The sequence below is a fragment of the Megascapheus bottae genome, unplaced genomic scaffold (assembly GCF_031878675.1).
Source record: "Megascapheus bottae isolate mThoBot1 unplaced genomic scaffold, mThoBot2.hap1 HAP1_SCAFFOLD_142, whole genome shotgun sequence".
NCBI classification, from domain to species: domain Eukaryota; kingdom Metazoa; phylum Chordata; class Mammalia; order Rodentia; family Geomyidae; genus Megascapheus; species Megascapheus bottae.
The window spans coordinates 226,584-370,762 of NW_028327685.1; the positions used below are offsets into that span (position 1 = coordinate 226,584).

General features: G+C 42.3%; 1 protein-coding gene, 4 long non-coding RNA genes and 2 pseudogenes across 5 annotated transcripts; all 7 read left to right on the forward strand.

Annotated features, from left to right (window-relative positions):
- The first annotated feature begins 15,064 nt into the window (after positions 1–15,064).
- Positions 15,065–24,502, forward strand: LOC150039520 (uncharacterized; annotated as a pseudogene).
- A 3,810-nt stretch (positions 24,503–28,312) lies between these two features.
- LOC150039521 (uncharacterized) lies at positions 28,313–40,703 on the forward strand (annotated as a pseudogene).
- Positions 40,704–57,031: 16,328 nt separating this feature from the next.
- On the forward strand, positions 57,032–80,683 carry LOC150039522 (uncharacterized). The gene is given in 5 exon segments (XM_090327773.1): positions 57,032–57,224; positions 57,292–57,404; positions 57,502–57,681; positions 57,684–57,874; positions 80,524–80,683. Coding segments are annotated over 5 exon segments (837 nt in total).
- An 8,877-nt stretch (positions 80,684–89,560) lies between these two features.
- LOC150039523 (uncharacterized) lies at positions 89,561–94,608 on the forward strand. The gene is made up of 3 exons (XR_016534343.1): positions 89,561–89,721; positions 93,420–93,494; positions 93,958–94,608. It is a non-coding gene; the product is annotated as an uncharacterized LOC150039523 (long non-coding RNA).
- An 11,138-nt stretch (positions 94,609–105,746) lies between these two features.
- LOC150039524 (uncharacterized) lies at positions 105,747–110,913 on the forward strand. Its single transcript, XR_016534342.1, has 3 exons — positions 105,747–105,907; positions 109,599–109,673; positions 110,137–110,913. It is a non-coding gene; the product is annotated as an uncharacterized LOC150039524 (long non-coding RNA).
- A 10,996-nt stretch (positions 110,914–121,909) lies between these two features.
- Positions 121,910–127,080, forward strand: LOC150039525 (uncharacterized). Its single transcript, XR_016534341.1, has 3 exons — positions 121,910–122,070; positions 125,766–125,840; positions 126,304–127,080. It is a non-coding gene; the product is annotated as an uncharacterized LOC150039525 (long non-coding RNA).
- Positions 127,081–138,065: 10,985 nt separating this feature from the next.
- Positions 138,066–143,246, forward strand: LOC150039526 (uncharacterized). Its single transcript, XR_016534340.1, has 3 exons — positions 138,066–138,226; positions 141,932–142,006; positions 142,470–143,246. It is a non-coding gene; the product is annotated as an uncharacterized LOC150039526 (long non-coding RNA).
- Positions 143,247–144,179: the final 933 nt, after the last annotated feature.

The window sequence follows — 144,179 nt, forward strand, 5'->3', positions numbered from 1 at the left end:
AAGATCCATCATTCTGCTGTCTTCAAGAGACACATCTTGACCCACAAAACATTTTTTGAAAGTGAGAGGGTGGAATAAAGTTTATCAAGCCAATGGCCCCCATAAACAGGCTGGAGTTGTCATCCTCATATCAGATGAAATAGACTACAAACTAAAATTAGTAAGAAAAGACAAAGAAGGTTATCATGTACTAATAAAGGTATCTCTCCTACAGGAGGACATAACCATCCTAAATATCTACACACATAACCCCTGAGCACCGAACTTCATCAAGCAAACTTTACTTTCACTGAAACCATACATAGATCGAAACACAGTGATTGTTGCTGACTTTAATATACCACTCTCACCTATGGACAGATCAACGAGGCAAAAACTCTGAGAAATCTCAGAATTGAATAACTGTATAGACCAACTAGATCCAACAGACATCTGCAGATTATTCCACCCAGCAACAACACAATATACGTTTTTTCAGCAGCATATGGAACATTTTCCAAAATAGATCACATTTCAGGGCATAAAACAGACCTGGGCAGATTCAGGAACACTGAAATTATTCCCTGCATTCTCTCAGACCACAAGGGCATCAAATAAGAACTGAACACTAATCCCCACCAGCGAAAACCCTGTAACTCATATAGATTGAACAACACATTGTTGAATCACCGATGGATCAGCCTGGAGATCAGAACAGATATTCAACAGTTTATGAAATTTAACAAAAAGGAGCACAGGAAATACCAGCTCCTTTGGGACACAGCAAAGGCAGTATTCAGAGGAAAATTTATAGCTCTGAGTGCCTACATTAACAAATCAGAAAAATCACAAACCAACAATTTAATGTTTCACCTTAAGCTCCTGGAAAAAGAGCAACAAACCAACCCTAATCCCACTAGAAGGAAGCAAATTATTAAAATCAAAGCAGAATTAAATGAATTGGATTCCAAAAAAAACTACAGAATGAATCAACAAAATAAGGAGTTGGTTCTTTGAAAACATTAATAAAATAGACAGACCCCTGGCAAATCTTACCAAAAAAGAAGGGAGCATACCCAAATAAACAAAATCACAGACAAGAATGGTAATATTACCACAGAAATTACCAAGATCCACAGCATTGTGAGGGAATACGTTTCAGACCTTTATTTCAACAAATTTGAGAATCTAGAAGAAATGGATGAATTTCTAGCCAATATCAACATACCCACACTTAAACAAGAAAACCTAATCTAACTAAACAGACTTATTTCAAGCCCTGAAATAGAAATGGCAATAAGAGAACTTCCACCTAAGAAAAGCCCAGGGCCAGATGGATTTATGGCTTAATTCTATGAGGCCTTCAAAGCAGAGATGACACCAATACTTCTCAAGCTCTCTTTGCCAAACTCATTCTACAAAGCCAGAATAACCCTCATCCCCAAACCAGTTAGAGATTCACCAAAAGAGAGAAATATAGACCCATTTCTTTGATGAATATTGATGCAAAACTTCTCAACAAAATACCAACCATCTTCAGCAACTCATCAAAAAAATTTTACACTATGATCAAACAGGATTCATCACTGTGATGCAAAGCTGGTACAACATATGCAAATCAATGAATATAATTCAACACATCAACAGGAGCAAGGACAAAAATCACATGATTATCTCAATAGATGCAGAAAAGGCATTTGACAAGATCTAACACCCCTTTATGCTAAAAGCTCTGGAGAAACTAGGAATCCATGGAACATTCCTCAGTATCATAAAGGCTGTGTATGACAAACCCACAACTGGCATTATACTTAATAGCAAAAATCTAAAGCCATTCCCTCTAAAATCAGGAATGAGACAAGGATGCCCACTCTCTCCATTCCTCTTTAACATAGTACAAGAATTCCTAGCCAGAGCAATAAGGCAAGAAGTAAGCATAAAAGGGATGCAAGTAGGGAAAGAGGAAGTGAAACTTTCCCTGTTTGCAGATGACATGATTCTGTATTTAAAGAACCCTATAGACTCAACTCCCAAGGTAGCAGAGTATAAAATTAACCCTCAAAAATCAACTGCCTTCCTATATGCCAGCAATGAGAGGAACAAGACAACAATCAGGAAATCAACTCCTTTTGCAATAGCCTCAAAGAAAATAAAACACCTACGAATTAACTAAGAATGTAGAGGACCCTTTGGATGAAAACTTTAAAACCCTAAAAAAAATTAAAGCAGAAGTGAGGAAATGGAAAAACCTCCAATGCTCCTGGGTTGGAAGAATTAACATTGTGAAAATGGCAATCTTGCCAAGGGCTATCTACAAGTTCAATGCAATACCCATGAATGTCCCAATGTCATTCTTTAAAAAATAGAAGAGACAATCCAAAATTTCATATCGAATAATAAAGACCCCGTATAGCAAAAACACCTTTTTTGCCAGTCCTGGGCTTAAGCTCAGGGCCTGAGCACTGTCCTTGGATTTTTCTCAAGGCTAGACCTCTACCACTTGACCCTTAGCCCCACTTCTGGCTTTTTCTAAGTATGTGGTACCGAGGAATCGAACCTGGGTCTTCGTACATGCTAGGCAAGCACTCTACCACTAAGCCACACTCCTGGCCCGCAAAAACACTTCTTAGCAGAACAAACAGCACAGGAGGAATTTCAATACCAAACTTTAGACAATTACAGAGCTATAATTATCAAAACAGCTTGGTATTGGCACAAGAACAGGCCTGAGGACCAGTGGAATAGAGCTAAGGATCCAGATATTAAACCACAGACCTATGGCCACCTAATGTTTGATAAGGGAGCCAAAAAAATGGAATGGAAGAAAGATAGCCTCTTCAACAAGTGGTGCTGGCAGAACTGGTTAAGCACCTGCAGAAAAATAAAGTTGGATCCTTCTTTTTCCCCCTGCACTAGGATTAACTCCAAATGCATCAAAGACCTCTACATAAAAGCAGATACACTGAAAATTACAAGAAGGTCTCCTTGGCACTGGTAGAAACTTTCTTAATAAGGACCAAGGAACACAACAAATCAGAGAAAGGCTGGATAAGGGGGACTGCCTTAACTGCAGAGCTTCTGTATGGCAAAGGACATAGCTAAAAAACTAACCAGAAAGCCTACATAGAGAGTGGAAGAAGATCTTCACTAACCATACAATGGACAAAGGCCTCATATCTAAAATATATCAACAGCTCAAAAAATTGAATCACTCCAAAACTAATCTCCAAAAAAACAACCATTTCATTAAAAGATGGGACAGGACTTAAAGTCTTCTCTGAAGAAGAAATAAAAATGGCCTATAGACACATGAAGAAATGCTCAACATATCTGGCCATAACAAATGCCAATCAAAACAATTCTAAGATTCCACCTCACTCCTGTTAGAATGGCCAGGATCAAGAAATCTAATAACACCTGATGCTGGAGGGGATGTGGCCAGAAGGGATCACTACTACACTGTTGGTGGGAATGCAAACTTGTTCAACCACTGTGGAAAGCAGTATGGCAGTTCCTAAAAGACTAAACATGACCCAGCAATTCCACTACTTGGCATTTACCCAATCATCCAGAAACAAGGACATACTAAAGCCACTAGCACAACAATGTTCATTGCAGCACTATTTACCATGGCAAAGATATGGGACCAACCCAGATGTCCCTCAGTTGATGAGTGGATCAACAAGATACAGTATTTGTACACAGTGGAATTCTATGCTGCTGTCAGAAAGAATGACATGGCCCCATTTGTAAGGAAATGGAAAGACTTAGAAAATATCATATTAAGTGAAGTAAGCCAGACTCAAAGGAACATACGCTCAATGGTTTCCATCATTTGTCATAATCAGTAGAAACCTTGTGCTCTCCTAGCAGAGATTTACAATAGAACAAAACCTAGATACATAAGGGCATATAGTATGATGCTAAATGAAAGGACTTCCATGATATAGAAACAAAAGCCATATAATGAGTGCTTGTTGTCCTTAATATACTATGTTGTCTCTCATCTCTTTTGCTGTCCCTTGGTTATCTTTCTTTTATTAAATTTTTTTATTGTAATTAGTAAAAGGGTTACATGATATTTGCCAGATAGAAGGTGCATTAATTCACATGCATTGATACCCTTTCACATGTCTTGGTACCCATTTCCCTCCCCCCAACACACCCCCCACCCGTCTTGGTTTTCCCCCCTTCCCTATCAAATTTCAAATATCCAAATACAAATAAATTCAATATATCAGATAACAAAGTGAGATACTATACCAATATGAGATATCCCTTGGTTATCTTATATTGTCACAGTATTTCACCTTGTTATCTGATATATTGTATATATGCTTGATTGGTTATTTGAAATTGGATAGGGGTGGAGAGGGAAATCAGGACCATGACATGAGAAAGGGTATCAATGTATGTGAAGTAAAGCATGTTATATCTGGTGAATATAATTACAATAAAAATATGAAAAATACGTATTTTGCCTTGCCATGTTTAAAATAAAGTTTATAAAGCAAAAAAAAATATTTCTCTACAATAACAGACTCATCATTGTTGACCGAATTTCGAGCCTCTGCAGCTTACTTGTGCCATTGAACTGCAGCGACGAAACCGTGAGCGGGACCTGCAGTGAGCACTGCTGTTGCCAGAGTCTCCGGGCACTGTCGGTGCCAGCCAAGGTAAGGGTAAGGCAGGACAGGCCATACGCCCACTTCCAGCAAGTGGACCTCTAATGGCCACGTTCGCCTGCGCTAGCGCTTGCACTCCTGGGAATTGTAGTCCAGTGGGATTTGGCTCTTTCCGGAAAGCGAGTGTGGCTACCTGGGCAGTGTGAAACTCTTTTACCTTGGCACCCTGGGCTCATCCATGCCCCTGATGTTTCCTTATTCACTCACACCTCCTGGAGAGCAGGGGCTAAAGGTGTGAAGCACTGCAACCTCCAGCTGGCAAATTCGGCTCTAATTCAGAATCCCAAGGTCTTGTTTCAAAAGGGAGATGTAAAGAACTGAGACTTACACTTGAGCTCTTTAAGAGAAAATATCCATGAAGAAAGAACCGACAAAGATGTCTGGGACTCCTCAGATCCTCGTGTGTGCCTTGAAGGGATAAGAACTGAGAAGCCCAACCTGTTTAGAAGTGCCCATAAGCAGGCAGGCCCAGAACCAGGTGTGCGGATTTACGGCAAAACCTGCCCACAGGATGCCATGTGCAATCGCTTCCCCAAAGGAGGCAGGTGCATCTCACACAAGGCTGAACAAAAAATCCAGTGTGTGTGTGAAGGAGGCACGGGATGCCACGGAGCCTCAGTCCCAGAAGGAGGTAGGCAGGACCACAACAAGTCCTGCCTGCACATGCAAAGGAGGCGGGGCTGCAGCGGCCATTTACATCAACAGGCTCTGAGGCTACTCCAACCCCACCTGCTAGGTGCTTAGTATTTCTTGCTCCAAAATTCACTACTTGAACCCTATTTCAATTCAACTACAGTGTTGTGTCAAACTGAAGAGAACAGATGCCTTCTTTGCCCTTGGCAAGTGAGGCCCGGAAAGGACTTGGGGATGAGTTGCATTCTGTGCCAGACTCTGCCACAGGCCTGGCTCCAGGCCTTCCTGAGGCGAGAGGAGTGTCCAGACCCCCAGAAAATGCCAAACATTCATGTTGCATAACATGAATATGCCAGTAAATAAAATAACAACACACTCGTGATCTGCCTAAGGAACCTGAGCAGGGACCAAGAGAGAGACTGACGCTGTGGAGGGACCCTGTGGGTATCCCTAGGGCTGAAGTGAGGCAGAGTGTGGACACGCCCAAAATGTACCTGTCGGCTTTGAGTGTTAAGAGTATGTGTGTGGTTTGTCTGTCTGTGTCTGTGTGTCTGATTGTCTGTGTGTCTGTGTGTATGTCTGTGTGTGTGTCTGTGTTTCTGTGTGTCTGTGTTTCTGTGTGTCTGTGTTTCTGTGTGTCTGTGTTTGTGAGTATCTGTGTGTCTCTGTGTGTCTCTGTGTGTCTGTGTGTCTGTCGGCCTGTCTGTGTGAGTGTGTGTGTCTCTGTGTCTATGTCTGTGTGTGTGATTGTTAGTCTGTCTCTGTGTGTGTCTGTTTGTGTGACTGTGTGTCGATTTGCATGTGTGTGTCTGTGTGTGTGTGTCTGTGTGTCTTTCTTACGTCTGTGTATGTGTGTGTGTATGTGTATCTGTCTGGGTGACTCTGTGTGTGTATGTGTATCTGTCTGGGTGACTCTGTGTGTGTCTATGTGTCTCTTTGTCTCTGTGTCTGTGTGTGTGTCTGTATGTCTCCCTGTCTGTATCTGTATGTGTGTGTGCCCATTAGACTGTCTGTGCATCTGTCTGTGTTTCTGTGTGTGTGTCTCTGTGTCTTTGTGTCTCTCTGTATCTGTGTTTGTGTGTATCTGTGTTTGTGTGTACCTGTGTGTGTGTCTCTGTGTGTGTCTCTGTGGCTGTGTGTCTGTGTGTCAGGCTGTGTGTCTGTCTGTGTGTGTGTGCCTGTGTGTCTATGTGTCTGCGTGAGTCTCTGTTTCAGTGTGCATGTCTGTGTGTCTGTATGTCTGTGTGTGTGTCTGGTGTCTGTTTGTGTGTTTGTATGTCTGTCTCTGTGGGTGTCTCTGTGTGTGTCTCTGTGTGTGTCTGTGTGTGGGGGGGTTGTGTGTGTGTATGTGTATATGTCTCTGTGTCCATGTGTCTGTCTAGGGGTGTGTCTCTGCCTGTCTTTCTGTGTGTGTCTGTGTGTCTGAGTATCTGTCTATGCATCGGTCTGAATGTGTGTCTGTGTGTCTGACTGTTTCTGTGTGTGTGTCTACTTGTCTGTGTGTTTGTGTGTCTATATTTCTGTGGGTTGCTCTGTGTGTCTCTGTGTCTGTCTGAGTGTGTGTCTCTGTGTCTGTCTTTCTGTGTGTGTCTGTGTGTCTGAGTATATTTCTGTGTGTCAGTCTGAATGTGTGTCTGTGTGTCTGACTGTGTTTCTGTGTGTGTGTGTGTGTGTGTGTCTACCTGTCTGTGTGTTCGTGTGTCTATATTTCTGTGGGTTGGTCTGTGTGTCTCTGTGTCTGGCTGTGTCTGTGTCTGTGTGTGAGACTGTGTGCCTGTGTGTTTTCTGTGTGTCTGTCTGTGTGTCTGTGTGTGTCTGTTTCTATGTCTTTGTCTCTCTGTGTGTCTGTGTGAGGGGGTGGCTGTGCATCTCTCTATGTGTCTGTGTGTGGGTCTGTCTTTGTGTGTGTCTGTGTGTGTCTCAGTATCTGAGTGTGTGTCTGTGTGTGTGTCTGTGTGAGTGTGTGTCTCTGTGTCTGTGATTGTGAGTCTGTCTCTGTGTCTGTGTGTGTCTGTGTCTGTGTGTGGGTGTCTGTGTGTCTATTTTACATCTGTGTGTCTGTGTGTTGTGTCTGTCTGTCTATGTCTGTTTGTGTGTCTGTGTGTGTGTGTATGTGTCTATCCGGATATCTGTGTATGTGTCTGTGTGTCTGTCTGTGTGTCTGTCTGTGTGTCTGTCTGTCTAGGTTTCTGTGTCTGTGGATTTGTGTGTCTCTGTGTGTGTCTGGCTGTGTGTGTGTCTGTGTATGTGTGTCTGTGGGTGGATGTGTCTGGATGTGTGTGTCTCTGTGTCTGTGTATGTGTGTCTGTGTCTCTGTATATATGTGTCTGCTTTTTAGTCTGTGTGTCTGTCTACCTTTATGTGTGTGTGTATTTGTTTGTGTGTCTTGGTGTCTCTGTGTGTGTGCCTTTGTGTCTCTGTGTGTGACTATGTGTCTGTGTTTGTGTTTGTGTCTGTCTGTGTGTCTGTGTTTCTGTCTGTGTGTCTCTGTGTCTGGCTGTATGGCTGTCTGTGTGTATATCTCTGTGTCTGTTTGTGTATCTATGTGCCTCTGCATGTGTCTGTGTCTGTTTGCGTGTCTGTGGGACTGTGTGCCTAGCTGTTTGTCTTTCTGTGTATTTGTCTGTGTGTGTGTCTCTGTGTGTCTTTGTGTGTGATTGTGTGTTTGACTGTGTGCATATGTGGGTGTCTGTGTGTATATGTGGGTGTCTGTGTGTGTGTGTCTGTGTGTCTGTGTGTGTGACTGTGTCTGTGTGCATGTCTATGTGTCTTTGTGCCTGTGAGTCCATCTGTGTGACTGTCTGTGTGTCTGTGCCTCTTTCTGTTTTTCTGTGCATGTGTCTCTGTGTCTGTCTATGTGTTTCTCTGTGTCTGTGTGACTGTGTTTGTGTGTGTCTGTGTGTCTGAGTCTGTGTCTGTGTGTGTGTGTGTCTGTGTGTTTGTGTGTGTGTGTGTGTGCGCGCGTCGGTATGTCTGTCTGTGTGTCTGTGTCTGTGTGTCTGTCTGTGTGTCTGTGTGTCTGTGTATCTTAGTGAATGTCTCTGTGTGTGTCTTTGTATATGTGTCTGTGTGTATGTCTGTTTGTTTCTGTCACTTTATGTTTGTGTCTGTGTCTGTGTGCTGTGTCTCTGTGTCTGTGTTTCTGTTTGTCTGTCTGTCTTTATGTCTCTGTGTCTGTTTGTGTGTGTGTGTTTGTGTCTGTATGCGTGTGTCTGTATGTGTGTATGTGTGTACCTGTGTGTCTGTGTGACTGTATGTGTGTCTGTCTGTGTCTGTCTGTGTTTCTGTCTGTGTTTCTGTCTGTATGTTTGTCTAAGTGTCTGGCTGTGTATCTCTCTATCTGGCTTTGTGTCTGTCTGTATGCATGTGTTTGTGTGTGTGTCTGTCTGTGTGTGTCTGTGTGATTGTCTGTTTGTGTCTGTGTGTCTGTCTGTGTATCTCTGTGTGAGTGTGTCTCTGTCTCTCTCTCTGTGTTTGTATCTGTCTGTCTGTGTCCCTGTGTCTGTCTGTGAGTGTGTCTGAGTGTCTGTGTATGTATGTCAGTGTGTCTGTCTGTATGTCTGCATGTGTTTGTGTGTGTGCCTTGTGTTTGTGTGTATGTCTGTCTGTGTCTGACTGTGTGTTTGTATGTCTGTTTGTGTGTCTGTGTTTCTATCTGTCAATGTCTGTGTGTGTACATGTGTCTGTCTCTGTGAATGTCTGTGTGTCTGCGAGTGTGTGTCTGTGCAACTATGTGTTTCTCTGTGTGGCTGTGTGTATCTGTATGTTTGTGTGGGTGTTTGTGTGTCTGGGTGTGTTTGTCTCTGTATGTGTGTCTGTGTGTGACCGGCTGTGCATATTTGTATGTGTGTTTCTGTGTGTGTCTCTGTGTGTCTGAGTGTGTTTCTTTTTCTCTGTATGAGTATCTGTGTGTGTGTTTGTCTCTGTGTCTATCTGTGTGTCTCTGTGTGTCTGTGTGTCTGTGTGTGCCTGTGTGTCTGTCTGAGTGTGTGTCCGTGTGTGTGTCTGTGTGACTGTGGGTCTCTGTATCTGACTGCATGTCTGTTTTTGAGTCTGTGTGTCTCTCTGTGTGTCTGTGTTTCTGTCTGTGTGTGTATCTGTCTGAGTCTCTGCTTCTGTCTCTCTGTCTCTGTGTGTGTCTCTCTGTCTGTCTGTGTGTCTCTGTGTGTGTCTGTGTGGGTGTCAGTTCATCTGTGTGTCTGGCTCTGTGTCTGGCTCTGTGTGTGTCTGTGTGTCTCTGTGTGTGTCTGTATGTCTGTGTGTCTGTGTATCCAGGTATCAGTGGGTGTGTCTCTGGGTCTATCTCTGTGTGTCTGCATGTCTGTCTGTGTGTGTGTATGTGCGTGTGTGTCTGTGTATCTGTGTGTGTGTCTGCATGTCAGTGTCAGCATGTATCTTTGTTTCTGTGTACGCGTCTCAGATCTGTGTTTCTGTGTGTGTGTGTGTGTGTGTGCCTATGTGCCTTTCAGGGAATCTGTGTGTCTGTCTGTGTGTGTTTGTGTGTGTGTGTGTTTGTGTATGTGTGTGTATCTGTATATGTGTGTATGTCTGTGTGTATGTCTGTTTTTCTGTGTTTCTGTCTGTGTGTGTTTGTGTGTGTGTGTGTGTGTCTGTTTGTCTGTGTCCATTGTCTATGTGTCTGTGTGTCTGTCTTTGTGACTCTGTGTGTGTCTGTGTGTCTGTGTGGGTGTCTGTGTGAATGTGTGTTCGGCTGTTTGGCTGTATGTTTGTCAGTGTGTGTGTGTATGTGTGTGCATGCATATGTGTATCTGTGTGCATGCATGTGTGTATCTGTGTGTCTGTGTGCATGTCTGCCTGTTTGTGTGTCTCTGTGTTTGTCTGTGAGTCTGTGTGTCAGTTGGGGAGTTTCTGTGTGTTTGTATGGGTGTCTGAGTATCTGTTTGGGTGTCTGTCTGTCCTTGTGTCTGTGTGTCTGTGTGTGTGTGTCTGTGTGTCTTTGTGTCTCTGAGTCTGTGTGTCTGTGTGTCTGTGTTTGTCCATGTGTGTGTGTGTGTGACTGTGTGTGTGTCTGTTTGTATGTGTATGTGTAAGTCTGTATTTCTGGATGTGTGTGTTTGTTTTTCTGTGGGTGTGTCTGAGTCTCTGTGTCTGTCTGTATGTCTGTCTGTGTGTCTGTCTCTGTGTCTGTGTGTTTGTTTGTCTGTGTGTCTCTGTGTGTGTCTGTGTGACTGTCTGTTTTTGTCCGTGTGTGTGTGTGTGACTGTGTGTGTCTGTGTGTGTTTGTGTATCTTAGTGTCTGTGTATGTGTATCTGTGTGTCTATGTGTATATCTGTGTGTGTCTGTGGGTTTCTGTGTGTCTGTTAGTCTCTGTGTCTGTGTCTTTGTGTCTATGTGTGTGTCTATGTGCGTGTGTCTGTCTGCGTGTGCCTGTGTGTGTGTCTATGTGTCTGTCTGTGTGTGTCTGTATGTCTGTGTGTCTGTGTATATGTGTTTGTATGTGTCTGTGTATCTGTCTGTGTGTCTGTGTGCCTGTGTGTGTTTCTGTGTCTTGTCTTTGTGTCTCTGTGTCTGTCCTTGTGTCTGCCTGTGTGTTAGTCTCTGTGTCTTTTTGTCTGTCTGCGTGTGTGTGTGTCTATGTGTCCGGGTGTGTGTTGGTGTATATGTGTCTGTGGGCCTCTCTGTGTATCTGTGTGTGTTTCTGTGTGTTTCTCTGTGTGTCTGTCTGTGTGTGTGTCTCTGTGTCTGTGTGGGTATCTCTGCATCCATATGTCTGGCTGTGTGTGTGTGTGTCTTTGTGTGTGTTGTGTGTCTGTGTGTATGTATGTTTTTCTGTGTGTGTCTGTGTGTGCGTCTCTGTGTCTGTGTGTCTTTGTATGTGTCTGTGTCTCTGTGTCTCTGTGTGTCTGTCTGTGTGTGTGTCTGTGTGTCTGTCAGTGGGAGACTATGTGTCTGTCTGTGTGTCTGAGTCTGTGTTTCTGTATGTCTGTGTATGTATCTCTGTGCCTGTGTGTCTGTATGTGTGTCCCTGTGTCTCTGTGTCTCTGTGCCTGGATGTGTGTCCATGTGTTTGTCAGTCTCAGTCTGTCAGTGTATCTGTGTGTGTGTTTCTCTGTGTGCTGTGTTTGTGTCTGTGTGACTGTCTATGTTTGTGTGTCTGTGTTGGTCTGTGTGTGTGACTGTGTGTTTGTGTATGTGTGTCTGTCTGTATGTCTGTCTGTGTGTCTCTGTGTCTGTGTCAGTGTTTCTGTGTGTCTGTATGTGTGTCTGTGTGTCTGTGTTTCTGTGTGTCTGTGTATTTGTGTGTCCCTCTGTGTGTCTCTGTGTCTGTGTGTGCATGCATTTGTCTTGGTATCTGTGTATGTGTCTCTGTGTCTGTCTGTATGAGTCTGTGTGTCTGTCTCTGTGTGTGTTTCGCTATCTATATGTCTGTGTGTGTGTGATTGTGAGTTTGTCTATGTGTCTGTGTGTGTGTCTTGTGAGTCTGTGTTTGTCTGTGTGTCTGTCTGTATGTGTCTGTGTGTCTGTGTGTCTATGCATGTATGTGTGTATCTGTGTGTCTATGAATATGTATGCATGTCTATGTGTCTGTGTTTCTCTGTGTGTGTGTCCGTGTGACAGTTGGGGAGTCTGTGTGTCTGCATGTCTGTTTGTCTGTGTATCCTTCTTTATGTCTTTGTGTGTGTGTGTGTCTGTGGGTGAGTGTGTGGGTGTTTGTGTGTGTGTGTGTCTAAGTGTCTGTTTGCGTGTCTGTGTGTCTGTGTGCCTGTCTGTCTTTGTGTCTGTGCATCTCTCTGTGTGTCTCTCTGTATGCGTCTGTGTGTATTTGTGTCTGTGTGTCTGTCTGTGTGTCTGTGTTTGTGTCTATGTGTCAGTGTGGGTTTCTGTGTGTGTGTGTCTTTGTGTCTGTGTGTGTCTGTCTGTGTGTCTGTCTTTATTTCTGGCTGTGTGTGTATGTTTTTCTGTGGGTGTGTCTGTCGGTGTGCCTATGTGTCTGACTGTGTGTCTGTGTTTTTGATTTTTTCTGTGTGTCTTTATGTGTGTGTGTGTGACTGTCTGTTTTTGTCCATGTGTCTGTGTTTCTGTGTGTCTGTCACTGTGTCTATCTGTGTGTCTCTGTGTGTGTCTGTGTGTCTGTTTCTGTCTCTGTTTCTGTGTGTGTGTGTGTCTGTAGCTCTGTCTCTGTGTGTGTGTCTATATCTCTGTGTGTCTGTGTGTGTGTCTGTCTCTCTGTGTGTGTTTGTCTTTCTGTATGTATTTCTGTCTGTCTGTGTCTGTGTGTGTATGTCTGGGTGTCTCTGAGTCTGTCTGCATGTCTGTGTGTCTATGTCATTGTGTGTCTGTCTATGTGTGTGTGTGTGTGTGTGTTTGTTGTCTGCCTGTGTGTCTGTGTGTGTGTCTGGGTCGGTGTGTATATCTGTGTATTTGTGTGAGTGTGATTGTGTGTCTGTCTGTGTTTCTGTGTGTGTGTCTGTGTCTGTGTCTGTCTGTGTGTCTCTGTATGTGTGTCTGTGTATCTGTGTCTGTGTGTATGTCTATACATCTGTGTGGGTAAGTGTATCTGTCTGTCTGTGTGCCTTTTTGTCTGTATCTGTTGGTCTGTGTGTCTGGGTGTGTGTCTCTGTGTTTAGGTGTCTGTCTGTGTCTGTGTGTGTGTCTGTGTGTGTGTCTGTGTATATGCCTCTGTGTGTCTGTGTGTGCGTCTATGGGTCTATCTGTGTGGATCTGTGTTTCTCTGTGTCTTTCAGTGTGTCTGTCTGTGTATCTATGTTTGTGTGCATACGTGTCTCTCTGTGTGACTTTGTGTCTGTCTGTTTAACTATGTTTGTGTGTGTCTTTGTGTCTGTGTGTCTGTGTGTGTCTCTGTGTCTGTGTGTGTCTGTCTGTGTGTCTGTCTGTGTGTGATTCAGTGTTTGTGTGTCTGTGTCTGGCTGTGTGTCTCTATGCCTGGCTGTGTGTCTGGCTGTGTGTCTGTGTGTTTGTCTGTGCTTCTGCGTGACTCTTTGTGTCCATGTGTGTGCGTCTGTATGTCTGTCTGTGTGTCTGTCTCTGTCTGTCTATCTGTGTGTCTGTCTGTGTGTCTCAGTTTGTGTCTATATCTCGGTGTGGGTGTCTGTGCGACTGTGTTTCTAGCTGTGTGTCTTTCTCTGTATGTCTGTGTCTCTGTCTGTGTGTGTCTTTGTCTCCGTGTCTGTCTGTCTGTCTGTCAGTCTGTCTATGTGTCTATCTGGGTTACTGTATGTCTGTGTGTCTGTGTGTCTTTCTGTGTGTCTCTATGTGTGTCCCTATGTGTGCCTGTGTGTGTGAGAGAGTCTGTGTGTCTTTCTGTGTGTGTGTGTCTGTGTGTGTCAATTTATCTCTGTGTATCTGTGTCTGTGTTTCTGTTTATCTGTGCATGTGTATCTCTCTGTCTCTGTGTGTCCTTCATTACGAGAATGTACATGGCTGCATGACTGTGTGTCTGTGTGTGTGTCAGTGTGTCTGTGTGTGTGTGTCTGTGTGCCTGTGTCTATGTCTGTGTGTCTGCGTGTGTGTCTATATGTGTGTCTGTGTGTTTGTTTATGTGTGTGTGTCTGTGGTCTGTGTGTCTGTGTGTATCTGAGTCTGTATGTGTGTGTCTGTGTGTCTGTGTGTGTGTCTCTGTCTCTGTGTGTGTGTCTATGTGCATGACTATGTGTCTGTTTGTGTGTTTGTGTGTCTGTGACTGGCTCTGTGTCTCTGTGTCTGGCTGTTTGTGTGTGTTTCCATGTGTGTGTGTGTATGTGTGTGTGTCTATGTGTCTGTGTGTTTGTCTGTGTGTGTGTCTGTTTGTGTGTCTGTATGCCTGTATGTGGGTCTGTCTGTGTGTGTCTCTGTGTCTGTGTGTGTCTGTGTATCTCTCTGTGTGTCTGGCTGTATGTCTGTGTGGGTGTCTATTCCACTGTGTTTCTAGCTGTGTGTTTGTCTCTGTGTGTGTCTGTGTGTCTCTGTGTGTCTGTGTGAGTGTGTTTGTTTGTCTGTGTGAGTGTGTCTTTGTGTCTATGTGTGTGTCTGTCTGTGTGTGTGTGAGTCTGTGCATCTGTGTATATTTCTGTCTGTGTGTCTCTTTGTGTTTCTGTATGTCCATCTGTGTCTTTGTGTTTTGCGTGTGTCTGTTTGTGTCTGTGCATCTATCAGTGTGTCTTTGTATCTGTGTCTGTGTTTTTGCGTGTGTCTGTGTGTGTCTGGGTGTCTTTATCTTTGTGTATCTATCTCTGTGTGTGTGTCTGAGTGTCTGTGTGTCTCTGTGCATGTCTGCATAACTGTGTGTCTGTGAGTGTGTGTAACTGTGTGTCTATGTGTGTGTCTGTGTGCCTCTCTGGGGGTTTTGGTGTGTCTGTGTCTGACTGTATGTCTCTGTTTGCGGCTGTGTGTCTGCGTCTGGCTGTGTGTCTGTGTGTGTCTATGTGTCTCCATGTCTGTAGGATTATCTGTGTGTGTGTCTATGTGACTGTCTATTTGTGTCTGTATGCATGTGTCTGTGTGTCTTTCTGTGTGTTTCTGTTTGTGTCTGTATGTCTGTTTGGATTTCTGTGCATCTGTGTGTCTAGCTCTGTGTCTGTCTGCATGTGTCTGTATGTCTGTCTGTCTGACTGTGTGTTTATCTAGGCGTCTGTATGTCTGTGTGTCTATGTATCTGTGAGTCTGGCTGTGTGTTGTTATATGAGTCTGTGTCTGTCTGTGTATGTCTGTGTGTCTGTGTGTGTGTTTGTCTGTGTCTGTGTCTGTGTCTGTCTGTGTGTGTCTCTGTGTGTCTGTCGGTCTGTGTGTGTGTGTGTCTTTGTGTCTATCTGTGCGTCTGTGTGCCTGTATATGTCTCTGTGTCTGTCTGTGTCTGTATGTCTGCATGTGTGTCTGTGTATCTGTGTGTGTTTGTCTGTGTGTGGGCCTGAGTGTGTGTCCATGAGTCTGTGTGTCTTTCTGTCTGTCTGTGTGAGCATCTGTGTGTGTCCATATATGTCTGTTTGTATGTGTGTGTGTTTCTGTTTGTCTATTTGTCTGCACGTGTGTCTGTCTGTGTGTATGTGTGTGTGTGTCTTTCATTGTGAGGGTGTGTCTGTATGTGTGTGTGTCAGTGTGTCTGTTTGTGTGTCTGTGTGCCTATGTCTATGTCTGTGTGTCTGTGGGTACGTCTGTGTGTGTTTCTGTGTGTGTATATGTGTGTCTGTGTGTTTATGTGTGTGTCAGTGTGTCTGTGTGTGTCTATATGTGTCTGTGTGTCAGTGTGTGTATGTGTGTGTATCTATGTATCTCTCTGGGTGTTTCTGTGTGTCTGTGTATCTGTCCCTGTGTGTGTTTGTGTAACTGTGACTGGCTGTGTGTCTCTGTGTCTGCCTGTGTGTCTGTCTGTGTGTGTTTCTTTGTGTGTCTGTGTGTTTCTCTGTGTGTGTGTCTGTGTGACTGTCTCTTTGTGTCCGTGCATGTGTGTGTGTCTGTGTGTGTGTCTTGTGTCTGTCTTTGTGTCTCTGTGTGAGGCTGTATATCTGTGTGGGTGTCTGTGCGACTGTGTTTCTAGCTGTGTGTCTATCTCTGTGCCTGTGTGTGGCTGTGTGGCTGTCTGTCTGTCTGTGTGACTATCTGGGTGTCTGAATATCTGTGTGTATGTGTGTGTCTGTCTGTCTGTGTGTCTGTGGGTATCTCTGTGTGTCTGTGTGTGTCTGTCTGTGTGTGTATATCTGTGTGTCTGTGTGTGCGTTGTGTCTGTCTCTGTGTCTTTGTGTGTCTGTCTGTTTGTGTGTATCTGTGTGTCTGTATGTGTGTCTTTTTTTTCTTTTTTATTGTAATTAGTAAAATGGTTACATGATATTTGCCAGATAGAGGGTGCATTAATTCATCGTGTGTGTCTTGTGTCTGTCTGTGTGTCTGTGTGTGTGTCTGTCATTGTGAGGGTGTGTCTGTGTGTCTGCCTGTGTGTATCAGTTTGTCTGTGTGTTTGTGTGTGTCTGTGAGTGTCTCTGTGTGTTTGTCTGTGTGTTTGTTTCTCTGTGTGTATGTGTGTTTTTCTGTTTGTGTGTCTGTGTGCTTGTTTGAGTTTCTGCATGTGTGTCAGTATGTCTGTCTGTGTCTGTGACTGTGTTTGTGGCTGTGTGTATGTGTCTGTGTTTTTCTTGTGTGTCTCTCTATGTCTGTGTGGGTATCTGTGTGTGTCTCTGTTTGTCACTCTCTATGTGTCTGTGTGTGTGTCTGGGTGAGTCTCTGTGTGTGTCTCTATGTGTGTTTCTCTGTGTCTCTGTGTGTGTGGCTGTTTGTCTGTGTGTGTCTGTGTGTATGTTTGTTTGTCTGTGTCTGAGTCTTTGTGTCTTTCTGTGTGTGTCTGTGTATCTGTCTGTGTGTTTGTTTTGTGTGTCTGTGTTTGTGTCTGCTGTCTTTGTGTCTCCCTGTATGTCTGTGTGCATGTCTCTGACTGTGTGTCTGTGTGTGTCTGTGTATGTCTGTGTGTATCTGTGTGTGTCTGTGTGTCTGTGTGTCTGAGTGTGTGTCTTTGTCTGTGTGTCTGTCTGGGAATCGGTGTGTCTGTTTGTGTGTCTTTGTGTGTGTCTGGGTATGTGTGTGTCTGTGTGTCATTGTATGTTTACCTTTGTGTCTGTGTGTCTGTGTGTCTCTGCGTGTGTCTATCTCTGTGTATGTCTGTGTGTCTGTCTGTGTGTGTTTCTGTGTTAGTATCCTTGTGTCTGTCTCTCTGTGTGTCTGTGTCTGAGTCTATGTGTCTGTGTGTCTTTGTGTGTTTGTGTCTGTCTGTGTGTCTGTGTCTGTATGTCTGTGTGTCTGTCTGTATCTGTCTGTGAGTCTCTCTGTGTGTGTCTGTGTGTTGGTGTGTGTGACTGTCTGTCTGTCGGTGTGTCTGTGTTTGTGTCTGAATCTGTGTGTATGTCTCTGTGTCTATGTGCATGTCTGTGTATGCCTGTCTGGGTGTCTGTCTTTAAGTCTGTGTTTGTCTGTGTGTCTGTGTCTGTGTGTCTGGGTTTTTGCCTGTCTGTCTGTCTGTCTGTCTGTCTGTGTCTGTCTTTGTGTCTCTGTGTGTGTGTCTGTGTGTGTCAATGTGTCTGTCTGTGAGTCTGTGTGTTTGTGTGTGTCTGTGTGACTTTCTCTATATCTGTGTGAGTATGCCTGTGTGTTTCTGTGGGTGTGTGTGTCTGTGTCTGGATTTGTCTGTCTGTATGTCTGTGTGTGTGTGTGTGTGTGTATCTGTGTTTGGGTATTTGTGTCTGTGTGACTGTGTGTGTCTGTATTTCTGTATGTGTGTCTGTCTGTATGTCAGTATGTGTGCCTGTGTTTCTGGGTGTGTCTGTTGGTGTATCTTTAAGTGTGCGTATCTGTGTGTGACTCTGTGTGTTTGTGTGTGTCTTTGTGTCTGTGTGTGTCTTTGTGTATGTCTCTGTGTCTGTGTGTTTTTGTGTATCTGTGTATGCATGTGTGTTTATGGGTCTGCCTGTGTTTCTGTGTGTGTGTCTATGTGCCTACCTGTGTGTGTCTGTGTGTCTGTCGGGGTATCTGTCTGTGTATCTGTTTTGTGAGTGCCTGTGTGTCTGTGTGTCTCCGTGTGTGTGTGTGTCTTTGTATCTGTCTGTGAACCTTTGTGTGTGTCTGTGTGTCTGTCTGTGTGTGAGTGTTTGTGTGTCTGTTTCTGTGGGTGTAAGTTTCTGTAAGTGTCTCTGTTTGTCTGTGTGCGATCTGTGTGAATGTGTGTCTGTGTGTATGTCTGTTGGTTTGTGTGTCTATCTGTGTGTGTTTCTGTGTCTATGTCCGGCTGTGTATCTCTGTGTCTATGTCTGTCTGTGTGACCATCTCTGTGTGTGTCTCTGTGTGTGTCTGGTTGTTTGTCTGTGTGACTGTTTGTGTCTCTGTCTGTGTGTGTGTCTGTGTGTTTCTGTTTGTGTCTATATGTTTGTGTGGGTGTCTGTGCGACTGTATTGCTAGCTGTTTGTCTTTCTGTGTGTGTCTGTGTGTCTGTTTGTGTGTTTGTCTGTGTGTCTGTCTGGGTGTCTTTTTGTCTGTGTGTCTCTGTGTATCTGTCGGTCTGTGTCTATCTGTGTTTCTGTGTGTCTGTTTGTGTGCCTGTATGTGTGTCTCTCTTTCTCTATCTGTCTATATGTCTGTGTGTCTGTATGTGTGTCAGTCTGTGTGTCTGTGTATCTGTGTGTATGAGCCTTTGAGTCTGTGTGTCTTTCTATATGTGCGTCTGTGTGTCTGAGTGTGTGTCTATATACATCTATGTGTATGTGCATGTGTAGGTGTACATGTCTGTGTGTCTGTTTGTCTGCACATGTCTTTCTATGTGTCTGTGTGTGTGTGTCGTTTTGAGGGTATGTCTGTGTGTCTTTGTGTCTGTGTGTGTCTGTTTGTCTGCACGTGTCTTTCTATGTGTCTGTGTGTGTGTCTGTCATTTGAAAGGTATGTCTGTGTGTCTTTGTGTCTGTGTGTTTGTGTGTCTGTGACTGTTTTGTGCATCTCTGTTTCTGCCTGTGTCTCTGTGTGTCTGTCTGTGTGTGTTTCTGTGTGTGTGTCTGTGTGTTTGAGTGTGTGTCTGTGTGTCTGTGTGCGTTTGTATGTCTGTGTGAGTGTCTGTGTGACTGTGTTTCCTGTTGTGTATCTGTCTCTGTGTTTCTGTGTGTCTGACTGTGTGGGTCTCTTTTTCTGTCTGTCTGTGTGTCCATTTGGATGTCTTTATGTCTGGGTGTCTGGGTGTGTCTCTGTGTCTATGTGTCCATCTGTGTGTCTGTAGGTGTCTGCGTCTGTATGTTTGTGTGTTTGTCTGTGTTTCTGGGTGTCTGTGTGTCCATCAGTGTATCTTTATGTGTGTCTGTGTGTATGTGCCTGTGTGTCTATGTCTGGATTTGTGTGTCTGTATATCTATCTGTCTTTGTGTCTGTGTGTGTATGTCTGTATCTGTGAGTCTGTGTATCTGTGTGTGAGTCTCTGTGTCTGTGTGTCTGTCTCTGTGTCTCTTTGTATTTTTGTGTGTGTTTGTGTGTTTGTCTGTGTGTGTCTGGGTCTTTGTTACTGTGTGCCTGTCTGTCTGCGTGTGTGTCTCTGTGTGTGTGCATGTCTGTGTTCTGTCTGTCTTTGTGTGTGTGTGTCTGTGTGTGTGTGTGTGTCTATTTGTGTGTCTTGTGTCTGTCTCTGTGTCTGTGTGTGTCTGTCGTTGTAAGGGTGTATCTGTGTTTCTGTTTGTCAGTTTGTTTGTGTATGTTTCTGTGTGTCTGTGTGTGTCTGTTTGTGCGTGTATCTCTCTGTGTGTCTGTGTGTTTGTCTGTGTCTGTGTGCCTGTGTGAGTTTGTGTGTCTGCGTGTGACGGTGTGTCTGTCTGTGTGTCTGTAACTGTGTGTCTGTGTGTGCCTGTGTGCATATGTGTGTCTGTCTATATATCTGTGTTTGAATTTTTTTGTGTGTCTGTGTGTCTGTTTGTCTGAATGTGTCTGTGTGTTTCTTTATGCGTTTGTGTCCGTGTGTCTGTGTGTCTGTCTGTGTCTCTGTGTGCATGTTTATATGTCTGTATGTGTGTTTCTGTGTCTGTGTGTATCTGTGTATCTGTATGTCTGTGTTTGTGTCTAGTGTCTGTTTGTCTTTGTGTTTCTCTGTCTGTCAGTGTGTCTGTGTCTGTGTATCTGTATGATCTGTATGTCTGTGTGTGTCTGTGTGTCTGTCTGTGTCTATCTGTGTGTCTTTCTGTCTGTGTGTGCGTGCCTGTCTATGTCTGTCTGTCTGTGTGTGTCTGTCTGTGTGTCTGTGTTTAAATCGATGTGTCTGTGTGAGTGTCTGTGTTTATGTGATTTTGTGTTTGTGTGTGTTTGTGTCTGTGTGTGTGTCTGTGTGTCTGGGTCTGTGTATCTGTGTATGTCTGGGGGTCTGTCTGGAAGTCTGTGTGTGTCTCTGTGTCTGTTGGTCGGCGTCTGTGTGTCTGTCTCTATGTGTCTGTGTATGTCTATGTGTGTCTGTCTGCCTGTCTGTGTGTCTGTCTGGGTGTCTATCTGGGTGTCTGTACATCTGAGTGTCTGTGTGTGTGTCTGTCTGTGTGTGTGTTTGTGTGTATGTCTGTCTGCGTGTCTATTTGGGTATCTGTATGTGTGTGTGTGTGTCTGTGTGTCTGTATGTGTGTGCCTGTGTCTGTCTGTGTGTGTCTCTTTGTGTCTGTCGGTCTTTACCTGTGTGTGTGTCTCTGTGTCTCTGTGTCTGTCTGTCTGTCTGTCTGTCTCTCTGTGTGTTGGTCTGTGTGTCTGTCTGTGTATGTGTGTGTCTGTGTGTATACCATTGTGTGTATGTCTGTGAAACTGTGTCTGTGCATCTGTGTGTCTGTGTGTGTGTCTTTCTGTGTGCCTGTCATTGTAAGGGTGTGTCTGTGTGTCTGTGTGTGTCACAGTGTCTGTCTGTGTGTCGGTCTGTGTGTCTGTGTCTATGTCTGTGTGTCAGTGTGCATGTCTGTGTGTTTATGTGTGTGTGTGTGTCTGTGTGTCTGTGTGTCTATGGTCTGCGTGTATGTGTGTATCTGTGTATGTGTGTGTTCATCTGTGTGTCTGTTTGTCTGTGTGTTTGTGGGACTGTCTGTGTGTCTGTGTCTGTCTGTGTGTGTCTCTGTGTATGTGTGGGTCTTTGTGTGTGTCAATGTGTCTGTGTGCCTGTGTGTGTCTGTGTGTCTCTGAATCTGTCTGTGTGTCTGCATGTGTGTCTGTCTGTGTATCTCTGTGTGTGTGTCTGTGTATTTGTGGTTTGTGTGTCTTGTGTATATCTGTGTATCTGTTTGTATGTGTTTGTCTGTGTGTCTGTGTGTATGTCTCTGTGAAACTCTGTGTATGAATGTGTGTCTGTCTGTGTGTGTTTCTGAGTGTGTGTCTGTGTGTCTGTGGGTTTGTCTGTGTGTGTGTGACTTTCTCTTTATGTCTGTGTATATGTGTGTGTGTCTGTTTGTCTGTCTGTGTGTCTATGTCTTTGTGGATATCTGTGCAACTGTGTTTCTAGCTGTATATCTGTCTCTGTGTTTGTCTGTGTGTTTGTCTGTGTGTGTCTGTGTGATTGTCTGTCTGTCTGTTTCTATCTGGGTGTCTGTATGTCTGTGTTTATCTATGTGTCTGTGTGTCTCTGTCCGTCTGTGTGTCTGTGTGTCTGTGTATGTGTCTGTGCATCTGTATGTCTGTGTGTTTGTCTGTGTATCTGCATTTTTGTGTCTGTATCTGTGTGTCTGTTTGTGTCTGTGTTTGTGTGTATGTGTGACTATGTGTCTGTGTGTCTTTCTGTTTGTCTATTCCTCTCTCCATGACTGTGTGACTGTGTGTGTCTGTGTGTGAGTCATTGTGTCTGTGTGTCTGTCTAGGAGTCTGTGTGTCTATCTTTGTGTATTTATGGGTGTCTGGGTGTGTGTGTGTGTGTCTGTGTGTCTGTTTATATGTGTCTATCTGTGTCTGTGTATGTCTGTGTGTGTCTGTGTATGCCAGTGTGTCTGTGTATCTGTGTGTGTTTCTCGGTCTGTCTGTGTCTGTCTGTGTGTGTCTGCATGTCTGTTTGTCTGTGTGCTTGTGTGTGTATCTGCATGTCTCTGTGTGTGTTTGTCTGTATGTCTGTGTGTCTGACTGGGAGTCTATGTGTGTCTGTGTCTTTGTGTCTGTCTGTGTGTCTTTTTGTGTGTCTCTGTATATGTGTGTCTGTGTGTCAGTCAGTGTGTTGGTGTGTGTGTCTGTGTGCCTGTGTGGCTTTGTGTGTCTATCTTTGTGTCGGTGTTTCTGACTGTATGTCTGTGTCTGTGTCTGTTTCTGCGTGTGTGTGTCTGTGTGTCTGTCTATGTGTCCGTGTGTGTGTATGTGTGTATCTGTGTGTGTCTGTTTGACACTGTCTGTGTGTATGTGTGTGTGTCTATGTGGGATTGTGTGTGTATGTGTGTGTCTCTGTGTCCCTCTGTGTGTGTCTATGTGTTTTTGTGTGTCAGGGTGTATGGTTGTGTTTCTGTGTGTGTCTCTCTGTGTCTGTTTTGTGTGTCTGTGTATCTGTCTCTGTGTGTGTGTTTGTGTTTGTGTGTCTGTGTTTGGGTCTGCATGTCTGTGTGTCTATGTGTTTGTGTTTGTATCTCTCACTGTGTGTCTGTGTGTGTGTGTGTCTTTGTCTATCTTTGTCAGTGTGTCTGTCTGGGAGTCTGTGTGTATGCTCTGTGTCTTTGTGTGTGTGTGTCTGTCTAGGAGTCTGTGTGTATGTTCTGTGTCTTTGTGCGTATCTGTCTGGGAGTCTGTGTATGTTCTGTGTCTTTGTGTATGTGTGTGTGTGTGTATGTCTGTGTCTGTGGGGGGTGTATGTGTGTGTGCCTGTGTGTCTGTGTGTCCCTGTGTGTGTTTGTGTGTATGTCTGTGTGTCTGTCTGCGTGTGTATTTCTATGTTTGTGTCCATGTGTCTATCTCTTTGTGTCTGTGTGTCTTTGTGTCTGTCAGTCTGTTTGTCTGTGCCTGTGTGTATATATGTCTGTGTGTGTGTCTGTGTATGTCTGTGTGTGTGTGTCTGTGTCTGTCTGTGTGTCTTTGTGCCTGTCTGTGTGACTGTGTGTCTTTGTGTGTGTCTGTGTGTCCTTGTTTTTGTCTGTATCTGTGTATCTGTGTGTGGATGTGTCTGTATGTCTGTGCATCTGTCTGTGTGTCTATGTGTCTATCTGTGTGTGTCTGTTTGTCTGTCTGTGTCTGTGTGTTGCTATGTGTGTCTTTGTGCCTGTCTGTGTGACTGTGTGTCTGTGTGTGTCTGTGTGTCTGTGCATCTCTCTGTGTTTCTCTGTGTCTGTGTGTGTCTGTGTATTTGTCTGTGTGTCTGTCTGTGTTTGTGTGTCTTTGTTTGTCTGTGTGTCCCTCTGTGTGCCTGTGCCTGTCTCGTGACTGTGTGACTGTGTGTGTGTCTGTGGGTCTCTCTGTGTGTCTTTGTGTGTATCTGGGTGTGTGTCTGAGTGTCTGTGTTTGTGTCTGTGTTTCTGTGTGTCTCTTTGTGTGTCTCTTTGTGTGTCTGTCTGTCTCTGTAGGTGTCTGTGTGTCTGCATGTGTGTGTCTATTTGTGTATCTGTGTGTCTGTGTGTTTGTCTGTGGGTTTGTGTGTGTGTGCCTTTGTGTCTGTATGTCTGTGTGTGTGTCTGTGTCTGTGTGTATGTCTGTGTGTGTCTGTGTGTATGTCTGTGTGTCTTTGTGTGTGTCTATGTGTCTCTCTGTGTGTCTGTGTGCATGTCTGTGTGACTGTGTGTCTGTGTGTGTGTCTGTATCTGTGCGTCTTTCTGAGACTTTCTGTGTTTGTCTGGGAGTTTGTGCGTGTTTCTCTGTGTGTGTGTCCTTTGTGTGTGCCTGTGTATCTGTTGTCTCTGTGTGTGTTTGTCAAGGTGTACATCTGTGTGTCTGTCCATGTGTGTGTTTCTGTATCTATGTCCGTGTGTCTGTTTGTCCGTGTGTCTCTTTATCTGTGTATATTTGTGTCTGTCTGTCTGTGTGTCTATGTCTGTGTGTCTGTATGTCTGTGTGTGTCTATGTGTCTGTCTGTGTGTGTGTGGGTGGCTGTCTGATTGTGTGTGTGTATCTGTGTGTGTATCTGTGTGTAGGTCTGTGTATGTGTCTGTTTGCCTGTGTGTGTGTGTGTGTGTGTGTCGGTGTGTCTGTGTGTCTCTGTGTGTTTGTCTGTGTGTGTGATTCTGTGTCTGTCTGTGTTTCTGACTGTGTGTCTCTCTGTATGGCTGTGTTTCTGTGTATTTGTGTGTCTGTGTATGTGTGTCTGAGGGTCTGGGTTTGTGTTCGTGTTTCTGCGTGTCTGTCTGTCTTTCTGTGTCTCTGTGTGTCTGTCAGTATGTCTGTGTGTCTATGTGATTGTGTGTCTGTCTGTGTCTCTCTGTGTGCCTGTCTGTGTGTCTGTGTGTCTGTGTGTCTGCGTATCCATGTGTATCTGTGTATGTGTCTGTGTGTCTGTTTGTGTGTTTGTCTGTGTGTCTCTGTGTGTCTGTTTGTGTGTCTCCGTGTCCTTGTGTCTGTGTGTCTCTGTGTGTCTATCACTCTGTGTCTGTCTCTATTTGTGTTTCTATGTATTTGTTTGTTTGCCTGTGTATCTGCATCTGTGGTGGTCTGCATGTCTGTCTGTTTATCTATGTGTGTGTGTCTTTGAGTCTGTGTGTCTTTCTCTGTGTGTGTGTTCGTGTGTGTCTATGTATGTCTTTGTGTATGTGTGTGTAGGCATGCATGTCTGTATGTATGTTTGTGTGTGTCTATGTGTCTGTGTGTGTCTGTCATTGTGAGGGTTTGTCTGTGTATCTTTGTATCTGTCTGTGTGTTTGTGTGTCTGTGACTTGCTGTGTGTCCCTGTGTCTGGCTGTGTGTCTGTCGGTTTGTGTGTCCCTGTGTCTCTTTGTGTGTTTGTATGTCTGTATGGGTGTCTGTGCGACTGTGATTCAGGTTGTGTGTCTCTGTGTTTGTCTGTCTGTCTGTGTTGGATGGTGTGTCTGTCTGTGTTTCTGTGTGTCTATATGGGTGGCTTTATGTCTGTGTGTCTGTAGGTGTCTGTGTGTCTGTCTGTGTGCCTGTGGGTCTGTCTGTGGGTCTGTATATGTATCTGTGTCTGTCTGTGTGTGTTTTGTGTCTGTATGTTTGTGTGTTTATCTGTGTATCTGTGTTTCTGTATGTCTGTGTGTCTATCAGTGTATCTTTATGTGTGTCTGTGTGTTTGGGTGTCTGTGTGTGTGTTTGTGGGTCTGTATACCTATCTGTCTTTGTGTCTGTGTGTCTGTGTATCTGTGTGTGGGTCTGTGTGTCTATGTGTCTGTCAGTGTGTGTCTTTGTATCTGTGTCTGTGTTTGTGTGTGTGTGTGTGTCTGTGTCTCTGGGACTGTGCGTCTGTCTGTCTGGGTCTGTGTTTGTCTGTCTGTCTGTGTTTGTGTGTCTGTCTGTGTGTCTTTGTGTGTGTGTCCGTGTGTCTGTTTGTGTGTCTTCTGTCTGTCTGTGGTCCGTGTGTGTCTGTCATTGTGAGGGTGTGTCTGTGTGTATCAGTATATCAGTGTGTGTTTGTGTGTGCCTGTGTGTGTCTCTTTTGTGTGTCTGTGTGTGTTTGTGTTTGTATCTCTCTGTGTGCCTGTGTGGGTGTTTGTGTTTGAGTGTGGCTATCTGTGTGTCTCTGTGTATGTGTCTATGTGTTTGTGTATTTCTGTCTTGTGTGTCTGTGTATTTCTGTCTGTGTGTCTGTCTTTGTGTCTGTGTATCTGTTATTGTCTGTCTGTGTATTTTTGTGTGTGTGTGTGTGTGTCTGTGTGTGTCTCTTTATGTTTCTCTGTGTGTCTATGTGTGTTTCTGTGTGTTTGTCTGCATCTGTCTGTGTGTCTGTGTGTGTGTCTGGGTATCTATCTGAGTGTCTGTCTGTGTGTGTGTTTGTGTCTCTGTGTGCGAGTGTCTGTGTGTTTGTGTGTCTGTCTGCATGTCTGGCTGTGTGTCTGTGTGTCGATGTGTGGGTGTGTGTTCTTGTGTCTGTCTGTGTATCTGTCTGTATCTGTCTATGTGTCAGTGTGTCTATGTGTCAGTTTGTCAGTATGTCTGTGTGTCTGTGTGGGGGGGGTCTTTGTGTGTGTCTCAGTGTGTCTGTCGGTCTGTGTTTGTGTGTCTGTCTGTGGTTTGTGTGTGTGTGTGTGTTTGTGTTTGTGTATGTCTCTGTGTGTGTCCATGTGTGTGTCTGTGTATCAGGGAGTCTATGTGTGTGTGTCTGTGTTTCTGTGTGTCTGTATGTGGTTGTCTGTGTTTGTCTCTGTGTGTATGTCTATGTATCTGAGTGTGTCTGTCTATGTGTTGTCGGAGACATTCTCCCCTTCCCTGAATTCTTGGTGCCTGCATGTCTGCTTGCATTGATATGCAAACATCCTACCACCTGGCCTCTACCCGGAGCAGAAGCAAACATCCCATTACCACACCCCCTGCCCCAAGCGGTTCCCACACCCCAACCCCCTCCTGCCTCTCCTGAAGAGGCATATAAACCCCTGTGTGAAAAATAAAATTCGCAGCTTGATCAGAACACTTGTCTTGCTGCCTTCTTCATGTCTCCTGTCCCTTTCATTCCTCCCTCTAGGTTCTTGGCCCTAGTTGACGTCCCACCGGACGGGACAAATGGCGCCCAACGTGCGGCTCGAGTGCCCGCGAGGCTGAGGAACGCTGTCTTCCAGGAAACCTTGGATCCAAGTGATTGTGTGACCAGCTCGGAGTAGCCCGCCCGAGACATCTCGGTCAACGCTGAGTGGAGACGGCGAAAGGTAAGTGACTGACCATGGGACAGGCATCATCGTCACAGGAATTGTTCATAGGCTCTCAAGACACGAAGAATTTGGGTTAAAAAGAATTAAGTACGGCGAGGAAGTACTGCGACAGGCCTCCCGACCCCCTTCTAAGTAAGTACGGCGAGGAGGTACTGTGACAGGCCTCCCGACCCCCTTCTAAGTAAGTACGGCGAGGAGGTACTGCGACAGGCCTCCCGACCCCCTTCTCTCATGCCCCGGCTCTCCACGAGCCCGATCCCCCTATGCCTGATTTATCAGCCTTGCGGCGATCACTCCAACATAGACGGGAACATATTCAACTCCTTAAGAGTTGCGTTCCCTCCCTCAATTTAGAACTCTGCCACCTTGCTTTTGAAAAACCAAACCTTCTTAGCTTTCCCGGTAACCCAGAGCCAAGCTGGAGATCAGATTCATGTAGTTATTGCAATTGTGGTCAAATAAGGAAGATTTTCTGCTTGAAACTGTAAATAGTGCATGCTTGGCCATGTATGCTGTAAATAGCCTTTACCAAATGTGTTTGACAAGAATTGTTTTTATGTAGATAAAATGATCATTGATCTTAAAGATTGCTTTTTTACAATTTCCATACACTCTGATAATATTTTGTTGGTGGCTCAGGACAGGTCAGATCTACAAAATTAACCGGTGCTCATAGCGTCCAGATTTAAAAGCAGAGGTATGGTGATTTCAGATCTCTGGGAGGCCTTAACGTGTGCCGTGTTAATGGTAGCCATTCTTTTCAATTGGGCCACATGGGACTGCATATGTCTCCTGGTGAGAGGGAGGAAGATTAACTTGGGAGAGGATCCTCCCCTTGGGGTCTATCAGACTTTATCTGCCCTTAAGGCATCTAGGGCCAAGGAAACTTTAAATAAGGAGTGCTCAGAGTTGTGGAAAGTTGGCCCTTCCACTGCTCAGGTTTTAGAGCCTTGCCCTGAGGAGGGATTTTTGGGCCCCTTTGATCCTGGGATTGGGCCCCAGAGCCCTACACCAAGTGCTCCTGCCCCAAAATTTGCGGCAGACAATTGGAGGGCAGAGCAGCCTCCGCCATTTTACTCCCACACTTCACCTCGTGTTAAACCGGAAGAGGAGGTTAACCCGCCATATCGTGGCAGCTCCTCCCCTGAAAGGAAAGGGCGGGTTAAGCCGCCATTTTACTCCTTCCCACCATGCTCGGTAAATGCTAACCCTGGGGGCAATAGACCCACCCTAAAAGACCTTAAGAAAGCAGTCTCCAAAAATGGGCCTAATTCGCCCTGGGCCAAAACCATCCTCCAAAGCCTGGTTCATCAGCAATCCTCTCAGGCCTTAAGCTCCCAGCAACTAGAAACTGCCACAGGCCCCAGCTCTTGGGTGTAGCTGGCCTAGCAGCATCTTAGTAATTGGCATGCTCCCTGTCCTGACTAGAGCCATTCAGCCGCTGTTACGGAGAGACAAGATACGGATGTTGTGGCATTCTATGATGACTGCATTAGTTATGAAAAAATTAGCATAGAACTGCTCCCCCAATTCTAGGGGCCACAGTCTAATTGCATGCCCCCCGCCCTGTGGGTGGAGCAATGACCTATTGGCCGGGAAAACAATTGGAGCTACTAAAATTAATAAGGATCAGGCAAATACAAGTTTCAAATACAGGTTTCTTCATGATCTCCCTGCAGTATGCCCATGGGAATGACCCGACCAGGGCTCCCAAGTCTTTTATCAATTCCTAACAATTTGTATATTTATGCTATTGAGATAAGATTGCTTTTTCTAGAAACAGTGGTTTTCCTTTAACAACCTTTTTGGTAAAAGATGCCCAGGTATAGTGGTTTCATTTTTGCCCCCCCTCATTCGGGAGAAGCCACAAAGGATGTTATTTCACATCTTGTCACAGCCTTTTCTGTTCTGGGAAAACCTGTTAAAATTAAAACAGATAATGGTCCTGCTTATGTTAGTGCAAAATTTAGACAGTTTTGTGAAGCGCTTCACATTAATCACATTACAGGAATCCCCTATAACCCACAAGGTCAAGGAATTGTTGAGGGAGCCCATCAAACGCTAAAAACTTGGCTTACGCGGCTTAAATCCACTTCTTTATCCTTTGCTTCCCCCCGTGATCGATTAAGTCATGCACTCTTTGTGTTAAATTTTCTGACTTTGGATAATAACGATCATTTGGCTGCAGACCGCCACTGGCACCCTTCTCCAGATACGTCTCCGCCTATGGTGATGTGGCGAGACCCCCTCACTAATAACTGGAATGGTCCAGATCCAGTACTCATTTGGGGACGCGGTTCAGCCTGTGTCCTGGATCAAAAACAATCAGCACCGAGATGGCTGCCCGAGAGATTGATTAAGCAAGTTAACTCATCAGCTCCTAAGGACATTAACGTTTAAAAGATGCCCAGGTGAAAAGCAAAGGCCTCCAGAGGTAAGTATCGGCCGACCCCCTGTATGTGTTTTGTTTTGTTTTGTTTTGTTTTATTTTTATAATACAGAGGCCTGGGTGGTCAAGGGACGCCTTGACCCGCCCCCCCCCTTCTGAGTTTCTTGTCGATAACAGAGCATACCTGAGAGTCCCACCAGCAAGACATGTCTAAATCTAAAAATAGCTGTTTGGTGAAAACATTCGCCTGAGCTCGTGTTTTTGTGTTAAGTATATCTGATTGAGTATATGTCAATGTCTGATTTTGTTTCAGAGCCTTTTGTTAGGTGTGTTAGGATGGACTCCATCTGCCAGCTGGTAGTTTAAGGCCAGGCATGCCATCAAAAGTTTAGGAGTCTCTTCTCTGTCTTGTTCGTGTTACATATTTTTCCTTGTCCAGTTTTGTCTTTAAAATTGGTACCAGTTCTAAATATGGATCCTTATGGTTTTTCTGCGTGTACTCAAGCACATATCCTTGTTATCTATTTGAATATTTCTGGGAAGTAAAAAGTTTTGGCTCCACACGGGCCTGGTATGGCCCCATCCAATCCGCTGCAGCTGAGGTGAGCAGAGGCCAGACAAAGCAGCTGCAGGCTTCGTTCAGTTTCCTTTTTCCTACAACCTGCTGAAGTGACAGTCTAGAGACACTTGGTGACAGGACACAGACTTGTCTTAGTTCTCCTAGGTTTAAGACTCCCACCCAACCTTCATCTCCAAAAAGTAATATGCCTGATATCAGAAACAAGCTCTGGAAGAATAAATTTCAGCTAAGTTGCCTTGTTAGAAAGCTTTGTTTAAAAACAAAAACAACAACAACAACAACAAAACCTGGTTGTCACCTCCAAGAATAAGCTTTGAAAAAACAACAACAAAAACAACAACAACAACAAAAAACACCTCGATACTAAAATTTCCGGAAAATGAACGGCCGATATTAATTTTGCGCGCTTTAAGATCTTTGGGTATGAATGTGTGTACGAATGGGTGTGAGTGAACATGTTCAAGGTTCAGCATGCTGTATAAAACAATGGTTGAGCTCATATTTGAAACACAAAGGGAATTGGGTAAATCTAAGTCTAAACTTCAAGAAAATTATTAGGTTTGAATGTTTCCTATGTCTTAAAAGTATTATTGCATTGTTTTAAAGAAAAACTGGTAAAAAGTATTTTTCTAAAGATCCTGAAATCTGCATTTTAAAAATCTGGTATTGCAATACATACAGCTGTTTACATTGTAAACATTGTATCCTGTTTAGCACAGAGGTGTTAGGGAATTTGGGATTTATTACTTTAAGTTAAAGTTTGGAAACATGTATTAGAGATTTAAATGTAAAATTGTTCATTAACGTCAGAAATTTTGCCTGTCTGTCTTTTCTTGCAAATCTGATGGTAAAATGTGGATAATGTAATTAGTATTTTAAAGGAATGTTTAAAGGTTTATCTCTGTATGATTTGGTTTCATGTTACTGGATTGCAATTGAATGTATCTTAGAAAAAGGAGGAAACTAAGTCCAGACTTAGACTTTTGGTACACTGATGATGTTTGTAGTTCTTGCATTAAGGAAAAACATATTTGGGTTTAAACTGTGGGAGTTCTAGGCAGCAATTTTAACTGAAGGAAAGAAAGAAAGAAAAAAATGCCTCTTCTAAAAGGAGGCCTGAAGTCCAAGGGCGTTCCTTGAGCCCAAGGAGACCTGGAGAAAAGGGAGTGCCTTGAGCCCTTAAAGGTTTTTCAAATGCAAATGAAGACTAAAATGTTAAGTGTTTAAGTTAAAAAGTGTAAATGATTGCTTAATTGCTATTTAGCCTGCTCTTATAAAGTCTCCTTATAGCAATTTCCAGATGGCCCATGGAGAAGGACAGCAATCCTTATTCAGATGTAACTTTGGCTCTTACCAAGTTCCAGGTAAGATCATGCTTAGAGACTATTTCTGAGTTGACCACCTTGTTGCTTCTAATTGGAGTAACTTGGCCTTTTGTAGGACTCATTGATCTGAAAGCTGCAGTTTCCAGCCAGCCCGGGCAAAGCAAGGTCCCTGTGAGACTGTGGTGTCTAATCTGCCAGCAGAATGCTGAGGCAGAGTTGCTTTGGAGCTCAAAGTGGCAGAGTGCTAGCCTTGAGCTGGAGAGCTGAGGGACAGTACCCAGACCCTGAGTTCAAGTCCAGCAACCAAGCAAGTGAAATGCCCATGGGATGTTTATCCCTGTGTGGAGAGACACTACTGGGACAATGAAGTATCCAGATGCAGAAAGCCTCTGCGTGGATGGCAGAGATGGTGTCAGATCCTAGAGTCACTCGTGCTTGGCCATTCAATATTAATCAGAGCCGGGAGGTCATAGAATAGTTTGTAAGCATGCCTTACTAATGCCTGTGCCTTCCAAAACTGGGCAGGAACTTGTCAATCATCTGTGATAATGGGTAGTTTAAAGTCCTAACTGAGTAAAGTTTGATTTGACGCCAGCCACAAATTCAGGAAAGTTTGTGGATCTGACAACTAAAGCATTGTTTAAAGTTGCAGAGATTTAGTTCCCCAGACAATCAGGAAAATGCCTTTGCAAATGGGTGCTAAGTAAGCTAAACTATTGTAGCTAAAGAAGGTTTGTGCAGTTGTTAAATGTCAAATATGATCTAGTTGGAGCAAATCATTGTTCCTGATAGCTAATCCTGGCAACCCCTTGGTAAAATAGGCTAAGCTTTTTAAGGTTCCTGGTCAAGTACAGAGACAACGCTCCTGAGCCAGCTTGAAGAAGTTATAGAAGACGAATCTTCTCCCATCAATCCTCTTTACATAAAGGGACCAGGGAATCATTGGGGAGAATTCACTGAAGCCAGGCCTTAGGTTAAGCTGCTTTAACCAGTTTGCGCAGAAATTTGCAGGCAATCCAGCAGGAGGTGTGACATTCCATTGGAGTTCCTGAGAGGTGAAGCTGCTGCCACATATTCTGCCCTGCCTGATTCCACCACCACCGCACAGCTGTTTCCTGAGCTCCTGTGGGGCGGGACGCGCCCGATAAGTTGGCATCCTCAGCAAAAAGACAGACACATCAGCTAGTGTGTCTTGCTTCTTGTTCAACATGCCTCCTTTCTAAGGATCAGGGCCTCTGTCTCCCCTCTCAGATTAATGCCTACCATGAAATCCTCGCCCCTCACTTATTTTAAGGTTTAGGGAGGAATGTGTGTGTCTGTATGTGCGTCCGTGTGTGTGCCTGTGTGTCTGTCTATGTGCCTGTGAGTGTCATTTTATCTGTCTGTCTGTGTGTCTGTGGGTGTTTCTGTGACTGTGTGTGTGTATCCTTGTGTTTGTGTGTCTGTGAGTCTGTGATTATGTTTGTGTCTGTATTTCTGTGTGTCTGTGTGTCTGTGTGTCTGTCTGTTTTTCTGTCTGTCTGTCCGTGTTTCTGTGTGTGTGTGTATCTTTATGTGTGTGTGTTTGTGTGTGTCAATCTCTCTGTGTTTGTGTGTGTGTGTGTCTTAGTGTGTGTCTGTGTGTCTCTGTGTGTGTGTTTCTGTGTGTCTGTGTTTCTGTGTATCTGTGTGTCTTGTGTGTCTCTATGTGTCTGTCTGTGTGTGTCTGGGTGTCTGTCTGTTTATCGCTCTGTTTCTATGTTTGTGTCTGTGTGTCTTTCTGTGTGTCTGTGTGTGTATGTCTATATGTCTGTATGTCTGTGCATATCTGTGTCTGTGTCTGTGTCTGTGTCTGTGTGTCTGTCTGTCTGGATATGTGTCTGCTTGTCTCAGTGTATTTGTGTCTGTCTGTCGGTGTGTCTGTGTCTGTTTGTCTATGTCTGTGTGAGTCTCTGTGCGTCTGTGTGTCTGACTGTGTGTCTCTCTGTGTGTATGTCTATGTGTGAGTGTGTGTCTGTATGTCTGTGTGTCTGATTGTGTCTGTGTGTATCTGTTTGACGGTGTGTGCATCTGTCTGCCTGACTGGCTGTGTGTGTCTGTGTTTGTGTCTGAGTGTCTGTATATGTCTGAGTCTGTGTCTATGTGTCTGTCTGTGTATGTCTTTTTGGCTGTTTGTGTATAAGTGTTTGTGTGTGTCTGTGTTTGTGTGTGTTTCTCCTCTGTCAGTGCCTGTCTCTGTGTCTATCGGTGTGTGTCTGTGTGTCTATGTGTGTGTCTTCATGTCGGATTGTCTGCCTGTGTGACTGTGTGTCTGTGTGTGTGTCTGCGTGTCTGTGTTTGTGTCTGCCTGTCTGTGTGTCTGTCTGTCTGGCCATCTGTGTGTCTGTGTGTCTTTTTGTGTGTCTCTGTGTCTGTTTGTCTATGTTTGTGTTTCTGTGTGTGTCTGTGTGTCTGTATGTGTGTCTGTCTGTGTCAGTCAGTGTATCTGTGTGTGTCTCTCTGTCTGTGTGTCTTTCTGTATGTCAGTGTGTGTGTGATTTTGTGTCTGTCTGTGTATGTGTGTCATTGTGTCTGTCTGTATGTTTGTTTATGTGTGTCTGTCTGTATGTGTGTATGTCCGTGTATGTCTGTGTGTCTGATGTCTGTATCTGTGTGTCTGTGTCTGTGTGTCTGGTTGTATGTCTGTGTGTCTGTATGTTCTTGTGTCTCTTTGTCTGTGTATCTGTGTCTGATTGTCTGTATGTCTGTGTGTGTGTTTGTCTGTCTGTGTGTCTGTGTCTTTGTATCTGTATCTATGTGTATGTTTGTGTGTATGTGTGTCTGTCTGTCTGCCTGTCTTTGTGTCCGTGTATGTGTGTCTGTGTATCTGTGTCTGTGTCTCTTTGTACATATGTGTGTGTCTCTGTGTCTGTGTGTTTGTGTCTGTGTCTCAGTGTCTGAGTTAATGTCGTTTTTTTCTGTGTGTCTATCTGTGTTTCTGTGTGTGTGTCTGTTGTGGTATCTGTGTGTGTCTGGGTTTTTTTGGTCAGTGAGTGTGTCTGTGTTTGTCTCTGTTTCTATGTGTATGTGTGTCCATGTGTCTGTGTAAGTGTCTATGTATGTGTGTGTCTGTATCTTTGTGTGTCTCTCTGTGTATCTGTGTGTGTGTCTGTGTGTCGGTGTATTTGTGTCTGTGTGTGTCTATTTTTCTGTCTGTGTGTCTGTCTGTGTATCTGTGTGTTTCTGTGTGTCTCTGTGTGTGTCTGAGTGTCTTTGTGTGTGTCTATGTGTTTTTCTGTGTGTCTATGTGTGTGTCTGTTTGTGTGTTTCTGTGTCTGTCTGTGTGTCTTTGTGTGTCTCCATGTGTCTATTTGTGTGTGTCTGTGTATCTGTGTGTCTCTCTGTGTATCTGTCTGTGTTTCTGTGTTTGTGTGTGTCTGTGTGTGTCTGTTTGTCTGTTTCTGTGATTCTGTCTCTGAGTGTCTGGTTGTCTGGGTGTGTGTCTGCTTGTCTGTATGTCTGTGTGTTTCTCTGTGTCTGTGTCTGTCTTTTTGTCTGTGTGTGAGTGTCTTTGTGTCTGTGTGTGTCTATATCTGTGTGTGTCTGTGGTTCTGTCTGTGTGTCTGTCTTTGTGTCTGTGTACATGTGTCTGTGTATATTTGTCTGTGTCTGTCCATACATCTGTGTGTCTCTGTGTCTGTGTGTTTGTATCTGTATGTCTCAGTATCTGGTTTTGTGTCTGTGTGTCTGTCTGTCTGTGTGTAGTGTGTGTGTCTGGGTGTCCATATGTGTGTTTGTGTGTGTGTCAGTGTGTGTGTTTGTGTCTGTCAGTCTGTCTCTGTCTGTGTGTGTGTCCATGTGTCTGTGTGTGTGTCTGCATGTATGTCTGTGTACGTGTGTCTCTGTGTGTGTCTGTGTGTTTGTGTGAGTGTCTATGTGTCTGAGTGTGTCTGTCTGTGTGTGTATGTCAGTGTATCTGTTTATTTGTGTCTGTGGGTCTGTGTGTGTCTGTTTTTCTGTCTTTGTGTCTGTGTGTGTGTATCTTTATGTGTGTGTGCCTGTGTGTTTTTGTGTGTGTCTTTGTGTCTTTTTGTGTGTCCATGTGTGTGTCTGTGTGTCTATCTGTGTCTGTCTATGTGTCTCTGTATCTGGCAGTGTGTATGTCTGTCTGTCTCTGTGTAGGTTTTTCTATATGTGTGTCTGTCTGTGTGTTTGTGTCTGTGTGTCTGTCTGTGTGTCTGGATGTATGTATGTCTGTTTGTCTGTGTGTGTGTGTGTCTGTGTTTATGAGTATTTGTCTGTGTCTGTGTGTGTCTGTGTGTGTGTGTCTGTGCATCTGTGTGTGCATCTGTGTCTCTCTGTTTGGATGTCTGTGTGTGTGTCTGTGTGTTGATGCCCGCCGCAACGACACGTCACTTCGGAGGCATACTGGGAATGATCACAGACTCAAATCGCTGCAAGCAGAGGTCGTTTATTTCTCTCTCCTTTCTTCTCTGCCTCTCTCCTCTCTCCTCTCCCTTCTCCATCTTTTCTCCCTTCTTCTTCCCCGCAAACCCCACACTATTTATATCGTTAAGCAGCCAATCGCAGTAAAGGTCATCTGCAAAGCAGCAAACAAACCTGGAAGAAATCTAGCGATCCACTCTATCCACATGCACGGAAGAAACAAATCAACAAATGCAAAGAAACTTCCTGGTCAGCAAGTACTGACTCATTAGCGAGCTGCCCGGTGCCATCTTATAATCTTACTTCCTCAGGAGGCTGAAAGCAATGGACTCCAACATCTGTGTCTCTGTATGTCTGTACGTCTGGGTACTTGTGTGTCTGTCTGTGTGTTTCTGTGTGTCTGTCTGTGTATCCGTGTTTTCTGTGTCTGTGTATCTGTGTTTTTGTGTGTGTGCGTGTCTGTGTGTGTTTCTCTGTCTGTCTGTGTGTCTATGCATGTCTGTATGTTTGTGTGTGTGTCTCTGTGTGTGTCTGTATATGTGTTTGCGTGTCTGTCTGTTTGACTATTGTGTCTGTGTTTGTGTCTCTGTGTGTATCACTGTGTGTGATTGTGTGTCTGTCTGTTTGTATGTCTTTATGTTTGTCTGTGTGTCTGTCTGTGTCTGTGTGTATGTCTGTAGATCTCTGTGTGTCTGTGTGTCTGATGTCTACTTCTATGTTTCTCTGTCTTGTGTCTGTGTCTAGGTGTGTGCCTCTGTGTCTTTGTGTCTGTCTGTCTGTTTCTGTGTCTGTTCATCTATATGACTGTGTGTGTCTGTGTGTCTGTGTGTCTGGTGTCTGTGTCTAGGTGTCTGTGTCTCTGTGTCTGTGTCTCTGTGTCTGTGTGTCTGTCTGTGTGTCTGGTGTCTGTGTCTGTTTGTCTGTGTTTGTGTGTCTGTATGTCTGTCTGTGTGTCTGTGTGTCTTTGTGTCTGTCTGTGTGTCTGTCTGTCTGTGTGTTTGTCTATATATGTTTGTGTCTGTGTGTGTGTCTGTCTGTCTGTCTGTGTGTGGGATGTCTTTGGTCTGTATGTGTTTCTGTGTGTGCGTCTGTGTGTCTTTCTGTGTGCCTGTGTGTGTGTGTCTGTCTGCGTATGTGTATATGTGTGTCTGTCTTTGTGTCTGTGTATATGTGTCTGTATATCAATGTCTGTGTCTGTCTGTACATCTGTGTGTGTGTGTGTGTCTCTGTGTCTGTGTCTGTGTGTCTGGGTGTCTGGGTTTATTTCTGTGCGTCTATGTCTGTCTGCGTGTCTGTGTATGTGTGTGTCTGTCTGTCTGTGTCTGTGTGTGTGTACATGTGTCTGTCTATGTGTCTATGCGTGTGTGTCTGTTTGTGTTTCTGTGTGTTTGTGTGGGTATTTGTCTGTGTGTCTAGTTTGTCTGTCTGTGTGTGGGGGTGTGGGTGTCTGTGTGTCTTTGTATTTGTGTCTGTGTATCTGTTTTTCTGTCTCTCAGTATGTGTGTCTGTGTGTGTCTGCGTGTCTGTGTTTCTCTGTCTGTCTGTGTGTGTCTCTGTGTGTGTGTGTCTTTGTGTCTGTGTGTGAGTCTCTGTGTGTGTCTATGTGTCTGCGTTTCTGTCTGTGTGATTGTCATTGTGTCTGTGTGTGTCTCTCTGTCTGTGGGTCAGAGTGTGTTATTGTGTGTATATCTGTGTGTATGTCTGTTTATGTGTGCCTGTGTGTCTGTATGTTTGTGTATGTGTGTATGTGTGTTTGTGTGTCTGTGTGTATGTCTGTGTGTTTCTGTGTGTGCATCTCTGTGTCTTTCTGTGTGTCTGTATGTGTGTCTGTCTGCGTATGTGTGTATGTGTGTCTGTGTATCCGTGTCTGTGTCTGTCTGTATGTCTGTGTGTGTCTCTGTATATATGTGTCTGGGTGTCTCGGTTTATGTCTGTGTGTCTGTGTCTGTGTGTATCAGTATGTGTGTGTGTGTGTGTCCATGTGTCTGTCTGTGTGTCTATGTATGTGTGTGTCTATGTGTGTGTGTCTATGTGTCTCTCTGTGTCTGTGTGGTTGTGTGGGTATTTGTGTGTCTAGTATTTTCTATCTCTGTGTCTGTGTGTCTGTGTGTCTTTTTATATTCGTCTGTTTTCTGTCTGTTCAGTATGTTTGTCTATCTGTGTGTCTCTGTTTTGTGTGTCTGTCTGTGTATGTCTGTGTTTCTGTGCAGCATGTGTGTCTGTGTGTCTGTCTGTCTGTGTATGTCTGGTTGTATGTGTGTGAGTCTGTGTGGTTGTCTGTGTGTCTGTGTGGTTGTCTCATATGTCTGTTTGTGTGTCAGTGTGTGTGTATCTATGTGTATGTCTGTCTGTGTCTATCTCTGTGTGTGTGTCTATGTGTCCATGTGTCTGTATGTGTGTCTGTGTGTGCCTGTGTGTCTGTGTGTGTCTGTGTTTGTTTGGGTGTTTGTCTATGTGTCTGGGTGTGTCTGTCTGTGCGTCTGTGTGTGTATGTGTCTGTGTGTCTTTGTATTTGTCTCTGTGTGTGTTTTATTTCTGTCTGGGTGTCTGTCTCTGTGTCTATGTGTGTGTCTGTGTATTTCTGTATGTCTGTTTGTGTATCTTTACGTGTGTGATTGTGTGTGTGTCTCTCTGCATTTGTGTGTGTCTGTGTGTGTCTGTGTGTCTGTGTGAGCATGGGTATGTCTGTGTGCCTCTTCATCTATCTGTGTGTCTTTGTATGGGTCTATGTGTCTATCTGTGTGTGTCTGTGTATTTATCTGTGGTTCTGTGTTTGTGTGTATCTGTGTGTCTGTCTTTGTGTGTGTCTGTTTGTGTATCTGTGTGTCTCTCTGTGTGTCTGTGTGACTGTGTGTCTGTGCGTGTCTTTGTGTCTGTGTGTGTCTGGAAGTTTGTGTCCATGTGTGTCTTTATGTGTGTCTGGGTGTGTGTGTCTGTGTGTCTGTTTGTCTGTGTTTGTGTTTCTGTGTCTTGTCTGGGTGCCTGGGTGTGCGTCTGCTTGTCTGTGCATCTTTGTGTCTGTCTGTCTGTCTGTGTTGGCTATTTTGTATGTCTGTGTGTGTCTCTGTGTGTCTGTTTGTGTGTGTGTGTGTATCTTTGTGTCTGTGTGTGTGTCTCTGTTTGTGTCTTTGTGTCTATCTGTGTGTCTGTGTGTGTGTGTCTGTTTGTCTTATGTCTCTCTTTGGTTTTGTATGTGGGTCTGTGTATCTGTGTCTGTGTCTGTCTGTACATTTGTGTATAACTGTGTGTGTGTCTGTGTGTCTGAGTATGGGTGTCTGGGTGTCTGGGTGTCTGGGTGTCTGGGCTTATATCTGTGTGTCTCTGTGTCTCTGTGTGTGTCTGTGTCTGTGTGTTTGTGTGGGTGTTTCTCTGTGTGTCTGAGTGTGTCTGTCTGTCTGTCTGTCTGTTCATCCGTGTGTGTTTCTGTATGTCTGCCTATGTGTGTAAGTGTCTGCGTCTGTCTGTGTGTGTTTGTGTGTGTCTATGTGTTTTTCTGTCTGTCTGTCTGTGTGTTTCTGTGTGTTTTTGTGTCTATGACTCTGTATGTCTGTCTGTGAGTGTCTGTGTGTCTGTCTATGAGTCTCTATGTGTGTTTGTCTGTGTAGTTGTGTGTGTGTCTGTCTGTGTTTATGTCTGTGTGTCTGTCTGTGTCTCTTTGTGTGTGTATGGGTGTGTGTGTTTCTGTGTCTGTGTGTGTCTGTGTGTCTATATGTCTCTGTGTGTCTGTGGGTATGTCTGTAAGTTTGTGATTGTGTATTTCTCTGTGTGTCTGTCTGTCCTTGTGTTTCTGTGTTCTGTGTGTCTGTGTGTCTATGTATCTGTCTCTTTATGTGTCTGTGTCTATGTGTCTGTCTGTGTGTGTTTCTGTCTGTGTGTCTGTCTGTGTGTCTGTGTGTCTGTCTGTCTGTAATCAAAATTAGGCTAAGCGCTTGTATGTCATAGAAACATATTAATTTATGAAATAAAATATTATGTCTATGGAGTCATAGGTTTTTATGTCTATATAGTTATGTTTATATTTCCATAGCTTTGGGTATAGCAGTAGCTTTGGGTATGCAGTTATTGAGTCCTTGCTCTTGTACTCTTTGGATTTAATAGCCACGTATTAAGGATACCATGCGCCTTTTGTTCCTTAGGTATTGACTTGTCTCACTCAACATGATTCACTCTAGATTCATCCACTTCCCTGCAAATGCCATTATTTTATCTTGCCTCTTGGCTATGTAGAATTCCATTGTGTATATATACACCACATTTTCTGTATCCATTCATCTGCAGTAGGGCATCTGGATTGTTTCCATCACCTGGCTATTGTGAATAATGCAGAGATGAACATAGCTGAGCAGGTGTCCTTATAATATCTTGGGTCATGATGTTCAGGAAAGATGCCCAGAAGTGTTATGGCGGGATCGTAGTGAAGGTCTATTTTCAATTCTTTAAGAAACCTCCACACTGCTTTCCAGAGTGGCTGAACTAGTCTACATTCCCACCAGCAGTGTTGTAGGGTTCCTTTTTCTCCACAACCCCGCCAGCAACTGTCATTGTCTGAGTTCAAAATCTTGGACATTCTTGTTGGGGTAAGGTGGTATCTTAGGTTTGTTTTTATTTGCATTTCCTTTATGACCATAGATGATGAACATTTTCTCATATGCTTTTCTGCCATTTTAATCTCTTCTTCTGATAAGTCTCTCTTTAGTTCCCTTGCCCATTTAGTGAATGGTTTATTGGGTTTGGGAGGAATTAGTTTCTTGAGTTCCCTGTAGTTATTGGATGTTAAGCATTTGTCAGATGTATTGTTGGTGAATATCTTTTCCCAGTTGGTTGGCTGTCTCTCTACTTTTGCAACTATGTTTTTAATCTGTACAGAAACTTTTTACTTTTAGGTAGTCCCATTTATCGAGTCTCTCTCCTATATGTTGTGACCCTGGGATTCTGTTCAGTAATCTTTTGCCTGTACCTATGAGTTCCAGTGTCTCTCCTACTTTATCATGTAGCAGTTTCAAGGTTTCCGATCTGACGTTGAGGTCTTTGATCCACTTTGAGTTAATGCTTGTGCATGGCGAAAGGCTAGGGTCAATTTTTAGTTTTCTGCATGTGGCTGCCCAGTTTTGCCAGCACCAATAATTGAATAGGCTGTGTTTGTTCCACTGTATATCTCTGCTCCTTTGTCAAATATAAGTTGCCTATAAGTATGTGGTTCTATTTCTGGGTCTTCTATTCTGTTCCACTGATTTTCTGGTCTGTTTTTTGCCAATACCATGCAGTATTTGTTATTATGGCTCTATAGTAGAGTTTGAAGTCTGGTATTGCAATACCACCAGCATTGCTGTTTTTGCCTAGAATTGTTTTGGCTATTCTAGGTCTTTTCTTGTTCCATATGCATCTTTAGATTATATCTTCTATTTCTGTAAAGAATGTCTTTGGGATTTTGATGGGGATTGCATTGAATTTGTATGTCAATTTTGGCAGTATAGCCATTTTCAATATGTTGGTTCTCCCTAGCTATGAGCAGGGATGTCTTTCCATTTCCTAATGTCCGCTTTAACTTCTTTCGTTAGGCTTTTATAGTTTTCATTGAATAATTCCTTTATATCTTTGGTTAAGTATATTCCTAAGTATTTTATTCTTTTGGGGGCTATTGCCAATGGGATCATTTTCCTGATTTGATCTTCTGTTTGTGTATTGTCGGCTACTGACTTCTGAAGATTAATTTTGTATCCTGCCCTGATTGCTTCCACAATTTCATTGTAAGAGATTGGTTTGTTCAATTTGTTTACCTCATCGTTGTTAAATGTGGGTAGCCTATATTTATTTAAGAAATCATCCATTTCTACTAGATTTTCTTCTTTTTTGAATATAGGACCTGGTAGTAGCTATTCATTATGGACTGAATTTCTTGGGAATCAGTTGTGACTGTTCCCGTGGGGTCTTTAATCTTGTTTATTTGAGTCTCCCCTTTCCTTTCTTTGATTAATCTTGCCAGGAGTCTGTTTTGTTGACTCTTTCAAAGAACCAACTTTTTGATTTATCAATTTTGTGTATAGTATATCTTATTTCAATCTCTGATATTTCTGATCATATTTTTGTTATTTCTGTCCTTCTAATTGTTTTAGAATTAACTTCTTCTTGCTCCTGTAGGTGTTTCAGGTTTTTTTAGGTTATTTACATGCTCTTCTTCTCTCTTTTTAATATGCACTCCTAGTACGATAAATTTGCCTCTTAGAATTGCCTTTGCGGTGTCCCATAAGTTCCTTTGTGATGTTTCTTGATTGTCATTACATTCAAAGAAGTTTTTAATTTCATTTCTGATCTGATCTGTTACCCAGGAGTTATTCAGAAGTGTGTTGTTCAGTTTCCATGTGATTGAATGTTTTTTGACTTTGACTGCATTGTTCAGAATTAGTCTGACTCCACTGTGGTCTGATAGAATGCGTGGGATTATATCAGTCCTCTTGTATCTGCTTCAGTTTTCTGTATGAACTATTATATGATCTATTTTGCAGTGTGTTCCATGTGCTGCTGAGAAAAATGCAAAAAGTTTCGCTGTTGGGTGGAAGACTGTGTATATCTGTTAAGGCCAGCTGGGCTATGGTGTCGTTTAAGTCAATGGTGTCTTTGCTTAATTTTTTTGAGTTGACCTGACATTTGTTGAGAGTGGTGGATTCAGGTCTCCCACTATGATTGTGTTTGAGTCTATCTTGTTCTGTAATTCTAAGAGAGTTTGTTTGACGAATTTGGGTGCTCCCGTTTTGGGGGAGTAAATATTTATAACAGTAATATTATGGGCATGGATTGTACCCTTTACTAATATATAATGGCCATCTCTATCTTTATGTACTGATTTTACTGAGAAGTTAATTTTGTCGGAGATTAAGATTGCTACTCCCGCTTTTTTGCGTGGTGCATTGGAGTGGAAAATTCGTTTCCATCCATTCACTTTGAATTTGTTTCTGTCTTTGGCAGTGAGGTGGGTCTCTTGGAGGCAACATATAGATAGCTGGTGTTTCTTAAACCAGTCTGCTGCTCTGTGTCTTTTAATTGGATTGTTCAGCCCATTCACATTTAGGGAGATTATGGAGAAGTAGTCATTGTCCATTGTCGTTATTTATTTTTACTTCTAAGTTTCTTTCTCTCTTTTTTCTCCCTTTTGTGTTTAGTGAATTATAGATATTTGCTTCTTGATGGGGCTTCTTGATGTTCTACAATTTGTTCTCGACTACTTAATTGTTGGGAGCCAGAGTGGAATCAAACTGTACCTTGATTTGCATCAGACAATGGCTTTATTGTCTTATTGTTTTCTGGCCTTATTCTGTTTAAATGACCTGAGATTTACCATATGAATGTAACACCTGGATCTTCCCTGGGTCTCAAGGAGGGAAGAAGCTGGAGTAAAAAATAAACACGGCAGTCTTTACCTGGACTGCGGACATCCCGGACCCGGTGTGTCTGTCTCTCTTCTATTTCTTCCTAGTCCTTGCCCCCTATTTCAGGAACCCCAATCTGCGAACCCTGGTTTGCTGCCGGTTGGCCCCGGCAACTGGCGCCCGAACAGGGACCCTGAAAATCTGGGACGAAGGTGAAGGACCCCTCCCTGTGGTGAGTAACACATCGTAGGACTATTAAGAGAGGATCTTAAGAGATTGTATAGTCAGGAGTAAAAATTATGGGTCAAGTTAATAGCCATAGGTCATATGTACCGATCTGAACAGGCCTACTTGAAGCCCACGGAACGTGGGTGGAAAAAGGGGTGCTTCAGAGCTTCCTACAGTTTGTCGAGGAGGCATGCCCGAGGTTTATAGAGGAGGAATTCCAAAAAACCTGGCAGCGGATAGGAAAAAGAATTCAAGAATATTATAACGTATATGGCCCCGAAAAGACCCCAGTAGAGGCTATTATAATGTATGGAATTTAGTAAGTGAATGCATAGATCCTCAACATGAGAATGCTGAACTTAATCTTGAATTAAGGGAAATTTATGAGTTAAAGGACCCTTCTGAAAAACCTGAGGCTGAGCCATATGCCGCAGCCCAAGAGAGTCTAAGTGAGATCTTGAAAAGGGAACAACAACCACTAGATATTGAGTATCAGAATTCAGGTTTGAATATCAAGGAGGAAAGTTATGATGAGTCGATGGAGGGCCGGATGGCTACGATGGAGAAGAAGTTAGAAGAAATGCTACATTTTCTATCGAAAATGGGGATGGAGGAGAGACCCCCCCAGAAGTAGGAAAGAAATATGACCCTCAGGCCACTTTGGTGTCTGATTCTAAACCTTACCCCTCACACCCACCGCCTCTGGCTACAGCCTTACGGCCTCAATCCCTTTTTCAACCTTTAGGCAAGCCTAAAGGCCCTAGCAACAAGTCCCTTTTAACAGGCACTACAACCAGGCACAGTGCATCGCAATTAAACCTGACTCAGGCTGCTAGAGAGAGGGAAGATATTTCAGGGCCTCGATGCTTCCCTAGTTTAGTTGATCATGATGAACAAGTATACCATCAACCTGTTCCTGTTAAACTATTACAGGATTTAAAGAGTGCCTGCTCCCAATATGGGCCAACTGCCCCTTTTACTCAAGTAATATTGGAGGCCGCGTGTGCTGGTATTGCATGCCCAAATAACTGGAAGCGGCTTGCCAGAGCATGCCTTAGTGCAGGAGAGTACTTATTATGGGAGACAGAGTTCACTGCACAGTGTCGGGCTAAAATTGAAACAAATAGGTCTAAGAACCTGCCTTACACTGTTGATCAGTTGTTAGGAGAGGGAACCTATAAAAACACCGAAGATCAATTGGGTTATGCAAAGGAGGCCTATTTACAAATAAATGCTGCGGCGAGAGAGGCTTGGAAAAGGTTACGCAATTTCAATCGTACAAAAAATCTAGTAGAAGTTAAACAGGGACCGAATGAACCTTATATAGAATTTTTGTCTCGATTAATGGAGACTGCAGACCGCCTAGTACAAGATGAGAATGCAAGGAAGATTATAGTTAGACACATAGCCTATGAAAATGCCAACGCCGCCTGTCAGGCGGCTATCAGACCCCATAGGAATAAGGGAGGAATCACAGACTTTATTTCACTGTGTGCTGATATTGGACCCTCCCATGTACAAGGCCTTACTTTAGCCGCCACTCCTCAAGGAAAGACTGTTACTGAGTTTCTAAAATATAGAGGTCAGCGGCATTCTCAGGATGGTAGACCCCCAGGGCGTTGCTTTTCTTGTGGACAAATAGGACATTGGATGACGCAATGCCCACGCCAGGCCAGGTTAAAGAGAGAAAAATCACCTGGCACATGTCCATGCTGTGGTAAAGGGAAGCACTGGGCTAAAGATTGCAAGTCAGCAACAAATCGCAATGGCCGCCCGTTTTCGGGAAACTGGAGAAGGGGCCAGCCCCTGGCCCCACAAAACCATGGGGCAGTCCCTCCCTCTTCTCAGCCACAAGTACATCTTCTAACAACCCCCCAAAATCAGTCTCCAGCCTCCTCCGTGCCACCCCAGGCAGTGCAGGATTGGACCACTGTTCCTCCACTTGCTCAGTATTGACCCCAGAGATGGGGACACAAGCTCTCCCCACGGGGGTCTTCGGTTCCCTTCCCCTGGGAGTGGCTGGATTGCTCTTAGGGCAAAGTAGCTCAGCCCTTAAAGGGATACAGATTACACCTGGCAAACTTGACCAGGATTTTACTGGAGAAATCAAAGTTATGGCCTCTGCCCCGAAACACGTGGTATCAATCCCAGCCGGTCAAAAATTAGCACAACTAATACTGTGCCTTTACCTCCCGGGGAGACTGCTAATTCCCCATGTGGACAGAGAGGATTTAGATCTTCTGATATCTATTGGGTACAAAGCATAAAACAAGAGAGGCCTGAGATGACTATATTTATACAAGAAAAGCCCTTTAAAGGAATATTAGACACTGGAGCAGATGTGTCTGTGATATCTAAAAAACATTGGCCAGCCCAATGGCCCCTGACAACCTCTATGACTTCCCTACAGGGGGTTGGGCAAGCAACTGACCCACAGCAGAGCAGTGCGATCCTTGTTTGGAGAGATAAGGAAGGGCACTCTGGTCATTTTCAGCCATTTGTCCTGGATCATCTGCTAATTAATTTATGGGGTCGTGATATCATGGAAAAAATGGGAGTGTATATGTTTAGTCCTAGTGCTGCGGTCACTAAGCAGTTACTGGATCAAGGCCTCCTCCCCTTTAGGGGACTAGGCCAAGCAGCACAGGGGGAGCTAGAGCCACTCCAACCCCAGTCTCACCCTACGAGACAAGGATTAGGGTATTCCTTAACGGGAGCTGTTGTTTGTCCTGCCCCTCATGCTGATCCCATAAATTGGCTCTCTGAAGAACCGGTATGGGTTGAACAGTGGCCTCTTTCACTAGAAAAGATCATTGCAGTACAGCAGCTGGTACAGGAACAGCTGGACTTGGGACATGTGGCCCCTTCTAACTCTCCATGGAATTCTCCAATTTTTGTTATAAAGAAAAAGTCAGGTAAATGGAGGCAGTTACAGAATTTGAGAAAAGTGAACGCCACCATGGAACTGATGGGGGCCTGCCTTCACCCATGGCAATCCCAAAGGATACTTATAAGATTATTATAGATTTGAAGGATTGTTTCTATACTATACCCCTGGCGCCTCAAGACTGTAAGCGCTTTGCCTTCAGCGTCCCCTCTGTTAATTATAAAGAACCCATGAAGCGATATCACTGGCTTGTGCTTCCACAGGGCATGGCAAATAGCCCAACTTTATGTCAAAGTTTTGTAGCTAGAGCCATTTCTTCCACTCATGAAAAATTTTCTTCTGTTTATATTGTTCATTATATGGATGACATCTTGTTGGCTTGTTCTGACCCTATCGTCGTACGACAAGCCTTTGGACAACTAAAGCAAGATCTGAGCCTCTTTGGCCTTATAATAGCAGCTGAAAAGGTTCAGGAACACCCCCCTTTTACATATCTAGGCCATATATTCGGCCCACACTATTTTAAAAGCCAAAAAATACAATTAAAAACTTCACACTTAAGAACTCTTCATGATTTTCAGCAATTCTTAGGAGATATAAATTGGCTTCGGCCTTATCTAAAGCTCTCCACAGGAGAGTTAAAACCCCTCTTTGATCTCTTAAAAGGAGATACCAACCCTACATCCTTACGTGAATTAAATCCTTACGCCAGGAGGGCCATCCAAATTGTAGAAAAGGCAATTTCCCAGCAACAAGTGACCTATTGTGACTATTCTAAACCATGGGGAGTTTACATTTTAGCTACTTCTCACTCCCCAACTGCTGTATTGTGGCAGGATGGCCCACTTTTATGGCTTTATCTACCATCAACACCCGGCAAAGTGCTGACCCCCTACTACGAATTGGTAGCTAATCTGATACATATGTGCTGAGTGGATTCCCGTAAATATTTAGGTCAGGAACCTCATTTTATCTGTGTCCCATATAATCTACAACAACAAGATTGGCTATTCGCCCATTGCGATCCTTGGGCCATTGCTTGGGCCAATTATACGGGAAAAATTTTGCAACACTACCCGTCTAACAAACTTCTCCAATTTGCTGCGTGTCATACGTTTCTATAGTTTAGTACAGGCCTCGCCTTTATCTTCTGCCGCTTTGGTATTTACAGATGGATCCTCTAATGGAACGGCTGCTTTGACCATTAATTGGAAAACTCAATCTTGGGTTACGGGTTTTTCCTCTGCCCAAGAGGTGGAATTAGAGGCTGTTTTACAAGCACTCGTCCTGTTACAAGACGAGCCCTTTAACTTATACTCAGACAGTCAATATGTAATTCGTGCTCTTCAAGTCATAGAAACTGTTCCCTTTATTGGAACTACTAACTCCAATATCCGGACCCAATTTCACCAAGTACAATCTTTGCTTTGTTCTCGCAACCACCCCTGTTTTTTTGGCTTTGTTCGAGCTCACACTAATCTTCCTGGCCCTTTAAGTGAGGGCAATGCGGTTACTGACTCTGCCACCAGAGTTTACTTAAGTCAGGTTGAAGTTGCTAAGCAGTCACATGCCATCCACCATCAAAACCGTCGAGACTTGCGCTGACAGTTTAAATTATCTAGAGAAGCAGCACGACAAATAGTTAAGACTTGCTCCAACTGTGTCCCTTTTTCACCAGCCCCCCATTTAGGTATAAATCCACGAGGACTGCTTTCTAATCATATTTGGCAGATGGATGTCACACATGTTCCATCATTTGGCCGATTAAAATATGTTCATGTTACTGTAGATACTTATTCTAATTTTATCTTGGCCACCCCCCTTGCTGGGGAAGCCACTAAACATTGTATTTCTCACTGCATTCGATGCTTTGCTGTGATGGGGATTCCCTTGCAAATAAAAACAGATAATGGCCCTGGCTATGCAGGCCGAGCATTTCAATCCTTCTGCCATTCCTATAACATCACTCATATTACAGGCATTCCTTACAATCCTCAAGGTCAAGGCATCGTGGAGAGAGCTAATGGATTATTAAAACATCAAATTGCTAAAATACAGAAAGGAGAGTCGTATCCCGCTACCCCTGTGAATATACTTAATCATGCTTTATTTGTTTTAAATTTTTGAATTTGGATTCAAATAATTTATCTTCTGCTCAGCGATTCTGGGAAAAAAGAGAGCAGCGTGCTTTTGCCTTAGTAAAGTGGAAGGATCCCCTAACTGGTGCTTGGCATGGACCCGATCCTGTTCTAACCTGGGGGCGAGGGCATGTATGTGTTTTTTCACAAGGAGAAAATGACGCCCGCTGGCTGCCTGAACCCTGCGTTCGGATCGTGGAGAGTGACAGTGGCCATCCAAGCAGCGACTTACTGGGCCTACACCCCCAACCCTTCAGTGGTGCATCCTGCGACATGGGAAGGACCTGAGTTATTTGTGCATGTCAATTGGGACTGCTACTGATCCACTTGTTCCACACATTCATATGAGCTGTGTTTCTCCTCCTTTTACTATTATGTAGGGACCTTCTCACATATTCATTGACTCTACACAATTTAATATGTGACATTATTTTGTCTTTACCATTCCTCTTCTTAATAACCTTTTTTGTAAAAGATGCCCAGGTGAAAAGCAAAGGCCTCCAGAGGTAAGTAGAAGTCGGCCGATTCCCCTGTATGTCTGCGTTTTATTTTATTTTATTTTATTTTTGTTTGTTTGTTTGAAAAGGTGCACTGTGGGCCTAAAACAGAGGCCTGGGTGGTCAAGGGACGCTTTGACCCCCCCTCCCCTTCTGAGTTTCTTGTCGATAACAAGTCATACCTGAGAGTCCCACCAGCAAGACATGTCTAAATCTAAAAATAACTGTTTGGTGAAAACATTCATTTGAGCTCATGTTTTTTGTGTTAAGTGTATCTGATTGAGTCCAATTTTCTTGTTATATGTCAATGTCTGATTATTTAAAAGTCTCCGTTTCTCTGTCTTATTCGTGTTACATATTTTTCCTTGTCCAGTTTTGTCTTTAAAATTGGTACCATTTCTAAGTATGGATCCTTATGGTTTTTCTGTGTGTACTCAAGCACACATCCTTGTTATTTATTTGAACATTTCTGGGCCTAGCATGGCCGCTCCCCCATGTCTGCAGTTGTAACAAGCCCTGGAGAAATAAATTCCAGCTAAGTTGCCTTGCAAAAAGTTTTGTTTTGAACCTGGTTCTCATCTGTAAGAGTAAAATTGGCAAAACTCTCTTGACACACACTTCCGGAAAATGAACGGCCGATATTAATTTTGCGCGCTTTATGATCTTTGAGTATGAATGTGTGTGAATGAGTGAGTGAACATGTTCAAGGTTAAATTGTCAGCATGCTGTATAAAACAATGGATAAATTTATACTTAAACACATAGACAATTGGGTAAATCTAAGCTTAAAACTTCAAAAAAATCTGGTTTTGTAATACTTAGAGCTGTTTACATTGTAAACATTGTATCCTGTTTAACCCAGAGGTATTAGGGAACTTGGGATTTATTACCTTTAAAGTTTGGAGACATGTATTTTAGAGATTTAAATGTAAAATTGTTCATTAATGTCAGAAACTTTGTCTATCTGTCTTTTCTTGCAGACTGACACTGGAAGTCTGATGATAACTTTTGGTGCACTGATGTTTGTAATTCTTGCATTAGGGAAAAACTGTTATTTGAGTTTAAACTGTTGATGGAGTTCTAGGCAGTAATAATCTAAACTGCCGAATAATACAAAAAGTCTCTTCAAAGGCAAAGGGAGTGACCTAGGCCCTAGAGGGCCTGGAGGCAAAGGGAATTCCTTCAGCCTTAAAGGTTTTTCAAATGCAAATAAAGACCAAAGTGATAAGAGTTTTAGTTAAAAAGTGTAAAAGTTTTAAAGAAAAGTAGAAATGGTTTCTGAACAAAATTTAAAAGTAAAGTTGTCCTAAAGTTTTGTTTCATAAAAAGAAACAAGGAAAATTAGGACTACCAAAATGGTTGCTTAATTGCTATTGTAAGTTACTTTATAGCCATCTCCAGCAGGCCCATGGAGGACAGCAGATTCTCATTCAGATGTAAGTTTGACCCTCACCAAGTTGCAGGTAAGCTTATGCTTAAAGACTATTTCCGCGTTGACCACCTTGTGGCTTCAATTGGAGTATAGTGGCCTTTTGTAGGACTCATTGTTCTGAAAGCCGCAGTTTTGAGCCGGCCCGGGCAAAGCAAAGTCCCTGTGAGACTGTGGTGTGTAATCTGCCAGCAGGATGCTGGGACAGAGTTGCTTTGGAGCTCGAAGTGGCAGAGTGCTAGCTCTGAGCTGAAAAGCTGGGAGGAAGCACTCAAGCACCAAGCTCAGGACTCACAGTGGCAGGGTGCTAGCCTTGAGCTGGAGAGCTGAGAGACAGCGCCCAGACCCTGAGTTCAAATACAGCAACCAACAAAGTGAAATGCCAATGGCATGTTTATCCCTGTGTGGAGAGACACTACTGGGACACGAAAGCCTCTGCTTGGATGGCAGAGATGGTGTCAGATCTTAGTCACTTGTGCTTGGCCAATCAAATTAATCAGAGCCGGGAGGTCATAGAATAGTTTGTAAGCATGCCTTACTAATGCCCGTGCCTTTCATAACTGGGCAGGAACTTGTCAATCTTCTGTGATAGTGGGTAGTTTAAAGTCCTAATTGAGCGAAATTTTTATTTATTTTTTTTTGACACCAGCCACAAATTCAGGAAAAGTTTGTGGATCTGAGGCTTGTGTCTCTATTAATCTGTTTAGATCTGACAACTGAAGCATTGTTAAGGTTGCAGAAATTTAGTTACCCAGACAATCAAGAAAAAGCCTTTGCAAATGGGTGCTATGTAAGCTACACTATTGTAGCCAAAGATGGTTTGTGCAGTTGTTAAATGTTAAATATGATCTCTAGTTTGGAGTAAATTATTGTTCCTAATATCTAATCCTTGCAACCCCTTGATAAAACAGGCTAGGCTTCTTAAGGTCCCTGATCAAGCACAGAGACAACGCCCCTGAGTCAGCTTGAAGAAGTCACAGAAGCTGAATCTCCGCCCATCAATCCCCGTTAGACGAAGGGACCAAAGTCATTTTTGGAAAATGTGACAGGATAAATTAGAGGTATAGAAAAGAGTAAAAATTGCACTTGTGTTTCTTTTAAAATAAAAACGGGGGATATGTTGGGAGCCAGAGTGGAATCAAACTGTACCTTGATTTGCATCAGACAATGGCTTTATTGTCTTATTGTTTTCTGGCCTTATTCTGTTTAAATGACTTGAGATTTACCATATGAATGTAACACCTGGAGGTTCCCTGGGTCTCAAGGAGGGAAGAAGCGGAGTAAAAAATAAACGCGGCAGTCTTTACCTGGACTGCGGACATCCCGGACCCGGTGTGTCTGTCTCTCTTCTATTTCTTCCTAGTCCTTGCCCCCTATTTCAGGAACCCCAATCTGCGAACCCTGGTTTGCTGCCGGTTGGCCCCGGCACTTAATATTTTTTGTAACACTGGTTTTGTGTGCACGTATTCATAAAGCTTTTCTTTGGAGTGAAATATTCTTGTTTCTCCCTCAAATGTAAATGCTAGTTTTGCTATATATATCAGTCTGGGTTGGCAGTTGTTGGTCTTCAGGACATCAATGATGCTTTTCCAAGCTTTTCTTGCATTTAGGGTTTGCGTGCAGAGATCTGCTGTAATTTGAATTATTTTCCCATTGTAGTATAGCTCTTTCTTTGTTTTTGCAGCATTTAAGATCAATTCCTTGGTATTTAGGTCTAGTGTCTTTACTATCATATGTCTAGATGAGTTCCTTCTAGGATCTTGCCTATTTGGAGTCCTGAAACCTTCAAATCTTCAAACCTTTGTCAGAGAGTCTGTGACTGTGGGGGGCCCCTTGGTGCTGTCTTGCTTGGAATTCCCAGCTGGAGGGTGCCCAGCTCAAGATTTGAGGGGGACCCATACTGGCTCCTCAACTCCCGGACACCCCACCCGCTTTTGGAAGGCAGGGTCTCAGCACCCCTCACTCTCCAGATCCAGTAGTCTGGTAGAGGAACCTGTTGGGCGGGTGAGCTAGGACACCTCTGCCCCCATTGGTGGGGTGCTGGGTCTTAGCGCCCGCCTGCCTGTCAGTCTCTGGTCAAAGGCCTGGGAGAGGAACCTGTTGGGTGGGTGGTAGCAGGGACACCTCCGCCCTCTTTTGTGGGGTGTTGGGTTTTAGCGCCAGCCCGCCTGTCAGTCTCCAGTCCGAGGCCTGGGGTAGGAGGCTGTTTGGAGAGTGGGGGCTGGGACACCTCTGCCTCCCTTAGTGGGGTGCTGGGTCTTAGCGCCCATCTGCCTGTCAGTCTCCAGTCAATGGCCTGGGGGAGGGGGCTGTTGAGGGAAGGGACAGGATTCTAAATTCCTTGCCCCCCTGTCCTTGCCAGTCTTTCTCTGGCGGGGTGGAGGGGTCTGAATTAAGTTCTATAGCTTGGCACTAGCTCTGCTTTCCCGATGGGTTTGGGCACCCACTGGGCTACTCGCTGCGTTATTCACTCCTCTGCCTTTGGCTGTGGACTGCTCCACGGTGTTGGAGAATCAATCACTCCCCTCGGATCTCAGCCACCCCTTGTGTTCTGCATCTGGGTTCTGCTGCTTGCTGTTCTGGTCTGCGTTGGTTCCTGCGTCTGTCTTCTGCCACTTGCTGGCCCGGTCTTATGATGGTTTCTGCAGTGGTTGGGGCTGCCTGGCCCGGTGCCCTCCACTGCAGCTTTTCCCGGCTTGGAGCCAGCGGCGAGGGGTGGGGGAGGGATCCTCGCGTTTGGAATTCTTTGAGAAAGTTGCTTATAAGCTTTATCTGGATATATTTTCCGGTTTGAGTCCTTCTCCATTGCTTCTTGAGTTTGTTGTTGTGGATTTCTTATGACAGTTGGCTCGTGGGATTCCCTGGTTCTCTCTTTTTGTGGGAAAGAGCTCGGCAGCATCCCTATTGTCTCGGCGCCATCTTCCGACCTTGTGTGTGTGTCTGTGTGTCTGTTTGTGTGTCTGTGTGAGTTTCTTTGTGTGTGTCTGTGTGTCCATGTATCTGAATGTCTTTGTGTATGTGTGTTGTGTGTCTGTGTCTGTTTGTCCGTGTGTCTGTGTGTGTCTGTGTGTGTCTGTGTCTGTGTCTGTCTGTGTTTCAGTGTGTGTGTGTCTGTGTGGCTCTATGTGTCTTGTGTTTGTCTGTGTGTATGTCTGTGTGTCTGTGTGTCTTTGTGTGTGTCTGTCTGTCTGTGTCTGTATGTGTCTATAAGTCTGTGTGTGTCTTGTGTCTCTGTTTCTGTCTCTATTTCTGTGTGTCTGTTTTGTTTCTGTGTGTGCGTGTGTGTGTGTGTGTGTGTGTGTGTGTGTGTGTGTCTCTGTAGGTCTGAGCATGTGTCTGTGTGTCTGTGAGTCTGGGTGTCTGAGTGTCAGTCTGTGTGTCTTTGTGTCTGTGTGTGTTTATGTGTCTGTGACTCTGTCTGTGTGTCTGTGTTTTTTGTCTTTGTGTCTCTGTGTTTGTGTCTGTGTGTGTGTGTCTGTGTGTCTCTGTGTTTGTCTGTGTGTGTCTGTTCGTGTGTGTCTGTCTGGGTGTGTCTGTGTATCTGTGTCTGTCTGTGTTTCTGTGTTTCTGTCTCTGTTTCTGTGTGTGGGGGTCTGTGTCTCAGTCTATGTGTCTGTGTGTCTGTGTCTGTGTGTGTTTTGTGTGTGTCTCTGTCTCTCTGTGTGTGTGCCTGTGTCTTTGTGTGTCTGTGTGTGTCTCTGTGTCTGTGTGTGTCGCTGTGTCTGTGTGTGTCTCTGTGTGACTGTGTGTGTTGTGTCTGTGTTGTGTGTGTGTCTGTGGGTTTGTCTGTGTGCCTGTGTGTTTGTGTGTCTGTGTGAGTGTCTTTTAGTGTGTCTGTGTTTGGGTCTGTGTGTCTGTATGTATGTCTCTGTGTGTGTGTGTGTGTGTGTGTGTGTGTGTCTGTGTGTGTGTGTCTCCATGTCCATATGTCTATTTTTCTGCATGTGTGTCTATGTGTGTGTCTATGTGTCTGTGTGTGTCTATATGTATGTCTGAGTGTGTTTGTGTGTTTGTGTGTCTTTGTTTCTGTGGGTCTTTATGTCTCTGGGTCGGTGTGTGTGTGTGTGTGTGTGTTTGTGTGTGTCTGTCTGTATGTCTGTGTGTCTGTCTGTGGGTATGTCTGGGGGGGGTTCTGTGTGTGTGCCTCTGTGTCTGCCTATGTGTATGTTATGCCAGAGTGTGTGTCTCTTTGTATGTCTGTGTGTGTTTCTGTGTGTCTGTGTTTGTGTGTCTGTGTATCTGTGTCTGTCTGTGTTTCTGTCTCTGTTTCTGTGGGGGGGTCTGTGTCTCAGTCTATGTGTCTGTGTGTCTGTGTCTGTGTGTGTTTTGTGTGTGTCTCTGTCTCTGTGTGTGTGTCTGTGTCTTGTGTGTCTGTGTGTGTCTCTGTGTCTGTGTGTGTCGCTGTGTCTGTGTGTCTTTGTGCCTGTGTGTGTGTCTGTGGGGGGGGCTGTGTGTGTGCCTCTCTGTCTGCTTGCGTGTATGTTGTGTCAGAGTGTGTGTGTCTGTGTGTATCTGTCTCTATGCGTCTGTGTGTCTGTGTGTCTCTTCGTATATCTGTGTGTTTGTGTGTGTGCCTGTCTGTGTATCTCTATGTCTTTGTGTATCTGTGTTTGTGTCTATTTGTCTGTGTGTCTGTGCTTCTGTCTGTGTCTGTGTGCCTGTCTGAGAGTCTCTCTATTTGTGTGTCTTTGTGTCTGTCTGTGTGTCTGTGTTTCGGTGATTCTGTGTGTCTGTGTGTCTGTGTGTCTGTGTGTGTATCTGTGTCTCAGTGTATCTGGGTGTCTGTGTGTCTGGCTGTGTGTGTGTCTTTGTTTCTGTGTATCTGTCTGTGTGTCTGTGTTTCTATCTGTGTGTCTGTGTACCTCTCTGTCTGGGTGAGTCTGTGTGTCTGTGAGTGTCTGTGTGTCTATATTTATGTCTGTATGTCTGTATGTCTGTGTGTCTGTTTTGTGTCTATGTGTTTAATGTCTGTTTCTGTGTGTGTCTGTGTGTATCTTTATGTGTGTCTCTGTATGTGTCTATGTGTGTGTGTCTGTGTGCATCAGTGTTTCTGTGTGTTTCTCTGTCTCTGTGTGTTTGTGTCTGTGTGTGTCTGTGTGTCTCTGTGTCTGCCTGTCTCTGTGTCTGTGTGTGTCTCTATTTGTGTCTTTGTGTATTTGTGTCTGTGTGTGTGCCTGTGTGCGTCGGTGTTTCTGTGTATTTCTGTCTCTGTGTGTTTGTGTCTGGGTGTCTCTGTGTGTCTGTGTCTGTGTCTCTGTGTCTGCCTGTCTCTGTGTCTGTGTGTGTCTCTATTTGTGTCTTTGTGTCTGTGTGTCTGTCTGTGTGTCTATGAGTCTCTCTGTGTGACTGTGTGTGTCTGTGTGTCTGCCTGTGTTTGTGTCTGTGTGTGTCTTTAAGTGTTTGTGTATCTTTGTGTGTGTCTCCGTGTTTCTTTGTATGTGTGTGTCTCTGTATGTCTGTCCGTGTCTGAGTGGGTCTCTGTGTCTCTGTGTGTGTGTTTCTGTGTTGTGTGTGCCTCTGTGTCTTTGCGTCTATGTGTCTGTGTGTGTTCGTGTATCTGTCTGTCTGTGTGTCTGCATTTGTGTGTTTCTGTGTGTCTGTGTCTGAGTCTCTCTGTCTGTATGCCTGTGTGTCTGTGCGACTGTCTGTGCATCTGTGAGTGTGTCTACATGTGTCTGTCTGTGTGTGTCTATGTGTGTATGTGAGTGTTTCTGTGTGTGTGTCTGTCTGTCTGTGGTTCTGTCTGTGTGTCTGTGTGCCTGTCTGTTTGTCTACATATGTGTCTGTGTGTCTCTGTGTGTGGATGTCTGATTGCATCTGTGTGTGTCTGTGTGTTTCTGTGTGTTTCTGTGTGTCTGTGTCTATGTATGTGTCGTTGGGTGTTTCTGTTTTTCTGTGTGTCTGTCTGGTTATCTGTGTGTCTGTGTGACTGTGTGCCTTTGTGTGTGTCTGTATGTGTGTCTATATGGCTCTGTGTCTGTGTTTGTGTCTATGTGTGTGTCTATGTGTCTGTTGGTCTGTCTTTGTGTTTGTCTGTGTGTATGTATGTGTGTGTGTGTGGATGTCTATCAATGTATCCATCTGTGTGTGTGTTTGTGTCTGTGTGCCTGTCTGTGTTTGTGTGTGTGTGTGTTTCTTTGTGTGGATGTGTGTCTGTCTTTGAGTGTGTGCATCTATGGTTGTGTCTGTCTGTGTGTCTGTGTGTGTCTGTGTGTCTGTCTATCTGTGTGTCTCAGTGTCTCTGTGTCTATCTGTGTGTATGAATGTGTGTGTCTGTGTGTCTATCTGTGTGACTCTGTCTGTGTCTCTGTTTCTGTGTGTCTCTGAATCTGTCTGTGTATCTCTTTGTATTTGTGTCTATGTGTCACTGTGTGTTTGTCTGTGTGTCTGTGTTACTGTGTGTGTGTCTGAGCATCTGTGTCTCTGTCTGTATGTCTGTGTCTCTGTGTGTTTGCTTCTATGTTTGTCTGTGTGTCTGTCTGTGAGTCTGTGTCTGTGTGTGTTTGTCCCGTATGTATATATCTATGTGTCTACCTGTTTGTCTGTGTGTGTGTGTCTGTGCATGTCTGTGTTTGTGTCTGTGTGACTGTGAGTCTGTTTATTTGTCTCTGTGTGTGGCTGTGTGTCTTGTGTCTGTGTGTCTGTGTTTCTGTGTGTGTGTCTGTGTGTCTGTATGTGACTGTGTGTGTATGTGTGTCTGTGTGACTATCTGTCTGTGTGTGTCTGTGTGTGTGTCTCGTTGTCTGTGGCGGTGTCTGTGCATCTGTGTGTCTGGCTATATGTCTAGCTGTGTGTCTGTGTGTGTATCTGTGTCTGTGTGTCTGTGTCTGTGTGTCAGTGATTGTGTCTCTGTGTGTGTCTATGTGTCTGTCTGTGTGTCTGTGAGTGTCTGTGTTTCTCTGTGTCTGTGTGTGTCTGTGTCTGTGTGTGTCTGTCTGTATGTGTTTGTGTGTCTTTGTGTGTCTCTGTGTCTGTGTGTGTATGTTTGTGTCAGTGTGTATGTCTGTGTGTGACTCTCTGTTTCTGTTGTGTGTTTGTCTATGTGTCTCTGTGTGTGTTTGTCTCTGTGTCTGTGTGTATCTCTGTGTCTTTGTGACATTCAGTGTGTCTGTGTGTCTGTGTGTGTGTGTGTGTGTCTGCATTTGTGTATATAGGTGTGTGAGTCTCTCTGTATGTTAGTCTGTGTGTCTGTATGTCTGTGTGATGTCTGTGAATCTGTGAGTGTGTCTCTGTGTGTGTGTGTCTGTGTATCTGTCTGTGTATCTGTGTGCCTATGTGCCTATTTGTCTGTGTATGTGTCTGTGTGTCTGTGTGTCTGTCTGTGTGTCTGTCTGTGTGTTTCTGTGTGTCTATGTCTGTGTCTGCGTGTGTTTCTGTTATTCTGTGTGTCTGTCTGGTTGTCTGTGTGTCTGTGTGACTGTGTGCCTTTGTGTGTGTCTCTGTGTGTGTGTGTCTATATGTCTTTGTGTGTGTGTCTGTGTGTCCATCTGTGTGTATGTCTGCAGTGTGTGTTTGTGTGTCTGTGTGTATCTCTGTGTCTATGTTTGTGTCTCTCTGTGTGTGTATGTTTTCCTGTCTGTGTGTTTGTCTGTGTGTTTGTCTGTGTGTGTGTCTGTGTGTGTTTCTGTGTGTATATCGGGATGTCTGTCTGTGTATCTGTCTGTGTGTCTGTCTGTGTGTGTGCCTGTCTGTGTGTGTGTGTCTGTCTGTCTGTGTGTTTGTCTCTGTGTGTGTGTCTGTGTGTGTTTCTGTGTGTATGTCAGGATGTCTGTCTGTGTATCTATCTGTGTGTCTGTCTGTGTGGGTGCCTGTCTGTTTGTGTGTCTGTTTGTTCGTGTGCGCATATGTGGCTGTGTCTGTGTGTCTGTCTGTGTGTCTGTGTGTCTTTGTGTGGGTCTCAGTGTCTCTGTGTCTGTGTGTGTTAATGTGTGTGTCTGTGTGTCTGTTTGTCTGTCTGTGTGTCTGTGTGTGTCTCTTTGTCTGTCTGTTTGTCTGTCTGTGTGTGTCTCTGTGTCTGTGTGTGTCTCTATGTTTGTATGTGTGTCTGTGTGGGTGTGTGTGCCTCTGTGTGTCTGTCTGTGTGTGTCTCTGTGTTTCTGTGTGTGTGTCTGTGTTTGTCTGTGTGTCTGTGTTTCTGTATGTCTGTGTGTCTGTGTGTCTGTCTGCATGTGTGTCTCGGTTTCTCAATGTCTGTCTGTCTTTTGCTTTGTGTGTCTGTGTGCCTGTCTGTGTGTTTGTGTTTCTGTGTGTCTCTGTGTCTGTGTGTCTGTGTGTATGTCTGTGTCTGTGTGGATCTTAGTTTCTATGTTTGTATCTTTCTGTCTGTGTGTGTGTCTGTGTGTCTGTGTGTGTTTCTGTCTGTCTTTGTATGTGTCTGTGTCTCTGTGTGTCTGTGTGTCTGTGTCAGTGTCTATTTGTCTGTGTGTGTCTGTGTGCTTGTCTCTGTGTCTCTCTGTGTGTCTCTGTGTCTGTGTGTGTCCATGTGATTGTGTGTATATCTGCGTGTCTGTGTGTCTGTGTTTGTATCTGTGAGTCTGTTTGTGTGCTTGTGTGTGTGCGTGTGTCTGTGTGTTTGTATCTGTGGGTGTTTCTATGTGTCTCTCTGTGTTTGTGTCTGCATGTCTGTATGTCTATATGTGTGTCTGTGTGTCCATGCTTTTGTCTGTGTGTCTGTTTGTCTGTGTGTCTCTGTGTCTATGGGACTGTTTGTGTGTTTCTATGTTTGTCTGTGTGTGTGTCTATGTGTGTATCTGCATGTCAGTTTATCTGTCTGTGTGTCTGTGTGTCGGTGTGTCTCTGTGTGTGTCTGTGTGTCTGTCTGTGTGTGTTTCTGTGAGTCTGTGTGTGACTGTGTGTATGTGTTTGTCTAACTGTGTGTGTCTCTGTGTCTGTCTGTGTGTCTGAGTGGATGTCTGTCTGTGTGTCTGTGCATCTGTCTGTGTGTGTTTGTGTCTGTGTGTCTTTCTGTGTGTCTGTGTGCCTGTCTGAGTATGTATCTGTGTGTTTCTGTATCTGTCACTTTGTGTGTTTGTGTATGTGTGTCTGTTTGTGTTACCATGTGACTGTGATTATGCCCGTGTGTCTGTGTGCCTTTGTGTGTGTCTGTGTGCCTTTGTGTGTGTCTGTGTGTATGTCTAGGTGTTTCTGTATGTGTGTCTGTGTGTTCTTTCTAAAAATATGGTGGGGAGATCGGCGGAAGAGGGCAGTGGTTCAGTGTGAGTCGTTCTGAGCTCTCACCAAGATGTGAGTTCAGCACCGTAGGGCTAGAACTCCCCCCACACCCGCTTTCCTTCTGTCATTGTGGTCATTCCTAGAAACATAGAAACAGCACTGGGTACAGATGACACAAATGACATTTATATTGATACAGTCACCTGCTTTTTAATCTGTTGGCACTTAACCCTAGTATTTCTTGCCTAAGAACTCACAATTGTGTGGGATCTCCCTCCGCCTTTTTTCTTGTTTGGCTTTTTTTTTGGAGCAAAAGATACTGTTTCTTTTATATTTTACAAATATGGATTTCAATACGATATCTGTAGCTGTGCACAATGTATTTCAATAGTATTTACAACTCATTGTTCTCACCTGGTCCCCAATCCCCTCCTTCTTACATCACCACCCAGTCATACATCTTGGACATTCATGTCTGTTTGGGTTTGTATGTTTTTAGGGTTATGATCCACATATAAAATATGTGGTATTTGTCTTTCTGAGTATAACTTATCATCATCTCCAGTTTCATTCGTTCTTCAGATGACATAATCTCTGTCAGGGATACATAATGCTCATCTATGTGTGTGTGTGTGTGTGTGTGTGTGTGTGTGTGTGTGTGTGTGTGTGTTGAATTTTTAATCTATTCACCTACTGAATAGATTCATACAGGCTAATTTCACACCTGGACTCTTTTGACTAATGCCACCATAAACTTAAATGTGAAGCTATTTCTATTGTATGCTGACTTCGATTTCTTTTTTTAGGCTATGCCCAGGAGTAGTACAGCAGGAGCATATGACAGTTATACTTTTAGTTTTTTGAGAAAACTCCATACTGACTTCCGCAGTAGCTGCACTATATTCTCCTCAGCTAGGTATAAAGGTTCCTAACCCCTTCCATCCATGCCAGCATTTGTTGTTTGTTTTGATTATATGCTGACTAAAATGGGATGGAATCTCAATGCATTTTCTTTGTGGGTAAGGATGCTGAACATTTCTTTATATATTTACTGACCATTTTTACTTCTTTTATTCATATATTTTTATTGTAATTAATAGAAGGGTTACATGATATTTGCCAGAAAGATGGTACATTAATTCCCATACATTGATACCCTTTCACATGTCTTGGTCTCCATTTCCCTCCCCCCCACCCCCACCCCTCATCTTGTTTTCCCCAGTTCCCTGTTCAATTTCAAATAACCAAATACAAATATATCCGATTTATTAGGTAACAAAGTGAGATACTGTAACAATATGAGATAACCAAGGGACAGCAAAACAGATGAGAGATAACACAGTACCTTAAGAACAACAATCATTCATTATATGGCTTATGTTTGTATATCCTAAAGATCCTTTCATTTAGCGTCCTACTATATGGCCTTCTGTACCAAGGTTTTGCTCTATTGCAAATCTCTGCTAGGAGAGCCCAAGGTTTCTACTGATTATGACAAATGAGGGAAACCATTGAGCCTAAGTTCCTTTGAGTCTGGCTTACTTCACTTAATAAGATTTTTTCTAAGTCTTTCCATTTCCTAACAAATGGGGTAATGTCATTGTTTCTGACAGCAGCATAGAATTCCATTGTGCACAAACACCACATCTTGTTGATCCACTCATCAACTGAGGGACATCTAGGTTGGTTCCATATCTTTGCTAGGGTAAATAGTGCTGCAATGAACAATGTTGTGCTGGTGGATTTAGTATATCCTTGTTTCTGGATGATTGGGTAAATACCAAGTAGTGGAATTGCTGGGTCATAGGAGACCTCTATGTTTAGTCTTTTGAGGAACTGCCATACTGCTTTCCATAGTGGTTGAACGAGTTTACACTCCCACCAACAGTGTAGTAGTGATCCCTCCTGGCCACATCCCCTCCAGCATTTGTTGTTATTAGTTTTCTTGATCCTTTTGAAAAAGGAAATTAAAGCAGAACTGAGGAAATGGAAAAACCTCCCATTTTCCTGGATTGGAAGAATCAATATCATGAAAATTACATTCTTGCCAAGGGCTATCAAAAAATTCAATGCAATACCCATCAATACCCCAATGTCATTCTTTAAAGAAATAGAAGAGGCAATCCAAAATTTCATATGGAATAATAAAAGACCCCGTAGAGCAAAAACACTTCTTAGCAGAAAGAACAGCTCAGGAGGAATTTCAATACCAAACTTTAGACTCTATTACAGAGCTATAATTATCAAAACAGCTTGGTACTGGCACAAGAACAGGCCTGAAGACCAATGGAATAGAACTGAAGACCCAGATATTAAACCACAGACCTATGGCCACCTAACTTTGACAAGGGAGCCAAAAAAATAGAATGGAAGAAAGATAACCTCTTCAACAAGTGGTGCTGGCAGAACTAGTTAAGCACCTGCAGAAAACTAAAGTTGGAACCTTCTTTGTCACCCTGTACTAGAATTAACTCCAAATGGATCAAAAACCTGGAGGTAAAAGCCAACACTGAAAACTTTACAAGAAGAAATAGGAGATACAGTAGGCCTCCTTGGCACAGGTTGAAACTTTCTTAATAAGGACCAAGACTCACAACAATCCAGAGAAAGGCTGGATGCGTGGGACTGCATTAAACTGAAGAGCTTCTGTATGGAAAAGGACATAGCTAGTAAATTAATTAGGAAGCCTACAGAATGGGAGAAGATCTTTACCAACCACACAACAGATAAATGCCTCATATCTAAAATATAACAACAGCTCAAAAAATTGAATCACCCCAAAAGTACTCTCCAAAGAAACAACCATCCTATTAAAAGATGGGCCAAAGACTTAAAGAGAGTTTTCTCTGAAGAAGAAACAAAAATAGTCTATAGACACATGAAGAAATGCTCAACATCTCTGGTCATAAAAGAAATGCAAATCAAAACAACTCTAAGATTCCACGTCACTCCATTTAGAATGGCCAGATCAAGAAAACTAGTAACAACAGATGTTGGAGGGGATGTGGCCAGGAGGGATAACTACTACACTGCTGGTGGGAGTGCAAACTTGTTCAACCACTATGGAAAGCAGTATGGCAGTTCCTCAAAAGACTAAACATAGAGCTCCCCTATGACCAAGCATGTCCACTGCTTGACATTTACCCAATCATCCAGAAACAAGGACATACTAAATCCACTAGCACAACAATGTTCATTGCTGCACTATTTACCATAGCAAAGATATGGAACCAACCCAGATGTCCCTCAGTTGATGAGCGGATCAACAAGATGTGGTATTTGTACACAATGAAATTCTGTGCTGCTGTCAGAAAGAAGGACATTGCCCCATCTGTTAGGAAATGTAAAGACTTAGAAAAAGTCATATTCTGTGAAGTAAGTCAGACTCAAAGGAAGATAGGCGCAATGGTTTCCCTCATTTGTCATAATCAGTAGAAACCTTGGTCTCTCCTAGCAGTGATTTGCAATAAAGCAACACCTAGATACATAAAGCCATATAGTATGACACTAAATAAATGGACCCCTAGGATACAGAAACAAAAGGCATATAATGAGTGATTGTTGTCCTTAATGTACTATGTTATCTCTCATATCCTTAGCTCTCCCTTCATTATCTCATATTGTTACAGTATCTTACTTTGTTATCTGATATATTGGATATATTTGTATTTGGTTATTTGAAATTGGATAGGGAAGGGGAGAAAACAAGATGAGGGGTTGGGGGGGTGGAAAATGGGGACCAAGACATGATAAAGAATATCAGTGTATGTGAATTAATGTACATTGTATCTGGCAAATATAATGTAACCTTACTATTAATTAAAAGAAAAATATATGCAAAAAAGCAGGGAGCATAACAAAATAAACAAAATCACAGACGAAATTGGTAATATCATGACAGAAATTACCAGGATCCAGAGTATCATGAGGGAATATTTCTGAAACATTTACACCAACAAATTTGAGAATCTAGAAGAAATGAATGAATTCGTAGCCAATATTAACATACCCACACTGAACCAAGAAGAACTAACCCAACTAAACAGGCCTATTTCAAGCACTGAAATAGAAATGGCAATAAGAGAACTTCCACCTAAGAAAAGCCCAGGGCCAGATGGATTCACGGCTGAATTCTATAAGGTCATCATAGCAGAGCTCACACCAATGCTCCTCAAGCTCTTCAACAAAATTGAAAATGAAGGTTCTTTACCAAACTCATTCTATGAAGCCAGTATAACCCTCACCCCCAAACAAGACAGAGATTCATCAAAGAAAGAGAACTGTAGACCTATTTCTTTGATGAATATCGATGCAAAATTTCTCAACAAAATACTACTGGCAACCATCTAAAACAACTCATTAAAAACATTATACTGTACGATCAAACAGGATTCATCACAGGGAGGGAAAGCTGGATCAACATATGCAAATCAATTAATATAATTCAACACATCAACAGGAGCAAGGACAAAAAACACATGATTGTCTCAACAGATGCAGAAAAGGCATTTGACAACACCCAACACCCCTTTATGTTAAAAACTCTGGTGAAACTAGGAATCCATGGAACATTCCTCAGTATCATACAAGCTGTGTATGACAAACCCACAGCTAGTATTATACTTAATGGCAAAAAGCTAAAGTCCTTCCCTCTAAAATCAGGAATGAGACAAGGATGCCCACTCTCTCCACTCCTCTTTACCATAGTATTAGAATTCCTAGCCAGTGCAAGCATAAAGGGGATCCAAATATGGAAAGAGGAAGTAAAACCTTCCCTCTCTGCAGATGACATGATTCTGTATTTAAAGAATCCTACAGACTCTACTCCCAAGCTACTTGAGCTGATTCAAAACTTTGGAAGGGTAACAGGGTATAAAATTAACCCTCAAAATTCAACTGCCTTCCTCTACGCCAACAGTGAGAGGAATGAGGCAACAATCAGGAAAGCAACTCCTTTTGCAATAGCCTCAAAGAAAGTAAAGTACCTAGGAATTACCTTAACTAAGAATGTAAAGGACCTTTTTGCTGAAAACTTTAAAACCCTGAAAAAGGAAATTAAAGCAGAACTGATAAAATGAAAAAACTCCCTGCTCCTGGATTGGAAGAATCAGCATCATGAAAATGACAATCTTGCCAAAGGCTATCGACAAATTCAACACAATACCCATCAATACCCCAATGTCATTCTTTAAAGAAATAGAAGAGGCAATCCAAAATTTCATATGGAATAATAAAAGAACCCGTATAGCAAAAACACTTCTTAGCAGAAAGAACAGCACAGGAGGAATTTCAATACCAAACTTTAGTCTCTGTTACAGAGCTATAATTATCAAAACAGCTTGATACTGGCATGAGAATAGGCCTGAAGACCAATGGAATAGAACTGAGGACCCAGATATTAAACCACAGACCTATGGCCACCTAATTTTTGACAAGGGAGCCAAACAAAATAGACTGGAAAAAAGACAGCCTCTTCAACAAGTGGTGCTGGCAGAACTGGTTAAGCACCTGCAGAAAACTAAAGTTGGATCCTTCTTTGTCACCCTGCACTAGAATTAACTCTAAATGGATCAAAGACCTGGAGGTAAAAGCCAACACACTGAAAACTTTACTGTGCCTCCTTGGCACAGGTCGAATCTTTCTTAATAAGGACCAAGAATCACAACAAATCAGAGAAAGGATGGATGCGTGGGAGTGCATTAAACTGCAGAGCTTCTGTATGGAAAAGGACATAGCTAGTAAATTAATTAAGAAGCCTACAGACTGGGAGAAGATCTTCACTAACCATACAATGGACTAAGGCCTCATAACTAACATGTATCAACAGCTCAAAATTTGAATCACTACAAAACTAATCTCCAAAGAAACAAACATCCTATTAAAAGATGGGGTAAAGACTTAAAGAGAGTCTTTTCTAAAGAAGAAATAAAAAATGGCCTACAGACACATGAGGAAATGCTCGACATCTCTGGTCATAAAAGAAATGCAAGTCAAAACAACTCTAAGATTCCACATTCCAGTTAGAATGGCCAGGATCAAGAAATCTAATGACAACAGATGTTGGAGGGGATGTGGCCAGGAGGGATAACTACTACACTGTTGGTGGGAGTGCAAACTTGTCCAACCACTATGGAAAGCAGTGTGGCAGTTCCTCAAAAGACTAAATATAGAGCTCCCTTATGACCCAGCAATTCCACTACTTGGCATTTACCCAATCATCCAGAAACAAGGACATACTAAAGCCACTAGCACAACGATGTTTATTGCAGCACTATTTACCATAGCAAGTATAGGGAACTAGCCCTGTTGTCCCTGAGTCGATGAGTGGATCAACTAGATGTGCTATTAATACACATGGAATTCTATGCTGCTGTCAGAAAAAACAACATCGCTCCATTTGTAAGGAAACGGAAAGACTTAGAAAAAATCATATTAAGTGAAGAAAGCCAGACTCAAAGGATGCTAAATGTAAGGACCTCCAGGACTTAGAAACAAAAGCCATATAATGAGAGACTGTTGTCCTTAATGTACTTTTTATTTCTCATCTCTATTGCTGTCCCTTAGTTACCTCATATTGTTGCAATGTTTTATCTTGTTATATGACATGTTTTATATATGCTTAATTGGTTATTTGATATAGGAGAGGGAAGGGCGGAAATCACGTTGTGCAGGGGAGAGGGGGGAAGGAAATGGGGACCATGACATAAGAAAAGATATCAATAATTGTGAAATAACGTACCTTCAATCTGATGAATATAATGTGAACCGTCTATTAATTAAAATAAAAAATAAATGAAAAAAACTGAGCCCATGTGATGCTCTCCTCACAATATCTTCCTTTCCTCTCAATCTGTGAATGTTGAGATTGCTGTATAATCAATTGTCTCCAAGTATAATTCTTATAATTGTTAGTATCTACTGGGTTTACTTATACATGTATACTCACATTAAATCATTTTTAAAATATTTTTATTAAAGAACTTATTAACATTTATGTTTACATCACATTTCACATGTCTTGTTTAACAAACCAATATTCAAGAAGGGAATCTCTGTATAAAATGGATAGCACTTAGATTTAACAACATAATTAAAATTAAGCTCAGGTATATATGTCATAGATACAGGTTAATATATGTAATAAAATATTATGTCAATAAAGTATAAAGCACATCATAGTTTTCATGCCTATGTAATTATATTTATATCTCCAAGATCATGTCTACAACCTTGGGTACACAAATACTGACTCATCACTCCAAAACTAACCTCCAAAGTAACAACCATCCCATTAAAAAATGGGCCAAAGACTTAAAGAGAGTCTTCTCTGAAGAAGAAACAAAAATGGCCTATAGACACATGAAGAAACGCTCAACATCTCTGGTCATAAAAGAAATGCAAATCAAAACAACTCTAAGATTCCACCTCACTCCAGTTAGAATGGCTAGGATCAGGAAAACGAATGACAACAGATGCTGGAGGGGATGTGGCCAGGAGGGATCACTACTACACTGTTGGTGGGAGTGCAAACTCGTTCAACCACTGTGGAAAGCAGTGTGGCAGTGCCTCAAAAGGCTAAACATAGAACTCCCTTATGACCTAGCAATCCCACGACTTGGCATTTACCCAACAATCCAGAAACAAGGATATACTAAACCCACTAGCACAACAATGTTCATTGCAGCACTATTCACCATAGCAAAGATATGGAACCAACCTAGATGTCCCTCAGTTGATGAGTGGATCAACAAGTTGTGGTATTTGTACACAATGGAATTCTATGCTGCTGTCAGAAAGAATGACATCGCCCCATTTGTTAGGAAATGGAAAGACTTAGAAAAAATCATATTAAGTGAAGTAAGCCAGACTCAAAGGAACTTAGGCTCAATGGTTTCCCTCATTCGTCATAATCAGTAGAAACCTTGGGCTCTACGAGCACAGATTTGCAATAGAGCAAATTCTTGATACATAAGGCCATATAATGTGAAGCTAATTGAAAGGACCTCCAGGATATTGAAACAAAAGCCATATAATGAATGATTGTTGTCCTTAATGTACTATGTTGTCTCTCATCTCCTTTGCTGTCCCTTGGTAATCTCATACTGGTATAGTATCTCACTTTGTTATCTGATATATTGAATTATTTGTATTTGGATATTTGAGATTTGATAGGGAAGGGGGGGAAAACCAAGATGGGTGGGGGGTGTGGGGGGGGAGGGAAATGGGTACCAAGACATGTGAAAGGGTATCAATGTATGTGAATTAATGCACCTTCTATCTGGCAAATATCATGTAACCCTTTTAGTAATTACAATAAAAAAAACAAAATAAAAAAACAAAAAAAAGAATAGACAGGTAAATATTCTCTAAGCATTGTTCTCACTACATCACCTATGCAACTGTAACTCATCTGTCCATCACCTTGACAAACTTAAATACAAGAAAATACGGATCAATCTCAGGACATTACACTTGCTAGGCAAGCGCCTTGTCACTGAACTACATCCTAGCCCTCAAATGCATATTTACATGTATATATATATATATATATATATATATGGATGCCAATAAAGCTGGTACAAAGTCAGATACAATAACAAGTCCCTCTATGTTAATTGACCAAGAAAATGTAATATTTATACACAATGAATTTTTTTCTGCCCAGAGAAAAAGGAAATGTCCCCATTTGTAAGGAAATGGAAAGACTTGGAAAAAATCATTCTAAGTGAAGTAAGCCAGATCCATTGAAACCTAGGCTCTACGGTGTTCTTCATTTGCAATAACTAGTAAAAGTCTTACAATTTCCCAGCAGATAATCAATATAGCTCAAACTATGTGCATATGGACATATAAATGAGACCACACAAAACAAACTAAGGGTATATACATAAGAGATTTTCTTTGTGGTTAGTGATTTTATTATACTATGTGAAATGTCATTAAATAGTCATAACAGCTTGTCCTTTACTGGTATGTTGACTGTCCATTTCAATGTTTTCTTTACTTGTTTAATTACACTCGTAGTTTTTTGTTTTTTGTTTTTGCCAGTCCTGGGCTTGAGCTCAGGCCTTGAGCACTGTCCTTGGACTTTCTCAAGGCTAGAGCTGTAGCACTTGAGCCTCAGCACCACTTCCGGCTTTTTTCTATGTATGTGGTACCAAGGAATTGAACCCGGGTCTTCATGCATGCTAGGCAAGCACTTTAACCACTAGGCCAAACTCCCGGCCAACACTCGCAGTTTTTTGCATGATGGTTTGCTGATTTGCAGATGCTGACCACACACCCAACTGACACAAAAGGCAAATTACAATCTAACCTAAGTCATTTTTTTGTTTTCTGTTTGGTTTTGTTTTGGTGTAGATTTTGTTTCCGAAGTTTCAGGTCCTCGGGTTCATTCTCAGAACTCGGCAGGAAAGGAAAGACATCTACTATGACATGTGGCTCCCAAGCTATGAGGACCACACAGTGATGATGGCCTAAGCTCTCTAACCTTATTAGGCACACAGATAGATCAGTGATGTCTAATATAACTCAAAGTATGAGTCACAGACAAGGGCTCCACTTGGCCTTCTGAGACTGAAAGTCTATGCCAAACCACCTTACAGCACATACACCCACCTGACCCTCCAGAAACCTGAGAACTACTCACTGGAAATAACCCTCCCCTAGCATTCTTCAGGCTCCCTAAGACATTTGTATCTCTAGGCAAGTTGCTATTATCTTACAGGCCATTCTGTCTCATTCCAGTTTCCCACTTTGATAAACTAAATGTCCATGGAGTCACCCTGTAATGTGCCACAGAGCCAAACTGTCAAAGACCCCACAATCTGGCACCTACCTCAGCCCCAGGAACACCGGTACCTACACGATACTCTGAATTCCTTGACTTCCTGGTAGTGGATCCAAGAAACGCAGTAAGAGCCACACTATGCACAGTGCTAGCAGTCAAGGGCAGCTGCTGGCATCTAAGTCTCCATATCCCGCAGCCCTGTAAATTAGCCTGGCCACAACTAACTCATTGTCCAGTTTATTCACTGATGAGTCTTCAGCAGGCAACTGAAGATACAGCTTTATAAAGCATCTGTAATGTTCTGCGACACATCTATCTGTATCTCTGTACTGATCATGGTTTCCCCATTTCCTTGGCTCATGGCCACTGTCAAAAGATACTGATATAGCTCTTAAAAGGTAGACAAATAAACATCCATTTCTGATACATATGTATATATATACACACATATATATATATCTGCAATTGAATCATACAGATTGCTCTGCTCATGAGGATGTGGTACCTGGCTCAAAGACTGAAGAGCTACCTGTCTCTGGTAGCAATGTTTGTCCCTATAGAGAGACATACAGGAAGTTGTGATTGGGGTCCTTGTCCATGGAGACCCCCCTCACCCCCACAAAGGCTCCAGAGAGCAGAAGTTGGGTTCAGTAAAATTTATTTTACAGGACTGCTGTTGTTGGGCACTGTTGTATTTCCCTGCATTAAATGGCTTTTGTTGCCCTCAATCATCTGTGGCCTGCTTCTCAGACCCCTCTCCCCACTCTTGTATGGATATGCTACCAAAGCAGGGACCAGGGCATAGCTAACTTTCTGATCAAGTCCTGAGGACAGCCTCCTCCTTTCCTGACACACCATGAACACATTGCCTCATTGACCACCTTCTTGTCCCTATTGGTGAACCGCTGGGTACATGGCCTCTATGACAAACGTTTATCACTAAATGCTCTGTGACAGCAATTGGTCTCCCTCAGAACAGGATCATAATGCTTGTGACCAAAAGATAATCAGGCCACTGAGTCATGATTCACTTCAGCCTGTGTTTGTCCACAAGTTCATGGTATGAGAGTGTTCCAACTCTCTTGATGAGGTACATGTAAGATGTAAGATTGGATATCACTGAAGCCCATGATTTCCTGGTGACTAATTTGGGACTATGAGCCATCTCCGTATCAGTTTTCATGTGGGAAGATAATCGAAGAGACCCATGCAAGCTCCACATTTCCTAGCAATCTGTCTTCTGCTCTAAAAGCAACAGAAGCAGCCAGCACTTCTGTAGCTTCAAGGTGTGAGTTGGTCCTGGAGAGACACATAACATCATAGCTTTTTCTCACCTGGTCCCTGACCCTCCAGATTGTCAGGCAAACATCTACATATGAGAGCCATCCATCCTCTGCTGAAAAATTTCCCCCAGAAACACAATCTATTGAGGCCAGAATGGAATGAACAAGGGAATTTATGGCAGTACAAGGATTGGAAATGAAGTTACTTAGCTTGATAGTCAAGGATACTCCCATTGAGCCTCATCTCCAGCCAAAGGGGAAAAAAATGGAAAATCTGTGTACCATTTGTTGTCCAAATTGGATTTTGGACCTTGGTGTAAGAAAAGTGAAAGAGAGAAATGTGAAGTTGCTGAGTGCTTTCAAGATCTTAACACACATTTGCTGAAACTTTCACACGGGTATTTACACCCCCTCTCCATTTTCTGAATATCTAGTGGGTGATCTAATTCCACTGCAGGTCCTATCTTGGAGAAATGGAGAGTATATGCATGCATTTGGTGATATGGAACAAGCACATACTATGTACACAGGGAAAGTCCAGTAGGTACAATACTTCTCTGATGGAGAGAAGAAAGGAAGGTGTCTTTGGAAAAGAATAGTGAGACCCAAGGCAAATCATTGCGCTTAGAGGCAAAAGCAAGGGATTTATGATTCTGCCTTGTGGATATCATTTTGATGGGCCTGAACCAGCATGGAAATTTTGGAAAGCCACTGCTACTTGAAGAAATCATGTCCCTTCTTTCTCTCCTTTCAGGTTTGATATCCTCCCACCTATATTTTTCTCCCCTAATCATTGTCTTCTGTTGTAATGGAGCTTGAATGATGGTTTTTCCCAGGCATGCCTGCAACTACTACCTTTCCAGTCTCAGCCTCCCTAATAGCTTCATTAGAGGCTTGAGTCACAGTGCATGGTCAGTTTTCAGCTTGTTTCTTACATCAACATACATGGAACAAGACAGCCAGATTTCCTCACACCAATCCCACAAATCCAGGAGGTCAGAGGATAATCCCAATTGACTCATAAAGAAACTATTGGTGGAGTTTTGTCAGAGTCACGGAAGAATGCTTCAAATTGGCCAGTACGTTGAAGGCTGGGCTACAATAACAGACCCTGAGCAGATGGAAATCGGAGCAACTCAATTTGTCTCTTAGAGACAAATAGTCTTCTCCCTAGGATTCAGAAATTCTTTGCTGAAATGCCCCAAACATGGAGGATGCTGGGTACAGGGGACTTCAGATAAACACCGTAGGTCTCAAGAAATATGAATTCTCACTTTTTTTTAATGTGTGTCCTCCATCAAGGAGACTTCTGAAACTACAGGTCAGTCAATTCACTAGTCACAGTAGCAGATGGGATGACCTTTTTGAGATTTAGAGAATGGTCGGAGATATTGCTGTACGTGAGCTTAGAGGAAAAGTTTTCTTTTTTTATTGTAATGTATAAAGGGGTCAGAGTTATATTTGCCAGATAGTAGGTGCATTACTTCTTACACAGTTATACTCCTTCTCATGTTTCCGTCCCCATTTCCATCCCTCTACCCTCTCCCAATCATCTTGTTTTCTCCCCTTCCCTTTCCTATCCCATATGCCAGGTAAAAAAAAAAATCAGATACCGTAACAATAGGAGATTAACCAAAGGGCAACAAAAGAGAAGAGAAAAAACATAGCATATTAAGAACAACAATCACACAAGATAAAGCTCTTGTTTCCATATCCTGGAGATCCTTTCATTTAACCTCATCCTATAAGGCCTTATTATCCAGGTTTTGAGTTATTGTACTCCTCTGCTAGGAGAGACCTAGGTGCTTAATAATTATTATCAATGAGAAAAACCATTGACAGGGACAAAACTTTCTTCATGAAGATTTTACTCAGCCTTTGTAACCTGGAAATATTTTCCACATTCTTAAGGACAAAGCAACTGAAATATTTTCATCTAGAAAAAGTGGATACACTCTCCTATTTGAAAAGCCTTTGGCTTCTTTTTTTGATAATAAAGCAGTATTTTATTACAATGTATCATGTATCTCCATTTAGTAGTTGTATTTCTTCTTTGGGTTTTGCTACCAACAACTGTGCTCATTACTTACAATTTTCAACATTAATGAAATTATTTTGTTTTACAAAATCTTTTTTCATATATTTTAATGTAATTAATAGAAGGTTACATTATATTCACCAGATAGAAGGTGCATTACTTCACAAATATTGATACAATTTCTCATGTTTTGGTCCCCATTTCCCTTCCCCTACCCCCACCAAGAACTACCTTTGAAAAGCAGAGGAAAGAATCTTGAATGCCCTGAACACTCAAATTAGACTAAAGCCATGGGGACCACAAATTGGGCTGGTAGAAGAAAACAGGAAATGTAGCTTCTTCACTCACATCTGCACACCACATCCAGGCCAGGGTAGGCACAACCAATTTCTCAACTTAAAACTGTTTAAAGCAGCAAAATCCAGGGCCGGGAGTTTTGCCAAGTGGTAGAGTGCTTGCCTAGCATGCACGAAGACCCAGGTTTGATTTCTCAGTACCATATACATAGAAAAAAGCTGGTAGTGGTGCTGTGACTTTAGTGGTAGAGCACTAGCCTTGAGAAAGACCAAGGACAGTGTTCAGGCCCTGAGTTCAGGCCCCAGGACTGGCAAAAAGCCCTGCAACATCCTACACATAGACAGATACACAAACATACACACACATTCATATACTCACAGCCATTATTTTTGTCCTCTTCACTAATTTTTCTTCATCATATTCTTCTATTGTATTTTAAAATATTTTTTATTCTCTGATATGTAGATATTAAAATATAACAAGTTATAGTTGAACTATATCATGATAAAATGACATAATTTCCAAATGCTCTGTTAAAACATTCTCTATCAAAGATTTCCTACAAAGGGAGGTTTGGCACAGCTGATTAGGTAGGAGTATGTTGTAAATGCTGGGATTTAATGTTGAATATAGAACTTATTGTTTTGTTTAAAAACATGAATTATAAGCTATGCTTCAAACTATGCAAGTTCTTAGGGAAAGAATTATTTCCATGATTGTACTAAATAAACCACACATAGCGTATTGTCAAATTTTCCAGAGTAGATACATTGAATATTTATCAGGAACACCAGGTAATATTTGTTTATACTTTTGAAAATTATAGTTTCTGTGTCGTGTATTCTTTGAAATATTTGCTTTGAGAAGGTTAACATTAAACACATTCTCTCAACTTGCCACCAATAACAAAAAATGCTATTCCATGTGTGCATGGCACGCTTTACTATCATCAAATATTTTATATTAATGCGAAAAGGTTGGGAACATAAAATTGTGATTTTTTTTGAAGTAATTTTGACAAAAGTCTAATGATCTGGTAAAATGGCAATCCTATAGTTTAATGTAGTCTGAATGTCAGTTCAATAGTACTATCAATAATGTGTTTATTTCTGTGTTTTGGTACAGAGATGGAGGATATGAAAATTCACCGGTTGTGGGAATATTCTGTGTCTCAAATCTCCCTCCAACAATCCACGTTCTTCCTTTAACATAGGAAATAAACTCATATTGTTCATGTTATTACTCCTATATATTTCACACACACACACACACACACACACACACAACTTAATAAACTACATGAGGGAAAACAGTTTGGTCTCTTTCATTAACATTTTATCATTAGTTTTGCCAACATGTTTGGCAAACTTCTCTTAGTGTTTCTTAAATGAATTTACAATTTGTTGGGTACAGCTCTGATCAGAGAAGATCTGTGGGAATTCTGGCTAAAATAACTGGAATTTCCACTGCAGTCACACTGGTGCTACAAGGAAGCTTTTGCCACCAGTGAAATGTTGGCAAAGGACACCTCTCCCTTCTCCTCAGAAGCTTTTCATACTTATGGCAGTTTATGAACCCCAAACACCCAAAGAGATGCCAACTCTGCACAGATGATGAGAAACTGGTGCCACCCCCCACTGTGACATGCTGTCCCACCTTCTGTGAATAGCAGAGTCACTTATCTTGGAATGTTCTGAGATTCTAGTTGATGGTTGTACTGGAAAGGATTAGACTGTTCAGAAGCTAACTGAGTAGGGAAACACCAAAAAGATAATAACATATCAGAAGAGAGGTTAAGTCTGGAGAGCAAAAAGGAGAAAAGAATCATGACAAGGGAAAGGGACAGCTTGGTTTTCTAAGCCCTCTGTGAAAGGTTGATATGTATATGGAGTGGCTTGCAGAGGACAGGATAAAGAGCAGAGATGACATGTCAGGAAATGAGACACAGACACCGATGCCCTTGGAAGCCTTGATGCAACTTACTGAAATGAAAAAGGAGACTTGGAACTAATTGATACTTTCTGTTTCTTCCTCGAATCTTGTGATATTCCAAGTTGATTTATACAGGAAATCAATTTCTGGATGTAACTGCTCACAAGACTTTGGCTTTTCAAGTATTACTTCCGTATCCTCACTGTTCCTTTTCTAGGTAGAATCAGAGCCAGGTCAAAATGCAAGGATGTTTTTTCCATAACCACAATGGGGAACTGAAGCAAGTAATTCTTTTTAGGGAGACTTCTGTATGTCACAAATGGACTTATATTCCCAACTCATAGGTACATCTTTGATAGGATTTTAGGGTGCCCACAATGGAATAACACAAGGCAGACAGCAAATGAAAGGTAAGTAATTCTGATGATGCTCCCTATATCCAGGTACCAGCTGTAAAGCAAATCTGATGGTATCTGCACTGTCTGTCTTCATGGTCTCTGTCTACCTCCTATCTCCATCCACTTATCCCCCATTACCCTTTTGCCAAGCAGTCCATGCTTCTACAAAGAAAGAACTATTATGAAGTACTCATTTAAACTAACCCATTCAATACCGGGCATTGTTTGGAACATCATATACTCCATTCCTAAACAAAGCTAAAGTCCCTGAGCCTTATTAACAAATTCAAAGACAAACCAATGTCTATACCAACATATAAGATCGAGGAAATTTGTTACTGAAAGTCTCTCATTTTTATGATTCAAGCCCTAACATGTTCATGGAAAAGGAGTTTGCTCTACGCGATGTGACAACAAAGAAGAAGTGAATAAAAAAATCTCAGTAAAAGTATTATACACATAAGGTTTGTGAACAATTTTTTCATATATTTTTATTGTAATTAATAGAAGGGTTACACGATATTTGTCAGATAGATGGTGCATTAATTCCCATACATTGATACCCTTTCACATGTCTTGGTCCCCATTTACCTCCCCCCACCCCCACCCCTCATCTTGTTTTCCCCCGTTCCCTATCCAATTTCAAATAACCAAATACAAACATATCCGATATATCAGGTAACAAAATGAGACACTGTAACAATATGAGATAACCAAGGGACAGCAAAAGAGATGAGAGACAACATAGTACCTTAAGAACAACAATCATTCTTTAAGGAAATAGAAGAGGCAATCCAAAATTTCATGTGGAATAATAAAAGACCCCTTATAGCAAAAACACTTCTTAGCAGAAAGAACAGCGCTGGAGGAATTTCAATTCCAAACTTTAGACTCTATTACAGAGCTATAATTCTCAAAACAGCTTGGTACTGGCACAGGAACAGGCCTGAAGACCAATGGAATAGAACTGAGGACCCAGATATTAAACCACAGACCTATGGCCACCTAATCTTTGACAAGGGAGCCAAAAAATAGAATGGAAGAAAGACAGCCTCTTCAACAAGTTGTGCTGGCAGAACTGGTTAAGCACCTGCAGAAAACTAAAGCTGGATCCTTCTTTGTCACCTTGCACTAGAATTAACTCCAAATGGATCAAAGACCTGGAGGTAAAAGCTGACACACTGAAAACTTTACAGGAAGGAACAGGAGATACACTAGGCCTCCTTGGTACAGGTCGAAACTTTCTTAATAACGACCAAGAATCACAACAAATCAGAGAAAGGCTGGATAAGTGGGACTGCATGAAACTGCAGAGCTTTTGTATGGCAAAGGACATAGCTAGTAAACTAATCAGGAAGCCTACAGAGTGGGAGAAGATCTTCACCAACCAAACAACGGACAAAGGCCTCATATCTAAAATATATCAACAACTCAAAAAATTGAATCACTCCAAAACTAACCTCCAAAGTAACAACTATCCCATTAAAAAATGGGCCAAAGACTTAAAGAGAGTCTTCTCTGAAGAAGAAACAAAAATGGCCTAAAGACATATGAAAAATGGTTTTTTTTTTAAAAAAAAAAGCATTGATGCTGGGCACTGGTGGCTCACAGCTATAATCATAGCTATTCAGGAGACTGAGATATGAGTATTGTGGTTCACAACCAGGCAGGACACAAAAGTTAATGAGATTCATTTCCAGTTAACCACCAGAAAATCAGAAATGGCACTATGGCTGAAGTGGTAGATCCATAGCCTTGAGATGAAGAGCTCAGGGACAACACCCAGGCCCAGAGTTCAAGGCACATGACTGTAAAATAAAAACCAACATTGAGCCCTTACTATATTTGAGAATCTATTTGGAGTGCTGGGAATTTGACATATTAGAGATTGAAGTGGGAAGTGTGAGAAGAGTGCAACAAATAGCATGGCGGCCAGAGATAGCAATGCTCAGAGAGAAGAAGAGGTGTATTTAAGGTCTACAGACTCAGGCTGATGGGGCAAGTGAGGCTAGAAGAGAGGTGTTCCTCAGCTCTCCACATGACCTGTCACTGGGTGGCTGACACATCAAGGACAGTCTATCTGAAGAGCCTTAAGATGCACATTCTCTCTCCAGCGGGGTGTTTAACCTGACTACAAGGTCTGTGCTGAGTGAGGTAACTTCCCAGAATTGTCCAGGGAAGAGGACCTGGTCTAAGAGATGGAGCCCCTGGGCAGCGTCAGCTCAGGATAACGCTGCTGGGTTTCCTACAAAACCCTGGCAGATTCCTCTAGGTGCTACTGGCAGCTTCACTCAGTGATTCTGACCACAGTGGGACGAGAGCTTCCAAGGACCCTTGGTTGAGCCACTCAATGCTCTCTGGTTTCCAGGAGAGCACAGATCTCTCACTAGACCCCAGCATCACACCTTGATACCCTCCTGGCTCCATCCTTTCTTGTGCCCCCCATACCTAACCCCAGCAAATATTACTTTCCTTCTTCAAGTAGGTTCTTCTCTCTGTATCATGACTTGAGCAGGAGCTGGGTGCCATTTGCCAAAAGCCCTTGTTCTTTCATTCTAGTATGTCTACCCGACCTCAAACATTAACTAGGACTCCCCTGTCTCCACAGGTCTCTCACCCCCACTTTCCCAATACCACCCTCCTCTTTGCCCTAAGTTAACTCCTCAGGCACCAAGACAACAATTTTCAGGAGATCATGTTTCAGGCTAGCCTGAACATAAACTCAAGACACCATTTTAATTAATTAAAGTCAAATGTGCTAACACTGTGGATCAATTACAGGAGCATTTTGTTAGGCAAATCAGATTAACTATTTAGCAAATGAGATGCCGGGGAGAGAGAAAGCTAGAGAGAGGGAGAGAGAGAGGGAGAGAGAGAGGGAGAGAGAGAGAGGGAGAGAGAGAGAGAGAGAGAGAGAGAGAGAGAGAGAGAGAGAGAGAGAGAGAGAGAGAGAGAGAGAGAGAGAGAGAGAGCACCAGAGAGAGACACAGAGAGAGACACAGAGACAGACATAGATACAGAGACAGTGACAGAGGGAGAAAGAGACAGAAACAGAGAAAAGTCTAGCATCCTATAATTATTTCTTTTAAGGGCATTCCCCAGTAACAAGATGGCCTCTAAGCAGGCACTATCTGTTAAAGTTTTCATGACTCTAAATAGTGCCACGCTGGGACTGGGACCTTATTTGACTGGGATTTTGAAGAACATTTTAGACCCACATTGTGGCAGTGCCCATCCATTTACATCATTCTCAGAGATGCTGTCAGCCCTGCTCTGTCACCCTCTGTCTTTCTCATTTGCCAGATAGGGATGTGAGTCCTGCACCTGTTGTGTGTTATGGATGGGAGGAGACTCAGGAGTCAGACATGGGTATAACTTCAAGCTCAGCTCTGGCTTTGTGCCCTTGGAATAGGCTTCCTTTCTGGAGCCCGGGTCCTACATTTATAGCCAACTATTCTTTCACTTCAGTCTCCTGAAAAGATCATTCTGGACATGGGAAGTTTAACCAGGGAATTCTCTCTTGCCTTCGGGACTCCTCAACTATACAACAAGTTAAAACAGTGGTTCATATATCCTAGTGTTGTGAAGATGTAGTGGTGGGTAATTTTGTGAAAAGCCCTTAGAATGGGGCCTGAAACATTGCTTATAGTAAAATTTTGGGATTCCTGCTTCTACGACTAATACTCCTTCCACTACTCAACTACTGCTCAAAATTTGCAAACATATAAATATTCCTGGGAGGTTCATGGTCATACTGCTGTCAGTTCCTGAAGTTTGAACATCCATGGATCAGATGTCCCCAGGATGGCATATCAGAGATCCAATGGCCATTAGAGTATCCTGAGAAGGTGGGGCATGTGGGCATAAGCTTCAAGCTAGCAGAATTACCTTGAAGTCCTTAGGCTGTCACTTGTCCTGAAACATAGGTCTAGTTGCTTCCTTTACTGTGAGCATGTTTCTTCATTTGCCAACTGAGGATGGCAAAATCAGGTGACTAGCAGGGAACCTGGATTAAGTGCCTGACAGGAGATGGTGAGACATTACCATTGACATTCCAGCCCAAGGCAAGCCACAGCAGTCTCTGACATTGGCAGATAGGGACACTTGGAAATTCCCATTCAGACTAGGGGTGGTTTAGCCACACTAGTGAGTCACCACTTTTTATACAGGTAAGAAGATAGGAGTGGGGTTGCAATTGCCTGGGAAGACAGAAGAGCCCAAGATGTAGTAAAGCTTTAGACAGTGGGGAGCGGAATGACTTTTGCTAAAGCACTACCTGTTGATTAAGACTTGCAAAAGCAAACTGCACTGATTCCATGTGTGCTGCGGAACACCAATAGATTCAAGCTTTGACAGACCAGTGTTAAGCACAGGGGAGGTAGCGTTATTCTGGATGAAGCAGAGGGAACTGACACAACTGGCCTCTTGGGCCCTGGGACCTCACATCTATAATCATAATGACTCAGTAGGCTGAGATCTCATAATCATTGCTTGAAGCCAGCCATGGCAGGAAAATCTGTGAGACTCTTAATTAACCCCCCAAAAGTCAGTCATGGAACTGTGGCTCAAGGAGTAGAGCAAAAGCCTTGAACTAAAAAGCTCAGGTACACAGCCCTGAGTTCAACCCTAAGATTGGCATGCAGGCAGGCAAGCACAAGCGTGTATACACACACACACACACACACACACACACACACACAAACACACACACAGAAATTTCTTTACATGATGAAGTCCAAAAATTAACTTTAGAAGACAAAGTATTTTGACTACAAGTTAATAAAGATCCCCTCTCTTCCCCATCTTATGTAACCGAGTCACTGATATATGTGTTTTATGCCTACAAAAAGAGACTAAGTTAAGGATCAGGCTAAAGAATAAGATGTTCCAGTGAGCCTTCTTTAAAGATTGCTACTATAGAGGGGAAAAAATCCACAAAGAAATGGTCCCCGGGCTTTGAACTATCTTGAACTCAGGGAAAACGGTTGGTTTTCCTGAATATAAAGGGTAGAATAATTCATTACAGCAATCTTTTTGGAAGTTTGATGAAATTCACCAGATTGCATGGAATTAGTGAAACAGTTCCAAGGAAAACCATAAAAAGTTTCTAGAGAATCTTGTCAATTAATAAAGTGGACTCCTCACCTGTGAGTTGGAGTGTTTGTGTCTGCAGGGAACTCTGTAGAGCAAGTCTTGGCTCCTCTCTACCATAATATTCCCACCCAGTAGGGGGCTCCCTCACAAAGGATGGTATACAGGAAGAGTTCTTTCAGTTTACATTCTCATAGGGCACCGCGGGGGCACCATAGGACAAGTTTCAGGATTTTCAGTGTGAGGTATGGGACAATTGACAGATTAGGATGGCTAGAGCTGGGTCCTTCTCTCTTGAAAGAATTAATGATCTTGCTGGGTGTTGAATTGAAGCCATTCCTTTTAATGGCTTTATCATCAAGAAGGTGACATTTCAATCTCCATGTACCTCATTCTTGTTTCAGCCTCTCACTGGTTCTGAATTGAAGCAGGCAGAGAGGAACATTTCTTCCTTTGCTAAGCTCCTATCTCCTGGGTTTCATAAAGACTAGGAACAATATCTGTGGGAAGCAGTTTGTCAGGATTGGCCCAGAAAGAACACTAATCATGGTTCCAAATTCCATTTGCCTGGGCTCACATTCCAGTTGGAGCCATACATTTACAAATCATGGACCTGCAGAAGTTTTCAAGCAATCTTCCCACACTTTCATGTGCATCTTCTGTAGATCAGAATTGTCCCATTCATCTTCCTCCAAACACTGGTACAGATTTATGACCTGAAATTCCAACCCATAGCTCTCTCAGTAGAACTCTTAGTGCCTGCCTTTCTTCTCCTGTATCTTGAGAGCTGGCATTGATGAAGACCCGGATGCTGAGGCCTGCGAGCTCATGGTGAGAAGGCAGGGCCACGAGGTTGCCAGAGAAAGCCGCCAGCCAGATCCTGGAGTCCCGGGTGAGGGGAGCTGGGTGTCTGCACCTGCCGGCCATGTCACCCTCTGGGAGTAACAGCTGCTACTGCCACCACTACTGAGTTGCTACTATAATAAGGGAGAGGGCCATCTCCTAAGAAATCTTTAACTCTAGTTCCATCATTCAGTCCCCAATCTTCAGACCCAAAGGTAAGAAACACAGGTGAGCCCTGCAGGGTTCTGCCTGCCACAGGGCTCCCAAGCAAGGAATGGTGCATGATAGAGGCCTTTGTGATCAGCCCAAGTCAGAAACCCACTAAGGGCAGGTACCCGATCACAGTTTCCCCCAGGTCCTCAAGGGCATACCCTATATGACTGAGAGAATAGATTCAGTGTTTTTCTGTTTCTAACCCACAGGATGTGGAGCACGTAGGACTGCATGGATATATATAGAAAACAGAACATGCTTGTGTGTGTGTGTGTGTGTGTGTGTGTGTGTGTGTGTGTGTGTGTGACACAGAGAGAGAGAGAGAGAGAGAGAGAGAGAGAGAGAGAGAGAGACAGAGAGAGGGGGGGGAGGGAGATTCGTAGTAGAAGTGATTCTATGGATGTCAAATCATATTAAATGAAGTAAGCAGGACTCAAAGTAACTTAGGCTCAATGGTTTCCCTTCTTCGTCATAATCAGTAGAAACCTTGGGCTCTACTAGCAGAGATCTGCAATAGAGCAAAATCTTGATACATAAGGCCATATAGTATGAAGCTAATTGAAAGGACCTCCAGGATATTGAAACAAAAGCCATATAACGAATGATTGTTGTCCTTAATGTACTATGTAGTCTCTCATCTCCTTTGCTGTCCCTTGGTTATGTCATATTGTTACATTATCTCACTTTGTTATCTGATATATTGAATTTATTTGTATTTGTTTATTTGAAATTTGATAGGGAAGGGGGGAAAACAAAGACGGAGGTGGGTGGTGGGTGGGGGGAAGGGTAATGGGTACCAAGACATGTGAAAGGGTATCACTGTATGTGAATTAATGCACCTTCTATCTGGCAAATGTCATGTAACCCTTGTACTAATTACAATAAAAAAAGAAAAAAAAGATTGGATATTACTGAAGCCCACGATTTCCTGGTGACTAATTTGGAACTATGAGCCATCTCCGTATCAGTTTTCATGTGGGAAGATAATAGAAGAGATCCATGCAAGCTCCACATTTCCTAGCAATCGGTCTTCTGCTCTAAAAGCAACAGAAGCAGCCAGCACTTCTGTAGCTTCAAGGTGTGAGTTGGTCCTGGAGAGACACGTAACATCATAGCTTTTTCTCACCTGGTCCCTGACCCTCCAGATTGTCAGGCAAACATCTACATATGAGAGCCATCCATCCTCTGCTGAAAAATTTCCCCCAGAAACACAATCTATTGAGGCCAGAATGGAATGAACAAGGGAATTTATGGCAGTGCAAGGATTGGAAATGAAGTTACTTAGCTTGATAGTCAAGGATACTCCCATTGAGGCTCATCTCCATCCAAAGGGAAAAAAATGGAAAATCTGTGTACCATTTGTTGTCCAAATTGGATTTTGGACCTTGGTGTAAGAAAAGTGAAAGAGAGAAATGTGAAGTTGCTGAGTGCTTACAAGATCTTAGCACACATTTGCTGACACTTTCACACGGGTATTTACCCTAAAACATTTGTATCTCTAGGAAAGTTTCTATTATCTTACAGGCCAGTCTGTCTCATTCCACTTTCCCACTTTCATAAACTAAATGTCCATGGAGTCACACTGTAACGTGCCACAGAGCCAAACTGTCAGAGATCCCACAGCCCTATAAATTAGCCTGGCCACAACTCACTTTGATACAAACAATAGAGTAGCAAAGGACTGCCTCTCTGATTGGACAGCATTATATGCAAAGAAATGGTCCTGCCATGTGTCCAGCTGCTGTTATATTGCAACAGGTTGGTCCATAATGCATGGATACTTGCTCACTGGGCAGCACTGTAAACATGTTGAGGCCACCCTTGGAGCCTGGCTTCACTGTACATGCAACTGGAAGGCTCAGGGGCAGCATGTGACTGGATGATTTGTCAGCCATCTTTCCATGCTAAGGCCTAGCCCTAGAGACTGACTATGCCATACTGCACACTGGATCACCAAGCTGGAAACATAACTTGCTAATTGACAAATGGTTTTTGCTGGAAGATACCTGGCCAACTGGTCTGGCTATACAAAATTGACTACATTTGGATCCTTGAAATAAAGTATTCTTGCTGAAAAATATGGGTTGTACATCTTTTAAAGCCAGGCGCATTGGGCTGGAAATACTATGCTGGGTAATATTAGTTAGCCAAAAGGGCAGAAGATTATTGAAATTTCACTGAGTGGCCAGAATTATTTTCCGGAAGATGACTCAACATCTGGTCTGGCTGTACCATACTGGATATACTTTTGGGCTCATGGAGCAAGGGATTCTTTCTAATGTCCTTGGATTGTTCTTTTCAAGCCAACCCCGCAATAATACATTGACACTGATAAGCTCAAAGGGGAGAACACCTGTTGTTCTTGCCAGCTAGGCTCTCTTTGAGCTAAGGTCTATAGTGACTTGGATGCATCTGACCAGATAAACCTTTGAGAATTCCTTGGAAGGCAAGTAGTTGGACGAATATAACAAAAGTAAGATAATTCAGGATTTCAAAGGAAGGATAAGGTGTGGATAATACTATGAAAGAATAGCAAACCGAGAAAACTGAAAGTTGGCAACGTTGAGTTCTAAACTATCCCCACGGGATGCGGTTTGGCCTAGGGGTTGAGTGCTTGTCTAGCATGCAGGAAGAACTGGGTTCGATTCCTGGGTACCACATGCATAGGAAAAGCTGGGAGTGGTGCTGAGTCTCAAGTGGTAGAGCTCTAGCCTTGAGAAAGTCCAAGGACAGTGCTCAGCCCCTGAGCTCAAGCCCAGGAATGGCAACAAATTCAAAAATAAAATAAATATACCACAAGAGGGCACACTTGATTTGTGAAACTCCACATACCTTGAGTATGCTTGTTGTCTACAAATAACATAGAAGATAAAGTATTGAGCAAGACAGGTAAAGAAAGAAGAAATGTTCACCATCTTTGGCCATGAAAGAAATGCAAACCAAAACCACCTGGAGATTCCACCTCAGCTCAATTACAATGGCCATTATCAAGCACTCTAATAACAACAGTTGCTGTTGAGAATTTGACCAAAAAGGAACACTAGTATGCAGTTGGTGGGAGCGTCAGCTTGTTCACTTTCTCTAATAGACAGTATGGAGGGTCCTCTAAAGGCTAAACAGAGAGCTCCCTATGACCCAGCCATCCAGTTCCCGGGCATTTATCCAAATGACCACAAATACAGCCATATTAAAGCTACCAGCACTACCATGTGTTATCATTGCAGCGCTATCATTGCAGCAGGATTTACCAGGGCTAAGGTATTGAACAGACCCAGATGCCCCTCAGTAGATGAATGGATCAAGAAAATGTGGTATATGTACACAATGCAATTCTATGCTGCCATCAGAAAGAATGATATTGCCCCATTTGTAAGCACATGGAGAGACTGGGGAAAAAATCATATTAAATTACTTAAGCCAGAAATACAGAAACACAAACTCCATGGTTTCCCTCATTTGTAATAATTAATATATGTATACGATTGTGTTAGCTGAGGTTCACCATGCGTCAATAGCTATGTGCATATGACTATATAAAATGATGCTAAGTGAAATGACCTCCACTCTGTGAAGTTATTTATTCTTCCTCACATTTTTTCCATATATTTTCTTGTCATTAACAGAAGGGTTACATTATATTCACCAGATAGATGAAGCATTACTTCACAAACTTTGATACCCTTTCTCATGTCTTGGTCCCTTTTCCCTCCCCTCATCTCCCCACATCTTGTTTCCCCCCCCTTTCCTATCAGATTTCAGATAACCAAATAAGCATATATATATAATGAATCAGATAACAAGGTGAAATACTGTAACAGTATGAGATAACCAAGGGACAGCAAAAGAGACGAGAGACAGCATAGTTCTTTAAGGCAACAATCACTCATTACATGGCTTTTGTTTTTATATCCAAGAGGTCCTTTCATTTAGCTTCATACTGTATGGCCTTATGTATCTAGGATTTCCTCTGTTGTAAATCTCTACTAGGAGAGCCCAAGGTTTCTAATGATTATGACAAATGAGGGAAACCATTGAGCCTAGGTTCCTTTGAGTCTGGCTTACTTCACTTAATGTGATTTTTTTCTAAGTCTTTCCATTTCCTTACAAATGGGGAGATGTCGTTCTTTCTGACAGCAGCATAGATTTCCATTGTGTACTTCCTTACATTTTTTTTTTCTTCACAGTCAATGTTTGAAGCTCATGTTGTCACTGCATGTACTTTTGGTACCCTCTGTATTGTGTATATCTGAATTAGGGAAGGGAATGGAAACAACAAAACAGTGACACAAAGTACAGAGGGAGAAATAACACAAAAAATGATATTTGAGAAATGACCTTTACAACTAGGGAGAGAAGTTGGGAAAAGAAAAATGAGAAGAAAAGAATGGGCAGGTAAATATTCTCTAAGCATTGTTCTCACTACATTACCTATGCAACTGTAACTCATCTGTCCATCACCTTGACAAACTTAAATTAAATACAAGAAAATAAAGGAGGAAAAGGCTGAGTAATAGGAAAAGAGAACAACGAGAATAATGGAAACCCTGTTGTGCAACGCAAAGTCATTTTTGGGCGATGGTGGGTAGTGGGCCTTAAGACACACTGTTGCCTTGGGAACTGTTCATGAGCTGTTCAGCTCAAGGCTATCACTCTACCACTTAAGCCATAGTGCCACTTCTGATTTTCTGGTGGTTAATTGGAGACAAAGAGTCTCACAGACTTTCATGCTGGGGCTGGCCTAGAACCATGATTCTCAGAGGTCACCCTGATGAGTAACTAAGAATACAGGTGTGAGCCACAACCACCCAGCTTCTAAGTAAACTTTAAAATATGGTCTACAACTAATTTTTTAAATCAAAAAAGAAACAAACTAAAGAATAAAATTAAAGGATATAGAATGGCTTCATTTGAGAATCTGCAACTCAGAGCTGAGGAAGTGAAAGTGAATCACTCTACTCTTTGGTAGAAAGTGAGTTCATTCAGTCCTATTTCATTCATTCCTTGTTCATTCATTACTGACAATTCCCTGCACTGTCTCATTCACTCACTCATTTTCACATTGATACTCACATTCATTCCTCATAGTCCAGTTCATTCACTGATGAGTCTTCAGCAGGAAGCTGAACATACATCTTTATAAAGCATCTGTAAGGTCCTGTGACACATGTCCTTATCTGTGTAGTGATCATCGTTTCCCCATTTTCTTTGCTCATGGCCACTGCTGAAAGATTTTGACGTAGCTCTTAAAAGATAGACAAATAAGCACCCATTCTCCGATACATATGTATACATATATACATATACATATACATACATATATATATATGCTTCTTCAGCAAAAGAAAACTTGTGCAATTGAATCGTGCAGATTGCTGTGCTTATCAGGATCTGGTACCTGGTTCAAAGACTGAAGAGCTACTTATTGTCTCTGGTAGCAAAGTTTCTCCCTATGGAGAGGCATACAGGAAGTATTCATTGGGGTCCTAGTCCATGGAAACCCTCCTCACCCCCACAGAGGCTCCAGAGAGCAGAAGTTGGCTTCAGTAAAATTTATTTTACAGGGCAGCTGTGTGTCAGGCACTGTTGTATGCATTTCCCTGCATTAAATGGCTTTTGGTGCCTTCCATCGTGATACCTAACTTCAGTCAATGAGGTCTTGGAACATCATGGTGTTCCAACCTGTCTTGGGCCTGCACTAGGAATTGGGAGTGGTCAAGGGCCCACATATCTCCCACACATTCCAGGTGTCTTCCTTGTCCCTTCATATTCCTGCACACCCCGACTTCCTGATACCTGCTGAGATCCAGGAAGATTGTCCGGGACCTTACTCAGCTGTTCTCCGTTCTCTTACCTGTGTCTTCTCCTCTCCACCCTCAACCCTCCACGCTCGTCCCTCAACCCTTGCCCCTGTCTGACCTCTCCACTCAGAAAGCTCTCTACACAGCTTGGGATTCAGAAGCAGGCAGCAGCAGCAGCTGAGATTAAAAATGAAGCTACAGCTGGCGCTGGTCACTGTGAACTCCCACCCTAACCCTTGTCTCACTTTCATCTCCTCAGTGCCCTCCAAAACAGAGGCATACACACACACACACACACACACACACACACACACACACACACACACACACACACACCAGTTCAGACTCTCACTATTCTCACAGCCAGCTTCACAAGGCCCAACTAAATATACTATGCTCACAAACTGGCTAGCTACACAACTGCCTGCCTGCCTACCTCCTGCCCTATGCCCCTCCTGCCTGCCACCTGTAGCCTGCCCAGCCCTGAGCTGGCCAGCCTCCAGACTCCTCCCGGTGTCTGAACTGGGTCCCCAGCATATCTTGACCCTTCCACTCAGGTCATGGGTTGCTTTCCAGTAAGTTCTCCCTGTCCTCTGGCCAGGGACCTGCAAGGTGAGACAGACTTGCCTGAGGGGCTGGAGCTGGTGTCCTCATCAACCCCTCTCTACTTACTCTGCGCAAACTGAAAGGTAGTTACAGGGCTTGTGAATGTATAAAACCTCCCAACATCCCACACCCCAAATTGTGTAACTCATTTCAAGTACAAGGTCCACTGAATATTACTGATGTATTAGTTCATCTTTTCTCTCAGGGTTTGTTTGTTTCCATTTGCCCTCCCCAAATCAAATGTGTATTAGGTAAAAGTTACAGGAATCTAAAATATGACAAAAGGCAAAAACTTTTTAAAAGAACCAGAAAATATAAAACACTCTAGTTTCCACTTCTTGGCGTTTATTTTGATAAGCATCATTGTATATGATCATGGGCACATAGAAATTGAGCCCTGTGATGCTCTCCTCACAATATCTTCCTTTCCTCTCAATCTGTGAATGTTGAGATTGCTGTATAATCCATTGTTTCCAAGTGTAATTCTTTTAATTGTTAGTATCTACTGAGTTTACTTATACATGTATATTCACATTAAATCATTTTTAAAATATTTTTATTAAAGAACTTATTAACATTTATTTTTACAGCATATTTCACATGTCATGCTTAACAAACCAATATTCAAGAAGGGAATCTCTGTATCCAATTGACAGCACTTAGATTTAAGAACATAATTAAAATTAAGCTCAGGTATATATGTCATAGATACAGGTTAATATATGTAATAAAACATTATGTCAATAAAGTATAAAGCACATCATAGTTTTCATGCCTATGTAATTATATTTATATCTCCAAGATCATGTCTATAACCTTGGGTACACAAATACTGACTCATCGCTCTTGTACTGTTTGGATCTAATATCCATATATTAAGGATACCATGTGCCTGTGGGATCCCACATTCTAATTATTTCAAAGGAAGGAAACCATGCCGCCCATATTTCTTGGGGTCCATTTCTGTGCCTCCCATTACATTCACCAAGACTTCAAAAAATAGAAAAATGGAAAAGAGGCATACAGTCATAAGCCCACAGATGGTAGCTTCTCCCCATTGGCTCCTCAGCCAAGAACATACACCAAATGTCTGAATGTCTCTTTTGCTGTCCCTTGGTTACCTCATATTGTAACAGCATATTACCTTGTTATCTGATATATTGTATATATGCTTATTTGGTTATTTGAAATTGGATAGGGAAGGGGGAAATAAGGTGAGGGGCAGGGGGGGTGGAGGGAGGGAAATGGGGACCAAGACAGAGAAACGCTATCAATGTTTGTGAAGTAATACACCTTCTATCTGGTGAATATAATGTAACCCTTCTATTAATTACAATAAAAATATATTTAAAAATACATGTAACTTGGAATGTGGGGGGGAAACACAAAAAGAAGAAAAGAGAAAAAATCCTCTTCTCAGGTACAGCACTAAATTTTGATACATAGATATCATTTCTGTGTTTTGATGCTGAGTTGTGCATAGTCCTTGTGCATTCTACTACTCAATTTTATACCGTTTCCTTGAATGTGTTTTCCATTATTTTATTTTATTGCCATTGTAGACCAAAAAAATACAGTGTAGCTCTGATTGTCTAGCTTCACAAATAAGAAGTGACCTCTTCTGGGGGATTTTTCAGCATTAACAGTTTTATCCTTATCATCTCTTTTCTGACATAAAACTCTTGTGTTGCTTTACTTTCATTTGATTCTTTCAAGTACTTGCCTTGCAAGGAGGTTTGCAGTGTTCATGGGGTCAGATGAATCCAAGGCCCTTTACAACTCACCTCAATGAGAGCCTAGATGTCAGGACTAACAGATATTCAACAAACTAAGCATCCTCCCCCTGGGTTGACCACGATCTCCCAATAGAATATTAAAGTATTACTGGTTTTGCTTTTGTTTACAGAAAAACCCAGAACTCTAAGAGTGAAGCCCTTTCTCCTTGGGCAATAGCGTAGACAGCATGGTCTATCTAGACAACTTTGGCTGCACATGTTCCTATGTGCAATGCTGCCCAATCAGCCAAGTGCCCTCTCAGCCAGGCACAACTATTACCTAGAATGTTATAGCCAGGCTTTGGAGCTGTGCTTCATCATGCTAAGAAGGCTTGTATAATCAGTCCTTGAACAAGCAGCTCCCAAACCTTCCAAAACCCACTGTAGTATACAGAGCAAGGCCAGGAGGTTGGCCTCACCATGTTTACATTACTGGCCATTGAGAAACACTGAACCCCGGGAAGCAGCCAATCAAGATACAGTATTCACAGTATCTCCAGGCCACGTGGAAGGGCCAACCGTGTGTGTACAAAGCTGTCCAATCAGAGAGGAGCTTGCAAGCTGGAATTCTGTTGACACCCCAGGCAGTTGTTGGCAGGCTGGCCGATGGCAGGGCAGGCTTCAGGCTTCATGCTATGAACTCCTGGCTACTGGCTACCAACAAGGTGCTTAGGAGGGCAGCTGGATCCAGACCAGGAGCTTCAGGACCCCAGGGTATCGTATAGTTTCAGGGGTTCCGGACATTCAGGTGGGTCACAAACGGTCATGGTTTCTCTGAAACTGCATTGGGGAAGAGGACAGCGGGAAGATGAGTTCCGTGTGGCTAAATGGCATTTAATGAATGGGAGTGGGTTACTGGAAGGGTCCACATTGGTGTGTAAGAAAATAGCCCCGCACACCACTTGGGAATGGGCCTGGTTGGGGACCTTGAGAGCTTCCAGAGTCCAGTCAGAAGGGTCGCAGTTTATGTAAGGGTCTTGTTGGTAATGTGTGGTCAGTTGGGTGGGTAAGGCCCCTGTCTGCCCCATAAGGCAGTACAGGAACAGGGGACATATGAGTAAAACTGAGATGCTCCTGTGGTATCCATGATGTCCAGTGGATATTCCAGGATTGAGTGTTCAGCACAGGGACATATGGGCCATTTCTTTCTGGAGGTAGCTGGGAAGATGGGCCTGGTTGAGGAACTTGAGGGCTTCCAGAGTCCAGTCCAAAATGGCTCAGTATATGTGAGGGTCTATTACATACTGTGTGGTCAGTTGGGCAGGCATTCCCCATGTCTATCCAATAAAGCAGAATATGGACAGGAGACACTTCAGTAAACCTGAGTGCTCCCGTGGCATCCAAGATGTCCAAGGGATACCCCAGGATTGAGTGTTCAGTACAGGGGCACATAGGTCATTTTCTTCTGGTCGTATCTGGTAGTGGCTTAGTTTTTCCCGGGTCACTCAGTAGGTCCCTTGATTGGTGCTCAGTAAATCTACACTGGGCCACATGGAGACAGGGAGCAATGCAAAGCTTTGTTCCAAGTTAAGACTTGGTAAGACCCCTGCCAGCAAGCAGGCAAAGACTTACCTTTTGACATGCTGCAGAGGGACAGATCCTCATTCTAAGGAAAGAGAGCCCCAGCTTGACATGCTGCTTTGTTTCTGCTTCTTTAAGATGTCGTTTTCTTTTTGCTTTACTTTCTTTTCCCTTTTCTCTGTTCCTTCCTTCCTTCCTTTATTCCCTCTTTCCTTCCCTTCCATTCCTTGCCAGCCTGTTTGCCTGCCTGCCTTCTTTCCTTCCTTCCTTCTTCCCTTCCTCCCTTTTTCTTTCTTTCTTTTCTCTGACTTTCTTTTATGTTAATTGACAGTGGGGCATGAGTTCCGGACCCGATCTCTTTCTCTGAACCTTCTGTCTAAAGGCCAGCTCCTTGCTAGTTTATGCTGCAATGCTACTTCCACTTTTATGGGGATTAACTGGAGAATATCTTCCAACGCAGTTTTCTGCCTGGACTGGCTTCGAATCCCAATATGTGGATCTCAGTCTCCTAAGTAGCTTGCATTTCAGGACTAAGACACTGGCACAAAGCTCAGAAGTACTTTATCTCTGTCATAAATAGGACATGACTTAAATTAATCTCTCCCCACTAAGCTACACATGCAATCTGGGAGCTCTGATTTTTTTTTTGGAAAGCTGGTTTTCTAAAGAGAAAATACCATCCTCAGACAGAACAGCACATGTCCACCTTTTAAGTGTCTCATCCTGTCTTCTATGGAAAGACCTCTACATGCTGAGGTATTTTATTATTGTATTTAATTTTGAATAGTAGTTCAATGGATTTGCAATTTAATGATGCAGTGTATGAACACAATGCGGTGTGATCAATGCCAACCACATCAACATTCTCACTCAACCCTCACCAAATACCCCCTTCTTTCCTTGCTCTTCATAGGTTTGTACTTATTGAATTCCGGATTTCATTCTCCCCTCCTACCCCCTGTCATATTTTCCTCATTCTGTTGCTGCTAAAGTCTTATAAGGACATATGAATAACAGCAGCTGTTGAAATACAGGAGTTGACACATTTGTCATATGTTTTTTTTCCCTTCCTATCTTTTTTCGTCAGGAGTGGGGCTTGAACTCAGGGCCTGAGATCTATTCCTGTGTCTCTTTGTGCTCAAGAGTACTGCTTTGCTACATGAGCCACATTCCTTCAGTTTGTGGGTAGTTAATTGGGGATAGGTGACTCACAGGGACTTTTCTCCCTGGTTTTCTTGGAACTGGGATCCTCAGACCTCAGCCTCCTTAATAGCTAGGATTACAAGATTCATCCACCAGCCCAAGGCTTCCCAAGTGTTTTAAGAGCAATAGGGTTACAGTGTATGCCATGGGACTTGGAATCATGAAACAGTCTAGAGAAGATGTCACTAATCTTGCTGGGACCTCTTGAAATATAAAATGAAGAAGCTACATATACATAAGTCAAACACTGCTTCTAGGGGAATGGGAATGTGACTGAGTGATAGAATGCTTGCCTAACATGCATGAAGACCAGGGTTTGATAACTCACTACCGCATACACAGAAAAAGCCAGAAGTGGTGCTGTGCTCTTGTACTAGAGTACTACCCTTGAGGAAAAGTTCAGGTAGAGTTATCGAGTCCCGAGTTCCTCCACCAGGGTTCCACCGTTCTTAGATAGGCAGGAATCTCCTGCAAACACAGCCTAAGTTGACAATATTCTGAGGAAAGGAAGAATGAAGACATGCATCAGGAAACTAAATTATGGATGGGATATTTCCTTCACATCAAATTGCACTGAAGTGTTTAGGAAAGGATTGTGATCTCCCAATCTCCACAATTTTGTTCAGTTCCTATCTGATTTGGATTTTCAGAGCCACTATTAAAGGGTCAAGTTCATTAGTATTTGGAGCACATTCTCAAGGAACTCTTGACTTCTGTCCATTTTGGAAGCGCAGAGCAAGGCAAAGGATCCAATGAACAGCAGATGCAGAGATAAGAGCTCACAGAGTCACCTCAAAAGTGGACCTTTAGACCTGAGATATTTATCTCCAGTCAACCTACAGAAAATGGGAAGTGGGGCTGGGCTCATGGGTAGGGCAGTAACCTTGAGCTGAAGAGCTCAGGAACAACACCCAAGACCAGGAGTAGGATGGTAGCTGGGAGCTGAAGAGCTCAGGGACAGCGCCTATGCTGAGTTCAAGCCCCATTACCCACAAAAATAAGTAGACCTTTAATGATATTTATTATCAAGGTAAATCTTGCCCATTTACTAAACATTCATCAGCATCCATGCCATTTTGTTGATTAGGACCATAGTATTCTTTGACCTGGATCTTCTTTTATATATATATATATATATATATATATATATATATATGTACTTTATAATTGCAAAACATGAGAAGGGGTATCAATGTGTAAGAAGTCATGTACCCACTACCTCACGAATGTAACTGTAACCCCTCTATAAATTACCCCAACAGTAAAATTTACAAGAAGTAAAAATGTAAAGGAGAAAAAAATAACATTTTGCTGGGGTTTAAATAAAAACCGATCCTATTAGACATTTTTATTTGTAATGATTCCAGGCAGTTTCTCAGTCCTGTGTTCCTTTTCTGGCATTCCTGAAGGGTGCTCAAATGTTTGGTCTTCTTGTTTCCATTATAGTATTTGTAGTTCTCTTCTTAGTCATTCTAGATATGAAAATAAATATATATGTATGTATATTTAATTTTGGCTACTGTTGCTGTTTTTGATTACTAATAAAATGGAGAGAAGTTATTTTCTTTCAAGTTGTGTTTCCAGCCTATTGGGAATGTGTTTGTTTTGGCTGTACTGAGACTTGAACTGAGAACTTTATGTCTGAAAGGTAGTTATTCTCTCCTAACATCCATACATATAGCACTCAGAACATAAATTTCTCATTTATTTCCTTTTCTACAGAAACAACCCTTTATTTGAGGTAATGATACATTTTCCTGCAACAATACTACATGATTAAAAATTGCTCAAGTGAAGGTATGTATATTATATTCACCCTGATTATTACTGTGTCTTGGTATTCTTTTTAATATTCCAAACCTCCCTCTAACTTTTCTGTCATTTGAAAATACATTTATGTGCTCATATACCTGAATAATATTTTCTGATGCCTGGAGTTCTGAGTAGGCAATTTTATACTTTTAAACTTTGAAAATTACACCACTTCCTTCCAGACATTTCTGGATTCAGAGGAGAAATATGCAAGCACTATTATCAGGGTTTCTCCATAAGGACAAGATTTCTCTCTTGTTGCTATGAGAGGCTTTGTGATATCAATTGTCATAAGTTAATTCTGGTATGTACTGATGTGACTATATCAGGATTTTGCCCATTACCAGAAGCCTGATTGAAGCTGAGAATTTGCCTTACATACACATGTATTTTTAGATCTGCAAGCATAGAGATTCCGACTGACACTGTTTTTCTTTTCTTCACCCAGGATATTATCCCAGTTAATTATTATCACCTCTGAGGTGACTGGAGGTTGTGGCACACGGGCCAGGGTCACTGCAGTATCGTGACCGGGAGCAGCTTCAGCGGATAACAATAGTTCTTCAGCCCTGCAACTGAAAAATGGCCTCCAAGGAAATGGCAACCCCTAACAGAAGAAAGAAGCCGTATACAAAATCTGCCAAAAACGTTGAGGAAGAATTACCAGCAGGCTTTGAAGTGGAAAAAGTACTGGGCCGTCGTGTGGTGCAGGGCAGGGTAGAATATCTCCTAAAATGGAAGGGCTATTCTGATGTACATAATACCTGGGAACCAGAAGAGAATTTATACTGTGCTGACTTAATCACAGCTTTTATAAATTCTGATGAACCTGCTTTATCTTCCAGCGAGTGTGATGCTAGCACAACCAATGCTAGAAGTGAGGCTGGTGACAACCTAAGGGGCTTTGCTAGGGGTCTTGAGCCTGAAAAAATACTTGGTGTCACAGAACATAATGGAGAAATGATGTTTCTCATGAAGTGGAAACGTACAAATGAAGCAGAGTTGGTGCTAGCAAGAGAGGCTAATTTTTATTGCCCTTATATTGTAATTGCTTTCTATGAAAAGAGACTGTATTGCCCAGGAATATAAAACAGTTATGGTGGCTAATAACCTTTACACATGTATACGCATAGACATGCATATGTCTGTCTATACACATACCATCTGAGTCTTGAATTGAGGCTGTGAAACAATAACTACATTCTAATAAAATCAAGTTTGGCAACTTGCTGTTGAAATTGGTATTTATGGCAGTTTGGACATTATTTTGCATCATATATAGTAAAGGCTTTCTGGGGTTACTTTCTCTGTCAGAAAAGAATATTTGCTCAGTTGCTCTATATCGTCAGCCATATAAAACTGGGTATTCAAAATGTTAGGCAAACATTTTTGGCTTTGGGATGATGTAAAGAGAGTTTACGGTTACTTTGTTAGGTAAGGGGTACTCTACTTCTTGAACGTTGGTACCCTTTCCCTTGCTTTTCTCTCAATTTCCCTTTCCCCACCCCTCCAAATCCTTTTGTTTGCCCCCTTACATTACCTCTTTCAAATAATTTTATGTGTGTGTGTGTGTGTGTATGTGTGTGTGTGTGTGTTGGTGTATGTTCATTCATCCATATATGTGTTTGAGTGTGTGTGTATATATATATATTTACATATATATATATATAGATAGATATATGTAATGCCAGTCCTGATGCTTGAACTTATGGCTTGGATACTGTCCTTGGGCTTTCTCAAGTCTAGGGCTTTACCCCTTCATCCACTGCATCACTTCTGGATTTTTCTGTGTATGTGGTACTAAGGAATACAACCTAGGCCTTCATGAATGCTAGGAAAGCAGACTACCAATAGGCCACGATCCCCATCAAAAATATATTTTTGGGTTTTTTTAATTTTCCTTTTTTTTTTGGTACTAAGGATCAATCTCAGGACATTACACTTGCTAGGCAAGCGCCTTGTCACTGAACTACATCCTAGCCCTCAAATGCATATTTACATGTATATATATATATATATATACATGTATGCTAATAAAGCTGGTACAAAGTCAGATACAATAACAAATCCCTCCACATGAATTGATCAAGAAAATGTAATATTTATACACAATGAATTTTTTTCTGCCCAGAGAAAAAGGAAATGTCCCCATTTGTAAGGAAATGGAAAGACTTGGAAAAAATCATTCTAAGTGAAGTAAGCCAGATCCATTGAAACCTAGGCTCTACGGTGTTCTTCATTTGCAATAATTAGTAAAAGTCTTACAATTTCCCAGCAGATAATCAAAATAGCTCAAACTATGTGCATATGGATATATAAATGAGACCACACAAAACAAACTAAGGGTATATACATAAGAGATTTTCTTTGTGGTTAGTGATTTTATTATACTATGTGAAATGTCATTAAATAGTCATAACAGCTTGTCCTTTACTGGTATGTTGACTGTCCATTTCAATGTTTTCTTTACTTGTTTAATTACACTCGTAGTTTTTTGTTTTTTGTTTTTGCCAGTCCTGGACTTGAGCTCAGGCCTTGAGCACTGTCCTTGGACTTTCTCAAGGCTAGAGCTGTAGCACTTGAGCCTCAGCACCACTTCCGGCTTTTTTCTATGTATGTGGTACCAAGGAATCGAACCCGGGTCTTCGTGCATGCTAGGCAAGCACTTTAACCACTAGGCCAAACTCCCGGCCAACACTCGCAGTTTTTTGCATGATGGTTTGCTGATTTGCAGATGCTGACCACACACCCAACTGACACAAAAGGCAAATTACAATCTAACCTAAGTCATTTTTTTGTTTTCTGTTTGGTTTTGTTTTGGTGTAGATTTTGTTTCCGAAGTTTCAGGTCCTCGGGTTCATTCTCAGAACTCGGCAGGAAAGGAAAGACATCTACTATGACATGTGGCTCCCAAGCTATGAGGACCACACAGTGATGATGGCCTAAGCTCTCTAACCTTATTAGGCACACAGATAGATCAGTGATGTCTAATATAACTCAAAGTATGAGTCACAGACAAGGGCTCCACTTGGCCTTCTGAGCCTGAAAGTCCATGCCAAACCACCTTACAGCACATACACCCACCTGACCCTCCAGAAACCTGAGAACTACTCACTGGAAATAACCCTCCCCTAGCATTCTTCAAGCTCCCTAAGACATTTGTATCTCTAGGCAAGTTGCTATTATCTTACAGGCCATTCTGTCTCATTCCAGTTTCCCACTTTGATAAACTAAATGTCCATGGAGTCACCCTGTAATGTGCCACAGAGCCAAACTGTCAAAGACCCCACAATCTGGCACCTACCTCAGCCCCAGGAACACCGGTACCTACACGATACTCTGAATTCCTTGACTTCCTGGTAGTGGATCCAAGAAACGCAGTAAGAGCCACACTATGCACAGTGCTAGCAGTCAAGGGCAGCTGCTGGCATCTAAGTCTCCATATCCCGCAGCCCTGTAAATTAGCCTGGCCACAACTAACTCATTGTCCAGTTTATTCACTGATGAGTCTTCAGCAGGCAACTGAAGATACAGCTTTATAAAGCATCTGTAATGTTCTGCGACACATCTATCTGTATCTCTGTAATGATCATGGTTTCCCCATTTTCTTTGCTCATGGCCACTGTCAAAAGATACTGATATAGCTCTTAAAAGGTAGACAAATAAACATCCATTTCTGATACATATGTATATATATACACATATATATATATATATCTGCAATTGAATCATACAGATTGCTCTGCTCATGAGGATGTGGTACCTGGCTCAAAGACTGAAGAGCTACCTGTCTCTGGTAGCAATGTTTGTCCCTATAGAGAGGCATACAGGAAGTTGTGATTGGGGTCCGTGTCCATGGAAACCCCCCTCACCCCCACAAAGGCTCCAGAGAGCAGAAGTTGGGTTCAGTAAAATTTATTTTACAGGACTGCTGTTGTTGGGCACTGTTGTATTTCCCTGCATTAAATGGCTTTTGTTGCCCTCAATCATCTGTGGCCTGCTTCTCAGAACCCCTCTCCCCACTCTTGTATGGATATGCTACCAAAGCAGGGACCAGGCCATAGCTAACTTTCTGATCAAGTCCTGAGGACAGCCTCCTCCTTTCCTGACACACCATGAACACATTGCCTCATTGACCTTCTTGTCCCTATTGGTGAACCGCTGGGTACATGGCCTATGACAAACGTTTATCACTAAATGCTCTGTGACAGCAATTGGTCTCCCTCAGAACAGGATCATAATGCTTGTGACCAAAAGATAATCAGGCCACTGAGTCATGATTCACTTCAGCCTGTGTTTGTCCACAAGTTCGTGGTATGAGACTGTTCCAACTCTCCTGATGAGGTACATGTAAGATGTAAGATTGGATATCACTGAAGCCCATGATTTCCTGGTGACTAATTTGGAACTATGAGCCATCTCCGTATCAGTTTTCATGTGGGAAGATAATCGAAGAGACCCATGCAAGCTCCACATTTCCTAGCAATCTGTCTTCTGCTCTAAAAGCAACAGAAGCAGCCAGCACTTCTGTAGCTTCAAGGTGTGAGTTGGTCCTGGAGAGACACATAACATCATAGCTTTTTCTCACCTGGTCCCTGACCCTCCAGATTGTCAGGCAAACATCTACATATGAGAGCCATCCATCCTCTGCTGAAAAATTTCCCCCAGAAACACAATCTATTGAGGCCAGAATGGAATGAACAAGGGAATTTATGGCAGTGCAAGGATTGGAAATGAAGTTACTTAGCTTGATAGTCAAGGATACTCCCATTGAGGCTCATCTCCATCCAAAGGGAAAAAAATGGAAAATCTGTGTACCATTTGTTGTCCAAATTGGATTTTGGACCTTGGTGTAAGAAAAGTGAAAGAGAGAAATGTGAAGTTGCTGAGTGCTTACAAGATCTTAGCACACATTTGCTGACACTTTCACACGGGTATTTACCCTAAAACATTTGTATCTCTAGGAAAGTTTCTATTATCTTACAGGCCAGTCTGTCTCATTCCACTTTCCCACTTTCATAAACTAAATGTCCATGGAGTCACACTGTAACGTGCCACAGAGCCAAACTGTCAGAGATCCCACAGCCCTATAAATTAGCCTGGCCACAACTCACTTTGATACAAACAATAGAGTAGCAAAGGACTGCCTCTCTGATTGGACAGCATTATATGCAAAGAAATGGTCCTGCCATGTGTCCAGCTGCTGTTATATTGCAACAGGTTGGTCCATAATGCATGGATACTTGCTCACTGGGCAGCACTGTAAACATGTTGAGGCCACCCTTGGAGCCTGGCTTCACTGTACATGCAACTGGAAGGCTCAGGGGCAGCATGTGACTGGATGATTTGTCAGCCATCTTTCCATGCTAAGGCCTAGCCCTAGAGACTGACTATGCCATACTGCACACTGGATCACCAAGCTGGAAACATAACTTGCTAATTGACAAATGGTTTTTGCTGGAAGATACCTGGCCAACTGGTCTGGCTATACAAAATTGACTACATTTGGATCCTTGAAATAAAGTATTCTTGCTGAAAAATATGGGTTGTACATCTTTTAAAGCCAGGCGCATTGGGCTGGAAATACTATGCTGGGTAATATTAGTTAGCCAAAAGGGCAGAAGATTATTGAAATTTCACTGAGTGGCCAGAATTATTTTCCGGAAGATGACTCAACATCTGGTCTGGCTGTACCATACTGGATATACTTTTGGGCTCATGGAGCAAGGGATTCTTTCTAATGTCCTTGGATTGTTCTTTTCAAGCCAACCCCGCAATAATACATTGACACTGATAAGCTCAAAGGGGAGAACACCTGTTGTTCTTGCCAGCTAGGCTCTCTTTGAGCTAAGGTCTATAGTGACTTGGATGCATCTGACCAGATAAACCTTTGAGAATTCCTTGGAAGGCAAGTAGTTGGACGAATATAACAAAAGTAAGATAATTCAGGATTTCAAAGGAAGGATAAGGTGTGGATAATACTATGAAAGAATAGCAAACCGAGAAAACTGAAAGTTGGCAACGTTGAGTTCTAAACTATCCCCACGGGATGCGGTTTGGCCTAGGGGTTGAGTGCTTGTCTAGCATGCAGGAAGAACTGGGTTCGATTCCTGGGTACCACATGCATAGGAAAAGCTGGGAGTGGTGCTGAGTCTCAAGTGGTAGAGCTCTAGCCTTGAGAAAGTCCAAGGACAGTGCTCAGCCCCTGAGCTCAAGCCCAGGAATGGCAACAAATTCAAAAATAAAATAAATATACCACAAGAGGGCACACTTGATTTGTGAAACTCCACATACCTTGAGTATGCTTGTTGTCTACAAATAACATAGAAGATAAAGTATTGAGCAAGACAGGTAAAGAAAGAAGAAATGTTCACCATCTTTGGCCATGAAAGAAATGCAAACCAAAACCACCTGGAGATTCCACCTCAGCTCAATTACAATGGCCATTATCAAGCACTCTAATAACAACAGTTGCTGTTGAGAATTTGACCAAAAAGGAACACTAGTATGCAGTTGGTGGGAGCGTCAGCTTGTTCACTTTCTCTAATAGACAGTATGGAGGGTCCTCTAAAGGCTAAACAGAGAGCTCCCTATGACCCAGCCATCCAGTTCCCGGGCATTTATCCAAATGACCACAAATACAGCCATATTAAAGCTACCAGCACTACCATGTGTTATCATTGCAGCGCTATCATTGCAGCAGGATTTACCAGGGCTAAGGTATTGAACAGACCCAGATGCCCCTCAGTAGATGAATGGATCAAGAAAATGTGGTATATGTACACAATGCAATTCTATGCTGCCATCAGAAAGAATGATATTGCCCCATTTGTAAGCACATGGAGAGACTGGGGAAAAAATCATATTAAATTACTTAAGCCAGAAATACAGAAACACAAACTCCATGGTTTCCCTCATTTGTAATAATTAATATATGTATACGATTGTGTTAGCTGAGGTTCACCATGCGTCAATAGCTATGTGCATATGACTACATAAAATGATGCTAAGTGAAATGACCTCCACTCTGTGAAGTTATTTATTCTTCCTCACATTTTTTCCATATATTTTCTTGTCATTAACAGAAGGGTTACATTATATTCACCAGATAGATGAAGCATTACTTCACAAACTTTGATACCCTTTCTCATGTCTTGGTCCCTTTTCCCTCCCCTCATCTCCCCACATCTTGTTTCCCCCCCTTTCCTATCAGATTTCAGATAACCAAATAAGCATATATATATAATGAATCAGATAACAAGGTGAAATACTGTAACAGTATGAGATAACCAAGGGACAGCAAAAGAGACGAGAGACAGCATAGTTCTTTAAGGCAACAATCACTCATTACATGGCTTTTGTTTTTATATCCAAGAGGTCCTTTCATTTAGCTTCATACTGTATGGCCTTATGTATCTAGGATTTCCTCTGTTGTAAATCTCTACTAGGAGAGCCCAAGGTTTCTAATGATTATGACAAATGAGGGAAACCATTGAGCCTAGGTTCCTTTGAGTCTGGCTTACTTCACTTAATGTGATTTTTTTCTAAGTCTTTCCATTTCCTTACAAATGGGGAGATGTCGTTCTTTCTGACAGCAGCATAGATTTCCATTGTGTACTTCCTTACATTTTTTTTTTCTTCACAGTCAATGTTTGAAGCTCATGTTGTCACTGCATGTACTTTTGGTACCCTCTGTATTGTGTATATCTGAATTAGGGAAGGGAATGGAAACAACAAAACAGTGACACAAAGTACAGAGGGAGAAATAACACAAAAAATGATATTTGAGAAATGACCTTTACAACTAGGGAGAGAAGTTGGGAAAAGAAAAATGAGAAGAAAAGAATGGGCAGGTAAATATTCTCTAAGCATTGTTCTCACTACATTACCTATGCAACTGTAACTCATCTGTCCATCACCTTGACAAACTTAAATTAAATACAAGAAAATAAAGGAGGAAAAGGCTGAGTAATAGGAAAAGAGAACAACGAGAATAATGGAAACCCTGTTGTGCAACGCAAAGTCATTTTTGGGCGATGGTGGGTAGTGGGCCTTAAGACACACTGTTGCCTTGGGAACTGTTCATGAGCTGTTCAGCTCAAGGCTATCACTCTACCACTTAAGCCATAGTGCCACTTCTGATTTTCTGGTGGTTAATTGGAGACAAAGAGTCTCACAGACTTTCATGCTGGGGCTGGCCTAGAACCATGATTCTCAGAGGTCACCCTGATGAGTAACTAAGAATACAGGTGTGAGCCACAACCACCCAGCTTCTAAGTAAACTTTAAAATATGGTCTACAACTAATTTTTTAAATCAAAAAAGAAACAAACTAAAGAATAAAATTAAAGGATATAGAATGGCTTCATTTGAGAATCTGCAACTCAGAGCTGAGGAAGTGAAAGTGAATCACTCTACTCTTTGGTAGAAAGTGAGTTCATTCAGTCCTATTTCATTCATTCCTTGTTCATTCATTACTGACAATTCCCTGCACTGTCTCATTCACTCACTCATTTTCACATTGATACTCACATTCATTCCTCATAGTCCAGTTCATTCACTGATGAGTCTTCAGCAGGAAGCTGAACATACATCTTTATAAAGCATCTGTAAGGTCCTGTGACACATGTCCTTATCTGTGTAGTGATCATGGTTTCCCCATTTTCTTTGCTCATGGCCACTGCTGAAAGATTTTGACGTAGCTCTTAAAAGATAGACAAATAAGCACCCATTCTCCGATACATATGTATACATATATACATATACATATACATACATATATATATATATATATGCTTCTTCAGCAAAAGAAAACTTGTGCAATTGAATCGTGCAGATTGCTGTGCTTATCAGGATCTGGTACCTGGTTCAAAGACTGAAGAGCTACTTATTGTCTCTGGTAGCAAAGTTTCTCCCTATGGAGAGGCATACAGGAAGTATTCATTGGGGTCCTAGTCCATGGAAACCCTCCTCACCCCCACAGAGGCTCCAGAGAGCAGAAGTTGGCTTCAGTAAAATTTATTTTACAGGGCAGCTGTGTGTCAGGCACTGTTGTATGCATTTCCCTGCATTAAATGGCTTTTGGTGCCTTCCATCGTGATACCTAACTTCAGTCAATGAGGTCTTGGAACATCATGGTGTTCCAACCTGTCTTGGGCCTGCACTAGGAATTGGGAGTGGTCAAGGGCCCACATATCTCCCACACATTCCAGGTGTCTTCCTTGTCCCTTCATATTCCTGCACACCCCGACTTCCTGATACCTGCTGAGATCCAGGAAGATTGTCCGGGACCTTACTCAGCTGTTCTCCGTTCTCTTACCTGTGTCTTCTCCTCTCCACCCTCAACCCTCCACGCTCGTCCCTCAACCCTTGCCCCTGTCTGACCTCTCCACTCAGAAAGCTCTCTACACAGCTTGGGATTCAGAAGCAGGCAGCAGCAGCAGCTGAGATTAAAAATGAAGCTACAGCTGGCGCTGGTCACTGTGAACTCCCACCCTAACCCTTGTCTCACTTTCATCTCCTCAGTGCCCTCCAAAACAGAGGCATACACACACACACACACACACACACACACACACACACACACACACACACACACACACACACCAGTTCAGACTCTCACTATTCTCACAGCCAGCTTCACAAGGCCCAACTAAATATACTATGCTCACAAACTGGCTAGCTACACAACTGCCTGCCTGCCTACCTCCTGCCCTATGCCCCTCCTGCCTGCCACCTGTAGCCTGCCCAGCCCTGAGCTGGCCAGCCTCCAGACTCCTCCCGGTGTCTGAACTGGGTCCCCAGCATATCTTGACCCTTCCACTCAGGTCATGGGTTGCTTTCCAGTAAGTTCTCCCTGTCCTCTGGCCAGGGACCTGCAAGGTGAGACAGACTTGCCTGAGGGGCTGGAGCTGGTGTCCTCATCAACCCCTCTCTACTTACTCTGCGCAAACTGAAAGGTAGTTACAGGGCTTGTGAATGTATAAAACCTCCCAACATCCCACACCCCAAATTGTGTAACTCATTTCAAGTACAAGGTCCACTGAATATTACTGATGTATTAGTTCATCTTTTCTCTCAGGGTTTGTTTGTTTCCATTTGCCCTCCCCAAATCAAATGTGTATTAGGTAAAAGTTACAGGAATCTAAAATATGACAAAAGGCAAAAACTTTTTAAAAGAACCAGAAAATATAAAACACTCTAGTTTCCACTTCTTGGCGTTTATTTTGATAAGCATCATTGTATATGATCATGGGCACATAGAAATTGAGCCCTGTGATGCTCTCCTCACAATATCTTCCTTTCCTCTCAATCTGTGAATGTTGAGATTGCTGTATAATCCATTGTTTCCAAGTGTAATTCTTTTAATTGTTAGTATCTACTGAGTTTACTTATACATGTATATTCACATTAAATCATTTTTAAAATATTTTTATTAAAGAACTTATTAACATTTATTTTTACAGCATATTTCACATGTCATGCTTAACAAACCAATATTCAAGAAGGGAATCTCTGTATCCAATCGACAGCACTTAGATTTAAGAACAAAATTAAAATTAAGCTCAGGTATATATGTCATAGATACAGGTTAATATATGTAATAAAACATTATGTCAATAAAGTATAAAGCACATCATAGTTTTCATGCCTATGTAATTATATTTATATCTCCAAGATCATGTCTATAACCTTGGGTACACAAATACTGACTCATCGCTCTTGTACTGTTTGGATCTAATATCCATATATTAAGGATACCATGTGCCTGTGGGATCCCACATTCTAATTATTTCAAAGGAAGGAAACCATGCCGCCCATATTTCTTGGGGTCCATTTCTGTGCCTCCCATTACATTCACCAAGACTTCAAAAAATAGAAAAATGGAAAAGTGGCATACAGTCATAAGCCCACAGATGGTAGCTTCTCCCCATTGGCTCCTCAGCCAAGAACATACACCAAATGTCTGAATGTCTCTTTTGCTGTCCCTTGGTTACCTCATATTGTAACAGCATATTACCTTGTTATCTGATATATTGTATATATGCTTATTTGGTTATTTGAAATTGGATAGGGAAGGGGGAAATAAGGTGAGGGGCGGGGGGGGTGGAGGGAGGGAAATGGGGACCAAGACAGAGAAACGCTATCAATGTTTGTGAAGTAATGCACCTTCTATCTGGTGAATATAATGTAACCCTTCTATGAATTACAATAAAAATATATTTAAAAATACATGTAACTTGGAATGTGGGGGGAAAACACAAAAAGAAGAAAAGAGAAAAAATCCTCTTCTCAGGTACAGCACTAAATTTTGATACATAGATATCATTTCTGTGTTTTGATGCTGAGTTGTGCATAGTCCTTGTGCATTCTACTACTCAATTTTATACCGTTTCCTTGAATGTGTTTTCCATTATTTTATTTTATTGCCATTGTAGACCAAAAAAATACAGTGTAGCTCTGATTGTCTAGCTTCACAAATAAGAAGTGACCTCTTCTGGGGGATTTTTCAGCATTAACAGTTTTATCCTTATCGTCTCTTTTCTGACATAAAACTCTTGTGTTGCTTTACTTTCATTTGATTCTTTCAAGTACTTGCCTTGCAAGGAGGTTTGCAGTGTTCATGGGGTCAGATGAATCCAAGGCCCTTTACAACTCACCTCAATGAGAGCCTAGATGTCAGGACTAACAGATATTCAACAAACTAAGCATCCTCCCCCTGGGTTGACCACGATCTCCCAATAGAATATTAAAGTATTACTGGTTTTGCTTTTGTTTACAGAAAAACCCAGAACTCTAAGAGTGAAGCCCTTTCTCCTTGGGCAATAGCGTAGACAGCATGGTCTATCTAGACAACTTTGGCTGCACATGTTCCTATGTGCAATGCTGCCCAATCAGCCAAGTGCCCTCTCAGCCAGGCACAACTATTACCTAGAATGTTATAGCCAGGCTTTGGAGCTGTGCTTCATCATGCTAAGAAGGCTTGTATAATCAGTCCTTGAACAAGCAGCTCCCAAACCTTCCAAAACCCACTGTAGTATACAGAGCAAGGCCAGGAGGTTGGCCTCACCATGTTTACATTACTGGCCATTGAGAAACACTGAACCCCGGGAAGCAGCCAATCAAGATACAGTATTCACAGTATCTCCAGGCCACGTGGAAGGGCCAACCGTGTGTGTACAAAGCTGTCCAATCAGAGAGGAGCTTGCAAGCTGGAATTCTGTTGACACCCCAGGCAGTTGTTGGCAGGCTGGCCGATGGCAGGGCAGGCTTCAGGCTTCATGCTATGAACTCCTGGCTACTGGCTACCAACAAGGTGCTTAGGAGGGCAGCTGGATCCAGACCAGGAGCTTCAGGACCCCAGGGTATCGTATAGTTTCAGGGGTTCCGGACATTCAGGTGGGTCACAAACGGTCATGGTTTCTCTGAAACTGCATTGGGGAAGAGGACAGCGGGAAGATGAGTTCCGTGTGGCTAAATGGCATTTAATGAATGGGAGTGGGTTACTGGAAGGGTCCACATTGGTGTGTAAGAAAATAGCCCCGCACACCACTTGGGAATGGGCCTGGTTGGGGACCTTGAGAGCTTCCAGAGTCCAGTCAGAAGGGTCGCAGTTTATGTAAGGGTCTTGTTGGTAATGTGTGGTCAGTTGGGTGGGTAAGGCCCATGTCTGCCCCATAAGGCAGTACAGGAACAGGGGACATATGAGTAAAACTGAGATGCTCCTGTGGTATCCATGATGTCCAGTGGATATTCCAGGATTGAGTGTTCAGCACAGGGACATATGGGCCATTTCTTTCTGGAGGTAGCTGGGAAGATGGGCCTGGTTGAGGAACTTGAGGGCTTCCAGAGTCCAGTCCAAAATGGCTCAGTATATGTGAGGGTCTATTACATACTGTGTGGTCAGTTGGGCAGGCATTCCCCATGTCTATCCAATAAAGCAGAATATGGACAGGAGACACTTCAGTAAACCTGAGTGCTCCCGTGGCATCCAAGATGTCCAAGGGATACCCCAGGATTGAGTGTTCAGTACAGGGGCACATAGGTCATTTTCTTCTGGTCGTATCTGGTAGTGGCTTAGTTTTTCCCGGGTCACTCAGTAGGTCCCTTGATTGGTGCTCAGTAAATCTACACTGGGCCACATGGAGACAGGGAGCAATGCAAAGCTTTGTTCCAAGTTAAGACTTGGTAAGACCCCTGCCAGCAAGCAGGCAAAGACTTACCTTTTGACATGCTGCAGAGGGACAGATCCTCATTCTAAGGAAAGAGAGCCCCAGCTTGACATGCTGCTTTGTTTCTGCTTCTTTAAGATGTCGTTTTCTTTTTGCTTTACTTTCTTTTCCCTTTTCTCTGTTCCTTCCTTCCTTCCTTTATTCCCTCTTTCCTTCCCTTCCATTCCTTGCCAGCCTGTTTGCCTGCCTGCCTTCTTTCCTTCCTTCCTTCTTCCCTTCCTCCCTTTTTCTTTCTTTCTTTTCTCTGACTTTCTTTTATGTTAATTGACAGTGGGGCATGAGTTCCGGACCCGATCTCTTTCTCTGAACCTTCTGTCTAAAGGCCAGCTCCTTGCTAGTTTATGCTGCAATGCTACTTCCACTTTTATGGGGATTAACTGGAGAATATCTTCCAACGCAGTTTTCTGCCTGGACTGGCTTCGAATCCCAATATGTGGATCTCAGTCTCCTAAGTAGCTTGCATTTCAGGACTAAGACACTGGCACAAAGCTCAGAAGTACTTTATCTCTGTCATAAATAGGACATGACTTAAATTAATCTCTCCCCACTAAGCTACACATGCAATCTGGGAGCTCTGATTTTTTTTTTTGGAAAGCTGGTTTTCTAAAGAGAAAATACCATCCTCAGACAGAACAGCACATGTCCACCTTTTAAGTGTCTCATCCTGTCTTCTATGGAAAGACCTCTACATGCTGAGGTATTTTATTATTGTATTTAATTTTGAATAGTAGTTCAATGGATTTGCAATTTAATGATGCAGTGTATGAACACAATGCGGTGTGATCAATGCCAACCACATCAACATTCTCACTCAACCCTCACCAAATACCCCCTTCTTTCCTTGCTCTTCATAGGTTTGTACTTATTGAATTCCGGATTTCATTCTCCCCTCCTACCCCCTGTCATATTTTCCTCATTCTGTTGCTGCTAAAGTCTTATAAGGACATATGAATAACAGCAGCTGTTGAAATACAGGAGTTGACACATTTGTCATATGTTTTTTTTCCCTTCCTATCTTTTTTCGTCAGGAGTGGGGCTTGAACTCAGGGCCTGAGATCTATTCCTGTGCCTCTTTGTGCTCAAGAGTACTGCTTTGCTACATGAGCCACATTCCTTCAGTTTGTGGGTAGTTAATTGGGGATAGGTGACTCACAGGGACTTTTCTCCCTGGTTTTCTTGGAACTGGGATCCTCAGACCTCAGCCTCCTTAATAGCTAGGATTACAAGATTCATCCACCAGCCCAAGGCTTCCCAAGTGTTTTAAGAGCAATAGGGTTACAGTGTATGCCATGGGACTTGGAATCATGAAACAGTCTAGAGAAGATGTCACTAATCTTGCTGGGACCTCTTGAAATATAAAATGAAGAAGCTACATATACATAAGTCAAACACTGCTTCTAGGGGAATGGGAATGTGACTGAGTGATAGAATGCTTGCCTAACATGCATGAAGACCAGGGTTTGATAACTCACTACCGCATACACAGAAAAAGCCAGAAGTGGTGCTGTGCTCTTGTACTAGAGTACTACCCTTGAGGAAAAGTTCAGGTAGAGTTATCGAGTCCCGAGTTCCTCCACCAGGGTTCCACAGTTCTTAGATAGGCAGGAATCTCCTGCAAACACAGCCTAAGTTGACAATATTCTGAGGAAAGGAAGAATGAAGATGTGCATCAGGAAACTAAATTATGGATGGGATATTTCCTTCACATCAAATTGCACTGAAGTGTTTAGGAAAGGAGTGTGATCTCCCAATCTCCACATTTTTGTTCAGTTCCTATCTGATTTGGATTTTCAGAGCCACTATTAAAGGGTCAAGTTCATTAGTATTTGGAGCACATTCTCAAGGAACTCTTGACTTCTGTCCATTTTGGAAGCGCAGAGCAAGGCAAAGGATCCAATGAACAGCAGATGCAGAGATAAGAGCTCACAGAGTCACCTCAAAAGTGGACCTTTAGACCTGAGATATTTATCTCCAGTCAACCTACAGAAAATGGGAAGTGGGGCTGGGCTCATGGGTAGGGCAGTAACCTTGAGCTGAAGAGCTCAGGAACAACACCCAAGACCAGGAGTAGGATGGTAGCTGGGAGATGAAGAGCTCAGGGACAGCGCCTATGCTGAGTTCAAGCCCCATGACCCACAAAAATAAGTAGACCTTTAATGATATTTATTATCAAGGTAAATCTTGCCCATTTACTAAACATTCATCAGCATCCATGCCATTTTGTTGATTAGGACCATAGTATTCTTTGACCTGGATCTTCTTTTATACATATATATATATATATATATATATGTACTTTATAATTGCAAAACATGAGAAGGGGTATCAATGTGTAAGAAGTCCTGTACCCACTACCTCACAAATGTAACTGTAACCCTTCCATAAATTACCCCAACAGTAAAATTTACAAGAAGTAAAAATGTAAAGGAGAAAAAAATAACATTTTGCTGGGGTTTAAATAAAAACTGATCCTATTAGACATTTTTATTTGTAATGATTCCAGGCAGTTTCTCAGTCCTGTGTTCCTTTTCTGGCATTCCTGAAGGGTGCTCAAATGTTTGGTCTTCTTGTTTCCATTATAGTATTTGTAGTTCTCTTCTTAGTCATTCTAGATATGAAAATAAATATATATGTATGTATATTTAATTTTGGCTACTGTTGCTGTTTTTGATTACTAATAAAATGGAGAGAAGTTATTTTCTTTCAAGTTGTGTTTCCAGCCTATTGGGAATGTGTTTGTTTTGGCTGTACTGAGACTTGAACTGAGAACTTTATGTCTGAAAGGTAGTTATTCTCTCCTAACATCCATACATATAGCACTCAGAACATAAATTTCTCATTTATTTCCTTTTCTACAGAAACAACCCTTTATTTGAGGTAATGATACATTTTCCTGCAACAATACTACATGATTAAAAATTGCTCAAGTGAAGGTATGTATATTATATTCACCCTGATTATTACTGTGTCTTGGTATTCTTTTTAATATTCCAAACCTCCCTCTAACTTTTCTGTCATTTGAAAATACATTTATGTGCTCATATACCTGAATAATATTTTCTGATGCCTGGAGTTCTGAGTAGGCAATTTTATACTTTTAAACTTTGAAAATTACACCACTTCCTTCCAGACATTTCTGGATTCAGAGGAGAAATATGCAAGCACTATTATCAGGGTTTCTCCATAAGGACAAGATTTCTCTCTTGTTGCTATGAGAGGCTTTGTGATATCAATTGTCATAAGTTAATTCTGGTATGTACTGATGTGTCTATATCAGGATTTTGCCCATTACCAGAAGCCTGATTGAAGCTGAGAATTTGCCTTACATACACATGTATTTTTAGATCTGCAAGCATAGAGATTCCGACTGACACTGTTTTTCTTTTCTTCACCCAGGATATTATCCCAGTTAATTATTATCACCTCTGAGGTGACTGGAGGTTGTGGCACACGGGCCAGGGTCACTGCAGTATCGTGACCGGGAGCAGCTTCAGCGGATAACAATAGTTCTTCAGCCCTGCAACTGAAAAATGGCCTCCAAGGAAATGGCAACCCCTAACAGAAGAAAGAAGCCGTATACAAAATCTGCCAAAAACGTTGAGGAAGAATTACCAGCAGGCTTTGAAGTGGAAAAAGTACTGGGCCGTCGTGTGGTGCAGGGCAGGGTAGAATATCTCCTAAAATGGAAGGGCTATTCTGATGTACATAATACCTGGGAACCAGAAGAGAATTTATACTGTGCTGACTTAATCACAGCTTTTATAAATTCTGATGAACCTGCTTTATCTTCCAGCGAGTGTGATGCTAGCACAACCAATGCTAGAAGTGAGGCTGGTGACAACCTAAGGGGCTTTGCTAGGGGTCTTGAGCCTGAAAAAATACTTGGTGTCACAGAACATAATGGAGAAATGATGTTTCTCATGAAGTGGAAACGTACAAATGAAGCAGAGTTGGTGCTAGCAAGAGAGGCTAATTTTTATTGCCCTTATATTGTAATTGCTTTCTATGAAAAGAGACTGTATTGCCCAGGAATATAAAACAGTTATGGTGGCTAATAACCTTTATACATGTATACGCATAGACATGCATATGTCTGTCTATACACATACCATCTGAGTCTTGAATTGAGGCTGTGAAACAATAACTACATTCTAATAAAATCAAGTTTGGCAACTTGCTGTTGAAATTGGTATTTATGGCAGTTTGGACATTATTTTGCATCATATATAGTAAAGGCTTTCTGGGGTTACTTTCTCTGTCAGAAAAGAATATTTGCTCAGTTGCTCTATATCATCAGCCATATAAAACTGGGTATTCAAAATGTTAGGCAAACATTTTTGGCTTTGGGATGATGTAAAGAGAGTTTACGGTTACTTTGTTAGGTAAGGGGTACTCTACTTCTTGAACGTTGGTACCCTTTCCCTTGCTTTTCTCTCAATTTCCCTTTCCCCACCCCTCCAAATCCTTTTGTTTGCCCCCTTACATTACCTCTTTCAAATAATTTTATGTGTGTGTGTGTGTGTGTGTATGTGTGTGTGTGTGTGTGTGTGTGTATGTTCATTCATCCATATATGTGTTTGAGTGTGTGTGTATATATATATATACATATATAGATAGATAGATAGATATATGTAATGCCAGTCCTGATGCTTGAACTCATGGCTTGGATACTGTCCTTGGGCTTTCTCAAGTCTAGGGCTTTACCCCTTCATCCACTGCATCACTTCTGGATTTTTCTGTGTATGTGGTACTAAGGAATACAACCTAGGCCTTCATGAATGCTAGGAAAGCAGTCCACCAATAGGCCACGATCCCCATCAAAAATGTATTTTGGGGTTTTTTTAATTTTCTTTTTTTTGGTACTAAGGATCATTACACTTGCTAGGCAAGCGCCTTGTCACTGAACTACATCCTAGCCCTCAAATGCATATTTACATGTATATATATATATATGTATGCCAATAAAGCTGGTACAAAGTCAGATACAATAACAAGTCCCTCTACGTTAATTGATCAAGAAAATGTAATATTTATACACAATGAATTTTTTTCTGCCCAGAGAAAAAGGAAATGTCCCCATTTGTAAGGAAATGGAAAGACTTGGAAAAAATCATTCTAAGTGAAGTAAGCCAGATCCATTGAAACCTAGGCTCTACGGTGTTCTTCATTTGCAATAATTAGTAAAAGTCTTACAATTTCCCAGCAGATAATCAAAATAGCTCAAACTATGTGCATATGGATATATAAATGAGACCACACAAAACAAACTAAGGGTATATACATAAGAGATTTTCTTTGTGGTTAGTGATTTTATTATACTATGTGAAATGTCATTAAATAGTCATAACAGCTTGTCCTTTACTGGTATGTTGACTGTCCATTTCAATGTTTTCTTTACTTGTTTAATTACACTCGTAGTTTTTTGTTTTTTGTTTTTGCCAGTCCTGGACTTGAGCTCAGGCCTTGAGCACTGTCCTTGGACTTTCTCAAGGCTAGAGCTGTAGCACTTGAGCCTCAGCACCACTTCCGGCTTTTTTCTATGTATGTGGTACCAAGGAATCGAACCCGGGTCTTCGTGCATGCTAGGCAAGCACTTTAACCACTAGGCCAAACTCCCGGCCAACACTCGCAGTTTTTTGCATGATGGTTTGCTGATTTGCAGATGCTGACCACACACCCAACTGACACAAAAGGCAAATTACAATCTAACCTAAGTCATTTTTTTGTTTTCTGTTTGGTTTTGTTTTGGTGTAGATTTTGTTTCCGAAGTTTCAGGTCCTCGGGTTCATTCTCAGAACTCGGCAGGAAAGGAAAGACATCTACTATGACATGTGGCTCCCAAGCTATGAGGACCACACAGTGATGATGGCCTAAGCTCTCTAACCTTATTAGGCACACAGATAGATCAGTGATGTCTAATATAACTCAAAGTATGAGTCACAGACAAGGGCTCCACTTGGCCTTCTGAGCCTGAAAGTCCATGCCAAACCACCTTACAGCACATACACCCACCTGACCCTCCAGAAACCTGAGAACTACTCACTGGAAATAACCCTCCCCTAGCATTCTTCAAGCTCCCTAAGACATTTGTATCTCTAGGCAAGTTGCTATTATCTTACAGGCCATTCTGTCTCATTCCAGTTTCCCACTTTGATAAACTAAATGTCCATGGAGTCACCCTGTAATGTGCCACAGAGCCAAACTGTCAAAGACCCCACAATCTGGCACCTACCTCAGCCCCAGGAACACCGGTACCTACACGATACTCTGAATTCCTTGACTTCCTGGTAGTGGATCCAAGAAACGCAGTAAGAGCCACACTATGCACAGTGCTAGCAGTCAAGGGCAGCTGCTGGCATCTAAGTCTCCATATCCCGCAGCCCTGTAAATTAGCCTGGCCACAACTAACTCATTGTCCAGTTTATTCACTGATGAGTCTTCAGCAGGCAACTGAAGATACAGCTTTATAAAGCATCTGTAATGTTCTGCGACACATCTATCTGTATCTCTGTAATGATCATGGTTTCCCCATTTTCTTTGCTCATGGCCACTGTCAAAAGATACTGATATAGCTCTTAAAAGGTAGACAAATAAACATCCATTTCTGATACATATGTATATATATACACATATATATATATATATCTGCAATTGAATCATACAGATTGCTCTGCTCATGAGGATGTGGTACCTGGCTCAAAGACTGAAGAGCTACCTGTCTCTGGTAGCAATGTTTGTCCCTATAGAGAGGCATACAGGAAGTTGTGATTGGGGTCCGTGTCCATGGAAACCCCCCTCACCCCCACAAAGGCTCCAGAGAGCAGAAGTTGGGTTCAGTAAAATTTATTTTACAGGACTGCTGTTGTTGGGCACTGTTGTATTTCCCTGCATTAAATGGCTTTTGTTGCCCTCAATCATCTGTGGCCTGCTTCTCAGAACCCCTCTCCCCACTCTTGTATGGATATGCTACCAAAGCAGGGACCAGGCCATAGCTAACTTTCTGATCAAGTCCTGAGGACAGCCTCCTCCTTTCCTGACACACCATGAACACATTGCCTCATTGACCTTCTTGTCCCTATTGGTGAACCGCTGGGTACATGGCCTATGACAAACGTTTATCACTAAATGCTCTGTGACAGCAATTGGTCTCCCTCAGAACAGGATCATAATGCTTGTGACCAAAAGATAATCAGGCCACTGAGTCATGATTCACTTCAGCCTGTGTTTGTCCACAAGTTCGTGGTATGAGACTGTTCCAACTCTCCTGATGAGGTACATGTAAGATGTAAGATTGGATATCACTGAAGCCCATGATTTCCTGGTGACTAATTTGGGACTATGAGCCATCTCCGTATCAGTTTTCATGTGGGAAGATAATCGAAGAGACCCATGCAAGCTCCACATTTCCTAGCAATCTGTCTTCTGCTCTAAAAGCAACAGAAGCAGCCAGCACTTCTGTAGCTTCAAGGTGTGAGTTGGTCCTGGAGAGACACATAACATCATAGCTTTTTCTCACCTGGTCCCTGACCCTCCAGATTGTCAGGCAAACATCTACATATGAGAGCCATCCATCCTCTGCTGAAAAATTTCCCCCAGAAACACAATCTATTGAGGCCAGAATGGAATGAACAAGGGAATTTATGGCAGTGCAAGGATTGGAAATGAAGTTACTTAGCTTGATAGTCAAGGATACTCCCATTGAGGCTCATCTCCATCCAAAGGGAAAAAAATGGAAAATCTGTGTACCATTTGTTGTCCAAATTGGATTTTGGACCTTGGTGTAAGAAAAGTGAAAGAGAGAAATGTGAAGTTGCTGAGTGCTTACAAGATCTTAGCACACATTTGCTGACACTTTCACACGGGTATTTACCCTAAAACATTTGTATCTCTAGGAAAGTTTCTATTATCTTACAGGCCAGTCTGTCTCATTCCACTTTCCCACTTTCATAAACTAAATGTCCATGGAGTCACACTGTAACGTGCCACAGAGCCAAACTGTCAGAGATCCCACAGCCCTATAAATTAGCCTGGCCACAACTCACTTTGATACAAACAATAGAGTAGCAAAGGACTGCCTCTCTGATTGGACAGCATTATATGCAAAGAAATGGTCCTGCCATGTGTCCAGCTGCTGTTATATTGCAACAGGTTGGTCCATAATGCATGGATACTTGCTCACTGGGCAGCACTGTAAACATGTTGAGGCCACCCTTGGAGCCTGGCTTCACTGTACATGCAACTGGAAGGCTCAGGGGCAGCATGTGACTGGATGATTTGTCAGCCATCTTTCCATGCTAAGGCCTAGCCCTAGAGACTGACTATGCCATACTGCACACTGGATCACCAAGCTGGAAACATAACTTGCTAATTGACAAATGGTTTTTGCTGGAAGATACCTGGCCAACTGGTCTGGCTATACAAAATTGACTACATTTGGATCCTTGAAATAAAGTATTCTTGCTGAAAAATATGGGTTGTACATCTTTTAAAGCCAGGCGCATTGGGCTGGAAATACTATGCTGGGTAATATTAGTTAGCCAAAAGGGCAGAAGATTATTGAAATTTCACTGAGTGGCCAGAATTATTTTCCGGAAGATGACTCAACATCTGGTCTGGCTGTACCATACTGGATATACTTTTGGGCTCATGGAGCAAGGGATTCTTTCTAATGTCCTTGGATTGTTCTTTTCAAGCCAACCCCGCAATAATACATTGACACTGATAAGCTCAAAGGGGAGAACACCTGTTGTTCTTGCCAGCTAGGCTCTCTTTGAGCTAAGGTCTATAGTGACTTGGATGCATCTGACCAGATAAACCTTTGAGAATTCCTTGGAAGGCAAGTAGTTGGACGAATATAACAAAAGTAAGATAATTCAGGATTTCAAAGGAAGGATAAGGTGTGGATAATACTATGAAAGAATAGCAAACCGAGAAAACTGAAAGTTGGCAACGTTGAGTTCTAAACTATCCCCACGGGATGCGGTTTGGCCTAGGGGTTGAGTGCTTGTCTAGCATGCAGGAAGAACTGGGTTCGATTCCTGGGTACCACATGCATAGGAAAAGCTGGGAGTGGTGCTGAGTCTCAAGTGGTAGAGCTCTAGCCTTGAGAAAGTCCAAGGACAGTGCTCAGCCCCTGAGCTCAAGCCCAGGAATGGCAACAAATTCAAAAATAAAATAAATATACCACAAGAGGGCACACTTGATTTGTGAAACTCCACATACCTTGAGTATGCTTGTTGTCTACAAATAACATAGAAGATAAAGTATTGAGCAAGACAGGTAAAGAAAGAAGAAATGTTCACCATCTTTGGCCATGAAAGAAATGCAAACCAAAACCACCTGGAGATTCCACCTCAGCTCAATTACAATGGCCATTATCAAGCACTCTAATAACAACAGTTGCTGTTGAGAATTTGACCAAAAAGGAACACTAGTATGCAGTTGGTGGGAGCGTCAGCTTGTTCACTTTCTCTAATAGACAGTATGGAGGGTCCTCTAAAGGCTAAACAGAGAGCTCCCTATGACCCAGCCATCCAGTTCCCGGGCATTTATCCAAATGACCACAAATACAGCCATATTAAAGCTACCAGCACTACCATGTGTTATCATTGCAGCGCTATCATTGCAGCAGGATTTACCAGGGCTAAGGTATTGAACAGACCCAGATGCCCCTCAGTAGATGAATGGATCAAGAAAATGTGGTATATGTACACAATGCAATTCTATGCTGCCATCAGAAAGAATGATATTGCCCCATTTGTAAGCACATGGAGAGACTGGGGAAAAAATCATATTAAATTACTTAAGCCAGAAATACAGAAACACAAACTCCATGGTTTCCCTCATTTGTAATAATTAATATATGTATACGATTGTGTTAGCTGAGGTTCACCATGCGTCAATAGCTATGTGCATATGACTACATAAAATGATGCTAAGTGAAATGACCTCCACTCTGTGAAGTTATTTATTCTTCCTCACATTTTTTCCATATATTTTCTTGTCATTAACAGAAGGGTTACATTATATTCACCAGATAGATGAAGCATTACTTCACAAACTTTGATACCCTTTCTCATGTCTTGGTCCCTTTTCCCTCCCCTCATCTCCCCACATCTTGTTTCCCCCCCTTTCCTATCAGATTTCAGATAACCAAATAAGCATATATATATAATGAATCAGATAACAAGGTGAAATACTGTAACAGTATGAGATAACCAAGGGACAGCAAAAGAGACGAGAGACAGCATAGTTCTTTAAGGCAACAATCACTCATTACATGGCTTTTGTTTTTATATCCAAGAGGTCCTTTCATTTAGCTTCATACTGTATGGCCTTATGTATCTAGGATTTCCTCTGTTGTAAATCTCTACTAGGAGAGCCCAAGGTTTCTAATGATTATGACAAATGAGGGAAACCATTGAGCCTAGGTTCCTTTGAGTCTGGCTTACTTCACTTAATGTGATTTTTTTCTAAGTCTTTCCATTTCCTTACAAATGGGGAGATGTCGTTCTTTCTGACAGCAGCATAGATTTCCATTGTGTACTTCCTTACATTTTTTTTTTCTTCACAGTCAATGTTTGAAGCTCATGTTGTCACTGCATGTACTTTTGGTACCCTCTGTATTGTGTATATCTGAATTAGGGAAGGGAATGGAAACAACAAAACAGTGACACAAAGTACAGAGGGAGAAATAACACAAAAAATGATATTTGAGAAATGACCTTTACAACTAGGGAGAGAAGTTGGGAAAAGAAAAATGAGAAGAAAAGAATGGGCAGGTAAATATTCTCTAAGCATTGTTCTCACTACATTACCTATGCAACTGTAACTCATCTGTCCATCACCTTGACAAACTTAAATTAAATACAAGAAAATAAAGGAGGAAAAGGCTGAGTAATAGGAAAAGAGAACAACGAGAATAATGGAAACCCTGTTGTGCAACGCAAAGTCATTTTTGGGCGATGGTGGGTAGTGGGCCTTAAGACACACTGTTGCCTTGGGAACTGTTCATGAGCTGTTCAGCTCAAGGCTATCACTCTACCACTTAAGCCATAGTGCCACTTCTGATTTTCTGGTGGTTAATTGGAGACAAAGAGTCTCACAGACTTTCATGCTGGGGCTGGCCTAGAACCATGATTCTCAGAGGTCACCCTGATGAGTAACTAAGAATACAGGTGTGAGCCACAACCACCCAGCTTCTAAGTAAACTTTAAAATATGGTCTACAACTAATTTTTTAAATCAAAAAAGAAACAAACTAAAGAATAAAATTAAAGGATATAGAATGGCTTCATTTGAGAATCTGCAACTCAGAGCTGAGGAAGTGAAAGTGAATCACTCTACTCTTTGGTAGAAAGTGAGTTCATTCAGTCCTATTTCATTCATTCCTTGTTCATTCATTACTGACAATTCCCTGCACTGTCTCATTCACTCACTCATTTTCACATTGATACTCACATTCATTCCTCATAGTCCAGTTCATTCACTGATGAGTCTTCAGCAGGAAGCTGAACATACATCTTTATAAAGCATCTGTAAGGTCCTGTGACACATGTCCTTATCTGTGTAGTGATCATGGTTTCCCCATTTTCTTTGCTCATGGCCACTGCTGAAAGATTTTGACGTAGCTCTTAAAAGATAGACAAATAAGCACCCATTCTCCGATACATATGTATACATATATACATATACATATACATACATATATATATATATATATGCTTCTTCAGCAAAAGAAAACTTGTGCAATTGAATCGTGCAGATTGCTGTGCTTATCAGGATCTGATACCTGGTTCAAAGACTGAAGAGCTACTTATTGTCTCTGGTAGCAAAGTTTCTCCCTATGGAGAGGCATACAGGAAGTATTCATTGGGGTCCTAGTCCATGGAAACCCTCCTCACCCCCACAGAGGCTCCAGAGAGCAGAAGTTGGCTTCAGTAAAATTTATTTTACAGGGCAGCTGTGTGTCAGGCACTGTTGTATGCATTTCCCTGCATTAAATGGCTTTTGGTGCCTTCCATCGTGATACCTAACTTCAGTCAATGAGGTCTTGGAACATCATGGTGTTCCAACCTGTCTTGGGCCTGCACTAGGAATTGGGAGTGGTCAAGGGCCCACATATCTCCCACACATTCCAGGTGTCTTCCTTGTCCCTTCATATTCCTGCACACCCCGACTTCCTGATACCTGCTGAGATCCAGGAAGATTGTCCGGGACCTTACTCAGCTGTTCTCCGTTCTCTTACCTGTGTCTTCTCCTCTCCACCCTCAACCCTCCACGCTCGTCCCTCAACCCTTGCCCCTGTCTGACCTCTCCACTCAGAAAGCTCTCTACACAGCTTGGGATTCAGAAGCAGGCAGCAGCAGCAGCTGAGATTAAAAATGAAGCTACAGCTGGCGCTGGTCACTGTGAACTCCCACCCTAACCCTTGTCTCACTTTCATCTCCTCAGTGCCCTCCAAAACAGAGGCATACACACACACACACACACACACACACACACACACACACACACACACACACACACACACACACACCAGTTCAGACTCTCACTATTCTCACAGCCAGCTTCACAAGGCCCAACTAAATATACTATGCTCACAAACTGGCTAGCTACACAACTGCCTGCCTGCCTACCTCCTGCCCTATGCCCCTCCTGCCTGCCACCTGTAGCCTGCCCAGCCCTGAGCTGGCCAGCCTCCAGACTCCTCCCGGTGTCTGAACTGGGTCCCCAGCATATCTTGACCCTTCCACTCAGGTCATGGGTTGCTTTCCAGTAAGTTCTCCCTGTCCTCTGGCCAGGGACCTGCAAGGTGAGACAGACTTGCCTGAGGGGCTGGAGCTGGTGTCCTCATCAACCCCTCTCTACTTACTCTGCGCAAACTGAAAGGTAGTTACAGGGCTTGTGAATGTATAAAACCTCCCAACATCCCACACCCCAAATTGTGTAACTCATTTCAAGTACAAGGTCCACTGAATATTACTGATGTATTAGTTCATCTTTTCTCTCAGGGTTTGTTTGTTTCCATTTGCCCTCCCCAAATCAAATGTGTATTAGGTAAAAGTTACAGGAATCTAAAATATGACAAAAGGCAAAAACTTTTTAAAAGAACCAGAAAATATAAAACACTCTAGTTTCCACTTCTTGGCGTTTATTTTGATAAGCATCATTGTATATGATCATGGGCACATAGAAATTGAGCCCTGTGATGCTCTCCTCACAATATCTTCCTTTCCTCTCAATCTGTGAATGTTGAGATTGCTGTATAATCCATTGTTTCCAAGTGTAATTCTTTTAATTGTTAGTATCTACTGAGTTTACTTATACATGTATATTCACATTAAATCATTTTTAAAATATTTTTATTAAAGAACTTATTAACATTTATTTTTACAGCATATTTCACATGTCATGCTTAACAAACCAATATTCAAGAAGGGAATCTCTGTATCCAATCGACAGCACTTAGATTTAAGAACAAAATTAAAATTAAGCTCAGGTATATATGTCATAGATACAGGTTAATATATGTAATAAAACATTATGTCAATAAAGTATAAAGCACATCATAGTTTTCATGCCTATGTAATTATATTTATATCTCCAAGATCATGTCTATAACCTTGGGTACACAAATACTGACTCATCGCTCTTGTACTGTTTGGATCTAATATCCATATATTAAGGATACCATGTGCCTGTGGGATCCCACATTCTAATTATTTCAAAGGAAGGAAACCATGCCGCCCATATTTCTTGGGGTCCATTTCTGTGCCTCCCATTACATTCACCAAGACTTCAAAAAATAGAAAAATGGAAAAGTGGCATACAGTCATAAGCCCACAGATGGTAGCTTCTCCCCATTGGCTCCTCAGCCAAGAACATACACCAAATGTCTGAATGTCTCTTTTGCTGTCCCTTGGTTACCTCATATTGTAACAGCATATTACCTTGTTATCTGATATATTGTATATATGCTTATTTGGTTATTTGAAATTGGATAGGGAAGGGGGAAATAAGGTGAGGGGCGGGGGGGGTGGAGGGAGGGAAATGGGGACCAAGACAGAGAAACGCTATCAATGTTTGTGAAGTAATGCACCTTCTATCTGGTGAATATAATGTAACCCTTCTATGAATTACAATAAAAATATATTTAAAAATACATGTAACTTGGAATGTGGGGGGAAAACACAAAAAGAAGAAAAGAGAAAAAATCCTCTTCTCAGGTACAGCACTAAATTTTGATACATAGATATCATTTCTGTGTTTTGATGCTGAGTTGTGCATAGTCCTTGTGCATTCTACTACTCAATTTTATACCGTTTCCTTGAATGTGTTTTCCATTATTTTATTTTATTGCCATTGTAGACCAAAAAAATACAGTGTAGCTCTGATTGTCTAGCTTCACAAATAAGAAGTGACCTCTTCTGGGGGATTTTTCAGCATTAACAGTTTTATCCTTATCGTCTCTTTTCTGACATAAAACTCTTGTGTTGCTTTACTTTCATTTGATTCTTTCAAGTACTTGCCTTGCAAGGAGGTTTGCAGTGTTCATGGGGTCAGATGAATCCAAGGCCCTTTACAACTCACCTCAATGAGAGCCTAGATGTCAGGACTAACAGATATTCAACAAACTAAGCATCCTCCCCCTGGGTTGACCACGATCTCCCAATAGAATATTAAAGTATTACTGGTTTTGCTTTTGTTTACAGAAAAACCCAGAACTCTAAGAGTGAAGCCCTTTCTCCTTGGGCAATAGCGTAGACAGCATGGTCTATCTAGACAACTTTGGCTGCACATGTTCCTATGTGCAATGCTGCCCAATCAGCCAAGTGCCCTCTCAGCCAGGCACAACTATTACCTAGAATGTTATAGCCAGGCTTTGGAGCTGTGCTTCATCATGCTAAGAAGGCTTGTATAATCAGTCCTTGAACAAGCAGCTCCCAAACCTTCCAAAACCCACTGTAGTATACAGAGCAAGGCCAGGAGGTTGGCCTCACCATGTTTACATTACTGGCCATTGAGAAACACTGAACCCCGGGAAGCAGCCAATCAAGATACAGTATTCACAGTATCTCCAGGCCACGTGGAAGGGCCAACCGTGTGTGTACAAAGCTGTCCAATCAGAGAGGAGCTTGCAAGCTGGAATTCTGTTGACACCCCAGGCAGTTGTTGGCAGGCTGGCCGATGGCAGGGCAGGCTTCAGGCTTCATGCTATGAACTCCTGGCTACTGGCTACCAACAAGGTGCTTAGGAGGGCAGCTGGATCCAGACCAGGAGCTTCAGGACCCCAGGGTATCGTATAGTTTCAGGGGTTCCGGACATTCAGGTGGGTCACAAACGGTCATGGTTTCTCTGAAACTGCATTGGGGAAGAGGACAGCGGGAAGATGAGTTCCGTGTGGCTAAATGGCATTTAATGAATGGGAGTGGGTTACTGGAAGGGTCCACATTGGTGTGTAAGAAAATAGCCCCGCACACCACTTGGGAATGGGCCTGGTTGGGGACCTTGAGAGCTTCCAGAGTCCAGTCAGAAGGGTCGCAGTTTATGTAAGGGTCTTGTTGGTAATGTGTGGTCAGTTGGGTGGGTAAGGCCCATGTCTGCCCCATAAGGCAGTACAGGAACAGGGGACATATGAGTAAAACTGAGATGCTCCTGTGGTATCCATGATGTCCAGTGGATATTCCAGGATTGAGTGTTCAGCACAGGGACATATGGGCCATTTCTTTCTGGAGGTAGCTGGGAAGATGGGCCTGGTTGAGGAACTTGAGGGCTTCCAGAGTCCAGTCCAAAATGGCTCAGTATATGTGAGGGTCTATTACATACTGTGTGGTCAGTTGGGCAGGCATTCCCCATGTCTATCCAATAAAGCAGAATATGGACAGGAGACACTTCAGTAAACCTGAGTGCTCCCGTGGCATCCAAGATGTCCAAGGGATACCCCAGGATTGAGTGTTCAGTACAGGGGCACATAGGTCATTTTCTTCTGGTCGTATCTGGTAGTGGCTTAGTTTTTCCCGGGTCACTCAGTAGGTCCCTTGATTGGTGCTCAGTAAATCTACACTGGGCCACATGGAGACAGGGAGCAATGCAAAGCTTTGTTCCAAGTTAAGACTTGGTAAGACCCCTGCCAGCAAGCAGGCAAAGACTTACCTTTTGACATGCTGCAGAGGGACAGATCCTCATTCTAAGGAAAGAGAGCCCCAGCTTGACATGCTGCTTTGTTTCTGCTTCTTTAAGATGTCGTTTTCTTTTTGCTTTACTTTCTTTTCCCTTTTCTCTGTTCCTTCCTTCCTTCCTTTATTCCCTCTTTCCTTCCCTTCCATTCCTTGCCAGCCTGTTTGCCTGCCTGCCTTCTTTCCTTCCTTCCTTCTTCCCTTCCTCCCTTTTTCTTTCTTTCTTTTCTCTGACTTTCTTTTATGTTAATTGACAGTGGGGCATGAGTTCCGGACCCGATCTCTTTCTCTGAACCTTCTGTCTAAAGGCCAGCTCCTTGCTAGTTTATGCTGCAATGCTACTTCCACTTTTATGGGGATTAACTGGAGAATATCTTCCAACGCAGTTTTCTGCCTGGACTGGCTTCGAATCCCAATATGTGGATCTCAGTCTCCTAAGTAGCTTGCATTTCAGGACTAAGACACTGGCACAAAGCTCAGAAGTACTTTATCTCTGTCATAAATAGGACATGACTTAAATTAATCTCTCCCCACTAAGCTACACATGCAATCTGGGAGCTCTGATTTTTTTTTTTGGAAAGCTGGTTTTCTAAAGAGAAAATACCATCCTCAGACAGAACAGCACATGTCCACCTTTTAAGTGTCTCATCCTGTCTTCTATGGAAAGACCTCTACATGCTGAGGTATTTTATTATTGTATTTAATTTTGAATAGTAGTTCAATGGATTTGCAATTTAATGATGCAGTGTATGAACACAATGCGGTGTGATCAATGCCAACCACATCAACATTCTCACTCAACCCTCACCAAATACCCCCTTCTTTCCTTGCTCTTCATAGGTTTGTACTTATTGAATTCCGGATTTCATTCTCCCCTCCTACCCCCTGTCATATTTTCCTCATTCTGTTGCTGCTAAAGTCTTATAAGGACATATGAATAACAGCAGCTGTTGAAATACAGGAGTTGACACATTTGTCATATGTTTTTTTTCCCTTCCTATCTTTTTTCGTCAGGAGTGGGGCTTGAACTCAGGGCCTGAGATCTATTCCTGTGCCTCTTTGTGCTCAAGAGTACTGCTTTGCTACATGAGCCACATTCCTTCAGTTTGTGGGTAGTTAATTGGGGATAGGTGACTCACAGGGACTTTTCTCCCTGGTTTTCTTGGAACTGGGATCCTCAGACCTCAGCCTCCTTAATAGCTAGGATTACAAGATTCATCCACCAGCCCAAGGCTTCCCAAGTGTTTTAAGAGCAATAGGGTTACAGTGTATGCCATGGGACTTGGAATCATGAAACAGTCTAGAGAAGATGTCACTAATCTTGCTGGGACCTCTTGAAATATAAAATGAAGAAGCTACATATACATAAGTCAAACACTGCTTCTAGGGGAATGGGAATGTGACTGAGTGATAGAATGCTTGCCTAACATGCATGAAGACCAGGGTTTGATAACTCACTACCGCATACACAGAAAAAGCCAGAAGTGGTGCTGTGCTCTTGTACTAGAGTACTACCCTTGAGGAAAAGTTCAGGTAGAGTTATCGAGTCCCGAGTTCCTCCACCAGGGTTCCACAGTTCTTAGATAGGCAGGAATCTCCTGCAAACACAGCCTAAGTTGACAATATTCTGAGGAAAGGAAGAATGAAGATGTGCATCAGGAAACTAAATTATGGATGGGATATTTCCTTCACATCAAATTGCACTGAAGTGTTTAGGAAAGGAGTGTGATCTCCCAATCTCCACATTTTTGTTCAGTTCCTATCTGATTTGGATTTTCAGAGCCACTATTAAAGGGTCAAGTTCATTAGTATTTGGAGCACATTCTCAAGGAACTCTTGACTTCTGTCCATTTTGGAAGCGCAGAGCAAGGCAAAGGATCCAATGAACAGCAGATGCAGAGATAAGAGCTCACAGAGTCACCTCAAAAGTGGACCTTTAGACCTGAGATATTTATCTCCAGTCAACCTACAGAAAATGGGAAGTGGGGCTGGGCTCATGGGTAGGGCAGTAACCTTGAGCTGAAGAGCTCAGGAACAACACCCAAGACCAGGAGTAGGATGGTAGCTGGGAGATGAAGAGCTCAGGGACAGCGCCTATGCTGAGTTCAAGCCCCATGACCCACAAAAATAAGTAGACCTTTAATGATATTTATTATCAAGGTAAATCTTGCCCATTTACTAAACATTCATCAGCATCCATGCCATTTTGTTGATTAGGACCATAGTATTCTTTGACCTGGATCTTCTTTTATACATATATATATATATATATATATATATATGTACTTTATAATTGCAAAACATGAGAAGGGGTATCAATGTGTAAGAAGTCCTGTACCCACTACCTCACAAATGTAACTGTAACCCTTCCATAAATTACCCCAACAGTAAAATTTACAAGAAGTAAAAATGTAAAGGAGAAAAAAATAACATTTTGCTGGGGTTTAAATAAAAACTGATCCTATTAGACATTTTTATTTGTAATGATTCCAGGCAGTTTCTCAGTCCTGTGTTCCTTTTCTGGCATTCCTGAAGGGTGCTCAAATGTTTGGTCTTCTTGTTTCCATTATAGTATTTGTAGTTCTCTTCTTAGTCATTCTAGATATGAAAATAAATATATATGTATGTATATTTAATTTTGGCTACTGTTGCTGTTTTTGATTACTAATAAAATGGAGAGAAGTTATTTTCTTTCAAGTTGTGTTTCCAGCCTATTGGGAATGTGTTTGTTTTGGCTGTACTGAGACTTGAACTGAGAACTTTATGTCTGAAAGGTAGTTATTCTCTCCTAACATCCATACATATAGCACTCAGAACATAAATTTCTCATTTATTTCCTTTTCTACAGAAACAACCCTTTATTTGAGGTAATGATACATTTTCCTGCAACAATACTACATGATTAAAAATTGCTCAAGTGAAGGTATGTATATTATATTCACCCTGATTATTACTGTGTCTTGGTATTCTTTTTAATATTCCAAACCTCCCTCTAACTTTTCTGTCATTTGAAAATACATTTATGTGCTCATATACCTGAATAATATTTTCTGATGCCTGGAGTTCTGAGTAGGCAATTTTATACTTTTAAACTTTGAAAATTACACCACTTCCTTCCAGACATTTCTGGATTCAGAGGAGAAATATGCAAGCACTATTATCAGGGTTTCTCCATAAGGACAAGATTTCTCTCTTGTTGCTATGAGAGGCTTTGTGATATCAATTGTCATAAGTTAATTCTGGTATGTACTGATGTGTCTATATCAGGATTTTGCCCATTACCAGAAGCCTGATTGAAGCTGAGAATTTGCCTTACATACACATGTATTTTTAGATCTGCAAGCATAGAGATTCCGACTGACACTGTTTTTCTTTTCTTCACCCAGGATATTATCCCAGTTAATTATTATCACCTCTGAGGTGACTGGAGGTTGTGGCACACGGGCCAGGGTCACTGCAGTATCGTGACCGGGAGCAGCTTCAGCGGATAACAATAGTTCTTCAGCCCTGCAACTGAAAAATGGCCTCCAAGGAAATGGCAACCCCTAACAGAAGAAAGAAGCCGTATACAAAATCTGCCAAAAACGTTGAGGAAGAATTACCAGCAGGCTTTGAAGTGGAAAAAGTACTGGGCCGTCGTGTGGTGCAGGGCAGGGTAGAATATCTCCTAAAATGGAAGGGCTATTCTGATGTACATAATACCTGGGAACCAGAAGAGAATTTATACTGTGCTGACTTAATCACAGCTTTTATAAATTCTGATGAACCTGCTTTATCTTCCAGCGAGTGTGATGCTAGCACAACCAATGCTAGAAGTGAGGCTGGTGACAACCTAAGGGGCTTTGCTAGGGGTCTTGAGCCTGAAAAAATACTTGGTGTCACAGAACATAATGGAGAAATGATGTTTCTCATGAAGTGGAAACGTACAAATGAAGCAGAGTTGGTGCTAGCAAGAGAGGCTAATTTTTATTGCCCTTATATTGTAATTGCTTTCTATGAAAAGAGACTGTATTGCCCAGGAATATAAAACAGTTATGGTGGCTAATAACCTTTATACATGTATACGCATAGACATGCATATGTCTGTCTATACACATACCATCTGAGTCTTGAATTGAGGCTGTGAAACAATAACTACATTCTAATAAAATCAAGTTTGGCAACTTGCTGTTGAAATTGGTATTTATGGCAGTTTGGACATTATTTTGCATCATATATAGTAAAGGCTTTCTGGGGTTACTTTCTCTGTCAGAAAAGAATATTTGCTCAGTTGCTCTATATCGTCAGCCATATAAAACTGGGTATTCAAAATGTTAGGCAAACATTTTTGGCTTTGGGATGATGTAAAGAGAGTTTACGGTTACTTTGTTAGGTAAGGGGTACTCTACTTCTTGAACGTTGGTACCCTTTCCCTTGCTTTTCTCTCAATTTCCCTTTCCCCACCCCTCCAAATCCTTTTGTTTGCCCCCTTACATTACCTCTTTCAAATAATTTTATGTGTGTGTGTGTGTGTGTGTATGTGTGTGTGTGTGTGTGTGTGTGTATGTTCATTCATCCATATATGTGTTTGAGTGTGTGTGTATATATATATATACATATATAGATAGATAGATAGATATATGTAATGCCAGTCCTGATGCTTGAACTCATGGCTTGGATACTGTCCTTGGGCTTTCTCAAGTCTAGGGCTTTACCCCTTCATCCACTGCATCACTTCTGGATTTTTCTGTGTATGTGGTACTAAGGAATACAACCTAGGCCTTCATGAATGCTAGGAAAGCAGTCCACCAATAGGCCACGATCCCCATCAAAAATGTATTTTGGGGTTTTTTTAATTTTCTTTTTTTTGGTACTAAGGATCATTACACTTGCTAGGCAAGCGCCTTGTCACTGAACTACATCCTAGCCCTCAAATGCATATTTACATGTATATATATATATATATATATGTATGCCAATAAAGCTGGTACAAAGTCAGATACAATAACAAGTCCCTCTACGTTAATTGATCAAGAAAATGTAATATTTATACACAATGAATTTTTTTCTGCCCAGAGAAAAAGGAAATGTCCCCATTTGTAAGGAAATGGAAAGACTTGGAAAAAATCATTCTAAGTGAAGTAAGCCAGATCCATTGAAACCTAGGCTCTACGGTGTTCTTCATTTGCAATAATTAGTAAAAGTCTTACAATTTCCCAGCAGATAATCAAAATAGCTCAAACTATGTGCATATGGATATATAAATGAGACCACACAAAACAAACTAAGGGTATATACATAAGAGATTTTCTTTGTGGTTAGTGATTTTATTATACTATGTGAAATGTCATTAAATAGTCATAACAGCTTGTCCTTTACTGGTATGTTGACTGTCCATTTCAATGTTTTCTTTACTTGTTTAATTACACTCGTAGTTTTTTGTTTTTTGTTTTTGCCAGTCCTGGACTTGAGCTCAGGCCTTGAGCACTGTCCTTGGACTTTCTCAAGGCTAGAGCTGTAGCACTTGAGCCTCAGCACCACTTCCGGCTTTTTTCTATGTATGTGGTACCAAGGAATCGAACCCGGGTCTTCGTGCATGCTAGGCAAGCACTTTAACCACTAGGCCAAACTCCCGGCCAACACTCGCAGTTTTTTGCATGATGGTTTGCTGATTTGCAGATGCTGACCACACACCCAACTGACACAAAAGGCAAATTACAATCTAACCTAAGTCATTTTTTTGTTTTCTGTTTGGTTTTGTTTTGGTGTAGATTTTGTTTCCGAAGTTTCAGGTCCTCGGGTTCATTCTCAGAACTCGGCAGGAAAGGAAAGACATCTACTATGACATGTGGCTCCCAAGCTATGAGGACCACACAGTGATGATGGCCTAAGCTCTCTAACCTTATTAGGCACACAGATAGATCAGTGATGTCTAATATAACTCAAAGTATGAGTCACAGACAAGGGCTCCACTTGGCCTTCTGAGCCTGAAAGTCCATGCCAAACCACCTTACAGCACATACACCCACCTGACCCTCCAGAAACCTGAGAACTACTCACTGGAAATAACCCTCCCCTAGCATTCTTCAAGCTCCCTAAGACATTTGTATCTCTAGGCAAGTTGCTATTATCTTACAGGCCATTCTGTCTCATTCCAGTTTCCCACTTTGATAAACTAAATGTCCATGGAGTCACCCTGTAATGTGCCACAGAGCCAAACTGTCAAAGACCCCACAATCTGGCACCTACCTCAGCCCCAGGAACACCGGTACCTACACGATACTCTGAATTCCTTGACTTCCTGGTAGTGGATCCAAGAAACGCAGTAAGAGCCACACTATGCACAGTGCTAGCAGTCAAGGGCAGCTGCTGGCATCTAAGTCTCCATATCCCGCAGCCCTGTAAATTAGCCTGGCCACAACTAACTCATTGTCCAGTTTATTCACTGATGAGTCTTCAGCAGGCAACTGAAGATACAGCTTTATAAAGCATCTGTAATGTTCTGCGACACATCTATCTGTATCTCTGTAATGATCATGGTTTCCCCATTTTCTTTGCTCATGGCCACTGTCAAAAGATACTGATATAGCTCTTAAAAGGTAGACAAATAAACATCCATTTCTGATACATATGTATATATATACACATATATATATATATATATCTGCAATTGAATCATACAGATTGCTCTGCTCATGAGGATGTGGTACCTGGCTCAAAGACTGAAGAGCTACCTGTCTCTGGTAGCAATGTTTGTCCCTATAGAGAGGCATACAGGAAGTTGTGATTGGGGTCCGTGTCCATGGAAACCCCCCTCACCCCCACAAAGGCTCCAGAGAGCAGAAGTTGGGTTCAGTAAAATTTATTTTACAGGACTGCTGTTGTTGGGCACTGTTGTATTTCCCTGCATTAAATGGTTTTGTTGCCCTCAATCATCTGTGGCCTGCTTCTCAGAACCCCTCTCCCCACTCTTGTATGGATATGCTACCAAAGCAGGGACCAGGCCATAGCTAACTTTCTGATCAAGTCCTGAGGACAGCCTCCTCCTTTCCTGACACACCATGAACACATTGCCTCATTGACCTTCTTGTCCCTATTGGTGAACCGCTGGGTACATGGCCTATGACAAACGTTTATCACTAAATGCTCTGTGACAGCAATTGGTCTCCCTCAGAACAGGATCATAATGCTTGTGACCAAAAGATAATCAGGCCACTGAGTCATGATTCACTTCAGCCTGTGTTTGTCCACAAGTTCGTGGTATGAGACTGTTCCAACTCTCCTGATGAGGTACATGTAAGATGTAAGATTGGATATCACTGAAGCCCATGATTTCCTGGTGACTAATTTGGAACTATGAGCCATCTCCGTATCAGTTTTCATGTGGGAAGATAATCGAAGAGACCCATGCAAGCTCCACATTTCCTAGCAATCTGTCTTCTGCTCTAAAAGCAACAGAAGCAGCCAGCACTTCTGTAGCTTCAAGGTGTGAGTTGGTCCTGGAGAGACACATAACATCATAGCTTTTTCTCACCTGGTCCCTGACCCTCCAGATTGTCAGGCAAACATCTACATATGAGAGCCATCCATCCTCTGCTGAAAAATTTCCCCCAGAAACACAATCTATTGAGGCCAGAATGGAATGAACAAGGGAATTTATGGCAGTGCAAGGATTGGAAATGAAGTTACTTAGCTTGATAGTCAAGGATACTCCCATTGAGGCTCATCTCCATCCAAAGGGAAAAAAATGGAAAATCTGTGTACCATTTGTTGTCCAAATTGGATTTTGGACCTTGGTGTAAGAAAAGTGAAAGAGAGAAATGTGAAGTTGCTGAGTGCTTACAAGATCTTAGCACACATTTGCTGACACTTTCACACGGGTATTTACCCTAAAACATTTGTATCTCTAGGAAAGTTTCTATTATCTTACAGGCCAGTCTGTCTCATTCCACTTTCCCACTTTCATAAACTAAATGTCCATGGAGTCACACTGTAACGTGCCACAGAGCCAAACTGTCAGAGATCCCACAGCCCTATAAATTAGCCTGGCCACAACTCACTTTGATACAAACAATAGAGTAGCAAAGGACTGCCTCTCTGATTGGACAGCATTATATGCAAAGAAATGGTCCTGCCATGTGTCCAGCTGCTGTTATATTGCAACAGGTTGGTCCATAATGCATGGATACTTGCTCACTGGGCAGCACTGTAAACATGTTGAGGCCACCCTTGGAGCCTGGCTTCACTGTACATGCAACTGGAAGGCTCAGGGGCAGCATGTGACTGGATGATTTGTCAGCCATCTTTCCATGCTAAGGCCTAGCCCTAGAGACTGACTATGCCATACTGCACACTGGATCACCAAGCTGGAAACATAACTTGCTAATTGACAAATGGTTTTTGCTGTAAGATACCTGGCCAACTGGTCTGGCTATACAAAATTGACTACATTTGGATCCTTGAAATAAAGTATTCTTGCTGAAAAATATGGGTTGTACATCTTTTAAAGCCAGGCGCATTGGGCTGGAAATACTATGCTGGGTAATATTAGTTAGCCAAAAGGGCAGAAGATTATTGAAATTTCACTGAGTGGCCAGAATTATTTTCCGGAAGATGACTCAACATCTGGTCTGGCTGTACCATACTGGATATACTTTTGGGCTCATGGAGCAAGGGATTCTTTCTAATGTCCTTGGATTGTTCTTTTCAAGCCAACCCCGCAATAATACATTGACACTGATAAGCTCAAAGGGGAGAACACCTGTTGTTCTTGCCAGCTAGGCTCTCTTTGAGCTAAGGTCTATAGTGACTTGGATGCATCTGACCAGATAAACCTTTGAGAATTCCTTGGAAGGCAAGTAGTTGGACGAATATAACAAAAGTAAGATAATTCAGGATTTCAAAGGAAGGATAAGGTGTGGATAATACTATGAAAGAATAGCAAACCGAGAAAACTGAAAGTTGGCAACGTTGAGTTCTAAACTATCCCCACGGGATGCGGTTTGGCCTAGGGGTTGAGTGCTTGTCTAGCATGCAGGAAGAACTGGGTTCGATTCCTGGGTACCACATGCATAGGAAAAGCTGGGAGTGGTGCTGAGTCTCAAGTGGTAGAGCTCTAGCCTTGAGAAAGTCCAAGGACAGTGCTCAGCCCCTGAGCTCAAGCCCAGGAATGGCAACAAATTCAAAAATAAAATAAATATACCACAAGAGGGCACACTTGATTTGTGAAACTCCACATACCTTGAGTATGCTTGTTGTCTACAAATAACATAGAAGATAAAGTATTGAGCAAGACAGGTAAAGAAAGAAGAAATGTTCACCATCTTTGGCCATGAAAGAAATGCAAACCAAAACCACCTGGAGATTCCACCTCAGCTCAATTACAATGGCCATTATCAAGCACTCTAATAACAACAGTTGCTGTTGAGAATTTGACCAAAAAGGAACACTAGTATGCAGTTGGTGGGAGCGTCAGCTTGTTCACTTTCTCTAATAGACAGTATGGAGGGTCCTCTAAAGGCTAAACAGAGAGCTCCCTATGACCCAGCCATCCAGTTCCCGGGCATTTATCCAAATGACCACAAATACAGCCATATTAAAGCTACCAGCACTACCATGTGTTATCATTGCAGCGCTATCATTGCAGCAGGATTTACCAGGGCTAAGGTATTGAACAGACCCAGATGCCCCTCAGTAGATGAATGGATCAAGAAAATGTGGTATATGTACACAATGCAATTCTATGCTGCCATCAGAAAGAATGATATTGCCCCATTTGTAAGCACATGGAGAGACTGGGGAAAAAATCATATTAAATTACTTAAGCCAGAAATACAGAAACACAAACTCCATGGTTTCCCTCATTTGTAATAATTAATATATGTATACGATTGTGTTAGCTGAGGTTCACCATGCGTCAATAGCTATGTGCATATGACTACATAAAATGATGCTAAGTGAAATGACCTCCACTCTGTGAAGTTATTTATTCTTCCTCACATTTTTTCCATATATTTTCTTGTCATTAACAGAAGGGTTACATTATATTCACCAGATAGATGAAGCATTACTTCACAAACTTTGATACCCTTTCTCATGTCTTGGTCCCTTTTCCCTCCCCTCATCTCCCCACATCTTGTTTCCCCCCCCTTTCCTATCAGATTTCAGATAACCAAATAAGCATATATATATAATGAATCAGATAACAAGGTGAAATACTGTAACAGTATGAGATAACCAAGGGACAGCAAAAGAGACGAGAGACAGCATAGTTCTTTAAGGCAACAATCACTCATTACATGGCTTTTGTTTTTATATCCAAGAGGTCCTTTCATTTAGCTTCATACTGTATGGCCTTATGTATCTAGGATTTCCTCTGTTGTAAATCTCTACTAGGAGAGCCCAAGGTTTCTAATGATTATGACAAATGAGGGAAACCATTGAGCCTAGGTTCCTTTGAGTCTGGCTTACTTCACTTAATGTGATTTTTTTCTAAGTCTTTCCATTTCCTTACAAATGGGGAGATGTCGTTCTTTCTGACAGCAGCATAGATTTCCATTGTGTACTTCCTTACATTTTTTTTTTCTTCACAGTCAATGTTTGAAGCTCATGTTGTCACTGCATGTACTTTTGGTACCCTCTGTATTGTGTATATCTGAATTAGGGAAGGGAATGGAAACAACAAAACAGTGACACAAAGTACAGAGGGAGAAATAACACAAAAAATGATATTTGAGAAATGACCTTTACAACTAGGGAGAGAAGTTGGGAAAAGAAAAATGAGAAGAAAAGAATGGGCAGGTAAATATTCTCTAAGCATTGTTCTCACTACATTACCTATGCAACTGTAACTCATCTGTCCATCACCTTGACAAACTTAAATTAAATACAAGAAAATAAAGGAGGAAAAGGCTGAGTAATAGGAAAAGAGAACAACGAGAATAATGGAAACCCTGTTGTGCAACGCAAAGTCATTTTTGGGCGATGGTGGGTAGTGGGCCTTAAGACACACTGTTGCCTTGGGAACTGTTCATGAGCTGTTCAGCTCAAGGCTATCACTCTACCACTTAAGCCATAGTGCCACTTCTGATTTTCTGGTGGTTAATTGGAGACAAAGAGTCTCACAGACTTTCATGCTGGGGCTGGCCTAGAACCATGATTCTCAGAGGTCACCCTGATGAGTAACTAAGAATACAGGTGTGAGCCACAACCACCCAGCTTCTAAGTAAACTTTAAAATATGGTCTACAACTAATTTTTTAAATCAAAAAAGAAACAAACTAAAGAATAAAATTAAAGGATATAGAATGGCTTCATTTGAGAATCTGCAACTCAGAGCTGAGGAAGTGAAAGTGAATCACTCTACTCTTTGGTAGAAAGTGAGTTCATTCAGTCCTATTTCATTCATTCCTTGTTCATTCATTACTGACAATTCCCTGCACTGTCTCATTCACTCACTCATTTTCACATTGATACTCACATTCATTCCTCATAGTCCAGTTCATTCACTGATGAGTCTTCAGCAGGAAGCTGAACATACATCTTTATAAAGCATCTGTAAGGTCCTGTGACACATGTCCTTATCTGTGTAGTGATCATGGTTTCCCCATTTTCTTTGCTCATGGCCACTGCTGAAAGATTTTGACGTAGCTCTTAAAAGATAGACAAATAAGCACCCATTCTCCGATACATATGTATACATATATACATATACATATACATATATATATATATATATGCTTCTTCAGCAAAAGAAAACTTGTGCAATTGAATCGTGCAGATTGCTGTGCTTATCAGGATCTGATACCTGGTTCAAAGACTGAAGAGCTACTTATTGTCTCTGGTAGCAAAGTTTCTCCCTATGGAGAGGCATACAGGAAGTATTCATTGGGGTCCTAGTCCATGGAAACCCTCCTCACCCCCACAGAGGCTCCAGAGAGCAGAAGTTGGCTTCAGTAAAATTTATTTTACAGGGCAGCTGTGTGTCAGGCACTGTTGTATGCATTTCCCTGCATTAAATGGCTTTTGGTGCCTTCCATCGTGATACCTAACTTCAGTCAATGAGGTCTTGGAACATCATGGTGTTCCAACCTGTCTTGGGCCTGCACTAGGAATTGGGAGTGGTCAAGGGCCCACATATCTCCCACACATTCCAGGTGTCTTCCTTGTCCCTTCATATTCCTGCACACCCCGACTTCCTGATACCTGCTGAGATCCAGGAAGATTGTCCGGGACCTTACTCAGCTGTTCTCCGTTCTCTTACCTGTGTCTTCTCCTCTCCACCCTCAACCCTCCACGCTCGTCCCTCAACCCTTGCCCCTGTCTGACCTCTCCACTCAGAAAGCTCTCTACACAGCTTGGGATTCAGAAGCAGGCAGCAGCAGCAGCTGAGATTAAAAATGAAGCTACAGCTGGCGCTGGTCACTGTGAACTCCCACCCTAACCCTTGTCTCACTTTCATCTCCTCAGTGCCCTCCAAAACAGAGGCATACACACACACACACACACACACACACACACACACACACACACACACACACCAGTTCAGACTCTCACTATTCTCACAGCCAGCTTCACAAGGCCCAACTAAATATACTATGCTCACAAACTGGCTAGCTACACAACTGCCTGCCTGCCTACCTCCTGCCCTATGCCCCTCCTGCCTGCCACCTGTAGCCTGCCCAGCCCTGAGCTGGCCAGCCTCCAGACTCCTCCCGGTGTCTGAACTGGGTCCCCAGCATATCTTGACCCTTCCACTCAGGTCATGGGTTGCTTTCCAGTAAGTTCTCCCTGTCCTCTGGCCAGGGACCTGCAAGGTGAGACAGACTTGCCTGAGGGGCTGGAGCTGGTGTCCTCATCAACCCCTCTCTACTTACTCTGCGCAAACTGAAAGGTAGTTACAGGGCTTGTGAATGTATAAAACCTCCCAACATCCCACACCCCAAATTGTGTAACTCATTTCAAGTACAAGGTCCACTGAATATTACTGATGTATTAGTTCATCTTTTCTCTCAGGGTTTGTTTGTTTCCATTTGCCCTCCCCAAATCAAATGTGTATTAGGTAAAAGTTACAGGAATCTAAAATATGACAAAAGGCAAAAACTTTTTAAAAGAACCAGAAAATATAAAACACTCTAGTTTCCACTTCTTGGCGTTTATTTTGATAAGCATCATTGTATATGATCATGGGCACATAGAAATTGAGCCCTGTGATGCTCTCCTCACAATATCTTCCTTTCCTCTCAATCTGTGAATGTTGAGATTGCTGTATAATCCATTGTTTCCAAGTGTAATTCTTTTAATTGTTAGTATCTACTGAGTTTACTTATACATGTATATTCACATTAAATCATTTTTAAAATATTTTATTAAAGAACTTATTAACATTTATTTTTACAGCATATTTCACATGTCATGCTTAACAAACCAATATTCAAGAAGGGAATCTCTGTATCCAATCGACAGCACTTAGATTTAAGAACAAAATTAAAATTAAGCTCAGGTATATATGTCATAGATACAGGTTAATATATGTAATAAAACATTATGTCAATAAAGTATAAAGCACATCATAGTTTTCATGCCTATGTAATTATATTTATATCTCCAAGATCATGTCTATAACCTTGGGTACACAAATACTGACTCATCGCTCTTGTACTGTTTGGATCTAATATCCATATATTAAGGATACCATGTGCCTGTGGGATCCCACATTCTAATTATTTCAAAGGAAGGAAACCATGCCGCCCATATTTCTTGGGGTCCATTTCTGTGCCTCCCATTACATTCACCAAGACTTCAAAAAATAGAAAAATGGAAAAGTGGCATACAGTCATAAGCCCACAGATGGTAGCTTCTCCCCATTGGCTCCTCAGCCAAGAACATACACCAAATGTCTGAATGTCTCTTTTGCTGTCCCTTGGTTACCTCATATTGTAACAGCATATTACCTTGTTATCTGATATATTGTATATATGCTTATTTGGTTATTTGAAATTGGATAGGGAAGGGGGAAATAAGGTGAGGGGCGGGGGGGGTGGAGGGAGGGAAATGGGGACCAAGACAGAGAAACGCTATCAATGTTTGTGAAGTAATGCACCTTCTATCTGGTGAATATAATGTAACCCTTCTATGAATTACAATAAAAATATATTTAAAAATACATGTAACTTGGAATGTGGGGGGAAAACACAAAAAGAAGAAAAGAGAAAAAATCCTCTTCTCAGGTACAGCACTAAATTTTGATACATAGATATCATTTCTGTGTTTTGATGCTGAGTTGTGCATAGTCCTTGTGCATTCTACTACTCAATTTTATACCGTTTCCTTGAATGTGTTTTCCATTATTTTATTTTATTGCCATTGTAGACCAAAAAAATACAGTGTAGCTCTGATTGTCTAGCTTCACAAATAAGAAGTGACCTCTTCTGGGGGATTTTTCAGCATTAACAGTTTTATCCTTATCGTCTCTTTTCTGACATAAAACTCTTGTGTTGCTTTACTTTCATTTGATTCTTTCAAGTACTTGCCTTGCAAGGAGGTTTGCAGTGTTCATGGGGTCAGATGAATCCAAGGCCCTTTACAACTCACCTCAATGAGAGCCTAGATGTCAGGACTAACAGATATTCAACAAACTAAGCATCCTCCCCCTGGGTTGACCACGATCTCCCAATAGAATATTAAAGTATTACTGGTTTTGCTTTTGTTTACAGAAAAACCCAGAACTCTAAGAGTGAAGCCCTTTCTCCTTGGGCAATAGCGTAGACAGCATGGTCTATCTAGACAACTTTGGCTGCACATGTTCCTATGTGCAATGCTGCCCAATCAGCCAAGTGCCCTCTCAGCCAGGCACAACTATTACCTAGAATGTTATAGCCAGGCTTTGGAGCTGTGCTTCATCATGCTAAGAAGGCTTGTATAATCAGTCCTTGAACAAGCAGCTCCCAAACCTTCCAAAACCCACTGTAGTATACAGAGCAAGGCCAGGAGGTTGGCCTCACCATGTTTACATTACTGGCCATTGAGAAACACTGAACCCCGGGAAGCAGCCAATCAAGATACAGTATTCACAGTATCTCCAGGCCACGTGGAAGGGCCAACCGTGTGTGTACAAAGCTGTCCAATCAGAGAGGAGCTTGCAAGCTGGAATTCTGTTGACACCCCAGGCAGTTGTTGGCAGGCTGGCCGATGGCAGGGCAGGCTTCAGGCTTCATGCTATGAACTCCTGGCTACTGGCTACCAACAAGGTGCTTAGGAGGGCAGCTGGATCCAGACCAGGAGCTTCAGGACCCCAGGGTATCGCATAGTTTCAGGGGTTCCGGACATTCAGGTGGGTCACAAACGGTCATGGTTTCTCTGAAACTGCATTGGGGAAGAGGACAGCGGGAAGATGAGTTCCGTGTGGCTAAATGGCATTTAATGAATGGGAGTGGGTTACTGGAAGGGTCCACATTGGTGTGTAAGAAAATAGCCCCGCACACCACTTGGGAATGGGCCTGGTTGGGGACCTTGAGAGCTTCCAGAGTCCAGTCAGAAGGGTCGCAGTTTATGTAAGGGTCTTGTTGGTAATGTGTGGTCAGTTGGGTGGGTAAGGCCCATGTCTGCCCCATAAGGCAGTACAGGAACAGGGGACATATGAGTAAAACTGAGATGCTCCTGTGGTATCCATGATGTCCAGTGGATATTCCAGGATTGAGTGTTCAGCACAGGGACATATGGGCCATTTCTTTCTGGAGGTAGCTGGGAAGATGGGCCTGGTTGAGGAACTTGAGGGCTTCCAGAGTCCAGTCCAAAATGGCTCAGTATATGTGAGGGTCTATTACATACTGTGTGGTCAGTTGGGCAGGCATTCCCCATGTCTATCCAATAAAGCAGAATATGGACAGGAGACACTTCAGTAAACCTGAGTGCTCCCGTGGCATCCAAGATGTCCAAGGGATACCCCAGGATTGAGTGTTCAGTACAGGGGCACATAGGTCATTTTCTTCTGGTCGTATCTGGTAGTGGCTTAGTTTTTCCCGGGTCACTCAGTAGGTCCCTTGATTGGTGCTCAGTAAATCTACACTGGGCCACATGGAGACAGGGAGCAATGCAAAGCTTTGTTCCAAGTTAAGACTTGGTAAGACCCCTGCCAGCAAGCAGGCAAAGACTTACCTTTTGACATGCTGCAGAGGGACAGATCCTCATTCTAAGGAAAGAGAGCCCCAGCTTGACATGCTGCTTTGTTTCTGCTTCTTTAAGATGTCGTTTTCTTTTTGCTTTACTTTCTTTTCCCTTTTCTCTGTTCCTTCCTTCCTTCCTTTATTCCCTCTTTCCTTCCCTTCCATTCCTTGCCAGCCTGTTTGCCTGCCTGCCTTCTTTCCTTCCTTCCTTCTTCCCTTCCTCCCTTTTTCTTTCTTTCTTTTCTCTGACTTTCTTTTATGTTAATTGACAGTGGGGCATGAGTTCCGGACCCGATCTCTTTCTCTGAACCTTCTGTCTAAAGGCCAGCTCCTTGCTAGTTTATGCTGCAATGCTACTTCCACTTTTATGGGGATTAACTGGAGAATATCTTCCAACGCAGTTTTCTGCCTGGACTGGCTTCGAATCCCAATATGTGGATCTCAGTCTCCTAAGTAGCTTGCATTTCAGGACTAAGACACTGGCACAAAGCTCAGAAGTACTTTATCTCTGTCATAAATAGGACATGACTTAAATTAATCTCTCCCCACTAAGCTACACATGCAATCTGGGAGCTCTGATTTTTTTTTTTGGAAAGCTGGTTTTCTAAAGAGAAAATACCATCCTCAGACAGAACAGCACATGTCCACCTTTTAAGTGTCTCATCCTGTCTTCTATGGAAAGACCTCTACATGCTGAGGTATTTTATTATTGTATTTAATTTTGAATAGTAGTTCAATGGATTTGCAATTTAATGATGCAGTGTATGAACACAATGCGGTGTGATCAATGCCAACCACATCAACATTCTCACTCAACCCTCACCAAATACCCCCTTCTTTCCTTGCTCTTCATAGGTTTGTACTTATTGAATTCCGGATTTCATTCTCCCCTCCTACCCCCTGTCATATTTTCCTCATTCTGTTGCTGCTAAAGTCTTATAAGGACATATGAATAACAGCAGCTGTTGAAATACAGGAGTTGACACATTTGTCATATGTTTTTTTTCCCTTCCTATCTTTTTTCGTCAGGAGTGGGGCTTGAACTCAGGGCCTGAGATCTATTCCTGTGCCTCTTTGTGCTCAAGAGTACTGCTTTGCTACATGAGCCACATTCCTTCAGTTTGTGGGTAGTTAATTGGGGATAGGTGACTCACAGGGACTTTTCTCCCTGGTTTTCTTGGAACTGGGATCCTCAGACCTCAGCCTCCTTAATAGCTAGGATTACAAGATTCATCCACCAGCCCAAGGCTTCCCAAGTGTTTTAAGAGCAATAGGGTTACAGTGTATGCCATGGGACTTGGAATCATGAAACAGTCTAGAGAAGATGTCACTAATCTTGCTGGGACCTCTTGAAATATAAAATGAAGAAGCTACATATACATAAGTCAAACACTGCTTCTAGGGGAATGGGAATGTGACTGAGTGATAGAATGCTTGCCTAACATGCATGAAGACCAGGGTTTGATAACTCACTACCGCATACACAGAAAAAGCCAGAAGTGGTGCTGTGCTCTTGTACTAGAGTACTACCCTTGAGGAAAAGTTCAGGTAGAGTTATCGAGTCCCGAGTTCCTCCACCAGGGTTCCACAGTTCTTAGATAGGCAGGAATCTCCTGCAAACACAGCCTAAGTTGACAATATTCTGAGGAAAGGAAGAATGAAGATGTGCATCAGGAAACTAAATTATGGATGGGATATTTCCTTCACATCAAATTGCACTGAAGTGTTTAGGAAAGGAGTGTGATCTCCCAATCTCCACATTTTTGTTCAGTTCCTATCTGATTTGGATTTTCAGAGCCACTATTAAAGGGTCAAGTTCATTAGTATTTGGAGCACATTCTCAAGGAACTCTTGACTTCTGTCCATTTTGGAAGCGCAGAGCAAGGCAAAGGATCCAATGAACAGCAGATGCAGAGATAAGAGCTCACAGAGTCACCTCAAAAGTGGACCTTTAGACCTGAGATATTTATCTCCAGTCAACCTACAGAAAATGGGAAGTGGGGCTGGGCTCATGGGTAGGGCAGTAACCTTGAGCTGAAGAGCTCAGGAACAACACCCAAGACCAGGAGTAGGATGGTAGCTGGGAGATGAAGAGCTCAGGGACAGCGCCTATGCTGAGTTCAAGCCCCATGACCCACAAAAATAAGTAGACCTTTAATGATATTTATTATCAAGGTAAATCTTGCCCATTTACTAAACATTCATCAGCATCCATGCCATTTTGTTGATTAGGACCATAGTATTCTTTGACCTGGATCTTCTTTTATATATATATATATATATATATATATATATATATATATATATGTACTTTATAATTGCAAAACATGAGAAGGGGTATCAATGTGTAAGAAGTCCTGTACCCACTACCTCACAAATGTAACTGTAACCCTTCTATAAATTACCCCAACAGTAAAATTTACAAGAAGTAAAAATGTAAAGGAGAAAAAAATAACATTTTGCTGGGGTTTAAATAAAAACTGATCCTATTAGACATTTTTATTTGTAATGATTCCAGGCAGTTTCTCAGTCCTGTGTTCCTTTTCTGGCATTCCTGAAGGGTGCTCAAATGTTTGGTCTTCTTGTTTCCATTATAGTATTTGTAGTTCTCTTCTTAGTCATTCTAGATATGAAAATATATATATATGTATGTATATTTAATTTTGGCTACTGTTGCTGTTTTTGATTACTAATAAAATGGAGAGAAGTTATTTTCTTTCAAGTTGTGTTTCCAGCCTATTGGGAATGTGTTTGTTTTGGCTGTACTGAGACTTGAACTGAGAACTTTATGTCTGAAAGGTAGTTATTCTCTCCTAACATCCATACATATAGCACTCAGAACATAAATTTCTCATTTATTTCCTTTTCTACAGAAACAACCCTTTATTTGAGGTAATGATACATTTTCCTGCAACAATACTACATGATTAAAAATTGCTCAAGTGAAGGTATGTATATTATATTCACCCTGATTATTACTGTGTCTTGGTATTCTTTTTAATATTCCAAACCTCCCTCTAACTTTTCTGTCATTTGAAAATACATTTATGTGCTCATATACCTGAATAATATTTTCTGATGCCTGGAGTTCTGAGTAGGCAATTTTATACTTTTAAACTTTGAAAATTACACCACTTCCTTCCAGACATTTCTGGATTCAGAGGAGAAATATGCAAGCACTATTATCAGGGTTTCTCCATAAGGACAAGATTTCTCTCTTGTTGCTATGAGAGGCTTTGTGATATCAATTGTCATAAGTTAATTCTGGTATGTACTGATGTGTCTATATCAGGATTTTGCCCATTACCAGAAGCCTGATTGAAGCTGAGAATTTGCCTTACATACACATGTATTTTTAGATCTGCAAGCATAGAGATTCCGACTGACACTGTTTTTCTTTTCTTCACCCAGGATATTATCCCAGTTAATTATTATCACCTCTGAGGTGACTGGAGGTTGTGGCACACGGGCCAGGGTCACTGCAGTATCGTGACCGGGAGCAGCTTCAGCGGATAACAATAGTTCTTCAGCCCTGCAACTGAAAAATGGCCTCCAAGGAAATGGCAACCCCTAACAGAAGAAAGAAGCCGTATACAAAATCTGCCAAAAACGTTGAGGAAGAATTACCAGCAGGCTTTGAAGTGGAAAAAGTACTGGGCCGTCGTGTGGTGCAGGGCAGGGTAGAATATCTCCTAAAATGGAAGGGCTATTCTGATGTACATAATACCTGGGAACCAGAAGAGAATTTATACTGTGCTGACTTAATCACAGCTTTTATAAATTCTGATGAACCTGCTTTATCTTCCAGCGAGTGTGATGCTAGCACAACCAATGCTAGAAGTGAGGCTGGTGACAACCTAAGGGGCTTTGCTAGGGGTCTTGAGCCTGAAAAAATACTTGGTGTCACAGAACATAATGGAGAAATGATGTTTCTCATGAAGTGGAAACGTACAAATGAAGCAGAGTTGGTGCTAGCAAGAGAGGCTAATTTTTATTGCCCTTATATTGTAATTGCTTTCTATGAAAAGAGACTGTATTGCCCAGGAATATAAAACAGTTATGGTGGCTAATAACCTTTATACATGTATACGCATAGACATGCATATGTCTGTCTATACACATACCATCTGAGTCTTGAATTGAGGCTGTGAAACAATAACTACATTCTAATAAAATCAAGTTTGGCAACTTGCTGTTGAAATTGGTATTTATGGCAGTTTGGACATTATTTTGCATCATATATAGTAAAGGCTTTCTGGGGTTACTTTCTCTGTCAGAAAAGAATATTTGCTCAGTTGCTCTATATCGTCAGCCATATAAAACTGGGTATTCAAAATGTTAGGCAAACATTTTTGGCTTTGGGATGATGTAAAGAGAGTTTACGGTTACTTTGTTAGGTAAGGGGTACTCTACTTCTTGAACGTTGGTACCCTTTCCCTTGCTTTTCTCTCAATTTCCCTTTCCCCACCCCTCCAAATCCTTTTGTTTGCCCCCTTACATTACCTCTTTCAAATAATTTTATGTGTGTGTGTGTGTGTGTGTATGTGTGTGTGTGTGTGTGTGTATGTTCATTCATCCATATATGTGTTTGAGTGTGTGTGTATATATATATATTTACATATATATATATATAGATAGATATATGTAATGCCAGTCCTGATGCTTGAACTCATGGCTTGGATACTGTCCTTGGGCTTTCTCAAGTCTAGGGCTTTACCCCTTCATCCACTGCATCACTTCTGGATTTTTCTGTGTATGTGGTACTAAGGAATACAACCTAGGCCTTCATGAATGCTAGGAAAGCAGTCCACCAATAGGCCACGATCCCCATCAAAAATGTATTTTTGGGTTTTTTTAATTTTCTTTTTTTTGGTACTAAGGATCATTACACTTGCTAGGCAAGCGCCTTGTCACTGAACTACATCCTAGCCCTCAAATGCATATTTACATGTATATATATATATATATATATATATATATGTATGCCAATAAAGCTGGTACAAAGTCAGATACAATAACAAGTCCCTCTATGTTAATTGATCAAGAAAATGTAATATTTATACACAATGAATTTTTTTCTGCCCAGAGAAAAAGGAAATGTCCCCATTTGTAAGGAAATGG